This window comes from Apteryx mantelli, chromosome 4 (assembly GCF_036417845.1).
Source record: "Apteryx mantelli isolate bAptMan1 chromosome 4, bAptMan1.hap1, whole genome shotgun sequence".
Classification (NCBI taxonomy): domain Eukaryota; kingdom Metazoa; phylum Chordata; class Aves; order Apterygiformes; family Apterygidae; genus Apteryx; species Apteryx mantelli.
The window spans coordinates 87,150,901-87,276,290 of record NC_089981.1 but is presented as its reverse complement, the minus strand read 5'-3'; the positions used below and the strand labels follow the sequence as shown (position 1 = coordinate 87,276,290).

The 125,390-nt window shown below is 54.5% G+C and overlaps 3 protein-coding genes across 3 annotated transcripts; 1 reads left to right on the top strand and 2 right to left on the bottom strand.

Annotated features, from left to right (window-relative positions):
• Positions 1-2,274: 2,274 nt before the first annotated feature.
• Positions 2,275-5,282, top strand: ABHD12B (abhydrolase domain containing 12B). Its single transcript, XM_067295182.1, has 11 exons — positions 2,275-2,693; positions 2,837-2,956; positions 3,403-3,433; positions 3,604-3,649; positions 3,734-3,863; positions 3,966-4,006; positions 4,143-4,222; positions 4,537-4,619; positions 4,732-4,810; positions 4,921-5,045; positions 5,201-5,282. The coding sequence occupies exons 1-11, from the start codon at positions 2,332-2,334 to the stop codon at positions 5,220-5,222; spliced, it is 1,119 nt and encodes a 372-aa protein (XP_067151283.1). The 5' UTR covers positions 2,275-2,331; the 3' UTR covers positions 5,223-5,282.
• A 568-nt stretch (positions 5,283-5,850) lies between these two features.
• On the bottom strand, positions 5,851-15,113 carry PYGL (glycogen phosphorylase L). The gene is made up of 20 exons (XM_067295181.1): positions 14,690-15,113; positions 14,041-14,142; positions 13,270-13,348; positions 13,037-13,140; positions 12,417-12,548; positions 12,172-12,283; positions 12,001-12,083; positions 11,464-11,607; positions 11,291-11,383; positions 10,451-10,597; positions 9,589-9,752; positions 9,262-9,376; positions 9,075-9,176; positions 8,853-9,000; positions 8,683-8,741; positions 8,234-8,375; positions 7,088-7,295; positions 6,858-6,992; positions 6,272-6,338; positions 5,851-6,127 (listed from the first exon to the last, which is right to left on the bottom strand). Exons 1-20 carry the CDS (start codon positions 14,930-14,932, stop codon positions 5,951-5,953), a joined length of 2,556 nt encoding a protein of 851 aa, XP_067151282.1. The 5' UTR covers positions 14,933-15,113; the 3' UTR covers positions 5,851-5,950.
• Positions 15,114-18,306: 3,193 nt separating this feature from the next.
• On the bottom strand, positions 18,307-96,506 carry TRIM9 (tripartite motif containing 9). Its single transcript, XM_067295664.1, has 13 exons — positions 95,691-96,506; positions 54,686-54,781; positions 53,481-53,603; positions 42,260-42,370; positions 41,167-41,320; positions 37,296-37,441; positions 33,959-34,097; positions 28,165-28,353; positions 25,691-25,732; positions 24,909-24,932; positions 23,494-23,797; positions 21,756-21,918; positions 18,307-20,155 (listed from the first exon to the last, which is right to left on the bottom strand). Exons 1-13 carry the CDS (start codon positions 96,504-96,506, stop codon positions 20,093-20,095), a joined length of 2,370 nt encoding a protein of 789 aa, XP_067151765.1. The 3' UTR covers positions 18,307-20,092.
• Between the last annotated feature and the right edge of the window lie 28,884 nt (positions 96,507-125,390).

Here is a 125,390-nt window from a genome sequence, read left to right as displayed (position 1 = left end):
CCGGGAAGCCCCAGCGAAATCCCGCTTTTCCAGCGGGAAGTTTCGTCGGGAGAAGTCCTTCCCGGCTCTTCCTCCTGCGTTTATTGAGGCTGTGCCGCCCCAAGGGGAAGCGGGAGCAGGGCGGCGGCGGGCGCGGGGCTTTCCGGGGATCGCGCCCGCTTCTCCCCTCCCGTGTGGCCGGGGCGAGGAGCCGGCAGCACCACGTGGGCGGGCCGCCTAGCCCCGCCCCCTTAGGCCGAAGGGGCGGGGCTTTAAGGGGGTGGGCGTGACCTCGCGTGGGTGAAGGCGAGGCGGTGAGGGTGCGCGGCCGGCCTGGGGGGCGTGGCCTCGCGGCCGGGGGCGTGGTTTGAGGGCGGGGGGGGGAATGCGGGAGCGGCGCCGGGCAGAGAGGAGCGGGGGCGGGAAGGGGCGTGGCTTGGAGGGAGGGGGCGGGGCGGAGCGGCGGCGGCGGGCGGGGCGGGGCGGTAGGGGGCGTGGTCAGAGGGGCGTCGGGGGCGGGCGAGCCGGGCCCGGGGGCGTGGCTCGGCGGGAGGGGGCGTGGCTCGGCGGCGGTGCCGGCGGAGCGGCAGCGGCGGCGGCAGCGGCGGCAGCGCGGCGCGGGCGCGATGCGGCGGCGCGGCGAGCGGGACGGCGCGGCGGCCCCGGCGGGCGACGGCGGGCAGGTGGCGGCAGCGGCCAAGGCCGGCGCGGCCCCGCCAGAGCGGTGAGTACCTGCCCGGGCCCCTCGCACAAGCCCCGGGCCCCGGGGGGATGGGGGTGGGCCGCGGGGCCGTGTCCCCCCCCGTGTCCCCCCCCGTGTCCCCCCGCCGTGGCCGTGTTCCTCTTGCCAGGGACATATCCCCCTTCTGGGGCCGTGACCCCATGTCCTCTTCGCCATGGCCTTGTCACCTTGCCGGGGCCATGTCCCCATGCCGTGGCCGTGTCCCTGTGCCCCCCCGCCGTAGCCTTGTCACCTTGCCGGTGCCATGTCCCCATGCCATGGCTACGTCCCCGTGTGCCCCTGCCATGGCTATGTTGCTCTGTCCCCATGCCGCTCTGCTGTGACCATTCCACCCATCCATGGCCATGACTGCATGCCATGTCCCCCTGCCATGGCCATGTCCCCGTGCCATGTCCCCATGGCCCCCTGCCATGACCATGACCCTACCATGACCATACCCCCCTGCCATGGCCATGTCCCTGTACCACGTCCCCATGTCCCCCTGCCGTGGCCAGGACTCCATGCCGTGTCCCCATGGCCCATGCCATGGTCCCCCATCACTCTGCCGTGGCCAGGCGCCCGTGCCAGCAGCCGAGGACGGCGTCCCTTGGCGGGGGCCTGTCCCCACCGGGACTGGCCCTGCTCCAACCGCCTCGGCACGGGCACAGCAGGCCTTGTGCAAGGCAGGGTGTGGGCACTCGCCCCGTATTTGCATGTTAGGTGTAGATGGCAAGTGGCACCTAATAATTAACCGTGTGACACCGTGGGCGGCGCTGGCTCACAGCCTGGGGCGCACAGTGGGACTGGGCCCCGCCGGAGCCCTGCGCCAACTTCCGGCTGCTCCGGGCACGGCGGCTCCTTGCAAAAGCCAGGCCGGGCCGCGGTGCCCCAGCCATCGTCGCAAGACAGCCCTCGCCGTCCTCCTCGGAGCGGCGCCTGGAGAAGCGCCCTTGGCCCCGGCATGATCCGGGGAAAGTTCAGGCTATTCCTTGCCAGCAGAATGAGTCCCCAAGGTGCCGACGGCATCGCTGGCCAAAACGGACCTGCTTTCCCAAAGCTAGAAAGCAAGGGCTGGGGTTTGGTGGTGCCATCTCCAGCACAGAGGGTCCGCGAACAGGGGGGCTGGGAAGGGCGACTCCGACTCCGGCGTGTCCGAACCCCTGCGAGACGGAGGGGGCTGCACTAACGGGGTTTTTCCCTGCCTTGCAGGGGCTGGCTGGCCTGGCGCCCCCAGCTCCGCACCCTCCTGCTGGACCTCGTCCTCATCTACGTGTCCGTGCCCTTCCTCATCCGCCTCTTCCCTGTGCTGCTCACCAAGTTTGCCTTCCTCAACTTCCGTGAGTGTCCCGAGGCTGCGGGAAAGCTGGCGCCCCGGGGTCCGGCTCGGCGCTCCGGGGGGGATGAGCCTTTGGGACGCCGCCGGCTCCTCGCCCCTCTCTGGGGAGCTGGGAAGTGGCCCGGGCAGGCAGCTGAGCGAAGCCCGCCAATACGCAGGGAGCAATGGGAATACTCAGAAATGCAAAATGTGGCAACTGCTCCGAGCCCTCGGCTCGTGGAGGAGGCGAGGAAGGAGCCTTCCTGCTCATGCCTCGCGGTTTTGCAAGCTGTAACAAGGCGGTGTTTTGCCAAGGATGCTCGGTGCCCCGAGTTGCAACACATCTGAGCAGGCAAAGGGTCGGAGAGGCCGGAAAGGCTGCTGGGAGGAGGCGTCGGGCGGCCGAACTCGGCCGAACCGCTTCCGAAGTCGGGAACGAAACGGGCCGGAGGTATTTGGAAAAGATGCCGGCCCTCGGAGGCTGGGGCGCTTTGGGAATTGGCCGGCTTGGAGCGGGAGCGAGGGGTGCGGGGGGAATCCCGGGATCTCGCTGACGGCCGGACCTTCTCCCCCAGTGGCGTTCCCCTACTTCGTGGACCTCCAACAGCCGGAGCTGCTGCTGAACAACACGGTGAACTTGTATCTCACCACCGAGCCCAACGTCACCGTCGGCATCTGGTGCGTAGCAGAGCCTCCGCGGCGTCCTCCGACACCGGCCCGCGCGGCGGCACGGGGAGCTCCTGCCCCGCGTCGAGCGGCGGCGCGGGAAAGCTGCTCGCGGGGAGCCGTGAAAAGCTCGCGTCCCCGCTCCGTCCCCGCAGGCACACGGCGCCGGGCAGCCGGGCGGCCGAGGCCCGGGGCAAGGACCGCGGCTGGTACGAGGAGGCGCTGGGCGATGCTCATCCCGTGATCATCTACCTGCACGGCAATGGAGGCACCAGGTGAGCGCCGTGCCGTGCCGTGCCGTGCCGTGCCGTGCCGGCTGTGGCCCTGTGGCGATGCTTCCCGGTGAGCGGCGATGCTTCCCGGCTGCTCGCCCCCAGCTGCACTTAATGCATTAAGGCTGTGCCGGGACCCCTTCCCAAAAAAAATGCGTTAAATGCCAGGGGAGGGAGCATGGCCAGGGTGGGAGGAAGGGAGAAATCCCACCCGCGGAGGGCTGGGGTCTGCTGAGAGAACGAACAAACTCGGTGCAGCGGAGCAGGGCCGCTGCAGCGGTTTCAGACTCTATCCAGCTGTGAGCGCGGAAGAGGGAAAGTCTCCTGGAGCTAAAGGGAAGCGCGGGCTTCCCGTGCGGCGTTGCCGCTGGGAAGCGTCCCCTTGCCATGGGGGGGCACGAGAAGAAACGGCTCGGGGCGACCCCTTCGCAAAAACCTCTTTCCCGCAGGGCTTCGAGTCACCGCGTGCAGTTCATGAAGGTGAGCGGTCCCGCCGCGGGGGCGCCCGGGGAGAGCGCGCGCGGGGGCGGCAGACGGAGCCCGTCCGTCCGTGCCGGGGGCCGGTGGCGCAGGCTGCCCTCGGCGTCGCGCTGTGCAAGCCGGCGTCGCGCTGTGCAATCTGGCATCGCGCTGTGCAACTCCTCCGACAGCTCATGGGCGCTGCCGACTTCCACATCCTGGCCCTCGACTACCGAGGTAAAGGTCCCCCCCCCCGAAACCGTGCGAGCCGCCCGGGCCGGCGGCCCCGCTCGGCGCTGAGCCCGGCGCCGTCCCGCGCAGGCTACGGGGACTCCAGCGGCCACCCCACCGAGAGCGGCTTCACCACCGACGTCCTGGCCCTCTACGACTGGGTGAAAGCGCGGAGCGGCAACAGCAGCGTCATCTTCTGGGGACACTCCTTGGGCACGGGGTCGGTGCGGCGCCGCGCGCCTCCGGAGCCGGCCGTGCAGATGTTGCACAGCTGCCCGGCGTCCGCCCAGCGAGCCCGGCGCCGACTCCTTCTTTTTTGCAGGATAGCAACGAACGCCGCCCGAAAGCTGCACGAAGACAGAGGTACGGTCTGACTCCGATGGGCCGAGTGGCCGTTCCCGGCCCCCGGAGCGAGGCGGGCGGCCGGGGGATCGCAGCCCCGCGGCGGTGCCCCCCCGCCCCGGCTGAGGCCGTGCCCCCGCGGCTGCTCCGCTCCCAGGGGTCCAGGTTGACGCCGTGGTCCTGGAGTCGCCCTACACCAACATCCGCGAGGCGGCCGCCTACGTCTCCATCACCAAGGTGAGGTGGGACCTGCAGCGCCGAGCGCGTGCGGGGGCCCCGGCGCCTGCGCTGGCGGGGTTTGGGGGGGGGGGGGACAGTAATGGGGGAGCTCGGCGTGCCGAAGCGCTGCAACACCGGGACGTACGGCTGGGGCTCAGGCCACGGTTTTGGGGCCTTCATCAGCTAGAGGAGGAGGAGGAGGAGGAGAAGGAGGAGGAGGGGGGTCACGCTATTGCCACCCCCTGGGCTGCCCCGGTGGCCGTGGCATGCCGGTTCCCGCGCCCCGGGGCGGCCGCCAGCTTTCCCACGCCCCCCCCCCACCTCTGCCGCAGCTTTACCGCCACTTCCCGGGCTTCGAGTACCTCATCCTGGATTCGATGGCGCTGGGCGGCATGTTCTTCCGCAGCGACGAGAAGTGAGTGCCCGCGCGCGGCCCCGGCGCTCGGTTTTTCCCCCCCCCCCCCATCCCGTTCTTTTCGGCGGCGCGGCGCCCGGTGCCCAGCGCCCCCCCCGCTCGCCGCCCGCAGCGTGAAGGTGCTGTCCTGCCCCCTGCTCATCCTGCACGCCGAGGACGACGCCGTCCTGCCCCCGCACCTGGGCCGCAAGGTCAGTGCCACCGCCGCCGCCGGCAGCATCCCGCGTGGTTTTCCCACGGCGGGAGGGCTCCGGACCGGCGGCCGCCCCGCTGACCTCCCCCCCCCCCCCAAAAACGGCAGCTCTTCGAGGCCGCGCGCGACGCCTACGCCGACAAGACCAAGGTGAAGTTCGTCACCTTCCCCGAGAAGCTGGGCTTGGGCCACGACTACATCTCGTCCAACCCGGAGCTGCCCGCCCTCGTGAAGTAAGCGCCGTTTCGGGGAGGTCCCCCCCCCCCCCCAACCCCGGGACGTGCCCTCCGGCTCCCTTCCCGGCATCCGCGCGCGTGGGGCCACGCGCTCGGCGAGCAGGCGGCGGTGGGAAAGTGCGAGGTTTATTGCGTTTTTTTTTTTCTTGCAGGGACTTCTTGAAGATGAAGTGATGCCGGCGGTGCAGCGAACGCGCCGTCCCCCCCCCCCCCCTTCCCGGCCGCGCACCGAGCGCTCGCCCCGGCGCAGGACCTCCTGCCCTACGTAATAAAAAACTACTGGGACGCTTCCTAACCCCGCTGCCGAGTCGCGGAGGCTGCGGATTACTCCCGGCTGGCTTACGAGCGGGGGCCGGAGAGATCGCCGCGACCTAGGTATCGCTCCCGCACGCAGGCGGCTCCGCGAGCGGTGGCGGGAGCGGGGACGGCGCGAGCTGCGCAGGGGTTTGCAGAGCAGCTGGCGCCGGGCCCAGCCGAAGAGTCACTTCGGGTTAAGCAGCATCATCCCGGAGGTGACGGTGCACGGGGAGGGGGAGGATTGCAAATGCCGACGGCTCGGGCAGGCTGTGGCCCTGCAGGCCCGCTTTGCCTCGTTAGCTTCCTGCGTAAACGAGCCCCGTTCCCTAATTTTTAGGCTCTGGGAAAAGAGCACGGCGCGGTTGGCCCCCTCCGCCTCCCAACCCCTCCGCCTCCCCGGCGGCGCTTTTATTTTTAGCACCTACCGCAAGCGACAGGTTGGAACGGTTTCGCTTTCTGCGCCCCGTGCGAGCCGTAAAAAAAAAAAAAAATATATATATATATATATATAAAAAAAAAAAGATCCTCCCCCACCCCGTCCTTGGAAAAGCCGGCAGCGCTAAAACAGAGGCTAAACAGCGCGGACGACTTTACGGTGGGGGCGGCTACGCGGCTGCCTGCCGCGCGGCGCCGTCGCGGGGCTCGTTGGGCGGCGGGATCTTCAGGTCCGACGGCTCCACGCCCCAGATGTCCCGGGCGTACTCCTTGATGGTCCTGTCGCTGGAGAACTTGCCCGAGGCGGCGATGTTCCTGACGGCCATCCTGGTCCACTCCTTGGCGTTCTGCGGGGGCCGCGGTGCCCGTCAGTGCGGGGCGGCGCGACGGAGGTGCCACCGCCGCCGCCGCCACCGCCGAGCCCGGGACGGTCGTAGCCTCGCCGAAAGAGGCGGCTCTGGCCACCGGGTGGGTCCCGTCCCCGTACTCACCATGTAGAGCTCGCTGACTTTCTCCTGACACTTGACGTAAGCCTCGTAATCCGCAAAAACTTTAAACCTGTCGCAGCACAGAGAGGGCAGGTGAGGGGCAGCAGGGATACGTGGCACCTTCCTGCGGCGTCTGCCAAGCGGAGACGCCGGGTCGGGTGCTCGGGGCCGGCGCCGGGCTTTCCCGAGCGGGAACGCGTCAAACCCCCAAGGCGGAGACCGTGCCGCTCCAGGGAGCGCGCCATTAAAACACGTCCGGATCCACCACCCAGGGCCCTCGGCTGCTTAGCGCTCCAGCCATAAAAGCCCCTTGGGAAACCTAAAGGCACCTGCCCGGGAAAGGCTCTGCATCTCGGCCTTAACGTTCCCGGGTCCTACGTGCAGCAAACACGTAAAGGACCATACGCAGGGACACGTTCGTGCTAGCGGAGCACAAATTGCTCTTCCACGCGCGCAACACCGGGGCTAGAAAATGGGATCCTATCAGACGAGCGATCGCTAGCCCAGGGGCAGCAGGCACCGCGGTTGGCGGTGGCTTTGGCTCCCAGGGGCCGGGACCGCGATGGAGAGACCTGCCGCCGCGCCTCACCGGTCGTGGTGGAACAGCATGTCCACCACGTTTTTGAAGAGCTCGGGCTCCTTGGGCGAGAAGAAGCCGCTCTTGATCTGGTCGATGGCCTGCTTGAGCTCGGGGAGCTTGTCGTAGTACTCCTGGGCGTTGTACCTGGGCGCAAGGACACCGTCGGACCTCCGCGCCCCGGCGAGCCCTTGCGGTGGCTCCGGCCAGGCGACGCCGGCGCCCGCGTCCCCAGCCCTCACCCCTTGCGGTCCAGCTCCGCGACGTCCTCCACCCTCATGCCGAAGATGAACAAGTTCTCCTCTCCGGCCTCCTCGGCCATTTCCACGTTGGCTCCGTCCATGGTGCCGATGGTGAGCGCCCCGTTGAGCATGAATTTCATGTTGCCCGTACCCGACGCTTCGGTGCCCGCGGTGGAGATCTGCTCCGACAGGTCCGTGGCAGGAATCACTGCCGAGAAAACACATGGAAAAGGGTTTGTGGTTACCGGTGCTGGATCGTGGCGGAGTCAGGAGCAGCCTGGCCGTGGCCCAGCCTTGGTGACGCTGGCCGTGGCACTGGCTATCTGCGCAACGGGAGCTCCCTGCTAGTGTCCACCAAACGTGGCACCAAGGAAACTCCACTTCCGTAGCAGGACGCACAGGCGCGAGCTTCCCCGGCAAGAAGCAACGCTTCCAGAAAAGGTCAATTTGAAGCTTTATCGATTTAGCTGGGCGTCCTGCAACTCCTGCTAGGTGCGAGGGGATGTCCCGGCCTACGCGCTGCCCTGGGAAGACGCAGGGGGGAGCTGGCATCTGCAGCCCCTCCATCTCCGCTTGCACGAGCTGAACGTGAGGCTCCTCGTTGAAGCATAAACGAAATAAATTGCCTATTAGGGAAGACCGGGCTCTGCTTGGAGGTCTCTGAAAAGAGATCGCTCCTCTCCGCGGGTCTGAAACATGATCGGCTTTAGGATGTTTCTATTATTTCAGTTCTACCTTCTGATCCGCCTCCGCCTCTCTGCCCAGGAAGATGTGACCCCCAGCTAGCACAAGAGGTTTTAGCTTCCTCAACACACCCGATGATGTTAAAGCAGCTCTGGGGCAACAACCCATGCAGGAGCCTCGGTTTGGTCTTAAACAAGGTGGAAAACACCAAGTGCTAATGCCAGCTTGTTGGTCCAAGTTAAAGCAGAGCATATCCATAGCTCCAGCTCTTCAGAGCGAGGCATTTGCTCCCCTGCTGCTTTGTATATACTCGCGAGGAGCAAAATTTGCACAAACAAACCCAAACCCAACGCTGAGTCTGTGCTGAACAAAATCAGACCCGCTGCCTTATAATGCCGAAGCCCCGGGCCGCGGCCACGGGGCAGACGCCTTCTCCCCAGACACCACGCCGGAGCACGCTACCTTTCTCTGCCAGCGAGACTCTGTAGTTCTCCAAGAAAATGACCTTCAGCTTGCTTCCCACCACGGGGTCGTTGTTCACCACGTGCGCCACGGCGTTAATGAGCTTGATGATCATCTTAGCCATGTGATAGCCTGGGGCAGCCTAGGAGAAAAGCTTTTCCTGAGGACCCACTTGCTCCCACACGCCCGGGTTGGTACCGCTCGGTCCTGCTCCCACCGCCCATCCAACCCACACCTTGCACCTTCTGCCTGGCACATCCCCCTGCCGGCACGAAGCCTTTCGGGGCTTTCACAGCTCCGGGCAATAGGGTGTTGCTTGGGTTGAAGCCACCAAGCGCTGCCCCAGCGTTTCCCTGGTGGGCTTAAGGCACCTGGCTCTGGGAGGACATCTCCCTTAGGACATCTCCATGGGCTTCCTCCGAAGTGCCTAAACTCCCCTTCTGACTTACTTTGCCTCCGATGATGACTGTCCTGGGCACAAAGAGCTTTGCAGGGTCCTTCCGGATGCCTGGGGAAGGTAGAAGCACTGGTGTTACCCGTTGTCTTAATTACAGCTCCAACGGGGGCTTGTGCACCCCCGGGGCAGCCCGTCCCCTCCGGGCATACGTTGGCAGCTTACGGTTGTACATGGTGATGACGTGCAGGCAGTTCATCAGCTGCCGCTTGTACTCGTGGATCCGCTTGACGTGCACGTCGAACATGGAGGAAGGGTTGATCTTCACCTTGTACTCCTTCTCGAGGAAGAGCGCGAACTTCACCTTGTTCTCCTGGAGAGGGAGGCGGCGCGTTAGGACCCGCAGGGCCCAGCCCGCGCCGCCCCGCGCCGCCCCGCGCCCCTCACCTGCTTCACTTTGGACACCTCCCGGATGAAGATGTCGTCGTTCACGAAACTGTGCAGCTTGGTGAGCTGGCTCAGGTCTTTCACGTAGTCCTCCCCTATTTTCTGCAAGAGCAACCCGGGCAGGCGCTGAGCGCGGGGACCCCCCAAAGCCACCCCCGCCGGCCCCACGCCGCCCCGGGGCCGGTACCTCCGCGATGAGCTCTGCCAGCCCCGGGTTGCAGAGCAGCAGCCAGCGCCGTGGGGTGATGCCGTTGGTCTTGTTCTGAAACTTCTCCGGCTCCAGCTCAGCGAAGTCCTTGAACCTGAGAGCGCAAAAGGTGATTGCTTTACGCTGACGTGCTCACGGGGCCAGAAACCGCTAAAATGCATTCCTCCGAGACGAGGAAACGCGAGGCGAGTCTCCAGCTCAAAGCACGGCCTCTTGCCTGCTCAGGTCTCCAGCCCTGGCCCAGCGCAGGGGACCTCGCGCCATCGCCTCCTCCCGCCCCGCGGCCGTCCCCATCCCACCGCTCACACTTGAGTCCTGACTATTTCGGAGTGGATCTTGGCCACGCCGTTGACGGCGTGGGAGCCGACGATGCAGAGGTGGGCCATGTTGATCCTCTTGGTGCCTTCTTCCTCTATGAGGGACATCCTCCGCAGCCGCTCGATGTCGTTGGGGAAGAGGGCCGCGATGCGCTGCGGGGTGCCAGACAGGCCACGCGGTCAGCATCGCCGGCGCCAACAACACTCGGGGCACACCTGACCCCGGCGCGGAGTGAGGGCCCGGAGAGCTGGACCCAGCCCCGGAGGTGAGCGAAGGACTGGTGTGCTAGCGCGCGAGGCCAGAAGATGGGGACGTGGGCTCTGGAGCAGCAGGACTCATCCTGCCTTTTCCCTGACATCTCATGGATGAGGATGGTGGGCAGCCTGGGGAGGCTTGCTCCGGGTGATGGTCAAGCAGGGAATCGCAGAGCGATCCGTCCCACCCCAAATCAATGGTGGGACGCTCGGGTCTGGAAGATGCTGCGGGACAGCTGTGTCCCCTCCATCCCCAGAGCTGCTCCTGTCTCCCAGCAGGGAGAGGAATTTTCCGCCTACAGCGCCGTAAGCTTTCCTAAGGAGCTGCATCTCCAGGAGAGCCCCTGGAGAACGGCAACGGGCCAAGTCCTTTGAAACAGCCGCTAGCTGCGGGATGGGAACACATTGGCAGGGAGGGCTTCCCACCCACCGCCTTGCCTGCTTCCTGCACACCGACCCCCCCGAAATAGCCACCAGCACCATCCAGCTGCAAACCATCCTCAGTCCGGTCTGTCCATCACGCTAACCCTTGGGCAACGCACGCCGTCCCCGTCACCCTCCCGGAGCGGGCTCCCGCGCGGCGCCAGGGCGCTTACGTCCAGGTGCCTCTGGTTGATCTCGTAGATGATCTGCAGGTGCCTGGGGAGCAGCTTCTCCATCAGGTCCACGGGCCAGCGCTCCAGGGCTTCGGGGAGCACCGTGTGATTCGTGTAGGCGAACGTCTGCTTGGTGATGTCCCAGGCCTGCCGTTCGGGAGAGCGGGGCGGTCAGTGGCGCGGGGGGGGGAGAGACCGCGCTGGAGGCCACGGGCAGCCGCACGGCCGAGCCCTGCCGGCTCCTCCGACAGCAGCGACACCCAGCACAGCGGCTTTGCCCGGCCGGGCTCACCCCTCTCCAGCAAGGGGACGTGGAGCAGGTTTGGCCCTGCAGGCTGCGTGACTCATTTCTTTACAGAAGGGGAGGTGTCTGCCCAAGTCAATACCTGTCAAACCCAACCTCGGCTCCTCCAAACCACTCTACGGGCCCCGCTGGCGGCTACAAAACTGGTTCCCCAGCTCCTGCTCTGGTTACGGGAGGAAGCTGGGGGGTGCCCGTGGGAGCTTGCACCCTGCTGCTCTCCTGCCCTCCGGAAGCTCGGTGCATCCCGGCTGCTTTCACGCCACCCTTGCAAACGGCAGCAAGGCTTCTGCGCTGCCCGGGGGCCTTGGCCGAAGCCCTGCCGCTCTCGGAGGGCTGGGGAAGGAGAAATGAGCAGGACCAGAGGAGGGGACGGTCCGAAAGCACGCGTAGGAGGGTGCAGCACCCATTGCACAAGCAGAGCGGGCGTTGGGGACGGGCGCGCGCACGCAGTGCCAACGCCGCAAGCATCCGCACGGACCCCAAGCGACAGGGCCGCCCCGCGGAGTTAGCCGGAAAGCCAGGCATCTCTTCCAAACCTTGCTCCAAGGCAGCTTTTCAATATCCACAAAAATCCTCATGAGCTCCGGGATCGCCATGGCGGGGTGCGTGTCGTTGAGCTGGATGGCGACCTGCGGAGAGCGCAGGTGAGCGCCCGAGCCCCCGGGGTTCGCGTCGCGGCAAAGCCGGCTGCTCGCGGCGCGGCTCGTACCTGGTCGGGGAAGGAATCGAAGACGGTGCGGACGCTCTCCGTGCTTCCGAATTTGGAGGCTTTGAAGCGGCGTATGATGTCCTGGAGGGTGGCAGCCACCACGAAGTACTCCTGCTTCAGCCGCAGCTCCTTGCCCTCGAAGAACTGCAAGCGAGAAGGGGGTTGAGTGCCCTGCTTGGAAAATTTCGGCCACAAGGAAAGGTGCCACGGGAAACGGGAAGCTAAGTTAGATGGGTTATAACGCCTAGGGGTTAATTCTGAGACGAAAATAAAGCCACCGTCCATTTAGCACCAAACATGAACACGTTGTTCTGCCATGGACGATCTGCAAGGGAGCTGCACGGCCAAATGCTCGACCCTGCTGCAGTTGGCCCCGATTTTCCTTGTTGGGACCTAAGGGGACGCTTCTGCGGTAGGAGACCATTCAAACGTTTCCTCCTGGCGATTGGAGGAGGTTTCTCCACCACCCAACCGCTCGAGCGGCTCCAGGCAGCCCGGGAAAGGGGAATTCCCCGCTCCGGCAAGGGGGTGACTCACGTTGTCGTTGGGGTAGAGGACGCGGGAGATGTTCTCCGCCAGGTTCCTGTCCAGCACGGCCTGGATGTAGTCGCCGACGTTGACTGCGGAAGAGGAGCGGGACGGCGTCAGCGCGGCCCCCCCCCTCCGCGGCCCCCGGCCCCCTCCGCGCGCCGCACCGCCGCCACTCACAGTCGCGGAGGTTGAAGTCGTTGGGCGCCCGCGCCGACCACAGCCGCATGGTGTTGACGGTGTTGTTCATGTAGCCCGGCACGGGGGTGTCGTAGGGCAGAGCCAGCACCACCTGGGACGCAGGCAGGGCAGCGGGGGCCGGCCGGCGGCGGGCAAAGCCGCCACCGCCGTTTTCCCATGCTCGGCGGCGCGGGAACCCGGCGCGGAGATGGAGGGTGGGGGGCGCAAGGGAGAAGCTCCCCTACCTGCGTGTCGACCCACTTGGCGCCGCCGGGGCCGTGCTCCACCCGGCCGTAGAAGTGCACGGGCAGCATGTACTCGGGGCGCGCCTTCTCCCAGGGATTGCCGTGCCGCAGCCAGTCGTCGGCCTCTTCCACCTGCCGCGGGCGGCCCCAGGCGTTTCGGGGCCGCCGAACCCCCCCCTCCACCCGGCGCGGAGCGGAGCCCCCCCCCCAAGCACCCGGCCCCGGCGAGGCACCGAGGGCAAGCGGGGAAGGTGCGAAAGGGGCTCTCGAGGACTCGAAGCTCCCGGCTCGCTAGCAGAGCGTGCCGTAACCGGAGCCTGCTCCCCTCCGCGCCGTTTCGGCCGAGCGACTAATGCTTTTGCCCCGGGAGCTGCGGCACCGGGATGCTCCCGGCCCCGGGGAGCCGGGCAAAGCGCTTGCACCAGCTCGAGGAGTTAGACAGGTTCAGGAAAACATCTAAGCGTCCTTAAAGATCACAGCGGCGGCTCTGGCGCCAGGGCCAAGGAGCACGGAGAGCATCCGTACGGCCCGACTGCATCCCGGTTCGAGGATGCCGCCCTGGGTGGCGGCCGCAGCGGTTCCCGGGCGGGAAGCGGAGGGCTGGCGCCCCGGTCCCCTACCTGCCACCCGTCCCGGATCTTCTGGTTGAAGATGCCGTACTCGTAGCGGATGCCGTAGCCGTAGGCCGCCAGCCCCAGCGTGGCCATGGAGTCGAGGAAGCAGGCTGCCGAGGGCGACCGAGCGGAGCGCTGAGCCGGGCCGCCCCGGGAGCCGGGGACACAAACCCATCAGGGCTGGGTCCCACCGTCCCCGCGGGGCACGAGACGTTTTTGGGGAGGGGGGGGCAGCTCACCAGCGAGTCTCCCGAGGCCGCCGTTGCCGAGCCCCGCGTCCTCCTCGATCTCCTCCAGCTCCTCGATGTCCAGCCCGAGCTGCGGGCGTGCGGGAGAAGGCGGCGGGCGTTACGGGGGGACGCGCCAGCCTCCGGCCCCGCCGTTTGCACCCAAAAGCCCCTTTTTCTCCTAGCTTTGCATCAGCAGCAGTGTTTTAGAAATACTCGGCACTTGGCTGCCGGCGGCTCCGTGCATCCGGCACAGAGGATTTCCCTAGTGGGTGCCGCAGAGACCTCCGGATAAGCCGGGCCCTTCCGCTCGCCCGGCTGTGCGGTGCCCCCGGGCTCTCTGCCTCTAAAAAGTCACCTGGGGCCTCGCTGCTGCCCTTTTTGCAAGGTTAACAGATAAAAAAAAAAGAAAATAATAAAAAAAAAATGGAGAGGAATTGCTCTCCCTTTGAACCCGGTCGTTTGAGGGCGTTGCGCAACCGCTGCAAGTCGGCCGGGCACCGCGCCGCGGCGTCGAGCGGGGGCGCGGGCGAAGGGCCGGGCGGCCAGGGCTGCGTTTTATTGCGCTCCGCCACCGCCGCCGGCAAGTAACGGCCTCGCTCGCGCAACCCGTAATTGCCCCAGGGTTCAAGCGCTGCAGGGCCCGTCCCGGCGGCTCAGCATCCCGGCGGCCAGGAGCGGCGGGGAGCCCGCGCCGAGGGCGAGCGGCGGTTTTTTGCAAAGACGCCGGCAAGCGCGGTGGTTTCCCGGCGGCCGGGCGGCGGCGGCGGCTCCCGCGCTCACCTGGTAGACGGCCTCGTCGCAGGCGTTCTGCAGCCCCAGGTTGATCATGGTGTTCTGCAGCGTCCGCCCCATGTAAAACTCCAGCGAGAGGTAGTAAATCCTCTGCAACGGGAACGCGGCGCCGGCGTGAGGCTCCGCGGGGCCCCCAGGAGCCTCGCGCTCCCCACCGAGGAGCGGCTCCGGGGGGCGATTGAGGAAAGCCGGAGAAGCGGAGCAGCTGCTGGGGACGGCGGCCGTTCCCGCGGCGCGGAGGGGGCCCGCGCCCACCCGCCGCCGCCGCCTCCGGCTCTCGGAGCCCCGGATCGCCCTAGAAGGCTTCCCGGGCGCTCCTGGCGCTTGCGCCCGCGCCAGCCCCGCGCCGCGGCAAACGGCGTTTCCACGGGCTGCGCGAAAGCCGGCCGAGCTCCCCGCTGTTTATTTTGCAACGCGAACGACGGCGGCCTCGGCTGCTAAAGTCCGGGCGCTGAACTTAGCAAAGTCATCGGGAACAGCCTCGAAATTCAGAAGGAAACCCCCCCCCTGCTCCGCTGGCACGCGCACCGGGAGCGGGACCGGGGAGGTTTTGCTCCCCAGCCTGCACGGCCGCCCAGGCCCTCGCTCCGCCGCCCCGTCCCCGGGTCCCCGTCCCCCGCCGCGCGCCCCGGCCCACCTTGGGGTCCTTCTCGTAGTAGTACTGCTGGGTGCGGATCCAGCGCCCCACGAGGTGGTCGCGCACCGTGTGCGCCAGGGCGAAGTAGTAGTCGCGGGGGGTGGCCACGTTGCGGTCCTTGACCAGGGTGAAGTGGAGGTGGCGGTTGAAGCCCTTCTTCAGCTCGGCCACGTTCTCCACGCCCACGATGCCGCGGATGCTGATCTGCTTCCTCTTCTCCTGGTCCGACAGCGGCCTCGACATCTTGGCGGTGGCGGTGGCGATGGCGATGGTGACGGGAGGAAGGCCGGCGGGCGGGCGGGCTGCGCGGGGCGGCGGGACGGGGATGGGGACGGGTCAGACGGGGGCGGCGCGGCGGGACGGGGATGGGCAGAGGGCCGGGGACGGCGGCGCCGGGCAGCCGGTGTCCTTTCCGCCTCCGCCCCGGGCTGGCGCCTCCCCGGGCGCGCAAGACCAGCCTTTCCGGGGCTGGGGCGCGGGGAGGGGACAGGGACGAGGGGGCGGGCCACCCCCGGCGGGGGGAGGGGGGGGCAGGAGCAAGCAGCAGGGGACGGGCCCCGGGGCAGTGCAGAGCCCCCCCCGCCCCGGGGAGGTGCAAGGGGGGGGGGGATGTGCAAGGGGGGGGCGGAAATCCTGGGGACGTGCAAAGGGGGGAACCCCGGGGGCGTGCAAGGGGGGGGGGATGTGCAAGGGGAGAATCCCGGGAAGTGCAAGGCGGGGTGGGAGGGGAGAGAATCCCGGGGTTCGTGCAAGGGGGGGAGGGGTGCAAAGGAGGGGGAGGAGAAATCCCGGGGACGTGCAAGGGGGGTTTCGCGGGGACGTGCAAGTGTGTGGGGGGAATGTGCAAGGGGGGGTCACCCGGGGACTTGCAAAGGGACGGGGGGGGGGGATCCCAGGGACTTCCAAACGGGAAGCGCAAGGCGGGGGGGGGGGGGAATCCCGGGACCGTGCAAGGGGGGGGGGGGACACGCCGGGGCCCCGCGCACCTGTGGCGGCCCTGCGCTGCGCTGCGACTCCGCTCCGCTCGGGTGCGGGCCGGGCGCGCCGCCTCCTCCTCGCCGCGCTGAGCCGGGCGGCGGGTGCGCAGCGCCGCCCCGGCCCCGCCCGCCCCGGCCGCTCGCCGCCTCCCGCCCCGCTCCGCTGCGCGCCCGCGGCGCCCCGTCGGGCCTGGGCAGCGGCAGCGGGAGCCGCGGGGCCGCGGGTTCGAGACCCGGGCGCGGCCGCTTCGCTGCCCGGCCGCGGAGCGGGACGGCGCGGCCCTTCGCGGCGCTGGAGACGCTCTTGCCCGTTCCCCTGCCCCTTTCTCCCCCTGCCCCTTTCTCCCCCTGCCCCTCTCCTCGCTCTTCTAGCACCGGGTCTCTTCTCGGCTCCTGGCGCTGCAAAGCATCAGCCCCAGGGGAAGGCTCCCGCCTCTGCCTCGCCCACCCGACTTCAGCGTCTGGCGGTACCCTGGCCTCCTGCCTCGCTCTCCTCTGGAGGGCAAGAATGCACCAACATCATAAACAATGCAGCAGCCCTTCCCCTTCCCCGCGGCGATGTCGGCGCAGCCTTTCCAGGCCCGTGCGCTTTCCCTGCAGCGCTAAACCGCACAGCAACGGCCGAGCCAGATAAGCCGGCCGCGGCGTGCCATGAGCGCGATGGCGAAACCTTCCGCCGCCGTGCGGAGCGGGGCTACGGCAGCTCCCGCAGGCGCTGCCTTGAAGCCCCGGGCCTGGGCAGGGCGGTGCAGAGCTGCTCCCGCTACCAAAATCCCACCCCCGCGCAACTCCCGCGGTGCCCGGCACGGCCCCGGCCGCTGTCAAGGACAGCGTGTCCTCCAACTCGCAGCAGCGCTTCAAAGCCACGGGAAGTCACTGGGCGTTAAGAGGCAGCGCCGCTGCGAGGAGGCGACCGGCCGGCCTTGCCGTGCACTGCCGGAGGAAGCGGCTGACGGCTAAACAGGCGTCCGAGCTGCCTGTTGCAAGCGGTGGTTTCCTCCGCGACGGTGAGCACGGCGGCCCCGCGTCGCTCCGGCCCTTCGGGCTCGATGGGCTCCAAGGCGTTTTGTTAGCGTCTCGCCGTGTGGGTTCAGCCGGGAAAGAGATGTTCACCCGTTTGCTTCCTTATGCCCCTGCCAAAGGGGGGGGGGGGGGAACGAGCGAGCAGCTAGCTAGGAGTGAAGAGCACCAATATCATTTTAAGGGACTTGATGGTGCAGGATTAAAGCCCCCCTCAGTGGGTGCTGAGCGCATCGAGGAAGGTCCCGAGCATCCCGTGCACCTGGCCTCCGGCGCGCGCAGGAATTGCAGGGAAAGCCGTGCAAAGCGCCCCACGTGCTGCTAAGCGCGGGTGCGGGAGCCGGGCCCCGGGGGGGGGGGGGGTTGTGCAGCCCCCAAAAGGCCTCCAGCTTTGCAGGGCTCGAGCGAAAGCTGCAGCCGAGACGCAGCGCGCGGCCGGTTTTGCAAACCGTACCGGGTACCGTGTCTCCGAGCACAGCCGAAACCCTGCCACAGGTCTAGAAAACATCCGTAGCCAGGTAAGTCGGGCCGGCATGGAGGGGTTTTCGCCCCGGCACGTGGCTTACCGGGGCGCAGGATGCAATTTCCCGTACGTCCGGAGTCCTGGGCAGGTTCCCCCTCCGGAAAGGAGGAGCATCAGCCTGAGCCATTAATGCAATTAATGCAACCGCTTCCCGCAGTAGCGGTTTTCTTTAGCCCTGGACTCAATCCCGTAATGAGCTCAGAGGCCTGGCGTTTAAGCTCCTCTCTCAGGGCACTCTTACAAAACTTGAAGGAGACATTAATATCGATCGAACGATATCTATCCACTCTATCGATGCTGCGCTCCCTCCTCAATTCCATGATTTCTGGTGTAGGAAAGCGGCGTGAGCTGACTGCGTGCTGGTGCCGGCTGGGTTCTAAAATCCAGCAGTGTGCCCGAAAAAACGGAGCGATCTTGCCAGGGCCTGTGGGCGGCTACCTGAGCGCTGGGGCTGGCGGGGGGGCTCGGAAAGCTTTCCAACCAGCCCAATTAATGCTGTTCCCTCTTATCCGCCCCGGCGGCTTCCCAGGCTGCCTGGCGTTTGGCGATGGCTATTTATCCCCTTGGGATCCGCCAGGCAATTAAGAGACGGCGCTGCGTCACTGAGATAAACGGCAAACAGCACACGGGGCGATCGGCACCCTGCGAAAGCAATTAGGAATCCCATTTACCAGCGACGACTCGTTCATCACGCTCTCGTTAGCGGCGTGTCTGACGGGACGCTAGGCGAGTGTCGAAAACGGAGGAAGCGCAGGAAGGCCGCGGCTCGCCGGCGGGGCGCGCTCGGAAAGTCGCTTTTCCCGGGCAGCAGCCGGGTCCCCAGCGCCCTCCCCGCACCTCACTGGGGCCTTGGGGCTTTGAACACCCAAACGCACCCGCGCACCCTTGCACGTGGCTGGAAGAGGCAGCAGCTACATGTTCGGTCTAAGACCCAACTATCTGCTCCGAATTGGCACCGTCTTAAAGGACTTGGAAACCCCCGTGGGGGCCGGCGAGCCACGAGCGATGGGCAGGGCCGGCTCCGTGTGTTTAGCCGGCAGCTGGAAATCCACGTGGGGGGCCGAGGAGGCGCAGAGACGCTCGGGGAGCCCCGCCGGTCTGTGATAAAAGTCCTTTATTAGAACAGCAAACATAACACTTCTCTTTAGTACAGCGGCTGTATGCAGCTATATCATCGCAGTACAGTGGGAACTACATGTTACAAGTCACTAGGAGTCTAATAAGCACCATGAACATCATCAAGAACTGGAGTAACGGCTGAGAAATGAGTCCAGAGTGACCCGGCCACTGAGGCTCCCAACGGGATTAACCGGCGAGCTGCTCGGCGTTGTCCCGCAACGCGGCTCTCCCGTCGCTCCGCGAAACCGGTCGGCGTGAATGACCAAGATAGCACCCATTCGGTAAATTAGGTAAACCTCCTGCTAGAGCAACCAGGTGACGAATGAGGCCCTCCTAAAGAGAGGGCGCGCCGGGAGGGGATGATGGTCTATCTACACCACGTCCTCCGCTGGCCTCTCCCGCCTTTAGCCCCCCAGCCCTCCTCCTCGGCTCGGCGGCCGCTTTCCCACCCGAACCCGGCGCCTTCTCCAGCCCCGCCAGCTAAGCTAGAGAGAGAGACGATAAATTGCCGGAAAGAAAAGCGTCGGGGCACGCACGTGCAGCCCGTCTCTCTCCTTAGGGAAGCAAGAAGCCAACGCTTCTCGCCCCGTCCCCGGGCTCCCGGTCGGACCCTCGCCGCACAATGAATTCTCCTGTGAAAGAAAGGACACTATCAGGTAGTATTTAAGGCTAGATTTTTTTTTAATACGGCAACTATAAAAAAATAAACGCTAATCTCCCGAGAGCCGAGCGAGGGCTCTCCGGTGTATGGCTGTGGCGTGTTTGCTGGCACTGTTTCGTGGGAAGCTGGGCGGGAGCCGCGGAGCAGGTGTGAGTGCGGGTTTCCGGGCCGGTGGGTGTTGGGATTGGGAGCACCTGGGAACGGGCCAGCTCCCCGGTCCACCGACCGAGCCGCACAGCAACCTCTGGGGGATGACGGATGGCAGAACCGGACACTCAGGTCGCTCTTCCGCGGGGACCCGGCGATAATCGCTGCCGAACCGCGACCCTCGCCTCCGGCCGACCTTAAGCCTAACTAGGGGCAGCCTAAGCACGGCTTGGCAAAAATCACCCGATGGCTGCGAGGGAGAGCGTGGGCAGGGGGTGTGCGGGGAAATGCAGATGGGCGCTGCTTGCCTGAGCCAGCGCGACCGGCTCGGCAGCGGTGCGTCCCACCGGGCTCCGGAGACTCGCTGGTGATCCCAGACCAACGTCTACAAACGCGACCGAGGGTGCTCTGCGAGAGCGGCCACGGGGAAAGAGCGAGCCTGCAAAGTAAGGTGAGCGGCGCGGGCAAAAGCGTTGCTGTCGCGGGGGTCCCTCCCCGCATCCCTCCGCGGTTTCTCGGTGCGGAGCCTTCCTCCGCCCGGCAGCGGTCTTGCCCCGCGGCGGTCAGCCCGGTCCCACCGCTAACCACCATGCGATGAGGTGACTAAAAGCTCTCTTGGAAACGAAACGGAACGGAACCGCCCCCGCCTCCCCCCTAAAAACCCCAAATCAAATAAATAGAACCAAACCTAAAAGCGGACATTGAGTAATATCTCAGGCTACCTAGGTACTTCATCAGCCAAAAGAGCTAAACAGCAAAGCGTACACACATAGGACAGCGCTGGAGGTGCTGGAGGGTGGAGAAAAGCCAGTTTCGTCTTTCCCTTTTTGTTTCCCCTGGTCTCCAGTTACCAGCTGAGCAAAGATCTTCCAGCTCATCAGCAGGCCTCTTCCCGAAGGAGGGAACGGGCTGGCTTAGCTCGTCCTGAGGAGAGGCAGCCGGCCCCCCGAGCGTCCTTACTGCATGGCCGATCTGGAGGTGTAGAATTCGGGGACAGGCAAACCGGTGTGCAGCGTCACCTGCAACGAGAGCTGGGTTAGCGGGGACTCATGGCACCAGCGCCGTGCTGCACGGCTCCATCACCACGTGGCACCAGCTCGTGGCCCGAACCAAGACCCCTGCCCCGAATATACATCTTCCTCGTAACGGGGAGCAGTTCGGCACAGACAATTCCCTCTACCGAATAGCAGCATTTTCCCCTTCAGATTCAAATGCATGGAGAACTTTGTCCAAAATACAATTATTTCCATCTTAATTAGAGTCATTTTAATTACTCCTACACCTTTGAAGAAGGAGGATAATGGACGACTTGGGTTTATTAGCAGCCTTTTATCAGCGTCCCACAGGACTTTCCTATTGTCTGGGGATTTCAAGCGCTGTCTTGCCTATTGAAGTGTCAGGAAGCAGAGGGGCTCCATAAATGCGCTTATCTCTGAGGGTTACATAGAGAATTGTGGTAGAAATTAAACCCGTCAAGGAGCAGGACATTTTTACCGTACCAAATTAATACACCAAGCTCTAGAAGCAGTGCAAGCAAGATGGGCTTCTTTAATGTTTTCTAATTAAATGGGAAGTGGATAGCATGTTTTTTGGTCACGGTTTCCAGGCGTACCTGCCATAGGGAGGGGTGCCCATTGAAGGCCCGTGGACGACAAGCCCCGTGGGAGGAACGGCAGCCTGGTGTGCAGGGCCAGCCGCTGGGCTCGGACCCCCCATGCCACCTGAGCAGTCCTGGGCACGTCACACGTCTGCCAGCCCTTCCCCAAGCCAGGGCAGCCTCCTCCTTCTGCAAGGACGGAGGGGCAGGCGGTGTGATTTACTGCGCTGCAACGCTGGCGGGGAGCTCGGGAGAAGGGCAGCAGCCCTCTTCTCTCTCCAGCTGGAGGAAAGGAGGGTTAGGGCCCTGAGGTCATCTGTTACGGGCAGTCTCACCCAGCATCTCCTAGGATGGGCCTGGGCATCTGCGTAGTATTGGCAGAGCGAAAGATGAGGGAGTGGATGTACCAAAGCCAGGCACAGTGAACACGAGCGACTCTTTGGTAGATGATAGCAAGGAAGAGATTAGTGACGAGAAAAGAAAACTGAAAGATGAAAATACCAGATCGGCTCAGAGAACCACCACTTGGTGATGCTCTGGAGAGCTAAGTGCTTGGCAGAAAGGGAAAGAAGATGGGTCTGGAACTCCCCAGCGGAAAACAGGCTTTACGAGATGCCCTTCTCCCTGCTAACGTTCATATCTGGGTCCTAGGAGAGATATGAGAGCCCTGAGGCTCCTTGGGGGTAGTATCAGAAAAGAGAGTTGTCAAACCCCATCAAACAAATGGGGCTGGAAGAATCCCGGTGCTTTATCAGCCCTGATGGAGAAACCTGCAGCAGGGAGCCAGAGGAAGCAACTGCTGCAGAAAGGCATGTCTCGATTTTAGAGACTCTATTCTTGCTCTTCCCAAGCTCTCCACTCCATGAATTCCCCATGCTGCACAGCATTAACACCAGTTGCAGCAATGGCAGCGTTAGAGGAAGAGAGTGCCTCAGAGACACGAGTGTGCCAGCAAGCTCAGATGTAGCACATGCTGCTGTGGTCAAGCCCCTTCCTCCACGCAGCCCGGTCAAAGCACCTACCTGCACGTTCCTGTTCAGGCTGACAGCTGGGAAGAAGAGGCCCTCCAGGTTCTCAAACGCAACAGGCCCTTGCTGGTCCTCATTGATGGAGAACATCAAGGTTCTCCTGGTCAAATCAAGGAGCACTCCCACCGTGGCACCTTTCGTTATCCCACCCTCGGTTCTGCAGGGGCAAGAAGAAAATGAGAGCATCTCTGTGGCTTAATGTCCACCATGCTCCCTGCTCAGGGTTCAGGCCACAGCCCCTACCAGGGCACAGACTTATCCCCTGCTGCCACAGCTCTGTTCCTAGGACAACCTGCTGGGCGTACGTGGCCTGTACGGTACTGTCAACTAGAGAGGAACCAGCCAGACTCCACCCCTGCGTGTCTGTCAGGTTCCCCATGTCTGAGAGCAGCATTTCACAGTTATTGCATGCTTGGTTGAGTTGCATAGGAGAAGATGGGCTCAGAAGATGGGCTCCTCCGTCACTGCAAAACTGCAGTCAACAAGGCGGAAAGAGGAGTCTGCGGGAGTTCATCTGGTTGAGAACAGAGTAGAAATCATCCAGTTTGAGAACAGCAAAAGAATCACATTCTTTCTGACAATGGGAACCTCTGCATGAGTAGCTCCAGGACTAATGCAAGGGCTCTGGTGTCCCACAAAACATCCCTCTGACTCTACAGCCACCTCCTCTTAAAGGCTGATGATGCTGAACTTCACACTTTACCTAGGAGCCAAGCCATGACCTGAACCCATTGCGGCCACACTTGCCGGCCCCTGGGGCTAGCAAGCACCTTGTGCAAGGAGCTGTTATGTCTCCGGGTTGAGCTTTAGATACCAGCTGGACTGACTGGTGGCTAGGGGAGTCTCCCTTGCTCTGTAGATAATCTTCATGGAGAGCAGGGAACAGGAGAGATGATAAAACTGTCAGGCTGCTACAGTCTGGTGGGGGACAGGGTTGATAGAAAGGCTGAGGAGTCAGAAAAAACACTCTTTGGCACTGCAGGGTGCCTGGGAGAAAAGCTGTGAAGGTGAGAGGAGACTCTGGAGGACACTGACCCCAACACTAACAGACATTTTGGAGTGTGAAGACCCCATGGTTTGCTGCTGACCCCTCCTCAGCCTGGGATGGATAAAGGCAAGAGGACCTCTTCCTGAAAGCCTTTTGCAGAGGCTCTCTCCGCTTGAGACCACACATCCCTGAGGGCAAAGCTATCTACCAGAGCAGCCACAGCAACACAACTGGAGGAAAGCAAGTGGGCCTGGCAACAGACCTGCAGGGCCCACTTCAAAACCTGCAGACTCCCTTGAGGCCCTTGAGGCTGAAGAACGATAATACCGGGCCCTACGCAAGCTACCACAAGCTTTAAAGCCCCTGGATCCACTGGCCCACGGGGAAAGCGAACACTAGCTGTGGCACAAGGATAAATGCAGCCAACATTTTCCTGTTGCACATATTATAAGGCTTTGGGTGTTAACTGGAGGGGAGCATTACTCACACTGGTGCAGTGCATGCCTGGGGAGGGGTCAGCGTGAGAACAGGTCACAGCACGGAAGGAAGAAAGAGCTGGAGCAGGGCACAACCAGGGAGGCAGAGACTGTCCTGTGTGTTGGGCAAGGGCATATACTCTAGGAAGGGTGATTAGGAGTTAATGCACCCCTCCTGTGTGTGCCTTGGAAAAGCCAGGGTCTCTTCCATCGGGGCTGAGTTTGGGCTGTGGTCTCTAGGAGGAAGACCCCGTTGCAGATGGCGTACCTGTTGGTGTGCGAATTGTTGTGCATGAACCAGCTCCGGTTATTGTCCACGTACATGGCCCAGGCCTTGTCATCCTTGCCCAGCATGGCATCCTTCAGGACATCAATGCGTGCCACGCCAAAGGCCGGGTCAGGGTGGTTATCGTAACGATCGATCGACAACTCCCAATAATGGAGCCCTTTGGAAAAGCCCGTTTTCCCCAGCACAACCCTGTCATCATAGCTGTTGCAGGTGACAGTCAGGTTGTCATTAGAAAAGATGATGTCAGCATGTGCAGAGGCAGGATCGAAAGAAAACCAAGCAACTGGAACACACAAACAACATCAGGTTAGTCTGGAGGGCACACAAACTTCAGCAACCAAGGCACACGGACCGGACAAGAAACAGCACATGCTCCATGCAGGGCCAACACTTAGCTCCAAGCTGCAGCTGGGGCTGGGACTGGGGCTGCTTATCACCAGGTACGTCAGCAAGGAGAAGCGCTGCTTCAGTGGCAGCTACGCATGGGAGAGGACTCCTCGCTCCCAAGGGGAATCTGCAAGGTGGGATCACTTACAGAAGCTATGGGCAGCTTGAGGTTGCACAGCTGCAGCCTGCCAGCGTGGCTGAGCGGTTATGGCCGGGGCTGGGACTCAGCTGAGCTTTACTCTTGCTGCTCCCCTGCTGTCTGTCTGCAGGGAAGTCACGACAAGGCCCGCTGCCCCCTCCCGCCATCCGTCTGTCTGAGCTAGCTAGCCTCCACGATCTTTACAAGCTCTTAAAATCTGGCCCCAGCAGAAGGAGACTTGAGATCCTGGTCAGGGCTCTGGGTCCTAGCATAATGTAAACATTAATACCGACTCTTATGACTTAAGGTTACTCATGTGAGCAACGGTTTGGAGGGTCAGAGCCAGTGTGGGAAGGGGGACCGAAGATCAGCAGATAAACTGTGCGTGTGCATTTGAGGGCTCGCAGTTCTAGGAACCAAAAGCACATAGACAGGTCTACATTTACGGAGACAGTACGCAACACTGAGGAACCTCCCTACGGAGCAACCGGCCACACGTAATACAAGATCCAGCTCATAGGAACGCTGGAAAACGCTCAAGAACCTCCGCGACCCAACACAGCTGCTGGTTTAAACACACGGGACTCGGTTACTGGCAATCTGACAGACACAGTGTCACGTTCTTGACAACACAGAGGCACAGGGTTTCACAAGCCACTATCCAAGTTTCACAGGTGGTTTTCTCCAGTGGTCACTGAAATGTGAACTGACATATCCACAAAATACTCTCATGCCTGCAACGGTAAATACGCCTTGAAAAATAAAACACCGGTGAGATTTATTCATCGATTTATTGGCTCGTTTCACAAGACAGCTCACATGCACTCGGACGCCCCGCTTTTGTAACTCAATAGACGTGATTCCGTACCTGCCACCATTTTTTTAATGTCAACTGTTGTCATTCCAGTGAAAGGCATGCAGGAAAGAAAACAGGAAGTAAAGTTGGCATTCAGTAAAAGAAGGAATCAGAAATAATCTTTGCTTGCCTGCTCCTCCAGGGAGTGCATGGGTCTTTTCGTATTTTGCAAACACTGACATTTGTGGAGAGACGGACTCACGATGGACCCGCGCTGTAAGCGGCACGCATGTTACACTGCACGGCGTGTGAGCAGCCTGAGGAACGGAGCGTGCTGTGTTATTTAAAGGGATCCAGGAGGAATGACTGGGCCTGGTTTTGCAGGCTGCTGAGTACTGCTTCTCCAGGAGAAGGCAGAAGGAAGCGCAAGTTTTCTCAGCTTGGAATAATCAGGTCAAGAGTCTGAATCAGAGAGACATGCATCTGCCAGGAGCGCTCCAATTAGCTGCAGAGAGGCTAATCACCTACTTGATATTTGGCAAATGTTCAAGTGCCCTTACTGAACTGGAATACACATTGCTCCGAGTGGAAGGATCAGTTCTTAATTACAGGGCCTTTTCCACAGCACTGACTTCAGGCTTCTCTTTAAAGCCATAAAGGGGAAAATGCCATGACATCATACAGCAATGACCATTCTTCGTTCAAATTTGCCCACTGCCATGACGCTGGAGAGTGCCCTGCAAGCAGGGTACGCGCAGGAGATCTGCTCACTCGCCAAAGAAAAGATACAGATAAAAAAAAAAAGGATGAGCAACATAGAGTAGGTGCCACTTAACTGTAATAAATATACTTGCCTAATTGAGAGTAAGGCGTTGCTTGTGTGTCAAAATTGCATCCTATAAAGAGATACTACATTTCACACATCAAAGCTAAGAAACAACAACTGTTCTCCTGAAAAACACTCATGAGCATTTAATCATTAACGAAGCATCCAACCAACCACTGGAGGCCTGATTCATTAAAAGCCAAAGAGCATGGTGTGGAGCCACAAATACGACCTGCGATTTTAGCTGCTGACCATTGGGCTTGTTTAAATATCAGTCTTTCATGGCCAGATCCTGTTATAGCCTTCAAGAGCATGAAATCTGATTTCTATAAGCTCTGGATCCTGTGGCTTTGGACTTTCCTCCAGAAAAGAGGCAGGAACTTTTAGCAGTGCCAGAATATTTGGGCCACTTGGTAAATATTCTCTAGATTGAACTGAATCACTTAAAACACACTCCTCTGAGCAAAAAGGGATGGACAGAAGAGGAGCAGTCACCAGTGTCTCATGTGGGATAGGGACTGTCTAGCTATTCTGGGCAGTTTCCCCTGCAGCGTTTGGAGTCTGGGCAAGAGAGGAGCAAAGTGGCTAAGGCTGATGGTTGCGGTGGATTTTCCAGGTAGCAGATCAGTTTCTGCTGCATTTTAGGAGTAATTATGCTCCACAGCCTCTCCGGCAGGACCAGGTGTACAGGCGCCCTGCGGCTTCCCTGCACAACCCGCACGTCCCAGCGAGCCATTTCCAGCGAGGGGAGCTCAGGGGAAGTGGACAAACCCAAAGTGCTTCTCTCGCTTTGGACTGCAGCTCTGCCTGGGGTCTCCAGCGGCCTCCAAACCCCTGGGAAGAACCGAAGGGCACCTGGGTGCTGTTTCTTAAAGAAACTCCTGTCTAGTTTTGTGATTGGTTAAAATCTGACCAAAAAAACAGGCCTTTCCCCCCCGGCTGCGTTGCTCGCTGGTGGGAATGCTCTTGCAGCTGCCGTGCTCCCCGCCGCGCAGAGCACCGCTGGCAGGGCGCCAAGCAGCACCCGCCGAGGCCGTTTTAATGAATCGCGCCCCGTGCCCCCCTTCTCAAAGAGTGGTTTTCAAGGTCTCCGTGCTTCACTGTAATACAAATTCGCCTGACTACAAAACAGCATGGATACATTGGCAAATTCAAGACCCCTTTTTTGCCCTGCCCCACCACCCCAGCCCGTGACTGCAAAGATACGTACTCCACATACAAGTATTGCTCAGAGCCATCACAGGCGATCTCGGTACACTGGACACAAAGTAAGAAACGTCCGATAACGAAACAGAGTTCAAGCCATTAGCGCACAGCGGTACAATGAGGAAAAACATAAAAAGCACAAAGAAAATAAAGTTGCTGATAGAGGGCAGTGCCCCCGGTTATTCTGGCAACGCTCATGCTGCAGCATTCCTCATTCCGGGTTATGGGATGGAAATAAAACAATCAGGGACCCCCATTCTTCCTGGGCTTACACCAGAGGAAGCCGTGAATTACTCCATTGGAGCCCATGGAGTGGTGTAAATCCAGTGTGGCGGAAGAATCAGGGCCCAGGATCTTTAGCAACGGAAGATGTGCAAAGATTGGTTAGAAAATAGCTCTGCGAGATGTCCCATGCCTGTTGCTCCTTTGCTGGCTGCCAGATAGAGTCACTCATTCTGTCTGTACTGCCTACGTCCCACCGCAGCCTGCGAAGACCAGGCACAAGGAGGCAAGCAAAGCGCTTGTGGGTGCTTCCAGATGATTAAAGTGTCACTGAGGTGGTTTCCTCTGCTCTGCTGCAAACAAGACTTCAACATGACCACGTCTGCTTTTCCCAAAGCCGAGCCCAGTGCTCAAAGCTGAGTTGATGAGAGCTTGCATCTTCAGTGTCTTAAGAAGCCAGACTGCAAAAGGTCTGTGCACTAGATTCTTAGTCTTAGCCAGACCTTGCTTGCGTCTAGACTTTTTCTTTCTCAAGAGGTCTGCGAGGTCTAGATTTCATTGAGTGAACTAGTTTCACAGAACAAAATCTCACAGCAGAGGCTGCATTTTCTGGCTGCATAGGGAAAGCAAACTGTCAAAATGTCCCCACAGATTTCTCCCAGGTAGGGTCTGTTCTTCTGACTGTGTCTAAACACAAGATCAATGCAAACTAGAGATCAGGAATCTGCTCTGCTGGCTTGCTGGGCAAAATAGTTCAGCCACGCCAGCACTACTGCCAAAATGCCAATAAAGATGCGGCCCTGCAAAGAACAGCACTCCCATAAGGAATTACTGTGCTGCTCGGTCACCCCACGCCTTGATTGATTGTGCTGGTACATACAGATGAATACACCACGAGAACTACACCATCAAAATTCCCTCGGCGTCAGGAGCAGGCCACTGACAAACAGAACAAGTTCCCCCTGCCATCCGCATGTCATGGGAAAAACAAACAAAACAGAACAAAACAAACAAATACTTTGGAGATGCCCAGAAGCACAGATCAAGAGGAAATGCCAGAGATACTCAGCTCACCGGCTGAATTCAGGGACTGTAAAGAAGAATGCAAGCTCAGCTGGTGGGCCGAAGATCTTAGCTCAAAGTAGGATCTCCCCGGAAAGCTGGGTTGTAGATTAAGGGTGGAGGAGAAAGGACTCATTCTACGAAGCTGCAATCTTTCCAAAGGCACTGGAAAAGGGAGGGTCTGTTCTTCTGACTGCGTGTCTAAACGTAAGATCAATGCAAACTAGAGATCAGAAATCAGGTCTGCTGGACGGCTTCACACCATTCCTGAGACCAGGCCGCAGACCAGAGCACAGGTGCTTTAACGTGCACGGACCCTGCTCTGCTGCAGAGTGCGTGCGGGTAGATGTGCGTATGGTGCGTGGAGCAGAAATGTCTGATGCTGTGCAGCCCAGCGACACCACTGAGGAAAGCCTTGCCTTTGACAGTATCAGCAATAAACATATTTTCATCTTCCACAATATTCCCATGTCATCAAGACAAATTCAATATGCTTTTCCTTAAAATGAGTCCGGCGACTCTTCACAGTAACGAAACGCACCTAAAAAAATTCACAAGTTACCATACACACTTCCCATTTTTCTTTAATAAAAGCCTCGTACCTTCTTTGTGCACAATAATTATTGGCATAAAGGCTAGATGTGTCATTTTGCTAGCGAGCTGGTAATGCTGCAAAGGTATTTTGCAGGGCTGTGCTAAATCGTATTACCCTACGTACCACCAAGCACCCACCTTACTCAAAGGTTGTTCAGGATGTTGTGTTCTTGGTATCTCTTTGTACCTGTCAAAACACATCTGAGCCTTACAATAAGAATTTAACCCATGTGATTCACAGCAAAATGTCAGACTAGAGGGAACCTCTTGGGTCAGCAAATCCAGTCCCCCACTGTCACAATTACCTCCTGTAACTCCTTCCCTAGCCTTTGTCAAGTGGTATTTTATCATGAAAATGTAGAATCCACCATCCTCCACACATTTAAATCAGATAAACTCCCAGACACTATATTCCCAGCCTTCCTGTCTCTCTCAGCTGTGAACATGGACTGAGCTGGAAATCATGTTAAAACACATAAAAGAAAGTATTTCTTTGCATGGTGGGTTATAACTCTGGAACTTACTGCTGCAGGAGGCTGTGGACGCAAGGAGTATCAGTGGGTTCAGAAATGGGTTAGAAACATTACTGCACAGCAGGTCAATAAACAGAGTTCAAGACTAGGTAGGGATGTGCCCTCTAACATCTAATGACAGTGAGGGGAACAGACCACAGAGAAGCCAGGCTCATGCGCTCTCCCTAACTAGTGTCTCCTATTGACCCCAGCTGAGTGAGGTCAGTGGGCTCGACAGACCTCTGGTCTGACCCAGCAGGACCACTCTTATGTTTCTATTGCTCTTTGCAGTGTATTTCCCCTTGTGTTGTTCAGCCCTTTCCAAATGATGGTGGTTAACAAGGTCTCGTTGCTGTTGAAGGTCACTCCACAGCTGTTAGGTGACTAAGTTGAGCCCCAGTTGACGGACTGGGTTTTTCACAGCTTGAGAAAGAGCTTGAAAGAAGAGGAAAGCTTCCGGTGCTTGACTAGGCTGGGGAAGGGCTCTCAAACTGTGGTGCCCAAGCTGCTTTGCCACATCTCCATCCCAGGCAGGTGGCAGAAACAGCTGGGAGCTGCTGCTCAAGAGGTTAGCAGAGCCAACCAAGTTTGGGATCTTGAGAGAGGGGGTGGCAGGGACAGGATGTGACAATCCAGGTGTTCCTCCCTTATTCTTTGCTCCTAAAACCTAAAACTCCCAGGTTTGCATCTCAGCAAAGGCGGCACCTGAAAACAAGAAGCCAAAAACAAACTCACCTTGAAACTCTGCAGTCATGCCCAGAGCTGGAGACTCAGAGCATCTGAGAGAAGGGTGAGGGACTCACAAGCTCTTTCCTCACACCCAAACAACCCTGTAGTCAGGGTCTCTTTTGGCTTTAGCAGTCAGGCCTTGTGGTATGATGCATGCAATCTGCTGCTGACCATGCTTTGGTCTGCTTGGAGAAAGCTGTCACTAGGCTTTGAGGGCCTGTCCCAAGAGCTGCTGAGCCTGGAGACCTTCCATGTGCTGCGATGGCCCAAGTGGGGCCTTCTAGATGCTGGGGAACATCTGTTCCAAAATGCAGGACCTGGGAAGGGCTGGCAGCTGCTTCCCCAGCTCTGGCTTCTGCTTTCATTTCCTCACCTTTTCTGGGATTTGCCTGTCTTCTCCATGAGAACAGCCCACCAGAGCATTCAAAGCCAGTGGGAAGGGAGGCAGCTCGTGGGCATACAGCTCTTCCCCAGTGCAGGCTCTCAGTGTGATGGTTGGGGAAGGGCAAGAAAGAAGCAGAAGGTTTTGGCAGCAGGGAAGCTGAACCCCTCCACCAGTCAGGAGTGAAGATCTGGGACTGGAGAGCAGGCAGGGACAGTACCCTCCAGGATTGCAGAGCTCCTCTTCTCTGCCTCCACATGGGGTGAGTTAATCCTTCATCCCTGATATCCAGATGCTGGACAGTCCATAGAGAGAGGTGACACTTGAGGGACTCAGAAGCCATCTCAGAAATCTTGTAGAGGAAAGCAGGCCAGGAACCAGCCCACTTGCAGGCTCTAATGTTACTGCAACTGGGAGCACTTGTATCTCCTCTGCTTCTTCTTTGCTGGCATGCGTTGGGTGCCTGTTCCTGGGAGCAGCTGTTGGCATCCCACTGTGACCAGCACACCAGGGCCAGGGCTTTCAGCCAGACCTCTCAGAGGCTGCCATCGCTGCAGCTATAAATGCACCAAGGAACACCTGCTCTGGGGAGGATGAAGACAGAAAAGTGCTGACAGGAAAACAGACCGAGTCCAAAGTCAGCACGAGACTGGCCAGAGGCTGGAAAATCTGGCAGATGAAGAAAGACCAAGAGAGCTGGGGCTGTCTAGTCTAGGGAAGAAGAGGCCAAGGGGAGACCTAAGGTCTCCTGGGGGTGAGGGCAGCCATGCAGTGCTGTTACCAGACAAGCTTTGTAAGCTGCTGGTGCCTTGGAACAGGAAATAACCTGACATTGGCCAGGGAGATGACAAAGTTAAAGGTAAGGGCCATCACCTTCTGCTCCTTGCTGCCATTTGGCTGGGCAGATAATAAGGATCTTAATCTCCAGGAAAGCCCAGAGCTGCAGAGAGCCCAGTGTGTGGGAATGGCTCTGTGGAAAAGACCTCTCTGCTGGGAGTCATCTCACCCCTTGCCCTGCTGGTGGCACCAAACATCTGCTTTTAAAGAGTGAACTGTAATTTCCTCAACTGGAAAATGCAGTTTCCTGTGGGATGAGAAGGAAGAGGGCTGCCATCCTGCAGGCTGGGATGGTGCTCTGCAGCTTGCTGTAGGCTTGCGTGCGTGCTGACTTCCCTAAGGACATTCCTATCCGTGCTGTCTGGGTCTTATTGGCTGTTCAGTTGGGCAGGATCACAGAGATATGCCTGCAGTCCCCAAGATACAATTTTACATTTTTCTAATCCTTGCTCTCTTCAAATGCTGAGGACTTGTGAGATGCTTCACACTCCTCCATCCTCTACAGTGCATTTCACTACTCACTGGAGGCAAAAGAAAGACTCCAGTTAACTTCCACAGGCTTTGGATCAGGATCTCATGTGTTAGGACTAGAAGCCAGCTCTTAAATATCACCCTCTACGCAGAATTTCTCATAACCACTCACAACAGGACAGCCAAGTTCAGAAAGATATTTTCTTCTTATTGAGTCTCTCTCTTATTTTGCCCTCTCTTCCTCTCTTACACAAACACTGCAGCAAGCTGCAGAGCACGGCTGAAGGGTAAAGTTAAGCCTACTTCAGACAAAACAGCACTTAAAGGCTTGATGCTGCTATATATGCCAAAAATAAAGACATCAGCTGTGATGTGCGAGGTGGCTCTATTCAACAAGTCACTCAGATATCTGGAAGCTGCACACAGATGTAATTTACTTCACTTTGAGTCCAGAAAGCTCTGACTGCCTCTGAGAGCAGAAAATGCTTCAGGCCTATTTGACTTATTCTCCCTCTTCTTCTGTGCTGGAATAACAAATGTAAAAGCCCATTCAGTAAAAAGACTGAATGCAGCAAACTTTTGTTCAATGCACAAAGGAATAATTTTTGTCGTGGGAAGTCCATTTCCTGGCACAGTCCGTACACACAGCTCCAAGCACAATCCAGCCTGCTGGGGCTATGAAGAGACATCTCATGGGTTCCTTCGTATTTGGGAGCTGCATGAGTGAGAGGAAAGCAGAGCTGGAAAGATCACACAGGGAACCCCTGCAAAGGCCTGGCTGGGACTACTTAAAGCCCAACCAGTTTTGGTTAGGAAGCTATGTCTCAAATGCAGCTTATGAGACACAAATTTGATGAGAAACCAAAACTCTGTTATCTCCTGCAGAGGCTTGTGAAGCCATGTAGTGAAGTTGGTGAGAACTGTTGACCTTCAGGTTTGGAGAGCTGCCCTGGCCATCCCAAAGCAGAGCTGAGCTTGGGTTGTCCAGTTGCTGGATCTTCAGAGGAATCTTGCAGCTTCCTTGAAGCTGGTGCCCAGCTTCGCAAATCCACACACAGCTCCCAGATGGATGTGCTATGGCCTTTGTGGCCTGTGATGTAACTGAGCTTTCAACAGAGAACCCATTTTTTCTCCTTGCTCAAAGCCACCAGAGGTGCTCTATGGCAAGCAGGATCTCACCTGCTTTCTGCCCTATCAAAAACTCCACAAGTCCTGTTCATTCTCTTCCAAGCCCAGACTGTGTCTGCTGACAACTGCTCAGGGCTGAAGGAGCACAGTGTTGTTCTAGAGCCAGCTGTGAGCCTTGGCTCTACAAGCCAGGTCTTGTTATGCGCGTATCCAACAAAATCTTGACATGGCTTAGAAAACAGAGAGATTTTAGTCTGGGATTTATGGAAAAATAATTCCTCTACATGTGGAGAACTCCTAAGGAAGGATTCTTCTTCTGATAGTAACTTTAAGGGGTGGCAGATATGCTGGTGTGGGGATGATTCCCTTTTTCACAGCTGAATTACCTACTGCTTCTAACTCCCACCTCATTTCTCTGTACTAGCCTTACAACTTTCAACCTGGATGTCAGAATCAAGACAATTTTCCACGATGGATTAAGTGCCTGGTGTGACAAATGTACTTAAAGTCAGGCAGGGAGACTGCCCCACAGCCTGTAACAGGATGTTTAATATTCTAACTGAGCGCCTGCCGGCAGGGGAGTAATCGGCTCTGCTGACAATGCCGGCATGGCTGTTTGTACACCCTGACATCCACGCGTTTCCACAGTCCCTCTGATCTCTATCATACAATCCAAGGGGCTTAAGGAGACATCATACGGTTACGTCGTAGTGCAGCTGCGCACAACCCTCAGTCAATCAGGAGCAATGTTGTCAGGGTTTTTTTTTGTTTTAAAGGGAATTAGTAAAGACCTCTGAGCTTCCCCTGCATGTAACATAAGTCAGTGCAAATCTCTTGTAAAACCCTGCTGCAATCAAATCTCAAATATCTGTCTGGGATGCCTCTCACCGCACCCACACTGCTCCTCCCCAGAGAATGTCTTCTGCAAAGAAAAGGGGTGAGGGAGAAATTCTGACACTGTTCAAGGATCCTGACATAACCTGTGCTCTTCCCCTCGGTGCTGGCTTTCCTGTCATGATTGCTCAGGTGCCAGAGGACCAGCAGAGCGGCTCCCTCTATTGCAGTGCTAAGCTGTGGGTGTGCTGGATGGGCCCCAGGCATGCGTGTGAGCAGTGTCCGAGCGCGTCGGGCTGGTGCTGTTGCAATGCCTTACCCTCAGATGTCTGGAGGACCAGGGTCTTGCTGTATGGGCTGACTCCCGTTTTGTTGAAGGCTTTGACACGTGCGCTATAGGTGCTGTTGAAGTGAAGCCCGTCCACTGTGCACATGGTCTCCTTGCCCACATACACCTCCTGCAAAGCAAGCACAGGCATGTGTTAGTGTCCGGACCACCAAGTCTCGAGGGGTGAGAATACAGCTCTCTACGGTCGTGATTCACAGGGTCTGCTGGGCAGTACTGTCACTGCTGCCTCCACATGTGACGACTGCTCCTTTCAGCCATGCTCTGCTATCCGGGGCAGATTTATGAGCCCTGGATATTGCTAAAGCAGAGCCTATGATTTGTTCCTTGACAATACTGCCCAATTAAACCAGTTTCTGTAGGGAAAGATAGGCTATTCATATTGGACTAAGTCATAAGGCATCAATCCCGGCTGATCTCCTGCTAAATCCCAAAGGAGTTATGCCAGAAAAAGGAATTAATACAGACTGAGTCGAGGACCCCAGAAACAACCTTGCAGAAAACAAATTTGCATACTCTTGGGTGTCAGGATCAAAGCGTTCCTTGAAAGAAAACAAGATGATTTCACAGAACTGGTGGCGACTCACCAGCACGTTGCGCTTCTGCTGCCATAACCTCGTTCAAACAGACGGCGCTATGACAGCAGAGACAGCAGTGAACACGCCTACGGGCTACAGGGCCGATGCTCAAATCTGGCCCCTTTCATTTTGGGTGGTGCAGGCAAGCTCCCCTGCAATACAGAGCAGAGAAGTCAGCTTCCACCTGCCTAATGATGCTGACCAGGGCAGCACAAACTGCAACGCACTTTGGGAACAGCGACGAGGCAGCGCTTGGAGCCAAGGAGGCAACGTAGGCCTTGTAACACACTCACCAGCTGTGATGGGTGACGGGAGCTAAGGTGGCCCTGAGTTACTGGGCTCCAACACCAAGGGGTTCTCCTGCGCCCAGTACCCCATGGGAGAGCATAGCTCCCACTTAACTATCCCGTCTCACTGCAAGGACTCCCTTTCTGGCTTAATGCTCAAAGCTGGAGTCCTCTTGCCTCAGGACGCTGTCCTGATCTCTGCTGCCTGCAGTGTAGGAGGTGACTAACAGGCTGGGCTGTACCATGACCCAATCTCTGCATGCAGAGCGACGACCAAGATGCAAGAGTGAGGAGAAAAAGCAGCACCGGCTCCAAGCACAGGTGAGAACATGACAAATCTGCCAAGGCACAGCTTCAGCAACTCCTGCAGACCCTGCTCTTAACTGCAGCACTGCAGCCACGACCTGGGACTGTCATCTGTGTGCCAGTCGGCATTCCCAGATCGCTGGGCACATCAGTGCACGACAAGGTCTGTCAGCTCCCAGCTTTCGGGCAGAAGCGCTCAGCGATGTGATAAGCCGGTGACGCGTCTCTTCACGGTACCAGCTGTGCTGCTGCATCGAGCTGCCCAATGCAGTGGAACGAAACAACACACACCTGCCTACAGCTGCACTGTGTCCTTCTCACCGCAGCAGAACTGCCTCCCTGCCTCTCCTGCACCCCACCTTGGGGGAGCCAGTCCTGGGTGCAAATCACACCCAGACGCCCTCAGTCCCATCGGCGGGGGCAGCCTGCTCCAACCCCAGGAGCTGGGAGCACCGTGCACACGCCAGGGCACTTCCCACTCCTGCGGGAAGGAGAGGAGAAAAGACTGGTGCACTGGGGATTGCCCTCACCCTGGTGGGGTGGCTGGGCTGAGTCTTGGTCTCTCCCTGCCACACACAGCCTCCTGCTCCCACATCTCACCAAAACCCACCTGTGTTACCTTTCTCTGCCTCAGTTTTGCTCTGGCTCCTGCCTAACTGAGTTTCTCGTGGCTGAATTCAGGAAATGTGATGTGTTGGTTTTTGTGCCTGCTCTCAGTGGATGTGAACATGCCAGGATAATTATCAGCATGTCGGATCCGAGAAAAATCATATTTTAATTGTGTAATTACAGCAATTTAAAAGCCTCCAGGCCTTAAACACCTCTGCTTGCTGGCAGCTGGCAAACTATGAGTCTTTCATGGGGATTAACATGCCTTGCATGAAATATTTAGCAACTTAAATGATGGGGCTTTAAATGTGTTCTTTGCACTTGCAAATCATGTTGGCCACTGGAAAGGTATTTAACAGCAATGCTCCCCTCCCCAAATAACCTTGCCCAAAAAAGGAGCCTGAAGCTTGTCTGCATCATCAGCTTCCCTGAGCACCCAAGCAGGCAAGCCTCATGTTTACAGGGCAGGAGAGGACTTGCAAAGAGCCTGGGGAACTCTTTGGTCGTTTCATGGCAGGGCAATACCTACTTCAGCATCCCTCAGGCAACAAGGTGACCAGCCCCCTCCTCCCCTGAGTAAGAGCTGAAGGGCTCAGCGCTCACATCAGGCTCCCAGTACAAGAAACAACACTCAGCTCAGGCCAAATCCTGCACGCAGTAACGATGGGGAACAAATGGGGGGTGCCACAGCAAAGCAGAGGAGCTTTACTACAAAGCGCTGGTCCTCACTAAGTGGGTCTTACTATGGGATCGCATTCCTCAAACTCTGGTCACCCAAGCAGTCTCTCGAGCCTGCATCCTCTCCATCTCACTGCAGGCACGAAGCCACCCACCTCCCACAGGGCTGTCTCTCTCTTTGCCGTTGGAGGCTGGGTTCTTGGTTCTGGTGTGTCGGTGCGGCACTGAGTCAGCTGGGTTCAGTCTGGGGCTAGGAGAGTTTATCACAGCACTGTGGCCTCACAAGCCCTTTCCAGCTGGTGATTTGCACTGCTGGAGCCCGTTTCCCACTGTAAGCAGCTGCAGCCTACCTCTCCCTGCAAAGTCTTCCAGCTATGGATCTGGATGTGGAGTCGGCCGAGCTCAGAGTGCCCACAAACCCTCGCTGTCCTCACAGGAGGCCATGCCAGGGGCCCTTGGAGATGGACCTTAGGACATCTCCTCTGCCGATGTCAGTCACGAGGCTGCGACAAGCTAAGATGGGACGGGTGGAGGGAACTAGGGCTGACACTGCATGAGGGCCTTACAGAGAAAGGTGCACCTCCTGAAGTGTGGGGCACAGCTGAAGACTTCCTGCAGGCTACTGTAGCTGGGTCACCCTTCAGTGTCCTCTGAAGAGCCTCCCACATGTAAGGGTTGGGGAGGGGAAGGAAATTTGGGCTTGAGCCCAGCCCTGTTAGCTATAGGCAAGCATAGAGCATAGGCTTGCACCATCCCCATCAGTACGGGCCCGGCTCTGCAGCTCCTGAGGCAGGAGCTCTGCCTTGTACCAGGACTGGCTTTCTTGGAGAAGAGGGTGCTCTGAGCACCTACCCTGAACTGGCCGCCGTTCCCGTCATCGAGCTCCAGGATGTAGCCTTCCACCTGCACCGTTGACAATGGGGGCTGCTTCCAGGACAAGGTGGCACTGTTGTTGTGGGTGCAACACTCTTCTAGCTGCAGGATTGGAGGTGCCGGCACTGGAGAGGAAACTAAACACAAATTAGTGTAACCCTGGCTGCTAGGATCACAGAGCAGAAGTGGGGAGATTGCAGCTATGTGCATGTTTCTTGTGGAGCATGGAGGATGTGTTCATTGCCTCAGTGCCAAGCCAATGCTGCACAAGGCATGTAACTGCGATCTCATGGGTATGAGGCATGGAGGAAGCAAAAAGGACTCTTCTCAAAACAAGCTCCACCTGACCCCTGCTGCCTGGTGAAGCTGAGATTTCCCAAAGCTTCTCTGCTTTCTTCCTGCTTTCTTCCTAATACATTATTGAGAGTTATGGCCACGTAACAACATACCCAGTATAAAACTGTCTGGCTCCTTCACAAAAGCCAGCCCCAAATCTGTGAAACTCTCCCAGACATACTCTGCAGAGCTGGCTGCAGCAGTATTGGTATTGTTAGCCCTGAAGCGATGCTTGTCCTTATCTACAACCCATGAAGAAGTGCTGCTCTACTTTTCCATTGCACAAATTCACTGCAACAAAATATGTTGATGCCAGAGCAGCAGAGATGAGACTCAGGCCTTGCAGAATAGGGACTGCATCTGATCTTTTTGCCCATCAGTTACTTAGGGGACATAAAGGACTGTCAGGGCTTTTTCTCCTCAAACGGTTGTATTTGGGCATTTGTGCAACAGCAGCTTGCTCCTGCTCTGCAAAGCATGGACAGGTAACAGCATGACAGGCAAAGGGAATGCCCCACTGACACAGCCACTCTCCTAAAACATCTCACGCTGACCTGGGAAAGCCCTCCCAAATGTCTTTGAAATACAGGGTGCTCATATTCTATCCTCTCTTCCTCACTGTCCACAAGCTGTCAAGAGCCAGTGGGAAAGAAGACATGGAGGCTCCAGAGAAGACATGGAGAATCCACAGATGCTTGGGAGAGGAAAATGGGCTCACTGGTAAAGGTTCACCACTTCCCTCTGCGACACCTCCACATCTTGGGTTGGTTCCTCAGCAGGCATGACCAAGCTGAGGGGCACTCCGGGGGGTTGCTGCGGCTGAGGAGCAAGATGAATTGCTCGGCGGACTCCCCTGCACTGGCAGAGCACTTGCTAAGTAGCACAAAGCTGAGATCTGCAGCCTGGCAGGGACATTGTTTCTTGTCCTCCACGCCAGGCACAGGTGCAAAGAGCGCTTCGCAAGAGTGAACGAGGCGTGTTAAACAGCACCTTTGTCCTGAACGTGTGACACCGTTACTCTGGGCTTCACAGATGTGTATAATGCAAAGCAGGAGCAGTGGGATTTTAGGAGCTGTCAGCACTGACGCAGTCGGCTCTCACTGGAGCCAACTGCAAGCTGGGCTGAGCCAGTACTGGCAGCTCTTGCAAATACCGCTCACAAGAGTGATTTGGCAGAATGGAGTGGAGAAAGGCATCCTGTTACAGCTAATACAGCAGAAGGGATGCTGCTAGCATCCAACACATGCTGGCAAGGCATGAGGGATGCCCCGTACCTATTCCTCTGTTCATTATTGAGACCTCTGGTATTGTCCTGCCTGCCCCTTGGTGCTGTGACATGTGGGATCCAATGACAACCTTCTGCAAAGTCTACAAAACTCAACATCCAATGTGCGCAGCCAGGGTAAAACGAGAGGACAGCCTATGTCAACCCTGCCCCATCACCACAGAGGAAGGCAGGCAGCTAAACTAGCAGCAGATTTGCTCTTATGAATTGAAAATAACCCCCTGGGCTAAATTCAAACATGAAAGGACAGGAACATGCTAACGTCTCCATGAGCTATGTGCAAGCAAAATGCGAATCCAGCCCTCACTGGGTTTGGTTCCCCTCACTATCAAAAAATGTTACTGACACTTCAAAATAATGGCCTGGCTAATGATGGGTGACGAACAGCGCTCCCGGCAGCCATGCCCAATGCATCCCTCTCATTGCAGCAAGTACCAATGGGGCCATTATTTGAAGACGTTCATTATCATTGCAGAGGAAGCGTGTGATTAACAACCTTTCTGTGTCCAACCACTGAGAAAGGCTGGTGTGTGTAAATGACTCCTAAGTAAGGAAATCCAGCTGCGATGGCAATGAAGAATCACGCTAGACCCTCAGCTGGTGGCCTTTCCTCCAGGCAGCTCATTTGTACCAGCTGAAGGTACAGGCCTACCTTCAGTGTCCTCCTGCCTGCCCCACGGTGCTTCCCCATGTCACAGCCAACTTGTATCTTCCGTCAGCTTGCCAAGTCAGAAATTGCTCGCAGGTTGCAATGGCTCTTTGCTTCCTGCAAACTGATGCAAATGAGCAGAGGCTCTCCATGGTGTGAGAGAGTGGGCACAGAGGGAAAGGGCAATGAGGAGGAAATGAAATGAAGATCTAAAATGACAGTAAGGAGAGGGGAGGGAGGAAGCACCCTGGGCTAAACGGTGTGACTCTTTGTGCCTTTGTGGCACAAACACATAGAGGGACAACATGAAGGCCCAGGACAGGCAGCTCCCCAGTTGACCCATGCAAGATGCTGCTCAGCAGTGAGGTGTATGTGAGCACGGGTACAGGAAGTGCCTTGTGCTGCTTCTGAACCCTCTGCACCTGAGGCCCCCTGCATGGACCACAGGACCCCTGGTGCCAACCTTCAGCTGAGCATGGATCGGCCTAGCTGTCCTGGCACCACAGGCAGAGCAATTTCTAAAGCACTACCAAGCAAAGCCAAGCTCCCGGCACCTTCATCTGGGATGTGGCAGCCCAAGGATCAGAGACACAGAGGCAGGTGGCTGGCCAAGGGTGCAGGATCGAGCCAAAAAGCGTAGGAATGGGCACAGCTCTGGGTTTGGGGATGACCTTGCCCAAAAGCAGATCCACAAAGGTTTGTCCATGCCGCACTGCTGCTTCCCCAGCTGGAGTCAGGGGCCAGATCTCACAGAATAGTTGAGGTTGGCAGGGACCTCTGGAGATTGTCTGGTCCAATCCCCCTGCTCAAACAGGGTCAGCTAGAGCAGGTTGCTGAAGACTCTGTCTAGTTGTGTTTTGAGTATCTCTAAGGATGTAGACTCCACAAACTTGCTGGGCAACCTGTTCCAGTGCCTGACCAGCATCACAGTAAAGAAGCTTTTTTTTGATGATTAAATGGAATTTCCTGTATTTCAACTTGTGGAGCTGGGCCAAAGGCTCCCTGGAGCGCCTGTCTCATGGTAACCTGACATCCAGGGACCAGGGGACTGCCTTGCTGTCTGAGAAATCCCAAGGCTACCAATGGAAAACAGGAGATGAACGTCTTGTATGAGCATCAAATGCCCTTTCTGCATGAGCGCAGCCTGTGAGAGATGAAGGCCTCACCATGTGATGGTCTCAGGCCCTGTGCTTATCCCTTTGCATCACAAAAAGTTGGTTCCTTTCTGACACCTCCTTAGGCGCAGGTCTTTATTGTGGTACAGTGAATACACATCTAGCACAGAAAGACTACTCCCTGCTCCCCAAAACCTCACAGCCCAGAAACACACCAGCAATGGGAAGTGGGGACAAGCTATTATCTGCATTTTACAACTGAGCAACGGAGGCAATGGAGACCTGGTCAAGGTCACAGAGGAAGCCAGACTCTGACCCCTGGTCTTTCCAATCTCTCTGCTTGATGGGAGAAAATTAAAACCTCTCCTCTGCTGCCCCTTCCCTGGGATGAACTGTATGAAAGCGCTCAGCATGAGCAAAAGTTGCGTGCGGGGCTTTTCAAGGATACTGGAAATAGACTCTTACCTTTCATCTGCACGAAGTCGAGCTGATGGATGGACTGTAGCAGAGGGGCGTTGTCAAGGTTTAAGTCGAAGTCTGTGGTCATCCGGGGTGTGAGTGTCCCCTTCCCCCACTGGTCCTCAGTTAAGTGCACTCTCCTGATCAAAGCGTCGGAGATCTGGTGGCAAGGAGCAGCCCCAGCTACCGAGGGCCACCTGGGCCATGGGTAGCGTGCTGGGCCTCGTACCTACCCTGCTCTCTGCCTCCCCTGTGCCTCCCAGGGTGCGAGATCTGTCCACCGACCACTGAGGGATGGGACATCGCACACGATTTCTAGCAACGCCCTTCACTGCAGGCTCAGATTGGCAGAGGGACCCCAGGAGCTATGGGGACTATTTTAAAGGCAGGGTCTCGGCTCAGAGGGACCAGCCCAGGAATGAAGAGTGGGATATGGCTCTCAAGTGCTGGGTGTCCGTCTCCCACTGTCTCCCACATGAGACAGCATGTTACGATTACTGCTTTAGAGATATGTGACCATCTGCTGCAACCATCTATTTCTCCAGTTAGGATGAAGAAATGTCCCTGGCCTGTGTCTGCTTCTGTCCTGCTGTGAACCTGCAGGTAATGAGAGGTTAGCCCTTGATTTTAGGAGTGGAAGGACCTTAAATTTGGGAGACATCTATCTCTGTCACTCATCTAGACCGTGGTGGGCAGGAAGAACATCTTCCTCTAAGCCTTTCCTGAGCCTTGTCCTCTTGGCCACCTTGTCCCCTCTGGCCCAAAAGTGGTGGAGCAGAAACTGTCTGGTCACATTTCCTCTGCACGACCACACCTGGACACCTCTCTGTGATGGGGGCAGTGAAAGAAGGTAGGGAAAGGAAGCTTAAATAATACATTATATGATATTTTTAAGTATTCATTTCTTTTTAGCACCTAATGGTAAAATAACATGCAGTTTGAAGAGATTTTACCATTCTAACTGGGATAGTGGCCAGAAAAGCTAGGGCACCGTCCTTGGTGTAACTCCCCTGACTTTGCTGCCTTACCCCAGAGCTCTTGGCTGTGCAGTGCCTTTCTGCTCCCCTCACAGCGCAGATGTGAGCAGCTACACACCAACCTGAAGGAACCCGCTGGGATCATTCTCCTTGATCACCTCCAGGCAGTACTCCATCAAGCCTGTGGTCTGGCGGAGCTTGACTGTGCAGTGAGAAATCTGGTCTCGTACCACCTGCAATGAGACAAGAAGAGCAGCGTTGTTCGGAAGCTGCAGGGTTTTAAGAGCTCGGGAGCAAAGGGGCTTTGGTGCTGCACTGGTGCAAGGACAGGATCAGGGAAAAGGGAAGGGAGACAAACACTCAAGGGAACAGAAAAAGCCAGAAATGGCCAAGACTCACGTACTGAATTCCAGATCTTTGAAAACCTGAAGAACAACAGCAAACCTCGTTTAGCTCATAGTTATTAACCTACATAATTATTCAAAGCAGTAGGGTAGTTCCTTGCTCTGCCTTTAATTAAGACAGCTTCCAAATGACAGCTTATTAGCTCCACACAAGGCAAATGCCTATTTCCATAGATACGTAGCTGCTGCCGCAGCCTCTGTGGGGCTGCCTCCGAGCAGAGCGCCACTGAGCACTGCCCTTCTCAGGCCTGAGCACCGAGCCAGGCTGCGGTGCTGGCTCCAGGGGAGCTGTACCCAACCGCGCGGCTGAGGAGCAAGCCCTGTATTTTCAGGAGGAATAAACACACCACCTCCCCCAGCTTTAGCTCGGAGGGTGAGACTAATGATCTGCTTGAGATGTTCGTCTGCCATCGCCTGAGATGAACCACACTGCAGAATTGTTTTGTTTTCTCCATTGACTACAGAGAGAGGGTAGAGAAGAGCTCAGAGGGAGAGGTCTGCCAGCTAGAGAAGATAAATCCTGCACTGCCTCTGGCAGGGGAAGGAGGTGGAAGAATCCTGGCCAGGGAGTGAAAGTAGCTTCCCCTGTGCTGGTACTTTCTGCTTACAGGCATCCCTGGGGAGTCCCTTCCTTGGCAGCAGTGCTTTTTCTTCACCTCATTTGACCAAAATCAACTGGAGCTGAGAGGGGACACTGCTGTTATTGGTCACAGGACACTATTCTTCTCTAGACTAGTGATTGGAAAGAGCAGCCCAGGTGAATTGCTCAGCAAAGAGCCACCAGGAATGTGATGTCTTGGCTCTCCTGCAGCCTCTGAGCCTCTCAGAGCAGCTGGTGCACTCCGAGGTCAGCCTGCGGCCGTCCAGGCTGCGTGGTGAAGCATCTCCTCTTGCACCCACGGACGGTTCCTCCAAGGGAACGGGTTTCAGCATCCCAGCAGCAGAGTACAACCAAGCATGTGGTTTGCTCAGCTGAGTGCCTGGGATGGGACGAGCATCCCTGCTCGTGGCTCCGCTGACCTTCCCTGAAACACAGCGGGGAAGACGGGGTTCAGATTCCCGGACTGGGAGGGTGTTTGAAGGGGGGCTGTCTCTTCAGCGATGGTAAGGGGTTAGCTCCTGCCTGGCCTTTCTGGGCAAAACCCTCCCTGTTGCTGGGCGCTGCCAGTGCGTTATGTGCTTGCTGCATCCCCTGCAGAAGGAGACAGAGTGCAGATCTGCAGCTGACGTCAGTGGGATTTCTGTGAGCAGAACAGGCAACCGGGACATGGCTCTGGATAGGAGATCGGCAGAGCAGCTCAGGAAGAGAGATTTTATGCTTTAGATCAATGTGCCCAAGGTAGATAAGAAATGTTTTTTTTCTGAAAAAGCTTTAAAGCTGTGTAAAGTTCTCCACTAGGACTGAATAAAGGTACCCAGGTGTCGGGATCACGGCTCTTTAGTACGTTGCATGGACAATAAAGATGAGCTTCCCAACAGCATCTGCAGCTGCAGTGTGACGGAAAAGGCTGCAATGAGCAGTGCCAAATATTCCTGAAAGCAGCTGTGTCTTCAGCACTGCAGTTGGTGAGTCCCAGCATTGATTCAGCAGGCACAGCAGTACGAAAATAACCACCTTTGCGCGAGAGCCTCCTCCCGTGACAGGGGCAAGGTGCCAACTGCCTGGGTGTCCTCTCCAGCCAGAGGGGCCGGGAGGGGAAACGAAGTGGACGCCAGTCTCCTGCAGTGAAAGAAGCCGGGCTTCGACGGGGCGCAATGCCTCCTGCAGGGCGATCAATCAGATCTCATGTTGCTTAATTATGATTTAACCACTTCTACCTAATCACCTAACAGGCAGAGAAGGATCATGTGTCCTGCGGCCTGGGACAATCCCCTCGCTTCCATGCAATGCCAAGAAATGCTCTCCTAGCCCACTCTTGATCTGTAGGCATTTGCTGTTTGCGCAGTACCCCCCCTTTGCTGCTTTTAGCGCTCTCGGTCTGATTTTGTTTCCAGCCTGCTGGGAAACGGAGGCCAGAGCAAGGCCAGGAGCGTGAGGAGGGAATGCAGTAGGAGCACGCAGCGGCGTGCAGGGCTGGCAGGCAGCAGGGGGAGCTCCCATATTGCTCCTCCAGACCCAGCAGCTTGTGCAGCGGCATGCAGAGATGATGGATCACCCTGAGAGAGGGCTAGAGCACGGGCATCACAGGCATGCATTAGTTTTGGCCTCAAATGCTGTCATTAGAGAGAAGAGTTCATTCACTGCCAGTTTTAAACACTTGAGTGCACTGGAATGGCTCTGCTGGGATGGAGCGGAGGCATACGGCTAGTCCTGGAGATCCAGGCACCTACGCTCCCTCTTGGCTCTGCTGCTGACCCCTTCCATGAGCGTGGGCAAATCCCTGGCCTTCCTTTCTCAGTGGGGATGGTCAGTCCTTTGGGGCAGGATCCAGGAGGTGCACAGTCTGCAGCGGAGACCCAGCATCGACACTGCATCCACTGAGTGCAAGGTGAGCCCAGCCTGCTGCCCACATTGCTTTTAGACTATATCCTGATTGCACCTACCCGAGCAGAGCTAAGTCACTTGAAAGGTGTTGCACTCCCCTGCCTGCTGGGCTGCAAACGGGCAATGGGAATCACACTCTGAACGTACAGAAAAGCAGCCCCCCGCTTTCATGCGAGTCTGCTTTCCGGGGAAATGCACACGTTGCCAGGAAGACAGCAAAGATGGGATTGGTAAAACAATCTTCTTATCTTCTTTGTAGCTTAAATCTCGGTCTGATTTGCCCAGGATACTGAATTTGTGGGCCTTTCCCTGCCAGAGTAGATGCTGTTGAAGTATTACCAGCAAAATTGTCATCTGCTGTCACCAGCCAGCGACACATAGCACTCGCTTGGTGAGGACAGGCACGGTGTCCCAGGACAGCTCTGGGGCACGCGGCTGGCTCCCCGGCATCGGCAGCCTCCTTGGAGCGAGGGACATCCTTGCACGCAAGGCAAGGTGAGCTGCCGCCGCAGCTCGGGCACCGGTCTGAGAGCCGCGGGGCCTCCTCGCGCTGTCCACACGGAGGGAGCGGGGAGCCCGGGGCAGGCAGCCCTGGCTTTGCTCCTCCACCCTTCCTGGTGAGATGAGGCCAGAGCCAGCTGGCTGCTCTCACGTGAGGGACTGTGAAAAGGCCGATTAACGACTGAGCTTCCTGGCAGATAATCCCTGCTAATAAAGGTCTGGTCCGAAGCGCTGGTTGCAGGCTGCTTTGTGGCTGCCGGAAGGAGCAGGGTGGGCTGCGCTGGGGGCTGAGCGCCCTTCCTCTGCCCCCCGCTCAGCCCCGAGCCTCCGTCCTCCCTGGCTGCACTGCGTCTCTGCCCAGATCAGGTTTCTCCACCTGGCTCCTGAGCCCCAGCCAAGGCAGTAGTCCAAGCTAAGAGCGACGGAGACGGACTGAACGTGAGGGCAAGTCTAGGACGGTGACAGTGGCTCGCCTGGTCTCGCTCACAGCAGCGTGGAAGCTCTGGAGTGTTTCAGGACAAGGACAATGCACCGGGATCATGCCGCAATCCATCCCAGCCAGGCAGCTGCTCCTCCGGAGCTGCCCAGGTCTGAGCAGGGAGTCACTAGAGGCTCCTGTGGGGCTGGAGGCGGTGGAGGTCTTGCCTCCTGTATTGCCTCCATGCATTGCAAAGGGTCCCTATCCCAATGGGATGAGGGTTGTCAGTCCAGGAACACTCACAACTGCTGGTGGTCGAAGGTGTCACATTTAGGGACAGGCTGAGCAGAAATGTCACCCTTACAAACAGGCGGGGGAGTGCCGGGGTGAGGGGAGTCCTGCTGCCCCCTCACAGATGAAGGATGAGAAGTTGGAAGGCAAAGCAGATGAAGGGGCTCCCATCCCTGGCTCAGGGCAACAAGGGTCTTCAACGTGGTCAGCCCCCACCTCAATGAAGGCCTTAGCCTAAGTCTTCAGGGCCAGGTAACTGGCAGGAGGAAGGTCCCTGTCCCCACTGGGGTGGCACCACAGAGAACAGCCGGGAGGAAGCCCCGGCACGGCTGAACAGACTGCGCCAGCTCTGCCATCCTGGACTGCCTTCCACTTCTAACCTCTGCAAACTGGCACATTCACAACCCAGAAACCACACTCTGAAATGGCTCGAGGAGGAGAGATCACTGACAAGCCATTAATTTGGGACAGAGAAGTGTGGATTTGCAATTAATTACTGCTCCCTGGCACACAACCACGCAAATCTTTAGGCATATAAAGATGCGACTCATGGGCTGTACAAGCACTGTTCCAGCTGCAGTAAATTATGGGAGCTTAATGGGACACTTGGAGGCTTTGCTGGATGTTTGCTTGAGCTGAGTGGGGAACGCTTGATCTTGCTCTTCATCCTCCTGCCCCATTTACACAGCCGGCTGGTTTGAAGCTACATCCCCATGCCGTGGGCGGCAGAACACAGCCACGCAGATGGCGAAGCACTTGGCAGCTAGCTCTCCCTACACTATGCATCGCATCTGTCCTAGCAGCTTGAGAGCATCCTTCCTACCGGGGCTGCAGGGCAGCCGCTGCCTCTCGCTTTAGAGCTTGCCCCGTTCTCCAACCCGCCTGGCACCACGACGGGCAGCAGCTCAGAAACCGCATCCAGCGGAGCGGCTGTGGTTCTGCCACAGCCCAAACCTTTAGCTCCGGTGAGCCTTCCTTTCTGTAACTCATTCTGGGATCGTGAACCTATTCATCTGGAGAACTAGAGCATGAAACAGCAGTTTAATTGCAGTATATACACAGCAGGCAAGCTGGCAATAGAGTTTCACATTTCCCCTCATCACCAACAAATGTGTTTTCAAGCCAAGAGAAGGACCTTTGTTTGGGACCTAATGGGGCTTCATGGCTTTACAGCAGCTGAGCACCAGCTTCTGCACTACGCATAAGAGAAGCAGGGTACAGAGAAGAACAGCAAGGCTCCACGAGTTGCTTTGATTAGGGAAATTAGAAGTTTTAAAAATAAACATCCCACACACCATTGAAGCCAGGATCTAAAACCCACTGGAGCCAGTGAAAGGCTGCAAGTTTTCTATATGGCCATAAGCAACTCATGGTTGTCCTCATGTATCACAGCCCTCCCTTCATCTAGGTGAGTTACGCAGCTGTGAATGAAACACACCACCAATGCGGGCACACATGAGCTGCCTCCATGCACTGCTGGCTGGAGGCTGGGATGGTTACCAGCTTAGGAACTGCGTTGCATGAACACTGCTGTCTTGCTTGCGTGGCCTCGTGTGTCTATGTCACACCCCTAAAACGCTAGGAAATGTGATGGAGAAACGCCTGAGCTGCTTCTGCACAGAGCTGAGCTGCTTTCTGGACTTGTAACAACTTCGTGTCCTGCTCACGTTCACAAATCTTCCCAGAATCAGAGCTGGAGCACACGCAGTAGCTGCTACCACCTGGGATTTGCGCTCTCTGGGGTATCTCAGCTCCCTGCTACCCCAGTAATGACAAGTATTTTGAATGACAGCCAAAAGCAAAATTTGGGATTTCCTCAAGCGTTTGACTTCCTCAAGCAAATGAGGTTAAGTGTTGGGGTGAGAGGTGGCCTCAGGACGACTCAGAGGGGCATACAGTATTCATCACATTACAAGTAAAACCAGGTTACCATGAATTTTGCATGGAAGTAGATAGTTTACAAGGCTCTGCTGAAACCGTGAGGGTACCACACTTTGCTGAATTGTGGCATCTTCTGAGAGAAGACTAATGGGACAGTATGTTGCCTCAGCTGGCAAGGGGATTTGGGAAGCTCCATGCATTTTGTTTGTGGTTGTTCTTATGAAATGACTTTTTTTCCCTTTAGGTTTTAAAGAAGGCAACAGCTAGAACGTGGTTGCTAATTACAGCCTATAAAAAGGACTTTTGCTGTGCACTCACAGCAGTTCACTGCTACCTTAAAATAGGAAATGTAATTCAAGAGCTTTTCTTCCTTGCAAGATGACATTAACTATAATTTACATTTTAATACAGCTCCTAGAAGGCAATAACATCTGCACTCATCTCTACTTAAATTTCTTCCTCACCTTCCTCCTTTTTTTAGCATTTGGCTCGATTACCGGTTTTCAAGGTACTGAACCTCAATGAACCTGGGCACCCCGGCACCAGGGTGAGTCCCGCTGGGCTGCCATGTGGAGAACGTGGTGCAGGAGCCTGTGCAGTCTCCTGCACCTGGGTGCACTGCAGCTGCTTTCAGGGCCTGGGCACCCTGCGGCAAGGCCACTGTCACCTGTATGGCTGCGGGGAGGGAGGGTGGTGTGAGATGCCCCCTCTTGCGGCGGAAACCCCACCAACGGCTCGTCAGCGTGGACGATTTCAGATGAATCCCACTGCCTTAGGGACTAGACGGCTGACAGCCCTCAGTGAAAACAAGTGCTGTTCTGGCACAAGATCTGGTCCTGGAAAATTTTGCTCAGAGGGAGAGATCAACAAACAAATAGATTTTCAGTGCAGCCTCCGCATCTACATCACGGAAATTGGGATCTCAGAGGCTTCAATCTCTACTTCACACTAGGGTCAGGGTACTCGGTCAATCTTGGCCATCCAATGGGATGTTTCAAGTCCAGGATGAGGGGTCTGGTTTCAAAGCAATGCCCTCTCATTCCATTGCAAACTCAACTGGATGCTACTCAGAGAAAACAGTGGTCTGGTATCTGCATCTTCAGGAAACAGTGCACTACATGCAGGGCTCATCTGACTTGTGTGTCCTGTCTGGTGTTTCCGTACAGAAACGGTAGGGTACAGGAAACCAAACTATGTGCTGCTGGCTTGTCTCTCATCCTTTCATAACACTAAGCCCAATCCCCAGTGACCTAATCCAATGGGGGCACTGATTTCCCTTGGGCATCTTGGAAAATCATGACCATAATCCCTTGATGCAGAAGGGTAATGGACCAGCATTTCATCTCTGGAGAGCCAGTCATGTACAGTGCTATGGACAGGAGTCCCAGAAGCTCCCTGGCCTCAGCATAGCCCTTGATGAGCATTTCCTACAGTTAATTCCTCCAGCAAATGTGACAGCTGCTTCTCAGGTACAAGGGCTTTGCAGCCAAAGCACTATGGTTAGATCTGAGTTGGGCTCAGGGCAAAGGTCTCCCATGACTTAAAGGGCTGAAGAAGGCCCGAACTGTCCACTGCACTGCAGAGAGCTTAAACCAGATATATGTAGAGTTCACCCTATCCCCATGGACTGGGAAGAGGTTTCTTCCTAGGACAACACTGCAGGGAAGCCTCAATGTTCCCTGCTCAAACTGGCCCGGGCCATACAGCGTAATCCTTGGAGAACATCATATTGGTCCTTTGAAAAGCAGGCCTATAATGAGCAGCAGAAATACAGATAAGGAAGTTTGTCCTGGAGGCAGAACAGGCATCTGGGTATGTAATTTAAAACCTGGCCCCCAATGCTTCTCATTCTGACACGACTTTTTATAGCCTATGTTCTTAATCTGAAGCTAAGTTAGGAAGAGGTTTGGACAAGGCTAGGAAATGCCCCTTCCAAGTTCATTTTCTCCCCAAACTCTCCACCTCTGGAGCAATTAATGCTGGCCCACAGACAAACCTGGATTTGTGCCTGTCTCCATGAAATATGTGTCAAGCCAAAGTAGGTCAGTTCTGAGGCAGCGCTGACCTTAATTCCAGATGCTGCATGGGAACAGGAACTCGGGCTCCCTGGTGAAAGACATCTGTGACACTGAGCCAGCAGCCAGGCTCTGTCCCTGTCTCTCGTCTTCGCTCGCGCTGTGCACTACCACGCTGCAAGGGCCAGCTTCCCAGCGGGCAGGAAGGGCAGCCCATGGAGAGACTGGCTTCAACCAGGGTGCTGCGGCTGCACACAGGCTACCTGGGCAACCAAGGGATTTGGATCTCAAGAGGCTCTCAGAGGGCACAACTATGCCTCGCTGGTGAATCTACCCACTCATCCTCTCGACTGGCTTGCTCTGGGGGCAGAGGCAAGCGGACAGTGCAGGCCAGACTAGTATGTTCCGGACTGCTCTCCTTTGGGAAGGAGTGAAGCTATCACCACAAGCCTGCAGCAAAGGCTTTCCTGTCCTAATGTGAACATAGGGCAGGATAAGCCCTATGGCCCCTGCCAGGACCAGCTGGGGGTCCAAACAGTGCAAAGCGAGTGCCAGTGCAGAAAGAGACCTTGCTGATCGGGCAGCATGTTGCTTGGGGGCAGCTGATGGGGCAGGAGGTGGGGAGACGGCCCCTCTGCTGCACTGTATCATACTCTGCTGCACACCTTGTTTTTTGACATCGTGGAAGAATTTCTGCTCCCTCTGCAACATTTCCAGCACTCCAAAGTCTCAGAGCAAAAGCTGGGGGCTTTGTTACCCTCCGCTGCCGGCGCCATCCCTCGCTGCCTCGGGTGCAGCGGGAGCAGGGAGGACATCCCATTGCGAAGCAGCTGCTTGAGGCACAATGCTGCTCACATTTTACACCTCCCCTCATCCGTCGTCACATTTGGCCTGACCTTTTCAGCAAGGCCAGCCCAGCTCGTGCCCAGCTGGGAGCTGCAGGTGCTGCTTTTGTCTGGTGGATTCCTCGGAGGGGGCAAAGGGGAGGCTGCTCCGTGCTGCGGTGACCCGGCAGTCCCCTTGCCCCAGGTCACGAGCACGGCAGGGACAGCGGGAATGCTGGTGGAAGGGGGGCAGGGGGGATCAGGCTGCAGGGTCCGCGGTGAACGCCCGCCTTGGTGGCCTGGTGCAGCAGAGGGACCCTGTGCATGGACGACAACAGCAGGGAGGTACCTAACAGGCTGGAGGTTCTCCTAGACCCCTGTCCCACCTGTAGCTTGTGAAAGCAGGCAAGCCTCTCTCTGTACTTGTCCCCAAGGATGTGCATTTACCTGGGCTGTGTGCAAAGCTGTGTCTCAGCCTGATGATGCTGAAGCCACAAGAGATACATCCCGGTGTGCAGGACTCCAGCCAGCACTCAGCGGGGTCAGGGCTGTACAACAACTCTTCCCATACAAGCCTAAGTCCAAGGCAGCAGGGCCACATTTATTACTTATTTCCCACTACAAGAATTAAAAGGGAGAGTCAGGTAATTTCAGACTAAAAATTGGATGGACACTGCAAGGGCAGAGGGGAGTAGATTTTGGATTTTAAACACCAGCTGCTGTTGAATGTCTGACTGTGATGCTACTGTGCAAGTGGATCTGGGCTCCCACGTCACCTCTGCAGGAGGATACAGCGCCAGGGAGCCCACGCAGCCTCCCTTTACCCAGAGTGGACAGCTACAAATGCTCAGTCCTTGCGGAAGGGAGCTATAAGGGCTGATTTTAACAGAGTCGAGTCTGAAACTCACGGGGTGCAATTGAAATGACAGGGTGGCTTGCTCTTTTAAAGGCCAGGCCAGCCAGGCCTGTCTAATGATGAAGCCCAGCTGGTAACAAGGGTGGATGGCAGGGGGGGAATATGTATGTGTGTGTGTCGCGGGGGGACAGGCGATACTGAAAAAGTAAAGGGAAGCAGACCACTTCCTGTGACCGGCCAAAGAGTGAAAGGCCTGTGGGCCTCTGCAATTGTGCTGAGCAGGGAAATCGCTTTGTGCTGCCCAGCTTTGTGAGAGTTTAATTAACCGTGCCCCAAAAGGGGAAGAGTGAAAGAGAGCTTGCTGGGTGGTGGGAGCGCTTTCTGCGCGTAGAAGAGAGGTCGGCAGCTTTGCAGGCCTATTTGGGGCTGTCTATTGCTAAACAGCGAGCGCCGATGCCGGGTTCAGTTCCACAAAGCAGCTGTCGTCCAGCTGCTGCGGCTCTGCCGGGCCTGCCCAGGACGGCACAGTCCTCATGGTGCCCAGCAAGGTCTAACTGCAGATCACAGCCTAACTCTGCCGCATTACGCGCTTGCCTCCCCCACCATGGTGCTTCGGAGGAACTATTGGAAACAAAGGAGGAGGAGGAGGAGGAGGAGGAGGAAGAAGGACACTGTGAGCAAGAGAGGAAGTAACCAGGAAAGGAGAATGAGGACCTGCTCCACTGGCCAAGGCGCAATGGAAGCACTCGTGAGTGTTGCAGTGCCCATCCTCTCAGGGCAGATTCGAGACTGGCAGCCTCCTCTTGGAAATGCACTTGGAGGAGGGACCCTGGAAGCACGAAGCGACGTCGCTGTGAAATGCCTCATTCCCTGCCTGCCCCATGTCAGTGGGGGCTGTGGGCTGGCAAGGCCTCCTGCCAGGGTACAATTACCTTGTCCAACAGATACTGGGCACTGCTACATCAGCGCCACTGGTTCCAGGTGAGATTAGGCCCTTTGCTTCCCTTCTCAGCCCCAAACAACTTGAAAAGACACAGTGTAGTGACTGAAGGAATGGCACAAGTCTCAATGCTTATGTTGAGAGCTGCATCTCAGCATCTCCCAACGCCAACAGTTCACCTCTCAGTGAAACTACTACTCTGAGACCATGAAGCGCTCATCAAGCACAGAACAGGGAACAGAGCTGCTCCTGCTCCTGTCTGATGGCGAACAAAGTGCCCCATGCCTTCAGCTCCTGCTAAAGCCAGCAGAAGTTAAAGGGAGTCAGCATCTTGCAGGATGAGACTGGTAGCTCAAAAGCTACATAGGACACGAAAAAGGTCATTTTACAGCCTGTGGATGCTGTACACACAGCTCTGTTGACCTAATCACTATTAATTGGCCCAGTAATGGAGTAATTCAGTGGAAACAACTGCAGCTACCCGGGGGCGGTGTGCAGCACTCTGCTCAGGGCGCATCATGCTGGGAGCAGGCTGGGCATCTGCAGCAAAATGGAATTCAGCTAATGTGGAAATCAAGGTGATAAGAGTGGCTTTCCAGTGAACTTTCCATTCCTCCTAAGGTGCTTCACCTTGCTCTGCCACAAGCAGCATCACAGTCCTCGTCCCAATCTGGGACCAACCTGGTGGAAAGCTCTCTGACTTCTAGACCTGGTGGGTAGGGGCTCACCTTCAGCTTGTGCTCGTGCTCCTTGTTGACGCGGGACAGCAGCTGGGCTTTCCTTCTGTTGAGGGCGTCGATGAGGGCGTCACACTGGGCCACCAGGCAGGCCTCGAACTCCACGCTGTTCTCCTGTGGGGCAGAGCAGAGCATCACAGCCCTGCGGGCTTGCCAGCACCTCCCGCCAGAGCTACCCCACGCCAAGGGGAAAGCAGATAGGTCCTGGAGGGCAACAGGACTTTGGTGCTTACAACGCACCTCAGCCAGATCCCACCATCCTCCGGCAGGATGTGTGCTGTGAAAGGCCTGCTTTGTGATCAGGCAGCTACTCAGGGTGGCAAAAGACCTTTCCAGGTGGCAGTGCACCACAAGCTAGCCCCAGAAGTTTGAGCTGTTGTTTGGGGGAGCAGCAGGCTTGTCAAACAATAGTGTGCTCCCACGCGGGGGCAGCTCACAAACACACATTCATGCCACATCCAAAATCTTGTGGGAAAGGGCCAGTGACGCAGACACCCTGCCCTGCTGAGAGCTGGGTCTTGGTTCTGGAGCACAAACAACTAATCAGCTCCTGCCACCTCTGTCCCAGGGTGGCCGTTTGCTGGGGGACCTTCCCTCTGCTTGCACAAGGTAAGGGACAGCTCCGCACAGGGATGTCAGAAGAGGAATGTGGACCCTCTCACATGGGGAAGACCAAAGATCTGCCTAGCCTAGCAGGACCAGGGCCAAAAACCAATCCCCAAGGAAAGCATGTAGGAAATGGGGTGAGGGCCGGATGGCTCTTCCCCTGCTGATAACCTGTCTTCCTTCTGGCAGTCAGAGGGGGGGGGCAGCATCCTCACTGTTTAATTTTCCTGATCGCCCTGGAGTTTGTCCCTTTTGAATCCATGTGTGTTTTTGGCCTCTGACACTTCTTGGGGCCACATGCTCCACCATGCAGCAATGCTGCTGTGGAAACCAGAACATCTTCTGGCTTGTGTGAAACCTGCTGCCTCTTCTTTTCAAGGGGAGGGCCGGGTCACAGCTGCTCACTCCATGATGTAGATGGCTGAGGAAGCTGCAGCTTTAGGGAGGGCTGCAGGGGGGTAACGTGAAGGGGCAGGTGCTGATTGCGGGTCCCCTTGGGAGAGCAACAAACCCAGCCATGGAGATGGGGCAGGAGGTCACAGGTTCATCCCTGTGGGAAGGGGCTGTTCCTCGACCGGGGGACACAATACCTGGATTTGCTGCACCATGTTGCGGAGCTGGACCAGGAACTCTTTAGCTTCCTTGGCTCTGTCTGACAAGCCGTTCAGGGCCTGGGAAAGCTGGCTCTGCAGATGGAAGAAAGAGCACACATGTGAGCAACCCACAACAAATACAGCAGCAGGGCGGCTGGGATGGGTCATTGCCACATCCTGGACTCATTGTTGAGCCAGAGGAGCTGGTGTTTATGGGGCTGCCTGTGGGACTAGAGCTCGGGATGGACTGCAGTCCCAGCTCTGCCTCCCTGGGGTGTACAGCCTTTGGCAACCTGTCCGGCTGAAGTGTCCTTCTGGCCCTGCTGCCCCGAGCGTAAGGAGAGGAAAAGGAGGTTAGCTGTCATGACAGATGTTCTGGAGTTGGGAGACAGAGATTCATCTCCATCTCCTCCACAGGCTTCCCTGCGTGGTCACGGACAAGTCACATCCATCCAGGCTCTCAAAGTCACTAACTCCTTTCGCTCCCATGTGCTCTCCAGGGAGCTGGACACCAAAAATCCTGTAGGATCTGACCTGTCCTGCTCCTGCCATCTGCTTCTCCCCTTTGGCCGGCTGCTGCTGAGGATGGTCAGCAAAAGGGCACAGGGAGTGAGGGGGAGGCTGGGCCACCCGAATTGGAAGGGGAACACCCCAAGACACCCTGGAAAACTAAGGCAGAGCATGCAAAGTACTGACTGCCCCTTCCTCTCCCAGCTCTACGGCTCTTAGCGTGAGAGCACACGTCCACAGTCCGCTCTGGCCAACGCTGAGCTGAGTTGAGTGGCATAACATGGTAATAATAATGATAATGTCTTATGCTTTTTCATTTTCATGGCACTTTCCAAACATTAACTCAGGAGCCCTCCTCTTTTGCCATCATTTCAGTAAGAGTTATTATCTCAAGAGCTGGGCAAATCATCCATGACAATTTACCTCTTTGAGAGATTTTCCCTCTTTTGTTGGCTGCAAATTGCCTGCACACACCACGCGGTTTTGAGGCAAGATCCTTCAGCCAAAAAACTGCCGAAAACTTGTTCTGCACAGTGGGACCATGGACTGGGTGTCTGGTCATGGGGCGTTTCCACCCAAAAAGGTTCCTGCTCCCCAGAGGGGGGGCTGCCCAGTAATTCATGTCTCCGGTAGCCACGCTCACCATTACACACTCAAGTGTAGTTTTGGAAGAATTTCATACTGCTTGGCGAAATGCACCCATCAGGAAAAGAAGTAAAACACCGACTGTGAAATCTTTGTCCCGGGCTGACCCTGAAGGGTCCACTTGTGAGCCAAACAGGGCATGGGGAGCTGCTGTCAACCCGGAGGAGCTCGTGTGTGCCTGATACAAGACAGCAGCCATAACATTCGATGGCTGCATCTCTTGAGCGGGGACAACCCAGATTTGCGGACGGCGACAGATAATTTGGCATGGGCTTTGGTTTGTTACTGAGCAATCTCGTGAGGTGCTGGGGCAAACGCTGCAGTACGAGGGATGGGCATTAGCTGGATTTCTCCCCTGCATGGAGTTTTAGGTGACTCCTGTGGTCAGGACCTTGGCTCTGGGCTGGCACCTGCCCCCTTTATGCAGAAGGGCTGAAATTAAGGAAAAATGAATTGGTATCAAAGAGACTAAATAGCAAATGAATGGCAGCCATTTAATGGCCCAGAAAATGACCTTACTGCTGCTTCCTAGGAGACTTTAATATAACCCTAGTGATTTCTGCATTTCCTTTGTAATTTATCATGCCCGAGTCATTAGGATGTGGAGCTAATCAGTGAATGCATCTCTAATAAAAACGGGATTGCTAAGTCAGCTCAGCAGGCCTCTCCATCTCCCCTCCCTCCCCTCTCCAAGCAAAGGCTGGAGGAGAAAGGCGCACTGCTGAGATCTCCTTCTTGGAGAGGTGAAAACCGGGAGCATGTGAGGAGACTGGGGGAGACAGAGCTGCTCCTGGTGCAGTGCAGGGTGCCAAGCCCAGGCCAGCCCTTCGGTCCATGCTCTGGACCCATAGTGAGGCCAGAGAAAGGGGCTTCTTAGTCCACATTCACTTGTCTCCTTCCCCCCTCTCTCCCAAAGGACTTGGACGTGCAATCTCTCACTCCTCTCCATCACATCGCCCTTAGCAATGGCCTTTTTCGCATGCCACTCGCTGCCCTCGTGGCGGGTCAGGCACCTCATGCACGCTCAGCTCCACGGGCGGGAGACGCGCGCACGGCGCGGACGACACCGGGGGACAGAGCTTGCTGCTCCCACGCAGCTACGGCGCGATCAGAGTTCGCACCACAGCCCCGCGGAGCACAGGAAGGCGGTGTGCCGAGAGCTGAGCGCTGAAGGGCCCTGCTCTCCGACGACGTGGGCAATTAATAGGGAAAAGCAGCATGAGTTCGCTATGTTTACAAGCTCCTCATTAAAATTGCAGCATGGTGGGCGTTTTTCCTTTAATAAAGTGTTTGAAAGGCTTTTTTTATATCAACATAAATTTCAGAAAGGGGATCTTGGTGTCGGCATAACTCTTTGAGCCTTTCCTAATAGGAAAACATTTTAAATGTGCTCTTAACATTTATTAGAGCTCTATAGTGCTGGCATGCACTGTCCATGTGAGCCTCGCCGCATAGCTCTTTCACTCTGGACAGCACCAGTCTCCCTCAAATCACCCCTTCCCCTTGCTCGAGATGTTCTTGATGCCATCCGTGCCTGCAATGGGAGCAGCTGAAGCTTATATAATAGTTAGGAAACCTTTTTTCCAGCCACTGGTGCTCATAACGTGCGCACTGAACACCCTTGCCCCCGCGGTGGAGAAAGGGGCACCAGTGCTGGCAAGCCCAGTTCACACCAGTATGCAGGAAGAGCTAGCACGGGTTGACGTGCCTGTGTGAAGCTGGTGTGTGGTACCAGTTCCTACTTATGGGTGGCCACGGGCTTTTCACTGGATATGGGAGCTCTGATGTTTGCTTTTGCATGTGTCTACCTGATCATCTCCCCACCCCGGCTCTCTCTGCGTTGTGCTTCCCAGGAAAACCTCTGCCTAGCTCCCCTGCTGCGCCAGCGCTGCCGATGGCAAGTGTCACCCATGTGGGGACGCCGAGCTGCAAGCCATCGCGCTTAGACCATTAAACGATGTTAATGAACGCTGTGTGACAACGGAGCGCGTACGGGAATGCGCGCGGGGACTCGCAGGCACGCCTGAATACATTCATTACGGGCAGCGTTACAGGCACGGTGACAACGTGATTCATAATCATACGACACAGAAAAAACAGGTCCTTCTGTTTTTTGTTATTATGTTAATAAGCCAAGGCTGCGGAGAGGAGTCAAATGACTGATTTGGCCTGTAAATTCTAGCGGTACCTTCCTGAAAAGCCATTACCCTTGGAACAAACCCAAGCCTTAATGCAGCCTGTCGTTTTGGAGAAGGATTTAATCACCAGCCACGTGAAGCAGAGTCACAGGTTCTCCACAAGAAACGAACTCGGTAGCCGGTGCATGTGAGTGCTCCGCAGAGGAACACGGGATGAAGATCTAGGAGGATGAGTGAGGGCGAGGATGGGGGCAATGAAGGCCCATACCGGGAGGAGGTCTCGGGAGTAGAAGCAGGAGGGACGTTGAGAGCAGAGGGATGGGAGCAGAGTCTCCCCCACAGCTAGCGCAGGCAGTGGAATTAATGAGTGTGAAATGAAGATAAATGCCATTTAGGTTGCTCTTAAAATCAAATGAATTTGTTCTTTCCAGAAAGCCAGCCTCTTTTTCTGATGCTCTTGTTTCAAGGCAGCGAGAGGAGACCTCTGTAATGCACATTAGCATTAATGGGAGTTAAGCATTTAAATCTCCGTCCCTGGAGCACTTAGGAGAGAATCCATCCTTTCTTGCGCTCCTAATAGCTCTGTTACCCTCCTTCTCAGGCAGAGCTGACAAAGGGATTTCTGTCAGGCTTTGATTTTCTGTTGTCCCAGCGCGTGGATGAGCGCAGTTGGGTGCAGAAGGCTGGTGCATCAGCAGGGCTGCAGCCGGCTCCCGGCAGCCAGGAGCAGTCACGAGAAACCGAGAAAAGCACCATTTTAAACTTTGCACCATCTCTCAGACAGAGCTGGTCTGATTTTCCTCCAGCAGAACCCAGCTGCCGGCGATGGAGCTCCTCCAGGTTTCCTCTGAGGTGAGAAGGGAGCTGGGCCTGTTAGTTTCGGATGTGCTGGGTCTCGCTTGGTGTTGAATGTTGGATTTGCGGGACTCGGCTCTGTGTGACAGCTCCATCTGGCATACCGAGAAGAGTCTGAAGTTAGCTGGCGTTGGCCAGCAACAAGAGTGAGGAACAGTTGCTCTCATTTCAACCCCAAATGCGTTTGCAGGCTGTGACACTAGACAACATGCCTAAAGCAGTCAGGAGAGATGCCAGCCTCATGGAGAAGAGGGCTCTGGAAGCTGAAAAATAATTGCTAGTCCAGGTCCCCCTGCCAGCTGGAAGCAACCACAGCCCCTTTACACCCAGGAACTGTGCAGCTCTGTGCTGCCTGTCTCCCGGCCCCGCGCGGCTGCACCTCCATGCGAGAAAGCAAGCTTTTGCGGACGTTAAAAGGTTGCAAGTTCAAGTGAGAACAAGGAAAGTACATTTTTGTTCAACGTCAGGCTAAGTGTACTCCTAAGTGCAGCATCTTCTGTACAATAGTGGTCAGTAGCAAATCTCTAGGGAAGAGTCATGAAGGTAAAAAAAGTGTATAAGATACCTCCCTAAGTGCTCTTCCAGCCTCCCCCAATTTGCAGCTCAGGAATCTCATCAGGTAGGTTGGCTTTTGTGTAAGCTCTGTAACCCGCCTTGGTTTTCTCTTCCACAAAACTGCCCAGTCTCGTCTTGGACCAACATAAGCTTTTACCATTCACAAGGTCCTACACCAAGAAGTTCATAGCTTAACCGCACGCCCTGTGAAAACCACCTCCTCTGCGTTGCTGCAAACCGTGCCCTTTGCAAATGCCATTTGCACCTGCGACTGTACAGATGACTGCACCTCCACATTTGTCATGGATGAGCAAGTGCTCCCTGTAACCCTAGGACAGAAACTCACCCTAAAAGAGCTCTTGGCCTTACGCTGAGACCCCAGGACCTGTTCTGACATCCCAAGTGTTGTGACCTGCTCCTGTGTCTTCTCTCCTTTCAACCAGGTCATCTCATAGCCACTTCCTCTACTGGAACAAGAGCTGCTACCCACCAGAAGGACGTGTTTGAATGTGGGCAGTGAGGCTACCATAACGAAGCAAAATAGAAGAAGAATGAGCCGTGGCAAGAAAAGATGCCATTCCTCGTTCTGCTTGTACCCTTGAAAGGATGAGGAGCTGTCACAGATGCTGGAGTTGAAGTCATGCTACTTTCCTTTAATTAAAGCATAGGACCTACAGTTTCTGCATCTTGAGGCAAGCTTACTGTATGTGATGCCTGACTAATTAAAATGGGATGTTTAATTAAAACTTGAATTAAATCAGAAAGTTGATGAAGCTAAACTACTGCTAATTGGCTTTCTGTTCCAGGCATGAGAGCCTGACTTCAGGATTCAGAGCTGCCTATGAACAGAAACCAGGAGCTCTGCACTGGAGCTCCTGCCCGGGCCATCAGGAGAGCCGATCCTGCTCCTCCTAAAACAAACCAGCCCCTCCAAACACAAACCTGCCCCTCCAAACACGAGCCTGCAGTGCAGGGCAAGGACTTGAATCTCCCTGACTAGCAGCACCAGGCTCACAGACCTGGTGGCCAGCCATAAAAGAGGGACCTTGCCATTTCCATTCAACCCTACCCTGCACAGAAGATTCATTCATGTCCTGAACGAAGCTGCAGGTGGCCAGTGAAGGGAATGGAGCAACAGCAGCAGCTACAGCCTCCCCCAAACCTCCAGGAACCAAAAAGCAACTCACCTTTAACTTTTCAGGGACCCAAATAACCAGAGGCACAAGTTCACAGAGGAGTTCACTGAAGTGCTGGTGGCTAAATGTCCTCAAATCCCCCTGGGGTTATAGGTCCTGGGAGAATGGAGAGGAGCTGGAAGCAGGAGCCTTAACTTGCACCCTCTCCCGGCTCCCCAAGCCGAGGAGCACAGACCGAAAGGGCTGTTGGAGTCACTGTGGAAGAAATGTGGTCCAGAAGATCTTCGGAGCACCAGATCCACATACCCCATCTCCTGCAAGCCACAAAACCCTCCCACTCCCTGTCACAAACTTCGGACCTCTTGTAGGAGACCAAAGCCTGTAGATACGCTGTGCCACAAGGAGGGAGCAGGGGAGACTGAGGAAGCACCATGTCCCAGGGTCCTGCAAGGGCTGGGTCCTCATGGGAGACACTGGGTGACTGCAGGGAGTTGACTGTGCCTTGTGCTGCAAAAGATCCCACCGATCTGCCCCAAGGAGAGGCTCCTTCCTGACCCGGACTGGGTTAGGTTACCCTGGGGTGTTAGCCCTGATCGCACGAGCATTAGACACCCACTTCATCCCTTCTTGTGAAGACACAGCAGCCTCATTTCAGCCTCATTTTGATCACTACTTCCAGACAACAACTTCTAGAGTTCTACCAGTTTGCCAGCTCCCAATCCATATGATGTGAGGTGACACCGCACGGTGCTTGGCACTTAGTACCTATGTGGGAATAAGGAAACCTCTTACCAAAAACGCTTTACACCTCTGCAGCTACTGCTATCAAACCTGAACCTCCTCAAGCATTTGTCTGACAAGGCTATTTCCTAGAAACCTCCACAACCGGCATTAATCATTTCCCTGCCCTTTTACTCCCCAGCGAGGGAACCCCAGACCAACTCTTCCCTGATTTTGCCCAAGATCGATACCAGACTAATCTACCTATGGTGACCCCAATCGTGCCCCTCTGCCACGCTGTGCTAAATCAGACCTGTGATCAATCACCATCGTGCCCATCTGTGCACGCCAAACCCAGGGAGCCAGGCGCGGATTACGCTTCCCAGCCTGACTCTCCGCTCTTTCCAGCCAGGCAGCTTGCTGTGCCGGGTGCTGCCAGGGCAGCAGCTGACTCCTGACTCTCCGTGCAGCTGCGACCTCCCGCCTCTCTCTTCTCTTCCTCTCTCTTCCGCTCTGCTAAGCCAGGTCCCCTGGAACCGCACTGGGCACGCAGACGTGCAGCCGCCCGTGGATTACACCCGGAGGTCCCCTGAGGCAACCTTCCGCTCGTCCGGAGCGCCTGCCCCCGAAAGGCTGTCTGAGAGCAGAGCTTTCGCTGCCGCCCGCTCGGTCTCTGCATGCTGAATTCCTCGGTGCCTTCTGAGAGCAATCAGGCGACAAAAACCCTCGAAAGCTGGCCTGAGTCGCTGGAGAGCAGCGTTCGCTCCCAGGCCCTCCCCGCCATGCCTCTGGCAGGTTTGCAGGATGAGCAAAGCCAGACCGTCCTACTTACTAATAACTGCAACTTTGAGCCAGGAGAGGCTACAGGAAGAGCGTGGAGCTGAATTACACCCCTCTTCAAACGGAGCTATTCTGCTGTCGTGTATCTGACACAGGCCCAGCTCAGGTTTTCCTGGCTTCCCACGAGAAGGATGTGCTCTGAGCCTGACATAAAGCTCCTGAATGCGGCAAAAAACAGTAACAGACGGAAGCAGTAAATACGCCCCTAGGAGCAGCTCCCGCTCCCACGCTGCAGGCAACGGGGGAAGCAAGGGACAGGAAGACAGTGGCAGCTAACGCTGCGTACTGGGGGCCTTGGTTCTTCTCTTTCACTGCTGATATGCTGGAGAAACTGGGGTATGCATGACGAAAATGAAGTGCAAAGTACTAACATATAGCAGCCCCTGGGAGAAGAGCTCCAGGCAGGGCACGTGCCTGGCGCGCTCGCGGGCCGTGCTGCTCCTGCCGCCCGGGCAGCTGCGTGGAGGCAGCTGCGCATCTGCAGAGCAGATGATCTCTGCGCACGCAAGGCAGGTGGGTCTCCGGGGCAGGCAGGGAACTGCAAAGCGGATTATCTCTGGGGCAATTTTAATCATCACAGGAGTTAATTCCAGGGCCTGTGGAGAGGCCCCTCAGTCTCCAGAAGAGGCAGAGATACCATTACACCTGCTGTTTTTATCAAGAGCCTGCGAATCCCCCCAGCGAGGAGCTAAGGAGGGAGTCTCACTGCTTGAGACCACAGAAGAGGCTGTTCAGCTTTTCTGGCAGCTCGGACAGATCGCAGCCCTGATGACGGGCAGCCTGTGCCATCCCTGGGGCTGCCGGCATGTCCCTGCATTCACTGCGACCTAGTGAACGATCTTCTCACAAGCCACCTTGCAACCACGTCATCAAACTCCTGCTGGCGAGTTCTGCACGTCTGATTGTTTGACATGGGTCTGCAGACAGCACCGGGAAGCACCAGGGTTGCTTGCAGCATCTCTAGAAGCCTTGCTTGGAGAAAGTCTGGTTAAAGTGCAGGGGCGCTGGCTTGGGAATTCAAGGTGGGGGTTCAGGTCCTCCTTCTTGTACGGGCTTCTCCCAAAGGCTGCTGAGAAGCGATTCCAGATTGCAAAGCACTAGGTGTCCTGGTTGCAGAAGCCATTAGGTCTATGAATGAGGAGGCAGAAAGTTCCAGTGAACATAAGGATTCATAGCAGGAACAAAATGCTCTGCTGCTTCAGAGTGGAAATGATAGCGTGTGACCTGGCCCCCCAGGCGCCCACAGCCCAGACGTCCAGGAGAGGCTCTGCCGTGCACACTGCTCCTAGCAGGTGATCTGGAAGCCAGCACTATTCTTTAGCAGTTCTGGCATAAGAATTGCATGCATTAAAGTCCATAAAAAGAGAATGAGTGACAATCTCAGTGCAAGACTTGTCTCCCACAGGGTTACCCAGCGCTGGCTAACGTGCGAATCCAGGAGTTAGCGACCAAGTTGCAGCAGGCAATTTTCAGAAGATTGGCAGTCTCCCTTTAGGACCACAGTCCCTTCCTGCCGCGTGTGCAGGCGAAGGGGCTCTAGGCAGGCAACAGGAACTGCCAGCCCTTAGCCAAGCAGTGAGCTGGGCTGCGCAAGCCGCAGTGCTCGCACAGATGGCCTGGTGGACTTTGCCAGGGTTACTGCAGGACACGAGGACGCTACTGAGACCAGGCTGAATAAAATATGCAAGAAACTCAGCATAAATTTAGCATTGCCCGTAGCAAGCCCGCAGCAAGGCCGGGAGGAAGCAGAGCAGGGTGCCTGCCAGAGGTCAGGCTGTGCTCCCCGGAGCAGGGAATCCCAGAGCCGTGCGGGAGGCAATGAAAGGATTTCAGCAAGGTCATCACTCCTGGAAAGAATGCATCCTTGTCTTATTTCCGGGCTGAAGCCTTTGAATCAGTTCTGCCTGCTGAGGAAATACAGTGGCCCAATGTCTGCGTGAACAAAGCCAGTGGTCGGGGCCATCTGTGTGCACGAGCGACGGCACGTTGGTGCTCGGGGCTCCGGCTCCTGGTTGATTATCGCAAGCAGCCGAATCTAGCTGGCTCCCAAAGGGAACGCAGGGGAGAGTCTCACGGGCGGCAGGGTGATTTTGGTAGCGGGGGGATCCCAAGCAAGCTGAGCCCCAGCAAGCAGACCCCTCTCAGGGCCAGCCCTTCACCCGGACATCACCCGCCACTGCCCTGGGGGACCCTGCCCGGCGCCGTCCTCCCCAGCCCGCACCCAGCAAGCACCGATAACCCTGTGGCAGCTCCTTATCGCCCCGGATGACAGATGCACGTCCGCACGTGAGATTTCACTTTGATACTCGCTGACTTAGGGCGGGGGGGGGATAAATAAAAACAACCTGGTCTGAGCTGATAAGGCCTCCCACGCCGACACTGCCAGGATTGACAGTGATTTTGCTCCACACTGCAGCGCCCAGGAAGGCTTTACCGCTCTGTTATCGATGCTATCAAAAAATAAGTGGCTTTAACCAAATCCCTCACAGGCATCCCGGGAGGTGGAAGAACGCCGGGGATGTGTCGCGGTGTCAGGATTTGTGGTAGCGGTGCCGCTGCTTGCTGCCACCCCCCACGACCGCCGAGGCTCCCAGCGGCACCGCTACCACAAACCCTGACACCGCGACGCATCCCCGGCGTTCTTCCACCTCCCGGGACACCTGCGGGGGATTTTGTTAAAGCCACTTATTTTTTGAAAGCATCAACTGCAGGCTGCTGTACTGGACATCTTCAGTTAACTGGGCCACCGGGGGAAGGGAGAGCTGCAGTGGCACAGGGGAACGGAGGGGACGATGGCCACGATGTACATAGGTAGGGTGTGGGATAACATGACCTGTGCTGGGGACACAGGTCGCAGGGACACAGTGTGACCCAGGAGGCAAATGACAGCATGGGGAGTCAGCAGACCCGGGGGCTATTCCTCGCTGCGAGGATGGGCTGACGATGCTCTGTTTGCAGAACGAGGACGTAGTCTCTGCTTTGAGTTTTAGGGAGAAGAAACGTGAACACCAAGATCTTACTAATATCCCTTTGATATTGCCCAATTAACTCCCGCTTTGCTTCATTAACCATCAAAAACAAACCACCTCAGCTTTTCATCAGCAAAACCGAACGCACGTCACTTTGAAATCACGGAGAGAACTGTCGGCTCTGTCACAGAGATGCTGAGAAAAACACAAGCTGAGCAAGGGTCTGCTGGCTGCCTACAGGTACCCCGAGGGCAAACACGGTCAGGGTGAAAAGCTATTTCAATAAACACCAAGCACTGCGGCCTAATCGGCGCAGACCTGTGGAGCGAGCTGGCGCTGCGGACCTGGTGTCCACACTCTGCAGCTATTCTACGTCCCTTGTTAAACTCGATGAGATACATATTGCTGCAGCTCTGCACACGGAGATCGGGGTGCAAACGCAGGTAGACAGCACCGGGAATATACAGCAGCTGTTCACCGCAGGCTGTTTTTCTGAGTTGAACGGTAATTTCCACATCCTGGCCTGCACGGCAATTTCCCTTGGAATCTTGTTACCAGGATAATATTAATTGAGCTGACTTCTTCAAGGATTCAAACCCCAGTGAGAAGGCGATGAACTTTGCTGACAGCAGCTTCACACAAGCAGGACTAGAACAAATTCCTCCCCACCGTCCCTCGCGGGGGCAGCTCAGGACGCAGCAGCCAGCAACTCAGCTCCCAGCTCTGAAGCCTATAGCTGGCTGAGACGGAAATGGCATCCTCAGGACTCATCTCTCCATCTCTAAAGCACTCACGGGCAACCTTGCAGACCGCGGGGAAAGGGTTAGTGCAGGCTGTATGAGGCATCCATGCACGACCCTCCTAAAGAGCATTTAACAAGAAGGCATCAGCTAAAAGCAGTCTCTGCCCATGGTTTTCATCAGATGCCTGTGTGAACCTTGTCACTCCTGGAGGCCAAGATGAGACCTCAGGGAAAGAGGGCTCCTTCCTGCTTGCATTTATGACGCCCAAGTCCCCACATAAGGTTGACTTCACTGCAGCACTTAATGCGTTTGTACAGCCTCCAAATGCCACGACAGCGAGATCATGGCCAACACCACCCATTTACTAGTGCTCCTGAGATCCTCCCACGATCCGGGCCTAACACAATTCCCAGGTACCAGCAGCACAACCCAGGGGTCTGGGCTCATTTCCAGTCCCACGGACACACTTTAGAGGAATGCTCTTTGGGCTAACGAGACTTGCAGATGTGATGCATGCAGACACCAAAGTGACACGCGCCAGCAACAGAGGTAAGGGCAACTTTTAAGGAGGCAGACAGGAGGAAGGCAAGAGATGCTTTGGCCGGAAAAGGCAGGGTGAGGATCCTGGTGCAAGCCAGACCCTCTCAAAGCAATGGTAACACGTAGCTCCCTTTAATGATTTGCTGAGCGGTTTCTTAAGGAGCGTAACCGTAATGACGGCTGATTACAGTCACTCACGACCCAGCCAGGAGCACGCTGATCTATAGCCGCCGTCACGCGGCTGGTGGCATTTCCAAAGCGCCCTGGAAGCACAGGGCTCATTTGCTGTGTGTCAGTGTTGTCACGTTTCCAGAGATGAATGAGGCTGGTGAGAGGAGAACCCGCAGCTGATCTATGCCTCCTCCTGGCTCCCTGCCCTTCCCTGCAAGGCACGGTCCGGAAATCACACCGTGCGTCCTGACTGGGTGGAAAGGCACATAGCTCCCACGGACCAGCACTTACAGCCACCTCCCGAGCAGACGGCCTGCTTCTTTGCTAGAGGGGTGATTTATGGGCAGAATAAGCACAAAACTACATCTATGCTCATCTCTGGAAAAGCTGGCAACACACTATCTTGCACAAGTTCTTCCTATACTTGCGGAGAATGCAGGAAAAGGAGGTTTCAATGCTCTTTGCTGCTCCCCAGTCCTCAGAGGGTTGAGTGTTGGAGCAAACCTCCGTGTGGCGAAGGGCAGCCTTGTGACCGTGACCGCACGTGCCGGGGCCCTTCCACGGGCCGTGACAGCCGGGCAGACAGTGCCCGGGTCAGACCCTGCTCCTCCTGCAACGAGCTCCTGGAGCTGGGGGGAAAGCCAGGCTGACCCCTCTGATTCTGCACTTCTCTTGTCATTTCCAGCTGACCTAGCTCTTCCTGGACCTGAAGAACAACTGGCCTTCGCTCTCACCCAGGTGGTGACCGCTCAGGGGAGCGGTGCACATCCAAGCACATCCTACCCACATGCTTCTCTGAGGAGCAGGGAGCTGGAGCCCGGAACGCTGCTCTTGCAGAGCTGCTAGGGGAACATGTATGGACTCCCCCCCGCTGGAGATCTGACCCTACGTTTTCCTCAGCACTGGAGGAGTCAGGCTGGATGGTCACACAGTTCTCCCCCCTGCGATGCTTCCTCTCCTAGTCTGCACAGGGACATTCCCACAAGGAACGGCTTCCTACAGCCTCCTCTGCTTTTGACTGCAGCTGCTGTTACCACCGGAGCAGGGAGATAAAACTAACAGAACCGAATCCAATTAGAGAGATCAGGAAATGAAAGAGGAGATGGGAACATTTCCAAGCTGCTGAGAGCTCAGCGTGCTCTTGTGCCAAGAATGGAGAATCACAGATGAGGAGGTGGTGTGCCCGGTCCCACTTAGGACGCTGGCATCCTTTGGCTGCATCAGCACTGCACCAAGCAGAGGTGTGGGAGATCTCCAGGAGAGAGTTGAGGGCAACGCTATGTAGCAAGGCTCAGCATCACATCAGCGCAGCCCCGTTAACATACCCTGCTAATTGGTGGGGACGTAGCTTTGCTCTGCTCAGGCTGTGTCTGGAGCAAGCTCTGGAGCAGCACCACAGAGCTGTGCCTTGGCCTCATATTTTAGACAAGCAGATTGGCATCAAGTCCTGACAGCAAAACTCTTCCTGAGACTTAAATCAGTCGGGGAGGGTGGGAGTACAGCGATCAACCTCCTAAAGTCACCTGGACTTCCTAAGTCTGGTCTGATCCACAGATGTCCTTTGCCTAAGCACGATAAAGGGCAGGATGAGTTGCAGACAGACTGCTAGGAAAAAACACCCAGAAGATGAGTCTGTGCTGAAGGGAAACTGCAGAAATCTGGCTTCCTGGTGCCCTGGAAAGTGAGAATGCATGTTACTCAGATGTGCCATTAGATGCTGCTTCCCTTTGGACCTCCACCAATGTAGAGTTAGCCCTGAATGAATATCCAGGGGGGAAATGGAGAATGACAGCTTATTGACCCAGAGTTATCCACTCGCCTGCTGTGCAGATGTTGAGAAAGTCAGTGCATGGCAAATATTAAGAGTAATAAGGTTCATCAGCGCAAGGTAATCAGGGCAACTGATCTAGTTATAACCAGCCTCAAAAAGCACAGAGTTCAGCTTCTTGAACAATACTCTGCAGGTCAGAAGGAACAGGCTCATAAAGCATGATCTTGGCGGCCCCTGAAATAGCATTACTATTGTTTTAAAAAGTAATAAATTCATTGCACAGCCTTAATTAGAGAGAACAGCAGTTAATAAAACCAGACACTACATTTCCTGAGAAGTCCACTTAACAGCTAACCTCTGCGGCAGCTGATCCCTCTTCAGATCACTGTTCTTTGTGGCATTTTCTCTTCACTCTGAATAAGCCTCTGAGCCCTGGATTCCCCCTCTCAGGGCAGAGCCCACCTAAGGGCACAGGCACTGCGCGCCCACTCGGTGTCCTGAGCTCCTGGGCCACCTCTGAGCACAGCCTCCCCCGATGCTGGCTGCCCCCGCAGCGCCGGCTCTCCAAGATGCGATGGCAGGGGGTCTAGGTCGGCCTCCCAGCAGCAGTGCCGAAAGGCACTTGCGAAATGCTGTGTGACAGGCTGCAGCAGGGGACCGATGTGGCCCATGTGGTGTCCCCGCAGGAACCTCCGCCTGGGGGAGTGAACTTGCTCTTCGCTCCCTGCGGTGCAAGGGGGAGAGTGGGGCACGGCGAATCCCACGCACCACCTCGCCGACACGTGACATTACCCTCAATGGAAGTGCTCTTGTTTGGCCTCACGTCAGCAGAACTGGGCTGAACATCACTTACTTTCTCCACTGAGATGAAATAAATCCTCTGGTTGTTGCTCTTTGTCTTGACTCCGTCAGGTGTTCTGGGTTTGACTCTGCTACAACTTCAGGGGCATAAACTGAGCTGATGCCTGGACTGCAGGATCAGACCTGCATACAAAGGTCCCCCAAACTGGCTTTTCAGGACTACAGGGCACTCTAGGATCCAAGCAGGAGGCTGTCTGTACAACCTAAGGGAGCCTCTCTCCCATAAATAATAAAGACACAGGTCAGCGTGGTCTAAATCACAACAGTCCCACCGATTTTGCTCCTCTGACCTCGCAGAAAGCTTTCCATTTCCATCAGCATTGCTCAGCCAAGCAAACAAGTTGTGCAGCACTACCCAAAGCCGAGCGACTCTGAGGTTGAGTGAAAAGCCATGATATCAGTTCCCAGACGGCAGGATTTGTGACAGGGATACTGCCTCGTCAAGCCGGGTGCAGCAGAAGCCTTTGTAACTAAACAACCACATTTTATCATAACCACAGCAGACAGTAGATGATAGTAGATGACAACTCTGATAGGACTGCTTTTATTTTATTTTCTCTTTCTGTGCCTGCATTTGAAGAAAATCCCCACTGTCCTACACAGGCAGAACTGAGATATATGTCCTTTAAGGTGCCTTAAAACGAGTTTACAAGAGCAACGGTTGCTGCAAGGTAGAAGCCTAAACATTAGGCTACCTTCTGGTAGCTGCCCTGCTATGACCAAGAGCAGCCTCCGTTCACTGGGAAACCTACTTTGGGTCTACATCCCAAAGCAGGACTGCACTGATAATGCACCCTGAGAGAAGGTTGTCCTGTACTATCCCTCCCACAAGCTAGTGAAGGACTTCAAGAGAGGCAGTGGGAAAGGTGGAGCCTCTGACAGAGATGGAAGGCCAAACATCCGTTGTATCACTAGGGGTATATTCACTGCATGACCAAGATGCCACTCTTGCTGTCCTGTGACAGAGGAACATCTGGCCATTTGTATGTCAGGCGTCTCTCCGGGCAAGGTGGCAAAAATCAAAGCATCCCATTGCATGATGCTCAGGAAACATCTACCAACAGTCCAGCTTGCCAGCTCTTCCCAAGGACTCCCATGTCCCCATGCCACAAAGAGAGGAGGACGTGAAGCAGTTAGTGATGCTGTTATGGTCAAAGTTAATAATATATATGGAATAAGGAGTTGGAGCAGCAAAACTCTCTCTCTGCTTCAACTCACCCGTGTGAAAGGCTCAAGGCTGTAATATGTGGAGGATGGGATTCACCAGGGTTAAGTCCATACTGAGACTCTAAATTTCAGTCTACATTTTCCTGGCAGGATCCTTTCATCATTTTTCTTGTAGAATTTCTTAAACCCACTTGTCTAATATGAAAATACCCAGTGAACAGCACAGTCCCCAGAAGCAGGACTCAGGTTTGTTGGCACAGCGGAGAGATCCGGGTAAAGGTTTGGTACGTCTCACAGTGAAGGAAAAGCAAACCAGGCGCATTGCTTCCTATGGGGAGCCGCATAAGTGCAGCAATCTGCTGCCTCTATCTAGCAAACAGCCCCCGGCCTGATGCTCCGCTCGACCTTCCTTCTGCTTCAGGTTCAGGGAGCGCCAGAGGGCTTGAGTCACCTCAAAAGAAAATGAGCTCTCCAGGGAAGGCTATAAAATGCTCTTACTTATCCAGAACACACAAGTATTAGGGGAAGGACTCCCAGAAAAGGTCAAGGAGCTTTAAAACACTTCTGCTCACATCCAAAGCAGGGAAAGGTTTGGGTCTGGCTTGGTCAGAATGGCAGAAATTACTGCTGCAGCTTTTCATTCAAAAATATGAAGGATGATCCTGGAAGTGGCATGGAAAGTCCCACCAGACAAACCCTGTCTCCTTAGACTCAGTCTTCCTCCACAGTGCATGGACAGACATGTAAGCAAAGACTCAGGTTATGGACTCGTAGGCCAGGGCACAAATCCAGACCTGTTTCATGTACAGAATAAACATACTATGGATGTACATGTGTGTAAACAAAACAGGACCATCAGCCTGCAGGCAAAGTTCCCAGGGGACCAGTCCACCTACTTTTTTGGGTACAGTTAGCACGATAGTGCACAGATGCCGGGTGCAGGCAATCCTGGTATAGCCCAATACCCAGGAAGGTGCACAGTGCAGATCTTATGCTTTCTGCCTTAAAATAACACTCTGTTTGCCTTCAATCCAATTACTGTCTTCCTATTCAGCCTGCCTCCTTGGTTACTCACATTTTAGTTCTGCCATCCCATTATTGCATTAAATCTTTAAATCTGATTACATTGTTTGGAGTTAAATATAAACCTGATTAACTGCATAAACAATGATTTTTACCAGTCCTAGCCCAAAGTCAAGACTATTTGAGAAAGCAGGTTGAAAGCCCTATGAGGCAATTCTTTCTGTAGTAAAGTTTATTGACCGTCCTTTTTTCTTCTCTTATGGCCTTAATAACCATCTGTGTGTTGTAGCCTGGTATAGTCATAAACAGGCTTGACAGCTAGCCAGCATCTTGACTTTGCTTTGACATTTAATCGCCTGCAAAAGCTGCTGGTTTTATTGTGCTCTTCAGCTCTGAACTTGGTAAGGTAAAGGAATACACCCCATCAACTGGCATTCAACGCGCTCGCATGGACTGGCATGAGGAGCGGCAGCAACTGAGCATCACCACCACTGATGACCATGAAGTCCTGCCAAGGAGACAGCTATGAAACTGCCTCCTTACAGAATATGGTCCTGATACAGCATCCAGAAGGCCTGGTGCCCAAACCCTGCTCTGCCATAGGTAACCAGTGTGACACTAGACAAGTCCACTTCTCTTGTCTCCTGCCAGTCTAGACCAGAAAGCTCCAGGGCAATTGGGTGGGTGAGCACCCAAACTAAGGAGCTTCATGTGTCCTACGCAAAGTTAAAAGCACAATGTTCAAACAGCATTAACATAAATGCCAACACCAAACAGGTCAGGCAGCCGTAACACCCTCCTCACAGCTCTACGTTTTGTCATCCTGGCAATCTGAACAGAGGTGGGAACAGACCTTGGCTTTCAGAGACCCCAGCCTGGTGCATTATCCACTATTTCTCGTTTCACAACCCTTTGCCTCTTTGGCTGCTGACCAAAACAAGGATTTTATGGAACAAACAGCAAGCACTCAAGGACTTAGCTCAGGGGAGGTTTGCAAAGGCACAGATGGGAGATGGCATCTAATTCCCTTTGGAGATCAACACACAGCCCTTTCCTTCAGCTAGAGAAAGTGCACATCTCCCCCAGGCATCTCCACAAAGCAGGGCTGAACCACAGCCTTACAGACAACCCATCTGCTGGCATTTCCTAATGAACCCTTGACCCTGCAGTCTTACACGATGGGCTAGCGTGCCCAAAAGCTTGTCTGCCTTTCCCAATTAAATTAGTGTAACAAAAGATAACTCCTCTCCCACCAGCATCTTACATCGGGCACATTCAAAGTCCAGCACAACTACAAGAGCATTGCTTTTCTGCTGTATGTTCCTTGTGGCTATTTGTTCTCAATCATCTGCCCCTATGGAAAGCAGTCTGGCACATGCTGAGGTGAAACAGCAGCAGCACTTAAGGGTTGTAACCAACAGCTGGTCCTTTGCATCACTGCCACAAGTCTGAATGTTCTCAGCCTTAAGCTATCTTTCCCAGTTTGATATTAACTAACAGGATACTGGCTAATACCTGTTGAAGATGATGGTATTTGGAGTCCCTAGCACTTAAACTGGCCTGTACCCATGTGCCAAAACTCCCAATCACATTCCCCAGCAGGGAGGCCACCACACTCTGGGGCTGGGCGAGAGGAACATCAAAGATGCTGTGCTACTTGCCTTGGGGCACTGAACAGCCCTGGCTGTTACACTCACTTGCCTGGCCATGGCCTGGAGGATGCTAACAGAAAGTGTTCCAGTTGGGTCTCCCAACGGCAGGGCTGGAGGGACCTAGAGATGGCAGTCCAAGGTAGAAGCAGCTCTGCTGCTGCCATCCTAATGTTCATCGGCTTGTCCGGCTCGTTCTCAGAAACCTCCAGGCAGGCTGCGCAGTCTGGAGCAGTGTTTCCTGTTCAACAGAAACTTGTTGTTTGACTGCATTTCCATTGCTACAATTTAGATGCACAGCTTCTTGTCCCGTTCAGTGTAGGTCTGGAAAATACAAAGCCTGCAACAGCCTGCTGCAGCCTTGAAGACTGTCCCCACAATCCCCCTCTCTGACATTTTCTTCTCTCTAAACATCCCCAGCTTGTCCATTCTTTCCCTGCCAGCCACGGTCTCCAGCCCTGCTGTCACTGACCCCTCTCCCGTGCGCTCTGAGCATGGTTTACGACTGCCTTGGTGGCGGGTGCCCCACACCAGTCACTGTCCTCTAGCTGAGGCTGCCCCAGGGCTGGGCTGACCCTGGGGGTGCTTCCCAGGCCCTGGGGAATGCTCCTCCTCACACGTTCCAGGATGGAGCCTGCTCCCTCCTTCTCTGCCTCTTCATTTCAAGAGATCAGGAATGAATTTCCCCCAGAGGCAGGATTTTCACAGTCACTTTTTGGACTGTTTCTTGCTATTTCCTCTGAGGTCTTTGATCCAGCTGAGCTGTTTCGACCTACCCAAATAAACCACAGGGTATCATCTCTTCTGGCAAATACACCACTAAACTACACAGCCTTAGAGTACACAGCAAACCCCTCTCCCTCCACTTCTCTGACATATTTTTAAGAGGTCACAGGTTATTTGTTCCATTTTCTTCTAAATGATGCTCTTGACTAGTGCATTAAAGTTCACGTTTAATGGTGAACATCTGACAAGCAGAGAAGTGTGAAGCTAAATCTCCAGAGCTGTTCTGTACACCAAGCACTCCCCGAGTCATCAACAAAACATGCTTAGGAGACCAAAGTGCTTTGCAGCAGCTGTGCTAGGCTCACGCTCACGTGTCTAGGAAAGAGCAGTGAGCTCTAGGTTTGCTGCAAGCCCCAACGCAACAGAGGTGGAACTGCTCCTAAGAAGAGCTGAATATCATGCTCCAAGTTGGCCATGGAGCTTGCTGTAAGGAGGCAGTGAGGGAAAGGCGAGCAGGAAAGAAAGTGCCTGGCCCAGCGTATGTCACCCCAGCTCACTGAGGGTTCGTGAGATGCAGGAGAAGAGGCCAGCTCTCAGGAGCTGCTTCCAGCACACATCACTACGTGTTTATCCGCAGAGGGATCAGGAAATGGGGAAGGCAACAGACAGCATGGCTCTAACTACTTTAAGGATTTAGGCCACGTTGCTCGTCCCCCTGGGTCCTCATCTGTACAGGAGATGAAACTCCCTTCTCTGCAGCACAACTATGTCAGTAAACTAGCGGAATGAGCTCTAAAAATGTGACAGTTTTGTTGGTGTCTCTAGGTTTCCCCCTACCCCACCAGTGAGAAAAGGAGTTGAATCACAAGCACTAGCCCCAGCCCTTTCCTTCACGATGCCAGGGACGGCTGAACCGCAGGCAAATATCTCCTGAAATGGCCACATTTTATAGCTTAGTGCATTAAAGTGAATTAGAGCTGACAGCACCTTAATACACCAGGCTGCAAGGTGTGACTGGTCAGGAGGTGTTTCACCAACCTGCCTGCGCCCCCTCTGCAGCAGGGTGACTCTCCAGGAGAGGTGCTGATAAACCCATCTGACTTACCCTGCCCCTCAGAGATGATACGAGCACTGGGGGATCTCTGCTTTGCTAGCAAGCACTGTGAAACAGGACTTCACTGCCAACAGAATATCAGCCAATTATTACTAATTTTATGCTTTCTGCTTTTAATAAGATTGCTGGTATCAGACAGCCACAGCAGGAGGAGAAGGAGGGGGGAAATGAAGTTGAGATGCACCTGGATCAATTGGCCTTTCTGCTTCATTCCCCCGCTCTCCGACAGAACCGGAAACCTGTCTCTCAAGACCAGCCACTTCTGATGTTTCCTCTCAGCCAGGAGTCTCTTGCAGACTCCTGCGAGCAACTTGAGGCCACAGCGGAGATGAGGAGCTCCTGCTGGTACTGGAAGCGTTCCTCATGCCCAAGAAATGCAGCATCAGCTGGGGGGAATTGCAGGTTTGACATGACTTTTTCCTCATGTCCCTTTGAGGAAGCAGAGGCCAGAGGGACTTGGCCACAGGTTGAGCTTACTAGAAAAACTCTCTCCTTCAGTTATTGCTGCTGCTTCTAATTTTGCTGTGAAGAGGAGAGGAAAGGAAAGCTGCGACTGAAACCCACCCCCCACTCCAAACTGTGCTTCAATCATAGTTACAGTCGAATGCTCTGCGCATCCAGCTGGAATAAGTTATCAGCAGACTTCAACAAATCAGAAGTACAGAAATCATAGAAGTATTTAGTCTTAAGTGATAAAGCAGCCTGAATGTCCTTATCTGGAACACACTTTTGCAGTGGGAGAAGTTATTAGCTGAGCGTTACTTAATTCAGCATTTTTTGCCCCTGCTTCTGCTTTGACCTTTCCCTCCATCCTGACCTTGCCTACTATTTTCTATTATTTGAACAAGAATTTGGGCTGCCTGGAGAGAGCCGAGCCTTGAGCTTGTTCCTCGGTTGTTAACGTTTGCTCTGCTCAATGGCTCGGTCCGGACACCTAAGACTGTCCTTTCCTCATGGGGAGGGATTCTGCTCCAGACTGCCTGATCATGGAGAGGAGGTGGATGGAAAAACGGGAGAGAGCCAGCAAAGGGTCACAAAGGTGATCAGGGGCTGGAGCATGTGATGTGTGAAGACATGCTGCAGGAGCTGGGTTTGTTTAGCACCGAGAGGAGAAGGCTAAGGGAGAACCTATTTGCACTCTTCAACTAAAAAGGGGCTGTGGAGAAGATGGAGCCAGATGCTTCTTTGGGAGCACACCGGTAAGAGGCAAGGGCACAGGCTGCAACAAGAAAAATTCTGATTATATAGAAAATTTCACCATGAGGCTGGTGAGCCACTGGGACAGGGCCCACAGAGATGGGAGAATCTCCATGCTTGGAGATTTTCAAAATCTGACTGGACAAGGCCCTGAACGACCTGATCTGACTGTGAAGTTGGCCTGCCCTGGCCAGAAGGTTGGGCTTGAGATCTCCAGAGCTTCCTTCTAACCTGTTTTTTTCTATGACTGAGGCTGTATTACAAAAAGGAAGAAAAAAAGAGAGATGGTTAGCTTTTGCCTTCTGTGCACCTCTCTGCCCAAGCAGAGATGCTCCTGTCCAGTTGCACTCTGGGGTTTCAGTGTGGTCTGCTCCTGGGGCAATGCAGTGCCAGGTTCCCCAGCAGCGCAAGGCTCGGGTTTCATATATTCCTCTGCTTACGTGATTTTCCACTTCTGTCTCTCCAGGCAGAGGGGAAGCTGAGCAGACACGTAGTGAGCGCCTGTACAGTTAAACCAACAAGGGTAGCTGCTGCTGTGTTCAGGTGCATAGGACAGGGCTCCTTCGACCCTCCGAGGAAGGAAGCAAGGGCAGGTGCAGCAGAGATCAAAGGGCGGGCACAAGAAATAGGATTTCGTATTTGCTTTTAAGCACCACTTTAGAAATACTTCTCATCACCATGGATACCACAGCACTGAGAAAGCAACACTCACTGCAACAGCCGCACAGACGCTCAGGTGGCTGCTGCCAGGAAAGCACTTACAGCAGGCTGAGGAAGCTCAGGGAAAGCATCTCGTTGCCAGACTAAGAATAACCAAGAGTCCTACATCAGACGGGGAGCAGTTTATGTGCACGCTAGACTCTCCATCCCCATAAAGGGTGTGCGTAGGGGGCATTTTGCAGACCCCTTGTTTGCCTCTGAAGGGCTGGGTGCCGGAGATGGTCTCAGCCAGGCAAGCTCAACTGTGCTGCAAACCTCCTGCTCCCTAGCTGCCGCTTGGTCCCGGCAGCGAGGGCAGGCTGAGCAGCATTGCCCCAGGGAGCTCCGGAAAACCTCCAGCAGCTGTGGCACTTTGTTCCAGAGCCCATCACATCAATCTCTTGGGAAACTCAATGTTTTTTATCTCTAGGGACTCAAAGCAGAAAGCAGCCCTTGCACCGAGGCGCACACAATCACCCCGAGGCTCCCAGGCGATGCCTGGCTAGAGGATGCTGCAGTGACAACCAACGGGATGACACTGCTGGGGTCCTGCATGCTCCTGCCACCAGCCAAGGACTGCACAGGCAAGAGCTGCAAAGAGCTCTTCTCCCCTCTAGGCCCAAAGGCAAGCCCAGTTTCCTGCTGATCAAACTGTGCAAGAAGGCTGGAGGAATGGCTCTCGGAAAGGGGCTGAGAGCAGGGCGACACCTGTGAAGTGCCTGGAAAAGTGCAGAAGGTGGAGGGCAGTTTACCTCGTACCAGGTTAGGTATGCTGTGATTGAACTGAGGAAGGCTGGCTGATCTGCAGCAGAAGAGCAAAGAGCAACCGGAGCCGCGACTCTTCAACCACTGTGACCCTGCACGGCTGAAAACAGACTTGTGGTGATATGCTGAGATCTCCAACGCAGCAGGGCCCTGTGCGTGAGGATGGCAGCTGGGCTTTGCCAGTCCAGCAAACACCACGAGGGCAGAAGATCAGAGAAAGGGCTGGGGGAAGAGAAAAGAATGCTCCGACCGTGCTGCGAAGAGCAGACAGGCAAATTCCCCACCAAAATACCTCATGCAGATCAAACCCCTTCATCTACTGAAAGAGAACTTCTCCTTTGGGAAAGACCTGCTCCTCTGGTCTCCTCCCTTGCTGGCTCAGATGTTGCTGTACCTGTAATACAATTTGGAAGAAGGGAAATGTGGCACAGCACAAGATGGAAAGCAGTAACTGGTGGAAGTGGCTTGACAGCAGAATGCCAGATCCTTCAGGAAAGACTTTACCAAACACAGCAAAGCACCTAGTGCCTAGAATGAAGACAGAGGACAATTCAGGAAGGTGGGGAATTGAGTAAGTGCAAAAATCTAAACCCTTGAGGATTTCAATTTCCAGCTCTCCTAATGCAGTCCAGGAACAAGTTCTTTGGAAATCACACTCCCTCACCCTTGGAAGAGGTGTCTGAAGAAGCCCCTTGAGAGCCCACACAAAGCTTTTCAAGCAAAATAAACCATGCAGAGAAAGGCACAGATGGCAAAAGCACTCAAAGGCAGTATGGAACAAGGAAAAGCATAGACAGGGGAGGATGAGAGTCATTAAGGGGAAGGCTAACCAAACGAACTGGATAGATTATGAGAAGATTGTAGGTCCATTAATAAAAAAGAAGGAAGAATAAATCAATAATTCTGGAAGAGCCGAGCTAATGAGTGCCTTTAAAAAAATTATTCTTTAATAAGAAAGGACGTATGGCTAATTAGGAAGTAATGAAGAACTTGTCAGTGTATCTACAGAGAGCAAGGAGGCGAGGGGGCTCAGTACTCAGAACTAAAGGATATCCAAATCACCGGAGCTGAGCAATATATCTTAGTGTCATGAGAAAAGCAGTTAATGGACTTACTGAATCATTCATGATTATTTATGAAGAAGCGAAGAATCTGGGAAGCACCAAGGGATGGGAGGGGGGAATAATTCACATGTACTTCAGTAATAGTTTTTTCACAGAAAAGAAAGAAGTGCTCCAAGACCTTAAAGTAATACCAGCCTAAGGAGAAAAGGGAACAGAAATACAGTAAATACCTCCAGAAGTCTCTAGAGAATAAGGTCCTGTCTCAGCGTGGTGAGGATGGACCAGCTGCACTCCCATATGTCCTCTAGGGCAAGGGCATGGACAGCAAGGCTTGCTGAATAAATCCCTGCAAGGAGTTCCAAGCCTCACCACCTGGCCCCCACTTCTCTGGAGAGCCTCAGGAAACTTGGTTTCTGCAAGGACTTCAGACGTGTGGTTGGGATCTGCACATAGCCCAATGAATGGAAAGCCAAGTGAGAGGGTCCACCACACAGAACAGCAATGGAAAGCAATGATTTGCATCATGTGAAGGAGGGACATCCCCAGCTTGGCTAGCACTCTGTGAGGGTTGGCCAGCACCACTAACAGTTCAAATACATCTTCCTGGCCATAAGTTCACATAAGAAATAGATGTGAGCCCCAGTCAGGAAGAAAATATGAAGATTCACATAACGTAAACACCTTCGATCAGTGTGAAATGAAAAAGGATACTCGGGAAATAGCAGCATGAGCAAAAACTGAGGTGCACAAGAGGATGTCTGAGTGTTCACAGCATGGATCCAGCTCAGTTATGCAAGGACAGATATCTCTCAGCTAGACTGAGAAGGTGGCAATGAGCCACCAGAGAAATGGGGAGAGAGGCAGCTCAGCAAAGGTAGAATGGAGGAGTAGGGAAGCTCTACGAAGGGCAGGAGAAATGAGGGCAACAGCAAGAGGAGGAGGCAGAGCGTTGGGGAGGACTAGCAAACATACTGCATCTCAGTCCAGAGCACACAACATCCTATGCAAGACCCTGGTTATGCGCTCATCATGTGCAGGATTTCCTTCAGCTCACCATAACACCTTTAAAAATCCATATATATCTAACATTTGCTTCTGTCCTCATCTGGGATATCCTTTATCTTATCCCTTACCTGGGATTAGGAACAAACATGGAGCGAGGCACCCAATGCTCTGAGAAGTCCAGAGACCAGACAAGAGCCCGGTACAGCTAACAGATGGGAAGCAGCAAAGGGGGGAACGGTGCCAAAGAGTGAGACCACAGCAAAGAGCTACCTCTCTCCATTGCCAAGCGCTTTGTGGGAAAGGAGTTTCCAAGAGGCCAAGGAAGTAACACAGGAGACACAGAAGAGCCTGGGAAGATCTAACAGTGAAGTCAAGCAGCTTGTGACAGTGCAAGGAGAGTCGGGGTGATACAGAGATGATGATGTGCTCCTTGGGATAAAATAGCTAAAGGAGCTTTGGGTCAGCATCTGAGCATTCACAACGGGAAGAGGAGATTCATCAAGATATTGGGAGGCTGCAGCAGATGAGACATGAGCCAGGGGCTGGACAAGACTCCTTGATGGTGAGAACAGAGACAAAATGATGCTAAAGAGGCTACACAGGAAATCCAGCCTTGGTTGGGCCAACTCCAAGCTGACATCCAAGTTACGGGCCTAGGTGGTGGGATTTGGTATGAAGGTTACTGTGACCCTCTGGGTCACTTTGGGCAGCAGGCTACATCTCTGCTTTGAGAGCTGACCCGTGTGGGTGTGCTCCAAGGCAAATCAGCATAGAAGACATGGGGCTGCAGAGCTGTTCCCAGTAACGACTGTCATATGGAAATGAAACAAACCAATGGGACCATGTTGTTTTTAACTTGAGAGATGTCAAGGTAAAGAAAAAAAAAATACAGAAACACTTCTAATTTAAATACGTGAGTAGGGAAGGGGGAAATGAGACGGGTTTAGTTTACAGAAGGCACATCAAATGGTCATCTTAAATTTTAAACTGCTTTGTAAAAAGCTGTGTACAGGATTGGCAGGCAGTATCTCAAATCTCAGACAAGGCTTTGCAGTATTTAGTTTTCAACACAACAGATGAAGAAAAGTCCTTTTATACCACAAAAGTAGAAACACATTTGGAAGTGATAACTCTGATATCTGTTTTATAGATTTTTTTTTGCTTAAAAAAGGAAGTCTCTGGAGACCTTGTGCAAGCTGTATTTGACAGACAGTCAGAGACCCTTCTTATTTCATGACATCAGCAAAAGCCCCACTCCCCTACCACTCTTTCCACTTAGGTGAGGTTTTTTTTAAGCCACTGCTTTAACATAAGGGAAAAAGAGGTCTCTTTAAACCTGCCCTCTAAGGATCTGAAGCTCTTGGCAAGACAGGTGATTTGCTAATATTTATAAGTTCAGCTTCAAACACAGCACTGAGCTGCCAGACCTGCAGTGGTATTACATAGCATCTTGGGACCTCTGAATTCCTACCTCCTGCTCTGCCACGACACAAACAGACTTTAAAGGGAATGGGAGAGGACCTCCTGGGTGCAGAAAGCAAGCACACCATGAAGTGCTGGCAGGGGCTGGAAGCAGCTTGTTAAAATGCTCTTTGTTCTCCCTGCTGCTGCTGTGCTACGTGGATGAGCAGCAAAAGCGAATCTCAGAGATCAGTTCACTCCTCCTGCTCCTTAATTCTGGTTTGGTGCAGCAAGGAACTCAGTGGTGAGCAAAGATACCTGCCCAGGACAAGATGCAGCTAAGCAGCAGTCTGGATGTAGGCAGGAGGGGCCTCAAGTAGCCTGACAGTGTCCAAAGATGCTATGAGAATGTAGCACAGACAGACTTTTGCTATAGAAACACCCCAGCCAGGAGCTACTGGTTGCATCAAAGGCTAGAGAGTATCAGGCGAATGGATGTATACATGTACACAAAACACCCAAAGTTCACATTTATCTCTTGCATGGGCCTGGCTGTATGAAGGCTCTTGGAATAATGGAGGCACAAGGAGCTGATCTCCTTCCACAAAAAACGTCTCTTGCTGCAGCACCCTGCCTACTGCACCCTCTATGCCAGTTTCTATAAAGGCAAAGTTACTGTTCCCATCCTTGAAATACTGCTGCAAAGACCATCTCCCTTCCTCGTCACCAGTGACTCTTTGTGCCCTCCACCAGGTCTTCCTTGCAGTATCCAGCAGGAACTCTTGGTCTTTGCTTGTGCCTTCACAAGCGATCCATGCCTGATCCCTTGTCCTTCAGGGGCTGTTGCAGGCCCGGCACTGACAACACTTGCCTTTCTGTTTCTTGATTTTCAAAGGAAGCAGCTTTTTCTCCATGCTTGTGAGCAGCTCCATGCACCCACACCTCATGTTACATCCCTGTCCTCCTCCAGGATTTCTGCCGTAATGCCTATGAAGCAAGTCAGAGCAGCAGGGAGCACAGACCTTTCCTTGCCCACTGACCAGCACGGCTTCATTAGGGACATTCACGTGGTGCAAAGAGCAGTATGCAGACTCCTACAGACGTCTGAGCTGGGGTATCCATCCTGCATAACCCAACAGAGGTTCAAGCTTAGGAACAGATCTAGTCTAGCAGGATTAGCCCAGTGCTCTGCCTGAGCTCGTTACCCCTGCTCTTAATTAGCTCACATCCAGGCAGCTGGGGTGTCCCTGCCACAGCTCTCTGGTTCCAGAATTCACATGCCCAGAATGAGCTTGGGCTTGTCCCAGCGTCGCCCTGCATGCTTCGTCCCCTCTGCACCATCCAGCTGCACGTCCCAGCACGCACACTCGTGTTCACCCCCAGCACTGCGGGTTCCGAAGCACTAGGACCATGAAGAGGCTGCGGCTGCTGCTCGCAACAGCTCGGGAGCAATAAAGGTCGAAGGCTCTGAACACAAATGTCACAGGGGGGAAACAAGGGTTTCTAATGCAATACCAGAATGCTAAATCTGTTTTTTTTTCAAAGACACTTTGCAAAGCTAGGCAGTAAATTATGGAAGGAAAATGCCAGGGCCTGTTTCTTAAGAGGGGGAAGTCTGGGGAAAACGCATCTCTCCCAGGTTCATGATGAACCGCGGTGCTGCTGTGGGGCCAGCCGACTCCGCAGCCCCCGAGCTCCCAGTTGCAACTTAGGTGCACAAGGATTTTGAATGGTCAAATACCCAGCAAAGCTCCTGAAGCCCCAAAGAGAAATCCCAAAGCATGCAATTAGGTTGCAGCTTTGATCCTTGAAGATTTTTGCCTCTTAACTGTATTTTTATTTAAACTTACAACCAATTTCAAGGCCACAGGGGAAAATCAGCTCATTAGCAGAGCTCACCCACGCCTGTCCTTCCATTCCTCCTCTCGAGCACTGGGAGGGGGCTTGCAAGGCTCCCAATAAAGCAGCCGCAAAATGCACGTGCTGAGTGCGGCAGCGGTTCCGGGAGCAAACGGTGCTGCAGGCTCCGAGCCGTCACGGGCACTTTCACCAGGCAAAGCCACTGAAGCGGCATTTGAGTGTCAAAGGACAAACCGTGGGAGGAGGAACGTACTTCGTGATGCCTAGTGCAACAGTCCCAAAATAAAAGTCAGTTCCGCAAGGCACCTAAAGCAGCGCAACTCAAGCATTTGCTCCAACTTAAGCACGCATGACTAAAGCCCTGCTCAGAAAAGCACACGAGCGTGTGAAAGCGCTGCACAGAGCCGGGGCCGAAACCCCCTCACAGCAGCACAACAATGCAGCCCTTCTGCCCCCCAGTCCTTTTCTCTGCCTGTCACGCTTGGATTATATCATCTTCTGCGAAAAGACTGACTGTATCCTGCCTTGTCTAGGGCCAGGGATGTTACTGGTATTTAATTATAGGCTATAAACTATTATCTGTCACTCTGAACACGTACATTAAAAATATTCATATATATCAACTCTGTCTTGGAATAAATATCAGTACTTTACTGCAGAGTTATGCAGTCACTGAAGCTATCTACTTTTAAAATACTCTCAGTAACAAAGAGGTAGATTAATGTATTTATGCACACACAAAATTGTAAATGCAATAAATTGTTACATAAACTGTTACAAAAATTACCTACCAATTGCATATAAATTTTCAGCGTCAAATTCCACCAACCTTACCCTGAAGGAGTAAATTGCTTCAGGTTAATACGGTTATTCCCGATGGCAGGGACCACTTTGCCTGAATGAAGATGGCAGAATCTGGCCTTAAATTACACTCTCAACACACATCTGTGACATTACTTATATTCAGAGATCTCTTGGCTCCTTCAGATCATAACTGCAAATCAACTCGGAGACCCCAAACCAAGTAAACTGTCTATTTAAATAAAATGACAGCAATATAATAAAAATTGATTTTGTAAACATTTTGCTGAGGTTAAAAGCTTTTCATAGAGACAGTCATTAGGCACATAACTCCGCTCCAAATCCCTGGTAAGCACATATTTATTAATAGCTCATACATTACAGTGGAGCCTTAGACAACTTCAATCAGCACAGCTCCATTGATTTCAACACTGCAATACAAGTTTTCACCAGTTGATGACGTTGGTCCTATAAGCTTCATTATACTTAATTTAAATCAAATGTATTTTGGGGCACATTTAAGTACAGTGGACGTTTTTTCTTGGGTACAGGAAAGGGATTTCAGAGGGAAGGCACCGTGAAACACAAACCCTGCTGCGATGGAAGCAATTTCTGGAACAGCTCAGCACATGGTGACTGCGTAAATATAAACTCTACTCCTTGTATGCCGCCTTTTCAGATCTCACTTATTTTGCTGTTTATAATTTACAAACGGGTGAAAGACACATTCACCAGAACAGAATTATTCCATGAATAGCTTGTCTACCTGAAGACAATTCTGAATAAATCACACTGCCTGGCAACCTTCAGATAACCTTGGTGATCTCTGCTGGAAACCACCAGTCCGCACGCTGAACGAGGAAATGCTCCAGCATCCCATCCTTCTAATCCCAGCTTCTTGATTAAATATGAGCTCAACTCACTTATTTTCTGGCTAGCACCTTTCCTTTCATTTGACAATATAATTGCTCTTCGCAGTAGGGAATTTTCACTCAATTAATGGAAGAAAACTAAGGAATCTTTGCAGGACTGGGGGGATGATGAAGCACTTGGATGTGTGCTACCGACAGCACAGAGCTTATTGAGTAACGATCAGCTAACAGCATCCTGTATACTCAATGAGGTGACGAAGAAAAGTCTCAGATATGACTGACACTTTTGACTGTGGACATCTTGGCTTATAATCTACCAAACAGTGTTTCTCAAGGCAACTAACTTCACTACTGCAGAGGAGAGCGCATGTGCAGGGACTCGGGGAGAATCACGATGAGGTTCATATCATGCTTCACATGCCAGCTAGGTGCCACATGGTCAAGCTGGGCAAACAAAAAACGCCTCTGGTTTTCCAAGGCTATGTAGGTTAATCGTTGGGTTTCTGTCAATTCTCATCACGCGCACCGAATGGAGGCAGGAGAAATCACTGAGGTCAATGGCATTAGATTGGCATGACCCACACAAGGCCGTAGCTGTATCTTAGGACTTGTAAGTTCTGCACATTTTGCGTTTCCAGACCCATCTGGCTGACTTCAAACTGCAAAACTGCCCCTCCCTCCCGAATCCCTCTGGGGCCAAGGACTGGTTTTGTAGAACCCAAGACTCTCGGACTTGCCATGACTCACGGCGATTCCAGCAATTTACGGCTTTATTGAAGCCAGACTTGTGGCATATGGCAGGAAAGGTCCTTTATTCGACCATGTGTAGTCATGACATAAGTTATTGCCCCGACTTTCCTCTTGTCGCATCACAAAATGAACCGAGACGCCAAACGCTTAGCGCACGTGCTCCTGCAGGAAGACAACCTGCGCTAATTGCCACAAATTACCTTGCGCAGTGTCATTCTCCTGACATTGCCTCTGCAGAGTCGCAAACAAGCCTGAGAACTGAAACAGCCCCATAAAAGTGTCCCACATTCCCCATCCAGAACGATGTAGCAGAAGAAACATCATGTAATTACATCAGGTATTCCACTAATTCACACATCACTAATGCTTTAAGCAGGCTGTTCCCCCACGCCTTTTTTTTTTTTTTTTGAGAGGGGTCATAGGGAACAGACCACACTAAGGGAGTAAGACACTTAAGTCGATGAATTTATGTCAATTTACTCCAGCTAAGAAATATGGCAGGAGACTGGGATAAAGAGCACTTGCTTATAAAATATGATCTCACTACTTCATTTCCAGTGCTTCCTGAGACCCCGAAAGCAGCCACACTTAGCTTCCCGACACTGCCTACTCCAGTAAAGATTTACCGTGCAGCTGTAGCACTTAGACAACTACAAAACGCTAGAAATCAAACCTGTAAAACATGAGCTAAAAGCCAGCTAAAGCAGTGCATGAAATATCATTGCAGCTCCCTGAGCTTTGACATTTTTTCCAGGATAGCCTACTAATGCAAGTCCCAGAATATCACCGAGAAGACATGGCTCGCTTGTTCTTTTTCCTGTTGTATTTCACTGTGCTCTTGCTCACTACACAAGAACTGCACGACAGCTGAACCAAACATCTGCCCGAGCAGAAATAGGGCTGATTCAAAACAAAAGCCATGTACATGGGTTCTCATAGAAATTGTCCTCTTTCCAAGGCAGCCAGAAATTTGAAGCCGTTTGATGAATACTGGAACCAGCTCACCTGCCCAAATCATAACATGACTCTCTAGTTCAAGAGGGTCCAAGCAGAGTTTTAGTCCCAGTTAGAGCTCCCTAAATTGCCTTCAGAACTAGAGGAAAGAGGCATATTTCTCCTGAGGGCAGTTAGGAAAGGAGTCAAACTTACCCTACCAAATCACACTCCACTTTTCCTGGCTCTCCTCCAACTGCTGAAGTCCTGCAGCTGCAAGGTGGGAAAGGAGAAAGCAGATGATAACATGGGGTGGGCTCCTATCTCAGCTCTCCTCCTCTCATCTTTCTCCCCTGCAGCCGATGCATTCCTCCATAGGCATCATGCGATGACAAGACACATCCCCATGGCCCAGTAGTATGGTGGCCTTCCTCTGGGATGTACCTACAGCTCTCAACTCAAAGGACCACTCCTTGGGCCCACCAGCCCTGGGGCACAGCAACAGGAGCTGGAAAACAGCTGCAACAGGCTTCTGCTCAACTTGGGATGCGCTGGGTCTGCCCAGTGCATGTCGAGGGGAGATGTGGGCAGGTCGCCTGCCAGCTAGACATGAAGGAGGGACCTTCCTCAGAGCTGCTTGCAAGAAGTGTCCTTCACCATTCACCAGCCTGGCACCACAACGGGAGATCAACAGAGAGCCTAACCATTGCCTAAATCACAGATGTATCGACTGATCAGTCATCTGGCTCACAGCTCCAGAAACACAGCACAATACATGCAATCAATATGATCAAACAACCCTCTTGCCCCCGCCCTCGATCTGCGCTGTCATCTGCCATTAGCAGAGCAAGGGGAAGGTGCAGTGCTCAGCTTGCCTCCATCCCACTGAGTGGCCAGAGGGCAAAATTCAAGATGACATGCAAAACAAAACTCTTCACGAGTATACGATTTTCCAGCCAATAATGGGTTTTAACTGCTGTGCTCTGGAGGAGGGTGAGAAATAATCTCATAGATGAGAAACCGTATCTACGCACTTGCTCTGAATCACAGAGCTGTGGGCTGATCACGGCACAGACCTAACACCCATGCAGGTCCTCGTTTCCAGCGTCAGGATGGAAGAAGTGTTGCTAAAGGATGGATACGGGACAACTCTGCCACTTCTGAGCTGCAGAGCTGAGTGCCGCCTTCTTTGCAGAGTGCTGAGCTGGTTTTATGCAACGGCATGACTTGAACTGCTGCTGCCCTGCCTAGAAAAGGATCTCACAGAGAGTTGGCTGTAGATTAAAAGTGGCATTAAGAGGCAGTCAGCTAAACCACAAAGGGACAGCAATAAAATACATTTTGGGACAATCAGAGGGACATTTTGACTGCTTCCTCAGAGAGTAAGATGAAGCCTTAACTAGCTTTGCTGTGAAAGTCTTGAGGCTTGTTTAACACTTCCATCTTGCACCTTGCCAAAGAAAGAGCGCTGTGTTCCCAGGAAAGACAGTGTGATCTGTCATTCTGAGCCAAGGGACAATTCAAGTCCTTATACAGCACGGAGCTAATCCGATGCTGTTTGCATATCGAGGGCTCTCACCAATTTACCATTCCCGATGCCTCAACTCAAGAAAGCATTTAAGTCATGCCCTTAAATCTCTGTGACTTCAATTTAAAGCTAAGCTTGTACATAAGTGCTTTCCCAGGGAGCGAGGCTGGAGAGCTGATGCTCTCATTATGTTCCTGATGGGATTTCACCCAGCACTGACAGCTACGGTGCCCTCTGCATTGTTGGAAGTCCTCAGCGTATTTCAATATTTAGCAGGAGGTACCTGGTTATTAACTTATATTAGGCAATGATCAGGCTGCTGGAGCTGATAAAGTGGGAAGTGCTAAACATACACTTATTAAGAGACAGCTTGGGACAGCTAGGGCAGTCTAAAGCAGAGAAGAAGGACAGGAAGGGATGCTATGCAAGTTTTTTATCCAGGACCACAAAGCAAGTCCTCAGCAGAGTGGGGAAACCTGACCTCTGGTCACAGCCCCAAGCCCACCCCTTCTCTTTCCAGCATCCTCAGAGAAACGCTGCCAGTTCTCCCTTCCCCAGCGCAATACAAACAGCAGCAGCCACACTTGCCAGCCCTCTCCCACTCCGTCCCGGCTTTGGGCTGAATCACCGGGCACTTTGCGATAACGCAGCACAGCGTTGCCGGGAGCGGCAGTGAGGAAACAGCGGCTCTGACCCCAGAGCAGGACCTCCGGCTCTCGAAATCAATAAGCAGGTCTGGTAAGAAACACTCGCCCGACCACCCTCCGTTCTCCCAGCTTTCTGTGTTTCAGTGGAGAGACCACGGCATAAAGTCAGAGGAACACGACAGGAGAGTGAGGCTTTCCAAACGACGGCACGCAGCCAAAACCAGCCCTCTGAGCCTGCCTCTGAGGGGAGCAGGATCATTCCCACACGGAAAGCCCACTGGCGTAGGGAAGTCCCAGCTAGCAGGAAGGGGCACAAAACCCCGGACAGCTAATGAACGGACAGCCCACGTGCTGGGCCAAGAACAGCAGCTCTTTTCATCGCCTACAGCTGATATGTGCAAAGGTCGAGGGGTAAAGAGAGGGGGAGGAAGGTGGTGAAGTTGGAAGAGTGCATTTGCTGAGCTAACACGTGTCACCAGGACTGCAGAAGGGCGGCCAGAGTGCGTGCTGGCCATCTGCTCCGGCAGGGAGCTTGCCCAGCTTGCCGGGGCCGCTGCCGCGCTTGCTCCGCTTCAGGGGCAAGGGAAGCCTGTAAATGCCCTTGTCGCGCCAAGTATGAAAATGCCCCCGGACCGTGCACAGTGGCATCTAACATCATCTTTATTAACTCCTCTTGAACCAAGGAATATTCGTTATGGGGGAGGACAGAGGGATTTCAGAGAGGACCCCAGGAGCTGCAGGTGGAAAGCGGCTGTAGTCCCAAAACCCACAGCAAAGGCCTCAACAAGCGACGCTACGGACGCACCATGCAAACATAACCATGCACCTTCATTAATTTACCCACCCTAAACCATCCTGCCGCAGGGAACCATGCCGGGAGAAGGGAACTGACTCCGTAAACCCAGAAGGACCAGCCAGGGGAAAAGAGAAAAGTGGAACTACATGCGAGGGTCTGACAACGAAAAGGCAGGGGACCGCTTTGCTTGAGGGATGCGACATGCTGCCAAAGCTCACGCAAACGCTTTAGTTCCCATCGCCCAGGGGTTTAGTCACTTAGGCCTCCTCCCTAAACTGCGAGCGCCAGCGTGGGCCCGCAGGCTGGCATCCCCGTAGGAGGCATTCGAAGTCACAGACACCATCTTCCGCTCAAATGACTCGACGCTGCCGTGTTTGCTTTGGTGGAGCTAATTTAAACCGGCGGCGGATCTGACCTCTCGCCACGGGGCCACGGCAGCCGCGGCTCCAGCCCGCAGCACTCCTGCCAGCAAGCGCTCAGGCCATGTTAACATCCAGCTCTGACCCTGTTTTAAATCCATCAGGAAAGGGGAAGAGGCAATTAATGCTGATCAGTGATCCCTCAACTGCTAGATCCCTTCCAGAGGTCTTTCCGCTGTTTCTGAACTGAGCAATCCAATGCAAGCCCAAGCCTAGCTCATGCCGCATCTGCCGCGTCCCAGTTTGGCACCGCTCCTCACGGTCAAGGATTGCGGCGCGCTCACCGGTTGCTACGACCAGATGCTGACTCAAGAAAATTGCAAAATGAGCTTGGTCTTACTCTTTCTAGCGAGAAATTCTGCTCTGATCTTTAACTTGAGCCTCTGCTGAGTTTCTTCGGCCAGCCCTGGGACACCCAGGCTGTCCCCCCAAAGTCAGAAATCTAGAAAATTCCTTCAAACTTTAGGAAAACATTGAATACATCTCCAAGTGATATGTGCTGAATCCCTAGAAAGCATAAGACTGCTCAGATGGTCTAAAATTTTTTTCTTTTTTCTTTAAAGGTATAAAATTATAGTTATTAAAATAATCGCATATTATTGTGGTGACACACAGCAGGATTTTGTAATAATATGCAGACCAGGTTCTGGAAGGTGACACCAAGCGAGGTTTTCCCTTTAAAAATCTGAACTTTGGGGCCTGGTTAATTCAGAGGAGCGGGAAGAAGCGCCACAGCCAGCAGCAGCATAAGCCTCTCGAGAACGTATTCCTGACCAGGATCCATCCTGCACCATCGTTAGCTCTCCCAGCGCATCTTGTGAAACTTAAAAAAAAATAATCAGCAATGTTTTTTTCTCACTCTAATGTCATTTACTTAACACCAGGTGCAGAGTTTGCTCCGGTTGTTAATTCTCCCGGCAGCTGGCCTGGGGAGGCAGAGAGCAGGGGGCTCCCTGGGTGACACATTGCCACCGGTTGAAATCTCCAGTAGGGGAAGACAAGAAGCTAAACTGTGTGCAGGGGAATGGAAAGGGCTAGATATTTAAGGGACACAGGAACTTACTGGAGGAAGACAGATCCCACCTGACACTAGGCTGCACGTTTAGACCTTAAATGCCTTTGGAGAGCCTGAGCTCAGATGGTGCAACACAGCATGTTCCTCCCAAGCCAGGGTCTTTTAGGACTCCCCACTGGAACTGATGAAGCTACACTGATTTACTCTGGCTTACGAGATGGCCCTGGGCCCATTTTCATTTGCAAATAACCAAGAGGACGTCTCCTGGCATCCAGCGCTACACACGGACTCCCAGAATGCCTTGTAGGACTTGCTGTACCAAATTGCCTTTGATTAATGGGATATTCACAGGCGCTTGTTATTTTGTTAGCTGTGGATCAGTGCAGGGGCAAAAGCTGTCTGAAAGCAAGCTGTATTCTAAATAAAGGCCAAGACTAATACAGCAAGGCAGCATCGCCTCCACATCCTAGACAGACCTCACTGACATTTGCTTTTCTCTGACTTCTTCTGTTTTCAACTCTCAGGATCTGGCAACGGAAAGCAGAAGAATGAAGCAATCAGGAATGCTGTTTGGCATTGCTGCAGAAGGACATGAGAGATCCTGCAACTACAGACGGCAGGTGATGGAGCAAGCGTGCTGGGATTCAGGAAGGCAATCGCACTGAAGCTTGGGAAAGCACACTGCTTGCAAGAGGAAAAGATTAAGGATTCTCATTGCTTCTGTTTCGGCAGCAAATATTGTACTTTGCAATGCAAACAGATCTTTGTCATGTAGCAACTCCCTGGATATCCCTGACAAGCCCTTTGGGCTAAAGGAATTCCTATGGACCTAACAGCAGTATGTTCACCATGCCACAAGAAAGCAATTCCCCACAAAAGCTTCTCTAGCAGCTAACATAAAGGAGGTCCAGCCAAGTGAGCCAGGGAATAATGCCGTCTCCTTCTCACTGCCTTGGCTGTGATGCCCACCATCCCCCCGGCAGACACTAAGAGGCACTAGCAGTGCTTTTCACCCTCTAGTTTACCCCAGATGTGCAAGCCAGCTGCAAGTTATGCTTGGTGCACATAGGTTTTCTAAAAGAAGAGCTCACCCTGCACCCCTTATCCCACCCGTGCTAGTGACAGGCTGGATGAGTGGAAATCTAGATCACACCTCTGCTAATTAGCCACTGACTGCTAACAATCATTACAGCTGATTCAACAGAGAGTGCAACTCCCTTTTACGGGGTTGGTCTCTACCACAACCCGTGCAGACATGCAGCAGGGATTTGCAATCAGAGGACAGTTTGTGTTTTCAGCCTGGGCAATCCCAGTTAAACCTCACCTGAAAGTATAACCGAGAGCCCTATGCATCTTCACTGGAGTCAAGATCTGTTTCTGCTTCACTGCGAGGGGAATATGACAGGTCATCTAACCTGCTCCACTTTCAGTGGCAAACCAGACAACAGCCCCATTCATGAGTCTTGGTTTAAGTCAAAAAAAAAAAAAAAAGTGAAATATGATGGTGAAGAAAAGAGGTTGAGTCCCATAGGCCTCTGAAAAGGAAAAACGTGATCCATCCCTAAGCAAAGGAAGTGCCTTGCTCGACTGTCCAAACAGCACTGCTGCCCAAAAGCAGGGCAGAAGCTTGCGCTGCTGCTGTTCACCATAGGATCACTGTCCTTTTCAGTCCCTACAGAGTCACGAAAGGATGTCATTGCTCTTGAATCCCTGTTATAGAGGGTACCCAGACAGAACAGCGATGGGCAACAACCTGACGCCCTACCAGAGACAGCCAGGGATAACCACCCTCTGTCACGGTCTCTCCAGTGCCTAACCCAGAAAGCTTTCAAACCTGCTTAAAAGAAAGCTCCTATCAGAAGCCTTGAACTTCTGGGAGACCTTTCCAACATGTATGTATCAGCAAGGGTAAAACACTTTTGCTTCAAGACAGAGCTTGATCAGTTGATGGATGGGGCTTCAGGGCTGCCAGAAATAGCTGGAGACTCGACTGTGTGACCCTGGAGGTCCCTTCCGGGCTGTCCGTATATATAATCATTAGCAAGCTGCTGAGCCTACACTCACCACACACTTTCCAGCAAAAGCAAGAGGGACTCAAATGTGCAAAGAATACATGATTCAGCTCCATCTTGTGTTCTTGCTTTTGACATGACAAGTGGCACTACAGCTTGTCAGGATAAAATCCAGACAGCTGCAATACATGTATAAAAGTGGGACAATTCAGATTAAAAACCCATTTTCCTCTGTGTTTCTCTGAATATCTACCCCTCTCCCAACAGCTGTCCTGAACGGAAGATAGCAAAAGAGAGGATTTCTCATTATCTCTGTCCAGCTTGGAAATCCTAGCTCCCTGAATCATGTTTTATTGTGCCTCAGCGCAGACTATTTTGAAATAATCATCTGCAAGAACCATGCAATCAGCACTCTTTCAGAGGAAAGCAGAAATCGGGTCAGTTCCCGAAGAGTTCTGTGAAGAGCGCTCTGGTCTCCTTTCCAAGGCACAGCACACGGCATTTAGCAGTGATTGCTTAGGGCCCAGCAATCACATATTGACTCATGAATACAGCTTTCAAGAACAACAGCTCATCAAGGCATTCTCAGGTCATCACAGACTTCAGCAAGAACTGCATTCTCCTCGTGTCAAAAATTAAGAGTACAGATGATGACAAGGAATATTTTGCGTGGAGTCGTGTTGTAATCACAGAAGACAAGTCAAGAGCTGACTCCACCGTTCTTACAAGCTGTAAGTGCTCGTTACAACCACTGATCACATCAAAAAGATCCAGCATACAGGAACAGTTACCTTTTTGGCAAGTTTGGCTTTTCATCAGAAACCTGTCCTTGAGCCGGATCTTGCCCTATGATGTGACATAAAAGAAGTGACACACCGACACTTTGCAGGAGGTTCACCAGCTCAAATCCACAGGTGGTTTGGTTCCTAGGGCCCAGTCCCAGCTAGGATAAAGCTTTGAAATATGAATCGCCTCTCCCCTTGATTTTGTTATACGGCATCTCAGGGAGCACTTCCGAGCTCTCGCTATGTAATCATTCATTCAAGCATACAATAACATCACATTTGACTCTCTTCCCTTCCTAACAAGCACTTAGCAGGAATTGGCAGTAAATCCCTGCACTGTCATATCAAAAAAAACATTTTGACTCTCTGCAGAAACACAGGATGATTGAAGGCAGGTGCAATTTAATGCTCTAACTCCTAGGAAGAGGAGAGAGCGTACATGAAAATAATCGTTTCAAACAACATTACAGTTCCATATTTGCTGGCTAGATCAGTGAAATACTGCACTGATAAAACATTCCCTCCTGGAAAGGTGTTTGGAAAGAAAAGCTAAGTGCTCATCAAAGAACAAGCCACCCTATTTCAGATCACAAGGACTGAACTTTAATTATCTGAGTATGTGCATACAAAGCTGTCCAGATGCTGATGCATGTTTCTAAATAAATGCCTGGCTGGATTTGAATCAAAGCGTGGCAGGAAGGTCAAGTGCTAATTGGAGCAGAGTTACAGGCCCAAACCTGATGAAAAGCCCAGGTACCCAACAGATTCCCTCGTTCTGGAGGGCAACACAGAGCTGGAGGCGGCTCCTCTCCTGCTCTGTGTTGGACTGAACTGCTGCATCCTCCACCAAGAGCTGGTCCAGAAGGAACGGACACCGGAGAACAGGTTGCTCTTGCAGGAGAGCTGACACCTACATTTTAATTCAGAGAACGCGTGCCGGGTTTCGCAACAGGAGGAAGATGCTCACAGCATCTGATGGCTCATGTCACATTAACACGTCAGCGAAGAAGAGCCCCCGCGCTTCTGTTAGTAGGTCAGCAGCTAGGCACGCTGCGGTATGCCACGGCGGCGCGACGCATGTGCCAAACGCTGTGCGCGCCGCGAGCTGCCACCAACTTCAGCAGCAGCTGTTGCATCACACGTGCAGGAACGGGGCTGTGCGAGGCACGGGCAGCCACGCAGGACACTCTCAAGGCAGGGATAAGAGCATCGTGACAAGTGATGGCTTGTCCCTGTCTGCACCCACTGACTCAAGACATTGCACAGAGCTGCAACTCAGTGGCCTGCATCCTCCACGGAGCCACGCACAGCGCCAAAGCACGACACGCACAAACAGAAATGCCCCTGAGACGCGATTCATTTGAGCCCCTTTTGGCAGGGCACCATGCCGAGCTCCCTGCCTCCTTATCACAGGTCTCCCCACCTGCTCCTGCCGGCGTGGATTTGCTGGAGCAGGGGGCAATTATTTCAGTGTTCATCCAAGGCATGAAGCGCAGCCCCTTGCGCCCTGTCGGCCCATGTCCAAGTCACTTCTGCCCCAGTTCCCTCGGAGAGGAGCGGGGGGTTAGCGGCACGGGCAGGCAGGGGGGCAGCGGGGTGGACGCGGCTGAGCTAAACCCTGTGGCAATCGCTGCGTCCCCTTCTGCAGCACGGGGACCCCCTCCTCCGGCGAGGACGGCGTGAGCACACGCCGGAGAGCGGCTGATCAGCATTCAGCGAAACGCACAGCGACGGTGCTGCCCGCCGGCCCTCCTGCCTGCCATCCCTCCTCCTCCTCCTCCTCCTCCCAATGACTCAGTGTGCAGGAGGCGGCAGCAGCCCTCCTTCTGCACGGCGCCCTGGCGCTGCATCCCCCGGAGGAGGCTTCACGCCTCCCTCCTCGCGGCGGCACCGCTCCCTGTCGCTCTCCCAGCTCCTCCGCAGCGCCGCCGCTCCACGCAGCCCTGGGCCAGCCCCGCGGGCCTGGCCGGTGCTCGGCGAGCTCAGGAGCACAGAAGGGTTGAGGGTGGACTAGATAACCCCCAGAGGCGCCTGTTGAGGTTGGCAGGGACCTCTGGAGATCATCTAGCCCAACCTCCCTGCTCAAGCAGAGCGGCTTGTTGAGGAGCGTGTCCGGATGCGGTCTGAACATCTCCAAGGATGGAGACTCCACAGCCTCTTCGGGCAAGCGGTGCCAGCTCCTTGCTGGCTTGCACAGAGACTGGCCCGCACCGGCCTGGCCCGGCACGCTTTGGGGAGGCGCGAGGAGCACCCCCAGCCTCCGTGCTCACCCCACCCAGGCTGCGGGCCACGGCTGCCGCGGCGGGAGGCCGGCGCTCACCTTGTGCAGCTTCCACATGGCGCCCAGCGCCTTGACCTCGTGGCTGGAGTGCTTGCCCTCCTCGAGGCACTGGTAGCAGACGGGGCTCTTGCACTGCACGCAGTACATGCTGTGGTTCTCCAGCTCGTGGTCCGTGCAGGTGGAGATCTTGCGGGGGCTGAGGCGGCGGCTGACGCGGCCCTGGGCCGGCGGCACCAGGCGGTGCTTGGCCAGCGGCCCGCGCGGCGGGTGGCAGCGGAGCCGGCAGGGATCGCAGTAGAAGACGTCGCACTGCTCGCACATGACGGCCGCCTCCTTGGGCGCCTTCTCGCAGAGCTGGCAGCGCAGCGCCGCCGCCTTGCCCTGCTGGTAGCGGTCGATGACGGCCTCGAGCAGGCGGTTGCGCGGGAAGCCGCGCAGGCCGCGCTCGTCCAGCCCCAGGCTGCGGTGGCACTGCGGGCACGTCAGGCAGGCGCTGCGCGGCGGCGGCGGCGGTGCCAGCGCGGCGGGCGGCGGCGGCGCGGCGGGCGGGAAGACGCGCACGCCGTTGGGCGACTTCTGGCACGGCGTGGTGGGCGCGCTGGCGAAGCCGCCGTAGGAGCCGTAGCCGCTGTCCGCCTCGCTGTACAGGCTCATCTTGTCCAGGTCCAGGTAGTCGTAGTCGGAGACGGCGGAGCCCGAGGCGCGGCGGCTCTGCGGCGACTCCGACTCGGGCGTCTGCACCAGGATGTTGCGGGCGCACGCCTGGCACAGGTTGTGCGAGCAGGGCAGGATGATGGGCTCGCGGTAGAAGGAGCCGCACACGGGGCATTTCAGCTCCTCTTCCATCTCTTCCATAGGGGGAGAGGGCGGCGGCGGCGCGGCGCCGCTCAGCGGCCGCGGGCGAGCGGGAGCGCGGAGAGGAGCGACCTGCCGCCGCCGCCGCCTCGGCGCCGACTGCCGCGCCGCCGCCCGCCGCGCCGCGCCGCGCCGCCCCGCGCGCCGCCATTGGTCCGCCGCCCGCCGAGGGGGGGCGGGCACTGCGCCGCTATTGGCTGCGCCGCCTGCCCGTCCTCGCTGCGGAGCGCCGCGCCGCGCCGTGTCTCCCCTCAGGGCTGCGGCGCGGGGCGCTGCGCCGTGTTTCCCCTCAGGGCTGCGGCGGGGTCGGGCGGGACGCGGAGGCTCCCTCGGCCCCTGCTCCTCCCGCTCCGCCCCGGCGCCCTTTCCCCCGTGAGCCGGGGGCGGCGGCCGCTGGGCCACCGGCTTCTCGGCTCCCCTCAGGGCAGCCTCCCCCGGCGCAAGCCCGTGGCAGCCCCCCGAGGGCGCCCCCCAAAATGGCGCCCCGGGCCCTCGCCCTCACCCTGCGGGGGGCCGCGCGCCCGGGGCTCCGTGAGGGCACCGGAGAAGCGAGAGCGTGTTCGCGGAGCAGCCTCCGAGCACGGGCAGCACGGGCAAATAATATGCAACGTGCTATCAGTAACCCTATTTATTTCTATCAATCATATTAAAAAGCATTAATGTATCGATGTGTGTGCTTATATATATTTATACAGAGAGCGAGCTGGCCAGTCGTGCTCAATTCGCCGAGCCCACGACGCCCCCGTGGGGTGCCGTCCTGCCACTGGAGAGCAGGGAGCCGGGGAAGGGGGCTCCGCGCTGCTGGAACGGAAACCAGGCACCAGGCTGATCCAGGGGGTCCTTCCAGTGCTAACCGGAGCAGTATTTTCCAGCTTTCCTTATCCCAGAGAGCGGCTAACCTCTTAAAAATATCCTGGCAGTGTGCAGTGCTGCATGACAGTTTCTTTTCAGCCAAGTAAAAAATAAGTTGAACTTGGAATGTTTCTCTGTTACCTCTATTTCTTTCTCCCAACCGGTGTGCGCACGTTTGAGGGCCGTTGTTTGCTGCAGTTGCTCTGTGGCTCGTGATGATGTCTATGGACCACTCTTGGGCAAGTGGCCTTGACCCAAGAACCACTGTATGGAAGCTTGGGTGCGAAGGTGTCCCCGCAGCAGGCTTGAGGCTGCCATGGGGTGACTGGAGATGGGGAAACTGAGGCAGGTTCACAGCAACCATGGGAGGGTGAGGGACTGAGGGAAACGGAGCTGCTGTGAGCACCCTGGCTCTCTTTTTAACCCTCACAGCTGCAAACTCTTCCAGCGCATGCTTTGGTCTGGAGAAGGGTGTTTGGCAGCAGGATGAGGTATGCCGAGGTGGCCTCGATCTGCAGAGCACAGCAGCTTGTTGGCCAGGGCTATAGGAGAGCAAAATCTGGCTGTCTCTGTATAAAAGCGTGAAAGTCCCCGCTGCCTGGGATGACCATGCAGCATCCTGGGATGGTGGTGGATCTGCCAACAGCAGGGTTGTCTCTTTCCTTTATACACAGGGACCAAGACAAGAGCAGGGACTCAGACTGTTGTTCCTACCCCCCTGGCTAGAAGAAGCTCACAGGCCCTGCATAGGTTCCTGAATTTGAATCTTAGCTGTCTGCCTCCGTGGAGGCAATCGCTCCTGCCTCGTCGCACCTCCTCTCGTGCCTGGCCCCACAGCAGGCGCTGCAGCCCTGTCCCAGGAGGGCTCCTCCGGGGTGCGTGCCAAGTGATGGTCTCAGTTTTCTTTCTGCCTTACCGCTGAATGTGTTGATTTATCCCTCAGTGCTTTGCAAGGCAAGCATCCTGAAATGCTGGTGTAGGAAGAATATCTGTTAATAGTGTTGTACTGCATTGATTGGCAGGGTGAAGAGATCCATAGCTTATGGTCTGCAAAGAAAACTGAGGTGTCCAGGCATATTGGATGAAGGTGGACTTAAATTTAAAAGGCCTCTTGCATCCTTTCCACTGGACGCTCACCTTCACAGGGCACCAGCAGCTTTTGTGGTGAATAGAATATACATGGAGAATGCCGGGGTCTCCCAACAAACCTACCTTTCTCTTTTAATTTCTAGCCTTTTTTCCCAAACTTGGTGCTTCTTCTGGGACCTGACATTAAATAACGCTGTGCACCTGTGTCACCACTGAGCCTTATTCTTTGCGCTCCTTTTTTGAATAATTTTCCTCCTTGTCGCAGAGGGTGCACGGCTGTAACAAGACAGCAGGATGGCCCCTCACAAAACGCACAAGCATACACTTGTCAGAGAGCATGTCTGCAAACAACAGGAACATCCCGGGCAGCCAGGCTCTCTCTGCCACCACTCCAGTGGTTAACATCTGGGCTGAGGAGGCAGCTGTGCAGAACGTCTGCCTAATGCTCCATATGGGGGCAGGCATCCACCAGCGGGCTGGAGGGTGAAGACCCTGATAAAGTGTGCCTGCGGTGAAGGAGGGCACTGGGAAGTCTCAGCCACAGCGCTGGAAACATCCAGACAAAACAGGGCAGTCATCTGTGCTCTCTCCTCTGGCTGCTTCTGTGTTCAAATACAGCGTCCGTTTTCATGGTGGAGAGATGGCAGAAGTGTTGGTGGGCACGTCAAGGGCTTTCTATTCCCTCCTGTAGGATTATACATCCCCGCACTGGGCTATCTACCCCTTCTTCAAGGCTGTCTACCCCCTCTTCAAGGCTGTCTACGCCTTTCTCCACAGTTATCTACCCCCTTCTTGAGAAGCCTTTTGTTGGTCACCATTGCCAAGACACACTGGTACTCTGCAGCTTGGGCAGATGAAAGGGATATGGTGCGAGTGGCCATCTCAGCACCGATCTATTGCTGGCTGGTTAGTCCATCCCTCTGCAGGGACGCAAGTCACCTGGCAGCTTGGGCTTGCTGAGCCTGAGCTGCGGTATTGCTTGGGAGAGCAACAGGCGGATAGCAGGAGAGCGGGAGAGTGGGATCTCAGCAGAGCAGAGAGCATCGCTTCGAGCACACGTGCCCTTAGCCAACGGCTTGGGTAGATATCGAAAAGGTCCAAGCAGGATTTAGCAGATTTAGCCTTGAAAGGTCCCATCCTTGCAGACACAGCTTTGGCAAGGGGACTGAGAGGCTCTCTGCCGCTGTTGTGGTTTTGCACAGTTCCCGCGGGGATGCAGCTAGCAGGTACAATTTGCAAGCTCCCACATTGGTATTCAGAAGGGGCAGAAGACCAAGTGAGTGAGCTGAGATTCACAGGGAACACACCATCATTTTTCATTCTGATAAGGAAGGACAAGCGATAAGGAGAAAAGGACTTTTGGAGCATTTCTTTCTTCTGTTGCATACGGGGGTGTGAGGAAGGGGCTTTTGTGTTTTCCTTTCTGCTTTTTGGGGCTCTTGCTGGCTCCATATTGACCTCCAGCGCTGTGGCTTCCCCTGAATTTTGCTGAGCATTCCTCATTTGCTGCCTTTTGGTGTCTGCCTGGAGTTGGTCATTTTTTTCCTGCTCTCATTCCTCTAGCTGCCCTTTTGTGGAAGTGAAACCATTGTTCCTTGTTTGCTCTGCCTCTCACTTCCATTGGTCATTTTTCATTGTGGCAGGTATATGATGCCATTTCTGCTTTAATTATATGCTTATCATGTAAATAAGCAGAAGGAGGAAAAAGGCCTAAAAAGAGAAATGCAATCAGTGTATTTAGAAGAAGGGGCCCTTGGTCGTAAACATTTAGCTATTTTCTTTTTGGCGCAGCAGCTTATGCCTTTACTTTCATCTTAGAAAGAGTCAAGCATCCCTGTGCTCTGGTTGCATATTAGTTACAATTGTCAGGCTTGTGATTGCCTTGAGAACTGTGTAGCACGCAGGTAAGAACCTGCAATAATTACTTGACCCGGCTTCAAAATTCATTTGTCTAATGTCACCGTGATCAGCAGTTACAAGTTAAAGGATCAAGAAGTCATCTTGTTCTAAGCTGGCTCCTGCTTTCCTCATGTGCCTCTTGCCAGGAGCATCCCTACCGCGGCATTAGAAGTGGCCCCTGCTGCCGCTGCGGGAATGATGCATCTCTTGTTGCTGTTGCAACCAGCCTCTGCTCTGGGGGATGCGGAAGACACCACTGGGCTGAGACAAATTAAACTTGTTGGGACTGTTTATGTAAGCGCTGTTACATCCCCTAGATGATTCATAATGACAATAAGGATTGTTATCATGAACATCAACTGCCTGCTCCTGGCCATCCCCCCTGCACCCTGCCAGCCTGCAGATGGACTTGCTTTGTCTGCTGTAACTGCAGATTGGAAATCGGGATCAAGCTTGTCGACACTGACACAAGTGAGGTGGGGTGGTGGGTGATGCTATGTGAATCATATATGATATGTTACCCCCCAAAAGATCACAACACCACTGCAATTCTGCTAAACCAGCTGGAAAACTGCAGCAGTGGAGTTGGGGTGTGATGCAAAGGCCGGAGGTGGCTGGCAGTGTCCAGATCTGCTCCCACATCCCCCTCCAACCTCCATCCCAGCCACTGCCTTTGGCTCCCGTGGGCACATCAGCTGGGTTGTGTTGCTGAGTTGTTCCTTGTCTCTTGAGAAATAACAATTCAGGGGAGGCAGGAGACAGGCAGATGTCGCAGGGGCCCCAAGGGACCATGAGGTGAGAAAGGAAAAGGGACGGACAGCACGAGACGCCCCGGTTCCCCAGGTCCTTGGCAGGATGGAGGTGAGGGTTGGAGTAATTGACAGCACTTGCCCAGTGGTGCGTTTGTACATGCAGTGCTAAGAGCTGGAGGGAAGACCAAATGTCACGTTCGAGAGTAATTTTTGGTACAGGAAAGCCTTCACTGCAAACTGGAACAAAACATCTAGCCTTGGCACTTTTCCACCTAACAGAAATTCTGCAGTATTTTGTTTTTGAAGTCTTGAAATCCCCATGGGAAGAACTTCTTGGTGATGGTGACACACAGGGTGGAGCAGGTCCCTGGCCCACGTTGGAGGGAGCTGGTAGGAGACGCGGTGATCCTGGGGAGCCGGCAGCACTGCGTGGCAGGAGACGGCGGGCACAGGAGCCTGGGGATCCTGCTTTGGAGGCAGCAGCCACTGTTTCCATTTTTGAGCATTTAACAACTAAATATTTTCATCTTGTTAATATTACCTGGATGATAAATAACCTAAGCAGTTCTTGCTTTGGACAGCGTTGGTTTCTTAAACCTCCAGTGCTTTATACATGTGCATGTGTGCATGCACTCACACGTCCAATACAAAATTTTCTGTTGAGGTCCCCACCAGCGGAAAGACTCAGAGCCACCACTGGTCTGCGGTCGCAGTGGGACTCCTGAGCCCCACAAAGTGGGGTGGGAGGAGGACAGAAGAAAGGCCAGACTGAGGAAATCGATAGGATTCACATCTTTGACTGGAGCGAGGAGCGGCGGGACACGAAGCCGAAGGCTGTCTGTCGCTAATTAATCTGCCAGCGTTGTCCCCGCGACGACCATCGATCTCCGTCCACCGGGGCAGAGATGGAGCCCGTGTGAATCTCCCCGCCGGTGGGTTGCCGGCAGCATCTCGTGACGCTGATAAATTGGCTGGCTCCCACGCTCGCGCCCTACGCTCAGGAGTGCAGCGCGGCATTGCTCCCCCTGCACCGCCAAGGCTCGTGCTTGGGGCACAAACCCACGTCCCCCCTCAACGGCCGGGGCACCAGCCTCTCTCCTGGCTCTTCTCCTGCTTTCTAGTTTTCTGTGTGTTGCTCTTGTCCTCTAAACTATGTTGGAGGAAGTTTCCTCATTGCGCGTAGGGCCTTTATTTTGTGAAATAAAAGATTAGCATGGCTAAGAAATCCCTCCGGCGCAAAATCCTCAGGTCACGTGTGAGACCGCAAGGCGAGGGGCAGCCTGGGCAGTCACAGCCGTGCCGGGGCACACGCGCACGTTCGCAGGTAATGGCTAGCCGGGAGGGTGAGCTGGGTTTGATTTATGAGGCCCCAAGGCAGGCTGGAGCTAATAAATAAAGGAGAGGAATGAGCCCAGACAAAGAGCTCTGCAGTCCTGTTTATTCACTGCACTCTCTTAACACCTTGATGGGAGAAATGAGAGCTGGCGGGAGCTCGGGGAAGCTGCACAGCGCGCGGGGAAGCTGCACAGCGCTCTGGCCGCGAGAGCCCCAGGCAGCCGGGAGAGAAAACCCTGAACGCTCAGGCCAGGTTTTTGCAACTCCCAAGACTTTAGCTGTGCCTCTTGCGTGGTTTGTTCGCTGGTAGCTCGGCGTACTTCCTCGGTCTGCCTGCGCTGGGAAGCCTGGGACGTGTTTGGGTGCCTCAGGACCTGCCCAGTGGTGCAGGGCATGGCGCACACCACGCTGCCAGGGAGGACATGCGTGTCCAATGCGAGCAGCAAATCTTGCTCCGTTAGGAAGCAAGAAACCTGCTTCAGGCTCAGGAAAGGTGGTGTCCCTCTGTCCAGACCTGTCGCGTAAACCTTCCATGAACCAGCCTAGCGCTGCATTAAACCCAGCTCCGTTTCACCTTCCCTCGCTGCACCTGCCAGCTCCAAAGACTCGAAGTTTTAGAAAGCTTCTTCAAAGCATTTCCATTTATTTATCCCCACTTTTGCTGTACCAACATTGTCCTTTAGCTCAAACAGCTCTTTTTCCTTCCTGGGTCCCCCCAGAGGTGCAGCAGATAGCAGTCCTGGTCCCACTCAGCCTCCTGCCAGTGCAAATACACCAACCCTCTTCCAGTCTGTTCCCGTTCTCTGTGTCTCTTCAGCCTCCTGCTCATCCCAGGAGCCTTTCTCAGCTTCTCTTTTAGGCTTTTTTATATCTTTCCTGACCTGGGTATTGCACATGGTACCTCATGAGCTGTATGAGGTCTCTCCAGCCCTTTGTACAGTGACATTCATGTTTCTCTGTGTCTACTGGAAGCATCTCAGTGGATGCATCCTGGGATTAGAGTTGCCTTTTTATGACTTTAAGACATTGGCAGCTCATAATTCATCCCATGATCAACTAATACACTCTGATCCTCCTTCTCCTCAGTCACTTTGAACTGATGAGCTCTCTGCTGACAGCAGAAATGCTTGTTTATTAGTCCCTGCATGCACGCATGACCTTGAAATTCGTATTCCCTTTGTTATTCCAGTCCTCTGGGTTGTTCAGTGTTTCCAGTATATCCTGGCTCCTCTCTGTGCTGAGGATGCCTCCTGGCCTTGTGTCATTAGCACTTCTGTTGAGCTGAATCTCGTCTCTGGTGCCAAGATCATTAGCAGAAATGCTAGACAAGATATCTAAGTGTCCCAGGCCTGAAATTCCCAGGACCCCACCAGTAACTGCCTTCCAGCATGTTTTTCCATGCTTCTTACTGATTATATCATTTGTCCCAGCTTGACTGTGTGGCACCATTTCAGGTGCCTTGCAAAAGCTCAGGAAGTTGAAATCACCTCCTATTTGTTTCTAAGGTCTCTTCCTTTCAAAGGAAGGTGCCAGATTATTGTGGAATGACCAACCTTTGCTGAACTTATGTGGCATCTTCGACAGTTTTATCTCACTGTTGCTAACTTGCCTGAACCTGAGGGATCCAGGAAATTTTTTTTTGTCTGTTCCTGTGACAAAACTTTCAAAGTTTTGAACTTTTTGATGCCAGATTCCCAAAGGACAGTCTCCCTTTGCTTGAGATGTGTTGCTTCTCATTGTTCAAAGGATGTTGCCAGCTTTGATGTCTGTGCCTTACTTCTGGTGGTGAACGGCGGCTTCCTAGGATAATAGCAAGGTTTCCTGGGACTAGTTACATTTAGGAAGCTGGAGGAAAACTACACAACAGCAAAATATTAATAGGACATTTTCCTGTTGTGTAGGAGACACTCGAAGCTGCTGGGAAGTGGGGGCTCAATAACAGGGGAACTGGAGACCCACAAAAAAACACTTTCAGCTTGTCCATGGGCTGCCTAGGAAATGCTTCTGCTGGTGGGATCCCAAGTCAGACCAAACAGCGAGCAGAGAAGTGCCTTTTTCATAGCAGCTGTAGACACAGACAAGAAGTTCCCCATATTGCTGAGTGAGGGCCACCAAATAGAACGTGTCTTTCAGACAAGCAGCAGCTATGAAGCCACACGAGAGCTGCTAATTTTTAAGCTTGGGGCTGAGCCCAGAGCTGCCAGCATTGGGGGACTAGAAGCAGGAGCTAGCGTCTTACTGCCTCCTTCTCATCCTTGCTCCCCAAACGATGGCACCCAGGGCTTCGTAGGCTGACAAGCAATATCCCTGGACTTACGTACCTAATATCCTGAGGAAGTGGCCTACTGGTGCTAAAAGGTCCAATATTACCTAACAACAACATCCCCCATCGTGGGAGCTCCGATCCGGCGTTTGAGCCCTGTTCTGTGCCCGTGGCGAAGAGCTGGGCTGTGGCGCCCGCTCTGCAGGGGCTGACGACCTTCCCCGCTCCCTCCCTCGCCACGTGCTGGCCGCGTGCCCCAGCACAGGTCTTGCCCCAGCTCTTGCCCTGCTGAGCGGTTCGCCTGCCTTTGGAAAGCGGCTTGAGCCGCCCTGTGCGCACGCTGTTCGTGCTACGAAACGTTGCCTGTGCGGACGTGTTTGCAGCGGCGCAGCTCTAACCCAGCAATTCTGCGGGCCGGGGACGCCGGCTGCGCGCTCGGAAGGCAGGGAGGCACCGACACACCAAAGCGGCGCTACGTTTGCTTTTCTGTCTGCATGCACAGGCTGCAAGCTAAATAACCCCCCGGTTAATAAATGCTTTGGTGCATTTGAATAACCTCTGGAGCTGGCCGGGGCTGCTGCGTGAGGGGGGGACTGCTCTGGGCAGACGAGGCTCTTTGCTGGCAAAGCTGGTTCCCAAGAAGCGCTAACGAGAACATTAACAGTACAACCGTTTTAAATGTTTAATGATCTTTTCCTTTAACAGACTTTAATTAAATTCGCTATGCACACACTCACACACGCACACACCTTCTTTATTAAAACCAGCACTTAACTTAGCCCAGCGTAAAGATAAAATCCCAAATGTCCAAGAGCTGCTGTTCCTCTCCAAGTGCTTTTCCTTAGCGACGTGAGGCAGCGAGCTGCTGTGGGCATCGGCGTGTGGCTGCATGGGGCGGCAGCGGCTCTCTGTCACCCCCTGGAAGCGTCTTCTGAAGATATACTTGCGGGCCCTGAAGATAAGGTAGCAAAACTGCTCAAGAGAGTCACGCCTGGCCTGGCGGATATACTGGTTCCTGGAGATGTTTGCTGCAAGAGGACTCCAGAAGAAAATCTGAATGCTTGAATGATGCCTCAGGGTGAGATGTGCTGAAAAGTACACCAATCTAAATTTCTGATTACTTTCATAGGTGACATTTATTTTTTTTACCCTGGGAAGCTGCTGAAAATGTTCTGATTTTAATCAAGAGAGAGCTAAAGCCCAAATTCTCCAGTTGCTAATAAATGGGAAGAGCTGAGTTGCACACAGAAATTGCGATGCTCTTTGACCATGCCCTCTGCATGCCGCCCACCCACTCATCTCCCCTGAGATTAATGCCCCACTTTTCCGACCTGTGAGTCATTCCAAAGCACAGCAATATTAAACTCATCCCACCAGAGAAATCTCTCCTTCCTCCCACAGATGAGCTTTGCCTTCTTCCTCCTTTCTCCACCAGCCAAAGGCTCAACTGGGAAATATTTAGTGGTTCATAAACCAGGCTGGAGGTCTGACATTTCCTGCATCTTCAGGGTTGAAAAGAAAACTCTGTCCCACTGAAATTTATTGGCTTCCCAGTTAGACCAAAGACTTTTTTTTGCCAAAATAGGGTCCTGGCATAGGGGACCTTAACATTTGCACAGCCCTAGTAGGGGGTTAGTGCCAATAACCTATTCTACGTCCTCTGCTGCAGCTCAGAAGTAGGCAAGCGCTGCTGGGTACGTCTGGAGAGGTGACGCAGACCCTGGTGAAGCGGCCAGCGGGGATCTGGATGAGTTTGAGGGTGTTGCACAGCGACGGCAGGAAAGGCTGAGGGTGGGTGACCGTGTGGCTTGGTACCGCAAGGAGAGGAGCCGGGGAAACGTGCAAAGGTCTTGGAAGGAAAAGTAGCCTGAGGGTCACACCGTCCACAGCACAATGCGGCAGGAGCTGCCCGGTGTCGTCCTCCTTTGGGAGGCTATGGAAGTGCCGGGACTCAGCACCGCAGAGCGCAGGGCATTAAGGGAACGAATCGCCTTGAAACGTGGCCGGACGTACGCAGCCACCGATGGGCTGAGCGGCCACAGTGGATTGCTAAGTGCCGAGTCAGCATCCTGATAATAATTAAACAAACTCACCGTCTCTGAATATGCACGGACAAGGTGCTGTGATAGGGGGAGGAACGGGGGAACGGCCTCCCGCAGTGCCGGCGTGCCTTGGCCTTGGTGGCCGACGGGGCCGGCTGGGAGCTGGCACGGGGCTGCTCTGCTCCACCCGCACGCCCCAGCAACTCGCATCTCCTGGCTCGGGGCCAGGGAGATTTCTGTGCATCCCCACGGGGCTGTTCAGGTCACTCAGCATGAAAAACCTTTCTCTTTCCTCCCTGCTGGCAATTCCTCATTTCCTGGCTGTTTTTCCAGGTCGCTGACTCTATCATGGGGACCTAGCAGGTGCCTGCCATGTGCGAGCCGTGTATCAGGGCAGCACCGAAGGTGCATCAGTCTGTGCTGGCAGACGCAGAGGGAGGCTCAGGGCAACCCTTGATTTCCTGCAATGTCAAGTGGTGATAAATTCTGGGATGTCTTCAATGAATTATCATGTTTCACTGGAAAATAACTGAAAGCCTGGCGGGAACCTTTTTTTCCCCCAACGGAGACTGAGTGTGGACAGACACACACTCCCCAGACCAGCTTCCCATTATGTTTCATCCGCACTTCTCACCAGTGAGTTTATTCCCAGCAACGCCCCGGTCCGGCCCTCCAACCCGAAACTCCTGTCTCTGGGGACACGGGCCAGGATCAGGCCTGCCACGCTCCCGTGACAGCTCGATTGGGTGCTTTGCATTCACTGCGCTGCCTCCCACACCTTAGGCAGTCCCCGAAGGGAGGAAGCGGCCAAGGGCCAAGGGCTGGCAATGGGACTAGCCTGTGCAGATGCAACGCAGGGTCCTTCCTTTGCCTTGCAGATGTTCCTGACCTGGAGGGTTTCCAGGAATTAAAGACTTATTGCTAGAAGCAATCCCCAAGCTGCAGGTCAGAGGGCGTTGTAGCACGGAAAGGTTGCAGCACCCAGAGGTTTTCCATCAAATGGAGCGTGGGAGCGATGCAGTGCGGACGGGCAGTTATCTGTCACAGCCTTGCTGCCGTCATATTTTGCGTGCTAATGGGCAAGAGGCTCAGGAGGGCAGTTAAAGGATTTTGCTTTCTGCTTCCCAATTAGGAGAGTGACTGCTGATGCTGCCTGGGCTCAGCACCGTGCTGGCACGCGGCGCCAGCTCCGGCCTCGTGCAGGCGCCTGCTCTGCTGGCCCTCTGCTCCGGGGCCGCTGGGATGCAGCTGCCCACGGCGGAGCAGCTCTGGCCACATCTTCCCACGGCACCTGGGGTGCTGCTCTGCAACACGATCCAAGATATTTGCAGAATACTTCCATTTTCAGACAATTACTGCTCATTTCTAGAAGAATGTGGCTCATTCACCCGTGCAAGCTGTACTAACCTCTGCAGTACAGAGTCTGGGTTGTCAAGAGATCTAAATTAGTAAAACTTCATATGCTAATGACTGCCTGTGTTGAACCAAGCATTATGGAGGGCCTTCAGGAATATCTTCATCATTAAAGAACAACATGCTGGCCTTTTGATTTTCAAGCCTGGTTCCACCCCTTCTAGCTCATGGCTAACGATTTTGGGGAAACCAATTTAAAAGTTTTTGGATGTATCAAGTGGGAGGCCAAAATCTAATGTATAGCTGAGTCTAGTGCAGATTTCTTCTTGCTGCCATGGTAACCAAACTAACTAAAAATAAAAAGTATTCCCATAAATGTCAAAACACACCATGCTTTCATGACGTACTGAGTATCTGGCCTGAAATCTGTAATCATTATGTAACAATGTTTAACATTACAATAATTACATGGGAAAGTTGTCTCTGGTTAGACATTTTGCATAACTCAAGTAGTCAGTCTGCCTCCCTGTATTCTTTGATATTTATGTTGTTAACATGATAATTAGATACTTAGTGTAGCTGTTTAACATCTGCTACGATCTGTTACATGTTAATGGAGAAATTTCTTTCATGAAATCCATGCTATTGTCCATTATCTTGGAATAACATATTGCTCTTCACAGATAATGATTCAACTAAATACCCAGCTACCCAGGGCTTGGCAAAATCCGAACTTTTGGAAAATCCTACTGTGCAAGTGGTAACATTTCATGCGCTTGCACAGCCAGGCTGCAGGGAGGATACCAAAGGCATGAAAAGTGAGTTTCAGCTGCTCGCTCTCAGACATGTAGGTCTCCAGGCTCTCCTTGCAGTCCCTGGGAAGAGGCAGCATCCCTGTTGGGTGCTTCTGTTCAATAATTCCATTCATCTCTTTCTAAATCAGACATCTGAAATAAGGCAGGATCCTCTAAAAAGAGCCTGGGGAGGCTAGCTCAGGTGTAGATGTCTTCCTGGTGGGCATCTAATGTTAGGTAGGATGAGTCAGATGTGATGATTCCCACATACTGAGTTTTCTGTTGATCTAAGTGGCCTTCAGATGAGGCCAATCAGCCCAGAAAACCACCCTGTTTCCGAGACCTCACAAAAGGCCAAGATCTTCTCTACCGAGGTCCGTAGAAGGCGCACCCAGACCTGGCCTTGGTCACTGCCAATGTTCACGCTGTCACATCAGAGCTTCTGTGCTCTTTCCCTTATGAGAGAGTAGAAGTGGGAGCCGGGTTCTCGCAAGAACGAGGATGAGTGCACCAGTGAGAGGCAGGACATCTCGGGCAGATGCTGTGAAAGACCTCTCCCCAGGACCCTCCAGTCTTAGTCCATGAGTCCTGCCTGCCCTGGCAGATAGAAACAGGAGCTGACCTGAAGCCGCAGATGCGATCAGACCAGGTAGAGGCAGAGATCTGATCAAACATCACGACTGGTATCTAAGCACCGTGGTTCACGGTGGTGTGACAGTACCTACCACTGTCCTGCTGCTGTTTTTGTACTTGTGTCAGAGTCCCACTGTGATTCCCATGCAAGGGGGCAGGTGGACACTGTATTGGGATAAGAGATGTCTACTGGATGCAGGAACCGTGAAAAGTCCAAGTCTTTTGCTAAAGTCTCACTGGAAACCTGGCAGAGAAGGTCGTTGGCATGGTTAGGGGATAGGGCTTTGGGGGAAAGTTTTCAGGGGAAGCATGTGTGTGTGCAGAGCGATGGGTAGCTTGTTCAGGAAGACTGGCTGAGTCATCTGGAGAGATCTGGATAGGCTTGCGAGGCCTGTTTTTGTCTCATAGCCGTTGCCTTTCGAGCAACCATATGGGCTTGTTAGCTGAGCCAATGGGTCCTAAACTGAAGGCTGCGGGAAGGACAGGCTGGTCCGCTTGCAGCAGGCAGACCCTTCGCTGCTCTCACAGCTGCCTCTTTCAGTTGCGGTGGTGGATATGGTGGTTGAGGAGCTCCAGCCCTGGGGGGAAGCAGCAGCATTGATCCGACACTCACCACCAGCAGAGGAATCGCTGCTGTCAGCTCCAGGCAAGTTTCCTCTCCCCTCGCACCGCGGATAACGAGATGTGGGCGTTTCCGCAAGCCCGTTGCCATGCAGTGACACACTCGGATGAATCAAGGCGGTGGTGGAAGTGTTGAGGAGCTGTAGGAGAAGCAAACCATGCATGTTCCAGCCCTGACATCCCACTCCTAATTAAGACTCACCTGCGGCTGACAAAGCGGCATTTCTCATCTTGCTCAGAAAAGCCCCACTGCATGAGTGTCTTGAGAGAAACCAGCATCTTCCCCCAGTTGGTAGCTGGGCTTACAGGGGGTGCTGGGCTGCTACTTAGCTGCGGAAGCTTTCAGAAGACAAGTGTGTGTCCATAGTGCCAGGTGATGTTTTTTCTTGTACACCCCAGCTACTTCCCGTTATTCTGCTAAGGAACTTGTTTTTGAAGCAAGAGATCTTTCTTTTGGGGTGTTACTTTCAAAGTGATATCACCTACCCATGTGTTCCCTGGGCATTTAGAGCGTTCCCAGCCCAGCCTCACTGTCGGAAGAAAATGTACATCCCATCAGATCCAGACCTCGTGATAGCAGGTGCTGGCATAGGCAAACAGTCGATCTGTGCAGGATAGGATGTGGAAAGAAAACATCTGAAGGGACACATGATTTGAGACACCCTCTCATGGGAAGCTGAACTGTCCTCGCTTCACCCTTTCTGTGACGGGGCGACACATCTTCTCCCGGAGAGTCCTCGCTGCGCTGGCAATGCAGCAGTGTTTTAGGAAAGAAGAGATGTTTAAACACCTTTCCTGCGACATTGCTCCAGGTAGGCACCCCTCAAGGGCTTGTGATTGTAGCCAAGAGCTGGCAAGGGGCTGCCGCCACGCTTGCCTACGCTCAGCACTTCTCATTTGCCCTCTTCTGAATGTGACCCATATCCAAAGAGAAGGAGATGCAAAAGGTAGGGGCCAACCCCTCCCCAGACAAAAGCAAAAGACTCATTTCTCCCTGACACGCGGTTTGGCCCATTGCAGGAACAGGTCCTGGGGTTATCCTGGGGTACACTGCCCCCCGGAGAGCTGGCATCTCGGCTCTTCTCCCTGGAAAAGTGGGGAAAAAGGGCTCTCCTTCCGCTAACGGTGGTGGAGGCTGGTGTCCTCTGTGCAGATCACCTTCCCGTCGGCCTCGGGCGCAGGGACTGTCCTCCCTGCCCAGGGCCAGGACCTGTCTTTCAGGCTCTTTTTTAGACTTTTTTAGGCTCTGAAGGCTCTAGCCCATAACTAATGCTCCCCCCCTGCTTTTGACTTTGATTTTTAGCAGAGAAATTGGAAAACATTGAAGGCTCTTTCCAGGAGAGCAAAGAGGGCATCGTTTGTAAGGGGACTACAGCCACCCACTTCCTACAATTATATAATTTCAAAGGGCTGCTAAAATGCCAGCAAAATAAAAGGTTTTGGGGTTTGTTTTTTTGCCTCAGTGACAGAGCAGTTCTGAAAAAAGGGGTGAGGGGAAGAGGAGTGGAAAAAATCAACCTGGAAAACACGGAAGACAATTAAAAAGAGCCAGTCTAGCCCCTTCTGGATAGAGGAGAGATTTATCTGGCAGTGATTCTGCTCTCAGAGCCTGTGCCACGGGTCATTAGTGACATGAGTTGTATAGCCTCGGTTTCTTCTGCAGGGAACACCATCCTCCCTAATTTCATTGCTGCACAGCTCATCCCAGTCCAGCTGTGACGTGTGGAGCTGGCAAACGGTTAGAAACCATCTGCTGAGGTGCTGGGGACCGGGGCTGCTCGGTGGCCGGGAGCGCCACCCCTGTGTCCGGCCGGTGGCCTGGGCTGCTCCTTGGCTTGGGCTGAAGCTGGACCGGTGGCCTCGGGGACAGAGTCGTCCTGCGGTAGCTCGGATAACTCCAACACGTAAAAAGCTCCTTAGACAACCAGATCATGCGAGTGGCAAGTGATGCTCACTCACTCCTGCAAGAAAATGCCATTTTCTTCTCGGCACAGACTAAATTTGGCCAGCTAAGGCAGGCATTTCCAAAGCAGCCCGTGACGTATGTCCTGGGAGTCCCTTCAAGTGTGAACTGCAATAGCACCCTTTTGCTGTTGAGGGCTGTTTTTGGCTGGGCACCTCCCGTTGGGTCCCCTGGACCGTCTCGGCTGTGGCAGAAGACCGTTTTGGCCCAGGCTGGGGAGGCAGCGCTCTGTGACCGGTGAGCCCCTATCTGCCCCCCCCGGGGTGACAAACGGCGGCTTGCGCATGGGAAAATTCTCCGTGTTGCTGAAAGATGTGACTCGGAAAACCCAAGCGAGGAACAAATCCACTGTTACAGCCTCTTGAAACTGCTGCACGACTCGGCGGCCGCTGTGATTTATGGATGCCTGGGTTTCCAAGGGACCCGCAGAGCCTCTGGGAACAGCCGGGGAGCCCAGCCGCGGTCCTTCCCCGCGCGGCGCCCAGACCAGGCCGTCGGGAGGACAGTGCCGAAGCCAGCGAATGCGCAAGAGGGCACGTTCGCCTCCGGGAAAGGTGCTGGGATCCCGGCGGCAGCAGCTTGGGCGTGCGACCTCCTCCCAGAGCCGTCGGGACCCCTCTGCTCTCCTCCCGCTGGACCCCCGTCCTGCGCACCCCTAGCTGCTGCCAGGCCTCCCTGTCCTGGGGGTTTTAAAGAGCAACAGCAGGAGGAGAAGACCAGGGCACGTGGGGAAACCACGCGAGTGCTCGCTGGCATCGCCTCTGCGGCTCCCGCAGGTGGGTTTAACGCCAGCTCAGGCACTTCTGACCCCTAAATCTTGATCCTGGATTATGGCCAGCCTGTAGCCTTGGAGCAGCCCAGCCTTGTTCCCTGCCTGGATCCTGCAGCTGGGAAGAGACGGGCCTGGTCCTGCTGTCTGCCTTGCAAATGGGGAACCTAGGGCTCCAAGAGGTTTTTTTTGGACGGCCCCTCTGGATGCGAGCCTGATGAGCGGTACCTGCCTTCTCTCCGCAAAGCCAACGGGCCACGGGCACGGGGCTCGGGTGCCTCGGCCCAGTCTGCGCTGCCAGCGGGACGCTGCATTGTCTTTTTTTTTTGGACATCGCTTCTCCCATACTTATTACTTGCTTTTTTCCCTTTTTTTCCCCTCTTTTTTTTCCCCTGCTGCCATGGCAACCTCAATAGATTCTGGTCACGGCTTTGGCCTCCCTGGCTGCAGATGACCACGGCACCATCAATCACCGAGCGGCATCCTCCGCGGGGCGGACGGATCCCTAGGGACAGATGAGGCTGGGAATATCCCCTGCGGACAGGGAGCTCTCCGGCTGCCTAGCAGAGACCCGTCACCCACCGGGACGTGCTGCCCCCGCCGTCCCCCCGCAGCCCAGCCCGGCCGCGGTCCACCCGCCCCGGGCGCGGGCGCAAAGCGGGCGCGCTGCGGGGAGGGATCCTGCCGAGCGCCTGCCGCTAGCTCCGCTGCGGGGAGCCTACGCGCCCGGGATAATTGCACAGCCGGCACGGCGTGCGCGCAGCGGCAGGAACGGCTTTGACACGTCTATTTTGGGCAGCTGCTGCCTGGGCCGGCCCCTCTCCGCAGATCCCTGCGCTGCCGGTGCCGAGCAGCCCCGCCGAGCCCGCTTTGCAGGCACCCAGGTAGGGTTTAAAAATAGAGATGGGTTATAGCGAAGGTTTGGTCCTGCTGGAGAGGGGCCGTGCACACCCATGGTCAGGGACCCTGCCACGTCTCTCCCCATGGGAAAAGTGGCCCTGGCCCAGGCGCTGAGCTCCCGGGCCTGGATTTGCTGCCCGATGGCACATCTGGAGGCCAGAGGTTTGCGGTGGTGTCCTAGCCCTGGGGCAGGGATGTGCCTCCTTCCCCCGGCTCTGCTCCTGGCTTTGCACTAAGACCAGGCTAATCCCAGGGGATGTCCACATCGGTATTTTGGACAACTTTGAAGAAGTGCTTTTAGGTTGGAGGGAGGGAGGGAAAGGCCATGATTAATCCTGCCTTCAGCTTCCTCCAGCATCCCATTGGGAATGAGAGGAAGTGAAATGAGGAGGAAACGCTTTAACTGCATACAAGCTTTGGTGTTGGCAGACGGGTGGGAGATTGGCGCCGCTCCGAGACGGTTGCTGATGGTCCCTGGTACGCCGTGGCCTTGCTTGGAGGCGTTGCTGCAGACGGGTGGAGGAGGAGAGATGTGAATCCGTGGATTGCTCTCCTCCAAGCTCTGCGGAGGAGTGCAGAAGGGCGACTTCCTCCCTCCTTCCCTCCCTCCTTCCTCATCCTCGCCAGCTGCTGCTTCCACCTTCCTGGGCTGTTCCCTGCCAGTGGAGCATCTGGGAGGAAATCAGCTCCTGTTTCCGCTCCCTGCTCAGCTGGACACCAAAAGTGCTGGTCCAGCTCTGTGCTGTCTCTCCTGAAGGATGGGGACGTGCCCACCCTTCCCATCCTGTGGTCCTTAATCCAGAGCATCCGTGAGCTCCTTAAATATTGTACAGAGGGGAAAAATCCCCACTCCAGCAAGACCATCCTGCCAGGACAGCGGCTCCGGGCCAAGTGAGCTTTTGGCAGGTGCAGAGACCTGGGTAGGCTCAAGGTCTGCACGGAGATATCTCTTCCAGGAGACAAGGCCTAGCCTTTCCCATGGAGGGAAGAAACTGCCACAGGATTCCCCCTGTGCAGGTCTTCCTGCTGTCCCTGTTGGTGACCTGGGCCTTGCTCTCCGATAGCTCCCTTGGGGCACAGTGTCTCCCAAGCACTCCTCATTCCCTGACAAACCCAACCTGCTGAGAGAGCAATGCAGCTCCAGTGGCTCCTGGAGGGAGCGCAGGTCGTCCCACTTCCAGCAGGAGAGAGCATCATGGACTGAGCCGCTGCTCCTCGCTCTCTGTGCGGTGAAAATAGGGAGGTTTTCCTGCAGCGTGGCAGGGCTGGGGGGAGCTGGATGATGGATGGTTGCAGTCGGGCCTGGCACATCATCTGGATCCTTGCTGGAGATGGATGGCCGGACAGCATCCCAGAGGTGCTGCTTTTCCGTTGTCAGAGGGAGCCTTGTGGCATCTCCCCCAAGAGGCTTTCACTGGTGTGAGGGCACTTGGGTGCCAGCTCCACCAAAGCCGGTGGCTTCTGGGCAGTTCCCTTCCGCGGGCACCTTTGACAAATCTCTTCTGGTTTCAACGAGTGAGCGATTAGGCCTCTCTATCAAAAAAATGTGCTCCTGTCAGGTTAACATCCAAGTTTATTAATTGCTTGACTGGTTCCCATAAGGCAGCCCTGGCACTTTACAGATGAGATCCACCCCACCAGCTCCGTGGAGATTAACCCCTGCCAAGCTGTTGCCCTGCAAACACCTCAGCTCTGCCCCGGGCCGGTGCCTGGGGGACTTGTCCGCACACACGGAGGGCTGTGCTGGGGGCCCTGTGCCTTGTGTCCGTGTGTCGGTGGGCTCGGAAGTGCTGGCGAGCAAGGCAGCCCTCGGAGAGCTGGAGGATTCCCAGGTTCACGATGGTCGGCTCAGAGCCTGTTATTCTGTATGCGAAGTCTGGGTTATTTCCGGAGTGTATTTTATTTAACATTTTAGCTTTTATTTCTGCCTCAAAATTGGTTGACCTAGTCTGCCTGAACTTTTCCAGAGAGACGGAGGCCTGGCATGGGAAATGTCAGGTCTGACGGCCTGGAGTTTAGGGGGATGCTATAAACCGCTGATAAAGGCCTGGCAGTGGGAGGAGGTGGGCACCTTTTGCGATGAGGGGTGACGCTGGCTCCTCCAAGAAAAAAATTCTGTTTCTCATGTATTAATGGGGAAGGAACGGTCCTTTCCTCCCAGGAAAATTTCCAAGGGCACAGAAATGTCTCTGTTGCAGCAAAATGGGGGCCTTTCTAGCATTGCTCCTGAAAACCTGAGAAAGGGAGAGACACTCACAGCCCAAAGTGAACATGGCACTCGCTTGGGATGGGGAGATGGAGGTTCAAATCCCACTGTCAATCAGCAGGAACAGGGATTTGCGCTTGAACATCCCATATTGCATGGTCATCAGGCCTTTGGCTGTTCAGCGGCACAGAGGATCAGGGAAGATGGGGCCTTGCTTGCTCCCTGGTTTTGACTTGAAGCTCCATTTGGGACCAGAAGAACCTTTCATTAAATAGATATCATCCTGTGAAAAGACTCAATTTCATCCAACAACAACAAAAAAATTCTGCCCAGCTCTTCTTGTGATCAAATTTTCTATTCTCTGTTGCTGTATATGATTTTCAATGCTCAAACGGACCTTCAGTCTGAAGTTTATTTGCATTTTAATAAACCGTCTTTGAAGGAGAACACCCTTCTCTATTCATCAGCCACAAAAGAAGAGTGAATTAAAAATCATGCAGGAACTTAATACATTTGAAAGGAAATTGCAGGCGATGACTTACTTCCCTGAGAAATCTGAAGATCAAACAATCCTGTCTGCAGTGGACTTCAAAAAGGAGCAACATCTGTTTATGCCGGGACCATACAAGGAAAGGGCTTTGTTAAAAGGCTGCTTTTGAGCAGAAGGTGCGTATGTTTTAAGAACATAAGAATGGCCATATGTGCCAAACCCAGGGCTGGGAACTTCTCCAGCAATGGCCAACAGTGAACGCTTAGGGAAAAAATATAAGAATGAGCATGGAGTGACCCTCTTCTGCTACGTCCTCTGGTAAGCCGCAGCCTAGGGACTTCCCAAGCCCACAGCTGGACTTCCCATGAGAGACCTGCTCTCCATGAACGTGTCTACCACTTTTTGCCTTCAATATTGTCCTCTGCTTCTTAGCTCTGCCATGTCTACTCATTTCAGTAGGGACACAAAACCACTAGATGAGACCACTGAGCTCTAGCCTGCCAGCATCTATTGAGCTTCATCTCTCTAATCATAGCGAGCAGCCTCCACATGAGTTTTGTGTTGGAAGAGTGAACCGAAGTGACTCTTGTCACCGATCTCTGCCCTCTGGTGAGGGACCAGTCACGTGGCCCTTTTAGTGGGAGACTACACAGCCCACACAACATTTTAACCCCAGTATCACTGAAACAGGTGGTGTTTTTGGAGACCACCAGCCTTTCACTTGCTCATCGGGCCCCTCTGCAGAGCATTGGTGTGTGAGCAACGCTGAGCCCGTGCGCCTGCTTCAAGCCCCAGGCTGCAACTGATGACTTTGATGAGCTTGTTGGCCCTCAGAGCCTGCAGAAACATGAGTTGAGCATCCTTCAGTCCCGCGGAAGGATTGCTCCCTCCTCCAGCAGCCTCGGGGAGGCAATGCAAGGGCATCGCACATAGGGACTAACAGCGATGCTTCAGCCCACTTGGCACGGCCTGGCCTGATGCCGACACTGGGAGCCCAACACGTGCTGTGCAGTGTGTTGCTGAACTGTCCCCAGCCACAGACCGTGCGGTGCCATCAGACCTGGCCCCTGTGTCCAGGCTCCTGGGGGGGCCTGGGTTGTTTTCCCTGCAAGGACGTGCTGGTGAATGGTTGCAGCTCAACAGCCAAAGGCTGGTGTCCCGGGCCGGCAAGCCCCTGCCGGCCGTCGTGGCTGTGATTTCTCATCTGCACTGTTATTCACAAGGACTCTCGGGAGGCTCCAGAGCGCTCCGGGATGCCGGTGCTCTTGGATGGGTGGAGGCTCAACCCTGTGCCGGGTTCAGCACTAACCACATCGATGGATCAGAGCAATCTGCTTTGCAGGATGGGGCCCTTGAGGGATGCTCAGCCAAAGGCAGGAGAAGCGTTTTCTCTGCTCTCTTTCTCACTTTATCCTCGCGCTGACGCTGCAGGTACATCTGTGCCTGTGGGTGGAGGTTTGCTGGAGGATGAACAGGGGGTGGGTAGAGACAAAATTACAAAGGCAAAGGCAGTCGGAGAATGGGATCAGAGCGTGTGAGATCTTCATTGTCTTCTCTGCTCTCATTTAGCAAAGGAAAATTTAGTACCATCCAAGAGGAGCGAAGCCATCTTCGCAGCACTGCCATTTCCAGTTGGAAACGCGCTCCCAAAGCTCTCTATTTATAGATATTTACCAGCTGGTTCTCTAAACCTTCACACCACTATGGGGTAATGGGCACACTGGGGGGGCTTGGCTGCAGTTTCCAAAGCTGATCCAAGGAGATCTGAATATTTCCAAGTGGAAAGAGAGAGGAGGCGGGTGGGAGGGGTGTCACCCAGCTACCTTTCCGATCTCACTTTCCGGAGAGGAGGAACCTGCCCCTGAACTTGCCAGCCTCCTCCTGGGGCTGGGGAGGGAGCTGGGGGCGCCAGCCCGAGCCCCAGATGCAGGGCAGTAAGTCCTGAGCAAGCACGGCCCACGGCGGGCAGGTACTGCAACACGGACCTTGCAGAGCCGAGCCGAAGCCTGGCCTCTTCTGCCTGCTGCCCTTGAAAGCCACCTTGCAGAAAGCCAATAGGGCTGGTGTGGGCCGCCCCACGCTCGTAGCTTGCCGGGCCACGCACGGGAGAAGCAAGCAGGGCAGCTGGTGGGCCCAGGAGGACTTCCACACGCCGCCTGCCTGCCGTTGGCCCGTGGCCCACGGCGAACGGGCAGCCAGGCTCCCGTGTAGCTCCTGTCCAACACAAACGAGGCAGTGGTTTTACCGACTGTGATGGGCATGCACACCAGCACCTCTCCCACCGCAGGGAGTCTCAGGCAAGCTGGGAGAAAACCGTGGTGGATCTCCCCTGGAAATCTCCTACCACCTCTACACCAGCTGCCTATGTGAGTTGCACATAAAACAGCCCGGAGCAGCTGAATGGCAGAGAAACGCAGGCTGGGCACCAGTCTCTTCCATTTTATCTCCCATCCCTAATCCACGATGGGCTATCCAGGCTTCTGAGGACCACAGGATCTGCTACTACTGCTCCAGTAAGCACGAAACGGGTTACCAACTCGACTAACTTGCACACTCATTAACGACCCGCCTAATCCACGGTGGAGTCACACTTTCAGACACACCGGAGAATTCATCTCAGATGAGTTCCCTCAAGTGTGGTCTTAAGAGTCAGATCAATGAATGTGACATATCTGCAATTTCAAACACATCCTGTTACCCTTCTCTGTTTACTGAGGGAGCTGATCCTCCTCCCAGGGCGCTCATCACGTAGGCAGCCCGGCTTGCCCGAGAGAAGTCAGGGGCCCCTGGAGAACAGCAACTGCATCTCGGTGGCCTAATGCAACCGCCCTGCAAAGGCCCCTGTCCAGGTCCTTGAGCTGGGGACTAGGTGATCACAGCACGTTGGCAAGCCAGCAGTGGGTGGAGGGGCTGTGCTGCTTTCCGGAGGTTGCTCCGCGTGGCTCCTGCCCAGCTGGAGGCAGAGTGGTGAGATGGATGGGTCGGTCGCCACCGTGTTGCAGAGCAGCAGGAGGCTTGCTTCGTGGAGAGGGATTGATGCTCTTTCCTTGGAAGGGCTAGGGACACTTTTCAAGTTGCGGGTTTAACACTGTGTCCTAATTTAGTCCGTATTTTGGAAATATTTTCCAGGTTGTCCCGAGGCTCAGTGGGAAGCCAATCTCATCAAATGGCTCCAAACACCCTTATGTTAGCTTTCAAAATAGGCTATTAAAATCCAATTTTTAGAGTGGTTCTTTAGGCCTGAGTAGCACCGGCGAAGACATTCTCTCTTGGTGCTCACTGCAGCTGTGGTTTTGCCTTTGTGCAACAAGAAAACTGCTTGAGGATTGCATACAATTCATTAATTTCCAATTAATGGCTGTAATTATCTACCCTCACATAAATAACCAGCTGTAGTATGAAACAACCTTACAGCGCTTGTACAAGGTGCTCTGACTCACAGAACAATAGCGGAAATAATAAAACGCTAAAAAAAAGAAAGTCTTTATCCAAATAGGGAATAAATGAGACACTTGCCTTTTAGAAAGAAGATGACTTTAGAAGTGAGAAATATCTTCCATAAAACATTTCTCAAGCACTGGCAAGTCACATTTATAGGAGAAATGACTCTCCGTTGGCAAACTTCAAGCCCCCATAGGAAGCTTTAATCCACGGGTGAAGAGAAACGAGAGAGGCTGCCCTCCATGCTGCTGGTATCGGTTCCTGCGCATCCCTTCCCTCCGCATCTCCGTGGCCCTACAAGGTCAGTGTCTCTTCTCAAGCCTTGCACCATCTCTCTCTTTTTCCATGCACAGTCCCACTGCTAATCTGATGCAGCCGCATGGACTGGGTTTTGGTAAGGTGAGGCACCTTGGCTGTTTGCTTGCCCCAATATGTCTTTAAAAGTACAACTGGCAATTAAAGGTACCAAGGAGTAGGCACCTTCTCCAAAGATGCTCTGAAGGAGCAGCGCGGTCATGCTGGCGCCAAGCAGAGCCGCAGGCGGCATTTCAGAGCCTGGTAAACACGACTGAGGTTTTTAAAAGTAAAATGAAGCTCTCAGGGAGCATTAAGCCCTTTTCTTCGATCACCTAACACGGTTGGAAAGAAAGACAAGACTTTGGGCAAACAGGCTGTGTCCGACTTATTTTCTTTAGTGCTTGAGGTTTGTGTTTGGGCGACACATGGCAGAAACCTCCTGGAGCCTGTCTGAATTGGCCTGAACATCTGCGTTAAAGAATTGTGCAGGCAGAACCATAAGCAGGTTTTGCACTCACTAAGCATGTCTTGGACATCAAAACAGTGGGGAATATCTACAGTTCGGTAAAGAACCGCCATGCAGGTGGGACCTGCATTGCAGGGATACGGGCCAATAACTGTGTTAGTCCGGCGGAGGCCGGCTCCTCATCCCATGCTGCATAAACGAGCAGAGGAGACTAAAAGCCTTTCCCCAGCCTGTCCTTTCAGGGAGAGACGGCGAGTCACAGCCACCCAGCTCCTCTCCAGAGCGGTTGCTGCAGAGGGAAAGGATTTGGTTTCCAAAGTTTTCGAAGCCAGCTGGCCTGGCTCCTGCCGGCATCGTCAGCAAATGCCCTTTGAGGCTCCCGCGAGCGCAGGGCAGAGCCTTTCCCGGCTCTCGCGCTGCCTCTTTCCAGCCCAGTATCCCCTGCCACCGCTCCGATCTCCGTAAGGAGCAGCAGAGCAGAACGGAGCCTCTCCTGGCAGATGCGCAGGGCCTCCCCGCTGGATTGCAGGCTCAGAGGGGGGGTCCTTGCAGCGTTGCCTCTCCTTCCCGGCACATCCCAGCTCCGTGCCGTGGGTGAGGGCTAGGGATGGGGACGGAGAGCTCAGCCCTCTCTGCCGAACGGTGAAAAGCGCTTCCTTCCTCTAAGGCACGGGGCGGCGAGGGCGTGCAGTGCTGCCGCAGGGGACATTAGCGTGGTGGTAAGTCGAGGTCCTTACGGGCCCGTTCTCGCCAGGAGGACGTAAGCGAGGTAGGAGCCGTGGCACGGACGGGATGGGGAGATGCTGTCCCCCGCTACGGCCAGGCAGAGACCGTCCCCGGATGGTCGCACATCCCCTCCGCCCCGCTCTGCTCCGCCGTGGGAGTGAGGTGGTTATATAAGCCAGCCGGATACCCGAAGGATACACTTCCAAACTGTAACAGATAAAAATATCCAGGGAATACGTGTTGCTCTGACTAAAGCACTGCAAAAATAGAAGAACATGCAAATCCTTTTTTAGCTGCTTCTTCCTGTTCTCCTGCATTTTCTCCTGCAGGGCTGTCAGGCAGCACAGAGCCCTTGGGTTTATGCCACACTAACCCTCATCTTCCACCTCCGGCAGCCTCCTATTGCCCCAACCTTGGTCCCTGCAGGCTAGCTGTGTCCAAGCTGGCGCCTTTCTTGCTGGGATGGTGCTTTGCACTCATTGGAGTGGGCGTGAAGAGCTTCTGAGGACTGAGGCTAAGGCAGACAATATCGCATTGCTCAAAATAATCAATTAGTTGTAAAAGTCTATTTTAGAAGCTCCTAACTTGGGGCAAAGAGCGACAGGAGAGTGGGCAGCATTACAGCTGATGGGATTTGGGACGGGGAGGTGCCCTTTGCGGTCCCCAGGGAAAAGTCACTGACATTTGTCCAAGGTGTTAGAGCCCTTGAGCAGCTCAGCTCAGCTCAGCTCAGCTCAGCGAGCTTTTTGCTCTGGAGGTTGCCAGTTCAGGTCTCCAGAGACAGTATCCCCAGGGAGCAGCTTCAACTAAGCACACTTCATCCCAGGGCTATAGGGCCACCGCAGGAGCTGCCATCTACAGCGCTGGGGCTGCTGGTGCCTGCTGGTGCCTGCTGGTGCCTGCTGGGCCCCGACCCAAACATGCACGCTGCAGGTCTCAGCTGCGCTCTCAGCTGCTGTCCTCTGCCCCGGCACCCTTCACCCTGGTGTTACCTCACCTCCGCAGCCTGTGCTTCACAGCCTGGGTGTTGTTCTTTCCATGTATGCTGTTATTTTTTTGGACAGACTGAAAAAGAGCTGCCACCCCAGCTCCGGTGCAGCGAGAAGCAGTGTCTGCAGCTGTCAGAGCGTGGCTCTTCGGTGCAGAGCTGCAATACTTACACTGCAAAATCTTGTCCTGTAGCATGTTAAAATAAAATCTCAGGATCTTTTGACTCCTTTCTGCTTGAAATCCAGTCCACCAGGTTTTAGCCGTTGCTGTCTGATCCAGGTGGGACAGTCCATTAGGCAGATTCCGCCATCGTTGCACATCGGATGGGATGAACAAACCAAATTCCCATTAGCAGGTCTTTGTAACGTATACTCACGCTCTGCTCTGCGCCTTTTCCCATTAACTGCCTTGCTGGTGATTGAGGCAGCGTTCTTTCTGCAAATCGTTATTAGCATCTGAAAGGTAGTGCCCCCCGGGAGGTCACTTAAACCTAGTCAGCTGCACCGCTCTTGATTACAACTTCATACAAGATCAAGCTGAAAAGAAATCAGGACTGCGAGGCAGGTTGTTAACGTGTCTTTAGTTGCTGCCGAGTTAGAAGTGGGATTTTGGAAAGCCAGGCATATTAGTTTTTCTTTAGATTTAAAATTAAAAACATTTAGATGAATTTCCATGCAGTTTCCACCCCACGCCCAGAAGCCACCCAAAGCTGTGCTAGCCTCACACAGGTATCCCACGACCTGCAGTTTGCTCCTCGCGCCAGCAGCGTTTCTCTGCGCTGCGGCTGCGGTGAGGACCAGGTCTCCCCGACGCAGCCTCTCCTCCTGCAGGCGAGGCACGTTCCTGGGGCAGAAATACTTCCTGATTTCTTTGGGAAAAAGACTCGTTTCGTCTTTCCTGATAAGAACCTGTCAGCTGGCCCAGCCAGCCCTGATTTTTACCTGTTCAGACTTTGAAACAAAAGTGCCGCTTTTCCTTCTGCTCCATGCACCCACTTTCCACAAGCAACATCAAACATGAGCGATGCGCAGCCGCCTCCTCCAGCCCCTGGTCAACAGGCTGCCTGCTCCAAAGCAGCGAGCGCAAGGCTGGAAATCAGGAATCCACGGCCTGCCTAGCCCTCGGCAAGGCTGCCTCAGTTTCCCCGTAGATAACGGTGGGCTGAGATTCTCCCTTAGCATAGCTTTAGGCTCAGCCTTAAGAAAGGGGCACAAGTAACTGAGGATAGGCTGTGACTTGGAGGCAGGGATGCGGGAGGCCTTCATCTCCCCTTGGGGCACGCACATCCCTCTGCTCCCAGCCCTTGGGAGACGCCTGGAGCTCTCTTTCCCCAGGCCATGAACTGCACAGCCCTGGTATCCCTGCAGAGCATCCACATGCAGCTGAAAGCCGGGCCAGAAGTATCTATCCCTTCTTTTCCCTCCAAACCCTCTTTTCATTCCCTATGGACACTTCAGAGGTGATCAGGACCAGCTGTGCTTGGCTGTGCCTGGGGCTTGGTGGTGGGCGCAAGCCCACGTGTGAGGGGTGTTACATACCACACCTGACACGCCGCCCGTGAAGGGTCCTTTCCCTGACTGACACGTTGCTCACAGCCTTTCCTGGCAAGGCTAAAAGGCAGTTTTGTTTATCTCCCCGACCCCCATCTTTCCTCGGGCTGCAGCCCCAGGACGGCGGCCCTGCAGGCAGAACCGGTGGGGGCTGCGTGGGTTGGACATGTCCCCTCCAAACAGCTTTGCTTTTCCTCTCCGAAGAGGCACCTGCAAAGGCGGGGGGACAGAGCAGCCCATCTGTGTAGGGTCATCTGCACACGTAGTCATTATTTGTTGGTATTTTTGCTGGGCTTGGCTGCCATCCTGCATCACTTCGGGGCCTGGCCGTGTTGAGGTGTTCGGGGCCATGCTTGGCTACTCCCCATTGCCTAGAGGAGCCCTGTGTCCCCCAGGGGTTTACTCGGGGAGCAAGACATGACCTAGGAAGAGCAGAGGAGGCAGAATATGGCCCACAAGCTTCATCCTAAAAAGTCAGAGGGATCTTTATGAATAGGTATGGACTGGTGTCCTTCCTGCCCACAGAGACGAGGCTGTGGGCATCTGCTGGGGAAAGGGAGGCTTCATCTCCATCCTGAGGGCAGGGACGTTGTTCCTGATGTCTCCAGGTTCCTCATGTCCTCTCCCTCATTTGGTACCAGCACAAAACTGATCCCAGTCCAGGCCTGGAGGAGCTTCTGGAGGAGCTTTCCTGACTGGACAGGCAGACAGACACCCTTGTGCACATGGACCACTGCCACTTGAACTGACCAACAGTGCTACCAGGTGTCAGCACTACATCGGTCATCTCTGGGCACGTGCCCATTTCTTGTGCATGTTGGGAGCCCGCTTTTCCTTTCCTCCAGTGGGTAATTATCCAGGGCGTACATCCACCACGCCATGCAGCTCTGCACAGACTCCTGGTGGCCACAAACCCTCCAGCATGTGTGGTGTTGGAGCAAAGCAAGCTCTGGACGTAGGAAGCTGCTTCCCAAGGCTGCTGTAAGACACTGTGGGGCCACAAGCCGTTGGAAACTCGCCCCAGGGTGCTGAATTCCTAGTAAACTCCCAGTTATGGGGACGCAGCACCGGTTCCTGTAGAAAACATGAGCCAAAGACGGAGAGGAGCTTCCCAGGAGAAGGCTGCGCTCCCTGGCCGCAGGAGAGCAGGGCAGGGAACGAGACCCCTTTCCTTTGGCAGTGAGCAATCCCATCCGCCTCGCGGCACGGCAAGTAGGACAAGCTCAAAGGCGAGAGCACAGCTCCTGCTGGCCCCCTGCCACCCGCCGGCTCGGGGAACACGCTGATCCGCTGGCATGCACCTCCGCAGCCTGCACAGCTGAACGGGGGCAAACCATCTCGTTACAGAGTTCAGCCACGCACGACGTATGGAAAACATTATTAATCCTTTTGTATCCCGCAATAAGTATACGCCACCCTGTCCTTTCGTACGCTTCCATTGACAAGAACAAAA

Excerpts from the sequence above, each read along its gene's own strand:
- ABHD12B (XM_067295182.1), top strand. The coding sequence starts at position 2,332 with ATGCTCGGTGCCCCGAGTTGCAACACATCTGAGCAGGCAAAGGGTCGG. Across the intron at positions 3,434-3,603 it reads ACCGCGTGCAGTTCATGAAG|CTCATGGGCGCTGCCGACTT; the intron begins GTGAGCGGTCCC and ends CTCCTCCGACAG. Across the intron at positions 5,046-5,200 it reads GAGCTGCCCGCCCTCGTGAA|GGACTTCTTGAAGATGAAGT; the intron begins GTAAGCGCCGTT and ends TTTTTCTTGCAG.
- PYGL (XM_067295181.1), bottom strand. The coding sequence starts at position 14,932 with ATGTCGAGGCCGCTGTCGGACCAGGAGAAGAGGAAGCAGATCAGCATC. Across the intron at positions 9,177-9,261 it reads TGGCAGAGCTCATCGCGGAG|AAAATAGGGGAGGACTACGT; the intron begins GTACCGGCCCCG and ends TTGCTCTTGCAG. Across the intron at positions 6,339-6,857 it reads ATGCTGTTCCACCACGACCG|GTTTAAAGTTTTTGCGGATT; the intron begins GTGAGGCGCGGC and ends GTGCTGCGACAG.
- TRIM9 (XM_067295664.1), bottom strand. The coding sequence starts at position 96,506 with ATGGAAGAGATGGAAGAGGAGCTGAAATGCCCCGTGTGCGGCTCCTTC. Across the intron at positions 41,321-42,259 it reads ATCCCAGCGGGTTCCTTCAG|ATCTCCGACGCTTTGATCAG; the intron begins GTTGGTGTGTAG and ends CCTTGCCACCAG. Across the intron at positions 37,442-41,166 it reads CGACTTCGTGCAGATGAAAG|TGCCGGCACCTCCAATCCTG; the intron begins GTAAGAGTCTAT and ends TTTCCTCTCCAG.